Source organism: Pongo abelii, chromosome 7 (assembly GCF_028885655.2).
Source record: "Pongo abelii isolate AG06213 chromosome 7, NHGRI_mPonAbe1-v2.0_pri, whole genome shotgun sequence".
NCBI classification, from domain to species: Eukaryota; Metazoa; Chordata; class Mammalia; order Primates; family Hominidae; genus Pongo; species Pongo abelii.
The window spans coordinates 60,546,317-60,671,419 of NC_071992.2; the positions used below are offsets into that span (position 1 = coordinate 60,546,317).

The 125,103-nt window shown below is 37.9% G+C and overlaps 1 protein-coding gene across 3 annotated transcripts; it reads left to right on the top strand.

The window, feature by feature from the left end:
- Positions 1-29,580: 29,580 nt before the first annotated feature.
- Positions 29,581-82,461, top strand: LOC129060975 (carbonic anhydrase 1-like). Of its 3 annotated transcripts, XM_054561551.2 has the most exons (9): positions 29,618-29,695; positions 54,556-54,638; positions 69,008-69,068; positions 72,308-72,505; positions 73,694-73,812; positions 77,148-77,243; positions 78,209-78,271; positions 80,923-81,078; positions 82,015-82,461. In XM_054561551.2, the coding sequence occupies exons 3-9, from the start codon at positions 69,032-69,034 to the stop codon at positions 82,129-82,131; spliced, it is 786 nt and encodes a 261-aa protein (XP_054417526.2). In that variant the 5' UTR covers positions 29,618-29,695; positions 54,556-54,638; positions 69,008-69,031; the 3' UTR covers positions 82,132-82,461. The 3 variants fall into 3 exon arrangements, with proteins under 3 accessions (XP_054417525.2, XP_054417526.2, XP_063582493.1); XM_054561550.2 differs by lacking the exon at positions 54,556-54,638 and having other exon boundaries at positions 29,581-29,695; XM_063726423.1 differs by lacking the exons at positions 29,618-29,695; positions 54,556-54,638 and adding an exon at positions 66,662-66,788.
- The last annotated feature ends 42,642 nt before the right edge of the window (positions 82,462-125,103 follow it).

The following is a 125,103-nucleotide window of genomic DNA, read 5'->3' on the forward strand; positions in this document are numbered from 1 at the left end:
CATGCATGGGTAAACAACCTATTTAAAGTACAAGATAAAATCCATAGCCATGGATTTTAATGGAACAGAGTGTGGATAGTTTATTAATATGGTTTTAGATTCTACACTGGATCTAATATTTAGGAACCTACAACTTGTTGAGTATTAGGGTAATATCAAAAATAGCCACAATTACATGGAAAAGCTAAAAGCTAATTCAGTCAGTTCTGCTTTCACACAGAAAAATCTGAATTTGTGCAAGCCAGAAAACAAATCTGTTTTGTTTTGAAGGCCTGAATATTTTCCAAAGAGAACCATTAGGTGAATGCAGAACCCAAAAACTCCAGACACACACCTCATGAGGACATTGAGCCACATCATCTGCATTCAATGTCACAATTGTTCCATGTGATTTCAGATCACCTCTTGCCACCCCTCTACAAAAACTTTCTAGCTACAAGCTTGAGTTTTAGGATAATATAGCCACAATTATACGGAAAAGCCCCTGCCCTAAAGACTCTTTCATTTTCCCATTTCCTCTCGGCTTATTATACATTTCTTCTCTCTGCTCTCATCTCTCTTCCTCTCTCCTTACCCTTGCTGCCTTGTTCTTTTATTCTTGCATGCATGATGGTGGGTAAGGAAGCCAGTCAGGCAAGCCTGGTGGGAGTGGGAGTTCAGGCACCCACTTCCACAAGGAAATTTTAGATATTTTTCAAGGTAAAATACCATAACTATTATAGTAGCCATTTATTTCTTAACCATTTAGAATGTGTAAACTGTGTTCCCATTTTATTAGATTCCATTCTGTTTAATTAAATTCCTACCTGCTTCTTATGTGTCACTGATAAGTTTTTGAGTATTATCTCTTAAATCCTATTTTCTCATAAACCTTGTGATCTATTGTATTGGGATAATGTGACTAACATTAAATTCACCATTTAAGCAATTTTAAAACATACAATCCAGTGTCTTTTAGTATATTCACAATATATGGAACTATCACCACTAATTCCAGAAAATTCTCATTACCCCAAAAAGAAACTTCATACCTATTAAATAGTAACTTCCAATTTCCCCTCCACTATCCCCTTGCGCTGGCAACTATTAATCTACTTTCTATGAATTTCTTATTCTGTACTTTTTAGATAAATGAAATCATACAATACATGGATTTTTGTCTGGCTTCTTCCACTTAGCATAAAGTTTTCAGGTTCATCCATGTTATTATTTATTGGTACTTCATTCCCTTTATGGCAGAATAATATTTCATTGTATGAATATATGACATTGTGCTTATTCACTCATCAGTTCATGAACATTTGGCTTGTTTACATTTTTGGCTATGATGAATAATGCTTCAGTAAACACTAGTATATAAGTATCTGTTTTGAGTCTCTCTTTTCAATTCTGTTGGGTATATAACTAGAAGTAGGATTGATTAATCAGGTAGTAATGCTATGCTTAACTTTTTGAGGAGCAGCCAGACTGTTTTCCTTTCTTTTTTAAAAAAATTATAGCCATCTTAGTGGGTATAAACTTGTATTTCATTGTAGTTATTATTTACATCCACATTCACAAGGGATTTTTATCTGAAGGTATTTTTTTGTTGTGATCTATCTTTCTAAGTTTGGTATAATGATATTATTGGCCTTATGGAATGCATTTAGAAGTGTTGTCTCCTGTTCCACTTTTTGGAAGATTTTGAAAAGATTGGTGCTAATTATTCTTTAAATGTTTGGTAGAATTCACCAGGGAAGCCATCTGGTTCTGGGCTTTTCTTTGTAGAAAGTTTACAAATTACAGATTCATTCTCTTTATTTGTTATAGGTCTATTCACATTTTCTGTTTCCTTTGGTGTTACCTTTGGTAATTTGTGTCCTTCTAGGAGTTTGTCTGTTTCATTCAGGTTATTTAATTTGTTGGCACACAGTTGCTCATTGTATTATTTTATAATCCTTTTCTTTGTTCTATCCTTTACAATTTAAAGATCATTCTCCTTGTTAGAAAAGAATAGCTGATTGTTTTTAATTTATTCCCTTAAAATTTCATCAAACAAAATTTGTTAAACTGGACTACAGTTACTAATATTTATTGAATGATAAAATTTATGAATTTTTTACTAATGTCTATAAGCAGGTCCTTTTTACAGTTCTGTCCTTTTGCAGCAGGCAGAAGGTGGAGATGGAAGTGGAAATTGCCTTTTTACAATATATGGCGCATTGAAATCTGTTTGTGTGTCTCTCCTTCTCCTTTTGAGAAATACTGATTCCCAGTATTTGTGTGCTCCTCCAGGATTTTCTGCTTTGGTCTTTTTATATCTGGGACATGCTTGCTGCCATTTTTGTATGTATCAAATGGAGACAGATGTGCCATGTCAGTAACATTTACACTGGGAAATAAGAACAAACAACAAAATGTTCCAAAAGCAACCTGACAAATAATTCCCTCTTACTTTTTCTGGGTATCTTAAAATGAGAGTTTCATTTTTGGGAGAGCTCCACTTCACATTCTGCCAATGTTTATGCACATGAATGTATAACTCAATAAATGTGTTGAATAGACTTCACATGTATAATTCCCTCCTCCTAGAAGATACCACCTCTTCTACCCACAACAGTTTATTCATGTGGGCATTCATTTATTGACTGATGCAAGAAATTTGTGTTGCCATATGCCAGGAATACAAAGGTGCACAATAGAATAAATGGACAGATACACCTGTCCTCATGGAGCTTACGTTCTACTGAGGGGAGACAGACAATAAACAAAACTGATAGAGAAATTTGATAGCATATCAAAATGCAACTATTGGTTTGGAGAAAAAAGGAAAAGAAATCAGAAGTGTGAGAATAATTTCAAAAAGCGTGTTCATTTGCTTCCCTCAAAAAGTGGTATTTGCACAAATAACTGGAAGATCTTTTGAGGATATGATTCCCCTGTTGAAATTGGTATCATTATAGGTTTCCTCCTTCAAAGTCTCCCTTTGACATGCAGCATCTGCTTTCCTGCCCCCGTCATGCACCCCACTGTTTCTTATGTGCCGCAGTTCCACCTCCCACACTTCCATGCATACTTGTCCCTTTTCCAGTCCTCATCAAATATCTTTCCACTGTGCTTACTATGGAGGATGTGTCCTCCCAGCAGGAGAGATATTTGTTCCTCTAAGTGACATTTTAAAAAAGTATTTGACTTATATTGTGAGCCTCTTGTAATAGACATATGTCCTCTGAAGAATTTTCCCTTTGGGATGTGCTCTCCAAGTTCACCCTTCTACATCTTCTTCACATGCTGCCATATATTAAAAAACAAGGTTGCCAATTTCTATTATTTTCATGTGGGCCATGATTCTCTACAGCTAGAGCAACCCGTCTTTTCACATGGCAAATAATAATAATAATTAAATTATTTTTAATTACTTAAAATGTTTTCAATTCCAGCTAATTTTGAAAAGCTATTTAATTAACAAGTGTTAAATTCAATATTTTATATGTACAAATAGAAAGCAGCCTACCAGTTTTTGTTTTTAATTTCCTTAAGACAGACACCTCCTTTTGAATTACCAAAAAAGTCCCTAAAATCAGAAACCTGGAGAAACCTGGTGTTCCTCCAGGGATATTTATAGTATCTAAAGATATTTGTATTCAAGAATTTTTTTGTTGTTGTTAATGAGAAGTTTTATGGGGGTAAGATAAATTTTTAAAATTGTAGAGTAGGGCCAGGTGCGATGGCTCATGCCTGAAATCCCAGCATTTTGGGAGGTTAAGGCAGGTGGATTGCTTGAGCTCAGGAGTTCAAGACAGCCTAGACAACACGGTGAAACTCTATCTCTAATAAAAATACAAAAATTAGCCAGGTGTGGTGGTGCACACCTGCAATCCCATCTACTCAGGAGACTTGAACCTGAGAAGCGGAGGTTGCAGTGAGCCAAGATCATGCCACTACACTACAGCCCGGACAACAGAGCTAGACTCTGTCTCAAACAAAAGAAAACAAAATAAAACAAACAAACAAAAACAAATAAAATTGTAAAATAGGAGCATTCCAGAGATTGAGTTATATTTTCTTTAGTGGGATGCAAAGGAAAAGAAAATTATTTGTTGAGCAACTTGCTAGATATAAAGCCTTGTAATGAGTCTTACAATGACATAAAGAGTTGAACTTTAATGTCTCCATTTGACAATCGATATGACTGAGGCCTGAAAAGGTAAGTAACTCGCTCCAGGTCACAAAGCTATAGACCAGCAAAGCTGGTACTTAAATCTGGCCTGTTTGGCTCTAAAGACCATAGTCTATTTTTCTAGTAGTTGGTGTCATAATAGAACTCAAACTGGGCTCATCCCAAAGAGTAGTTGTTATAGAAATCCAAATTATAAAAGCTTACTAACCAAACAGACAGTGACTGAGTTAAGTGCAATTTGTAAAGTACACAAGGATAGTTAATTGAAGAACCATTAATACACATGAGAAAAATAAACGCATGATTAGTGACAGGAAAAGAGCCAAAACCCAGCCCCGCCCCTGACCCACAAAAGCACAAAATGTTTTGCCTTATTACCTTATAAAATTATCTTTAAAACCTTTATTTTCACTATATTTTAGGAAGCACGACAAGTATTGCCAGTATATTTTAGGAAGTATGACAACTACACAAGTATTGAAATTGACATGGTGGTGAGAATTCAAAGCTGGTATGTTAATTAGAATTCTAGTGCAAAGTGTACTGAGGGGAGTGTCTCTCCTTCCCTTTGCCAAAGTTGCAATTATCAAGCTGTAAACAGAGCCAGCTTCCCTCTTGTCTCATGCAGAGCACTGATGGGTTCCCATGGTCATGATCTCTACACAGAGTAGTTAGCTCTACTCTGAGAAAACGGGTTGCACAACCACAAACAGCACTTTCAGTCTAGGCCAGACATCATAAAAGTTCACATCGCTGATGAAAAAGGAGAAGGGATTGTGCAAGACAGCATGGATAATTTGGCATCCACAAATAAAGAATCACTGCTGGGAAACCAGCTCAGTTGCTCATTTTGCTGAAAATGTGTTGTTAGTACAGTGGCCATGTAATTTATTATCCAAACCATAACTCTTTTGAGGGGGGTGTTATTAACAAATCCTCTAGGCCAGGCACGGTGGGTCACACCTGTAATCCCAGCACTTTGGGAGGCCGAGGTGGGTGGATCACCTGAGGTCAGGAGTTCAAGACCAGCTTGGCCAACATGGTAAAACCCCATCTCGACTAAAAATACAAAAAAAAAAAAAAATAGCCAGGCGTGGTGGCAGGCACCTGTAATCCCAGCTCCTCAGAAGGCTGAGGCAAGAGAATCACTTGAATCCAGGAGGCAGAGGTTGCAGTGAGCCGAGATCATGCCATTGCACTCCATCCCCAAAAAAAAAAAAAAAGTCTGGATAATAGGCCTAAACTGGAGTTGCACAAATGAGTGAAGGACTTATATTACACCAGCTATTAGTATCATCTTTGCAAATGAGAAGACAAACATCTAAAGGATATATATGCACTATGTAGTGCTACAATCTCCCTGGAATTGTTTCCTTTAAAAGAAGTCTCTGTGTTGGTATTAGCTAGAATCAGAGCCTATTCTGGAGGTAACAGAAGTCTATGATTAAATGATCCTCAGAAAATGTTAGTGTGCTGCAAGCAAGAACACTTTTCCTCTTTTGCCTTTTGTCTTGAGAATATGAACTCCAAGACAAAGGGACTAATATAGAGAAACTAAGGCTTTCACTCTCTCACCTATGGTTTCACAGCATTTTGTTCACAATTGGGAACTAGAGCTTAGCAAGATCTGTTGCCATTTACCTTATTCTGTCTCTATCGATGCACAACTTAAGAAGAAAGATCACATGTTACTCATCTCTGCAGCCCCGGTATTTAACACAGACCTACACAATGCATTTCTGTAAATGTACATAGAGCAAGTGAAAATGGTAGGATCAATTTTCTTAATCCTGAAACTATGGATTTTACTACATTGACTTACATTGAACTTGAAATAAATTTCCCAGCCAGGCACGGTGGCTTTGTATTTTTGTAAAAATACAAAAAAATTAGATGGGCATGGTGGTGTGTCCCTGTAGTCCCAGCTACTCAGGAGGCTGAGGCAAGAGAATCACTTGAACCTGGGAGGTGGAGGTTGCAGCGAGCCAAGACTGCCCCACTACACTCCAGCCTGGGCCACAGAGTGGGACCCCATCTCCACAAAAAAAAAAAAAAAAAGAAAAAGAAACAAAAGAAATAAATTTGTCTCTTGGTTTAAAAAATATACATTGAGTTTCAGGAAGACTTTTCTATGAAAATCTAAGAAAATCACTTATACTTTCTTTCTTATGCAGATGTGAGAGTGAAAGCAAAGCATAGCTTTTCAAATTTGTTCCAATATGAGCAACTAGCTAAAAAGCAACCTAAACTTTGCCGGTTACTTGTTCAGTCTGTGCAGGGCCTTTTTGTTATCTCAGCTTTGTTGTACAGGCAAGCTATGACTTTTACCAGCTTATTTTTGTGTCTGCTAAGCAGAAATTATTGCAGCATTTCCTAAGATGCCTGGAATGGTAAATATTCTTTTTGAACTCATGCTGCTAGCCATACCTTTCTTTCTCTTCAGCTACCATGGAATCAGAGTTCTAAATAAAGAGCTTACATGTGTTTTCAAACAGCCAAATTCACCTCTGTTTATTTTGCCTCCAGGAATATTCTTTGGCTAGAAGCTCTGGGAGTTTCATTTACTGGTTGCTCAGTTAAGTCAGACAACGACATACTTCCAAGATGGCCTTTGGGAAGAATTCAAATTGAGCAGCTTCAAATTCTTTTTAGAAGTAGACAGGGCATAAATACATATATTTTTGATAGCAACTGTGGAAGAGTTGTGGTATTATATCATTTTTGGAATGAAGTGGGATATAAATAAACAGATAGCTATGCAGAGTTCTATCCCAGATATTCGTTTACAAGGAAAAGGTTGGATCCCTCCTATTCAACCTCTTTAGTGCAGCCAGTGTTACTTTCCTAAAGTGAGAAACTGATCCTGTCTCTGCTCTGCCTCCCATTCTTCCAAGCCTCTCTTCCTCTACCGGTCCACATTTCTTACCTCCATTTACAAAGCCTGGGGTCCTCTATAACTTCCCAGACTCTCCTCTCACCAGTCACATGTACCTTCTATTCCTACATAGTGACATGGATTGATAGTGCAAATGACCTCAGTTCCCCACCCCTCCACATCCTTTGCAATGTGACTGTGCAGCAGTGACTTATTTTCCCCCTCTGTGAATCTCCACTGGCTTACTGACTTGCTTTGCCTTATGGAAGGTGATGGTGTGCTGTTTCTTAATCAAGTCCTCAAGGGGCCTTTTGCTGTCTCTTAGAACCCTGCCTCCACCATGAAAACAAGTCCAGTCCAACTTGGTGGAGGAGGAGAGTTCACACAGAGCAGTGACAAGTCATCCTGACTGAGGCCATCTTAAACCCGCCAGCTCCCAGCTTCAGGCCAGTTGATCACAGATTCAGGAGAGAACTCAGCTTAGATCAGCAGACTACAACCAGATCAGCAGAAGCATCCAGCCTATTCACAGATACATGAGAAAGAATGAATGATTGTTGTTCAGCAGCTGGATTTGAGATGGTTTTTTACACAACTTTTTGTGGCAAAAAGACAACTGATACATACACCAAACTACCTATAGTTCCTGAACAAAAATATTCTTTCACCCTATCACTCCTTTTAAAGATGCTATTATCTCTACATGGAATAAGTCTCAATTCAGTCCATAGTCATTAATATGTCACCCATATTCTCCAGTGTTTTTCTCCCGGGGAATTTATCTGCCAGGGTTGACCCTACTTGGATATCAAGATCTTGCAGCTTGGAATCCCCCTTCAAACCAGCAATAGTGTGGAGAACTGAAATCGGCCTTATTCCTCCTCCTCCTCTCTCTCACCTCACAGCTACTCACTCTCTCCTCTATGCTGCTTAGTACTTTGCACCTATATGCATTCTGGCAGTTGTCACATTATTTTGCATTTATTTTACATCTTTGTCTCTTCCACTGGACAGTAAGCTCTTTGAGAGGAGAGACCATACCATTTATTTTGGAGTAGCCAGGGCCTGAGACAGGCACTGCTCACATTTGCATGGCTGCATTAATTTTCTACTCACTGTGAGTTTGTTTCTTATCAATGAATCTCTGTACTCATAAATAAATGGAATATAACTCTACATAAGTGAAGACAATATTTAAGTTTATTTTCAATCAGATGACAGGTACTATGGTAGCATGAAGGAAATAAAATATAAATAATAATTAAGTCCTTTATTAAAAGGATGGGTTAAGGTCATCATAAAGATCTGAGGGTTTGGGCCAGGTACAGTGACTCATACCTGTAATCCCAGCACTTTGGGAGACCAAGGCAGGAGGATTGTTTGAGCCCAGGGGTTCGAGCCCACGCTCTCTCTACAAAAAAAAATTTAAAAATTTATCCAGGTAGGGCGTGGTGATGTGCTCCTGTATTCCCAGCTACTTGGGAGGGTGAGATGGGAGGATCGCTTGAGCTCAGAAGGTTGAGGCTGCAGTGAACCATGATCATGTCACTGCACTCAGCCTGGGTGTCAGACAGAGACTCTGTTTCAAAAATGAAAAGGAAGATTTGTGGGTTAGGTAACCCCCCACATGATTTGGTTTATCCAATTCTTACTTCATTCGGAAACCAAAAGGTATATTCTATTTGGAACTCATACATTTAAGAAGGAGGATATGAGGCAGAAAGGTTCAGGCAATTCTGTCTTGACAAAAATGTTTGATTCCTATATAGAATTCCTCTCAAAGAACAGATCTCATGACCAGGAGAGATGACTAGCTAAATTCATAAAGAAGATTAAATCTGTTTAATATTACAATGTACTCTCTTCTTTTTTATGATAACCATGCTAGGCAGGTTATTTTGGATGTGTGGAATAAAGACTCTATCAAGATAGCTCAAGTGACAGGGGAATTATCAGAATTCTCAGTCTAAGGCTGACAGGACCTTATTTGAATAAATCTGAGGAAAGGAACCATAGGACAGATGTATCACAGGGAAGGGAACTAGAAAGGTGACAACTTATATGATTTGTCATCAGCAACAGGAATTCACATGCCATTAACTCAGCTCCGGTCCACCCTCCTGGTTCCACCCACCATTACTTCCTCTCTTCCTCCCTGCCTCAAGGTCTCTGCTTACACCTAAATTAGAAGTCTCATGACTTTGGCCCAGCCTGCCTCATGGCCTCTCTCACTATGGCTGATCAGCTTCTGCTCTTGTGTTAGAGTACTGATTCCTTGCATGGTTCTAAATTCTAATTGCTAAGAGAAATAACATGACGGCATAACTATTTCACATTTGGCTAAGGCTTCCCACATCAGGTATCCTAACAAGCTATGGGCCAGCCATGATATTGGCTACCTTCCTCCTCTGGAAGGGAACACTGTGTCAGCACAAGACTGAAGAGTGAAATTTACACTTTCTCTGGGGCCTTTAATACACACCATTAGCTTAGCCTTTGTTTCAAAGACAAGAACTGTAACAAAAATTTTTAAGATCCTGATTGGTTGGCTTTTTCTGAAGTAGACTCTTTATACCAGCAGTTTTAGTTCACAGCGAAATTGAGCAGAAAGTATTATAAAAAGTCCTTGTATGTCCTCTGCCCCTACACGTGCACAGGTCCCCAACTGTCAGCCTCCTTCACCAGAGTGATTCATCTGTTAAAATCAATGAATGCACATTGACACACTATTATCATCCAAAATCCATAGTTTACATTAGGGTTCACTCCTGAAATTGCACGTTCTATGGGTTTTGACAAATGTGTGACATGTATCTACCATTATAGTACCTTACAGAGTAGTTTTACTGCCCTAAAAATCCCCTGTGCTCTGCCAATTCACCCTTCTCCTCTGCCAACCCCTGGCAACCATTGATCTTTTTACCATTTCAATAGTTTTGCCTTTTCCAGAGTGTTGTATGGTTGATAGTTGGATCATACAGTATGTAGCCCTTTATATTGGTTTCTTTCACTTAGTAATAAGAATTTAAATTTCCTCTGTGTCTTTTTATGCTTTCATAGCTCATTTCTTTTTAGTGCTAAATAGTAGACCCTTGTCAGAATGTTCCACAATTTATGCATCCACCTGCTAAAGGCACATCTTGGTTGCTTCCAAGTTTGGGCAATTATGACAAAACTGCTATAAATGTTCATGTACAGATTTTTGTGTAGACATAAGTTTTCAACTAATTTGGGTAAATACCAAGGAGCACAACTGTCAGGTCATATAGTAAAAGTACCTTTAATTTTGTAAGAAACTGCCAAACTGTCTTCCAATTTGTTGACTTCAAAACGTTCTGCTCTCAAACACTAATACTTTCTTCTCTGAGGATTAGAATTGGCAATCACATAAAATAATTTGACTATGTTCTAATCAGACACAAAAATTCTCTTCTATTGCCTTTCTTACCTCTTCTTGTTCTTCACCACAATCTTCCCAATCTCCATGCCTTACCTACCACTCATTTACCATCCAAGATTGGGATTGTAGAGAAAATGGGGCTACAGACTTGAGACTCTTCAACTGCTTAACATCTCCTAGATGCAAAATTACTTGTCTCTTTGCCTCTTTGTATTATCTCCTTTCACTTTGTCACACACACACACACACACACACACACACTCCATAGCTCTTCTCCAACCAAACATAATCCATCCATCTGAGCTCTGAACCTCAATCTTACACACATAGTTTTCTACAGTTTACTTTTTATGTCTTAACAATTTCCTTTTCATCCATTTCCTCTCAGCATGTAAACAAGCTTACTTCACTTACATCTGAAAACAAGAAGCCAAACAAAGGCCTCCTATCATCCTGCCATAACTCTCTCTTCCCTTCTCTCTTCTTTCCTGTATAGCAGCAGTGGGTCTATCCTGTTAACTCAACTTTCTCCCTTACCATCCAGTTTTCTGCACCCGTTTTTGACTTTTTTAAACTTTTGCACCCCTATTCCTCTGAATTTGTGTTCTGTAAGGTCAGCAGTTATCTACTAAAAGCATAACCTAATGAATACTTTTCAGCTTTGCTCTGGCTCTCTTCCCATTATTTCGAGTGCTTATTTTGACTTATTTCCCAATTTTTACCCACTCCTACCCTTTGATCTCATCTATTGATTTGGCTCTCCTGGCTCTCCTGGTTCCTATATATTTATGTTACAGACTCTTCTCCTCTTGCTCTTTCTTCTCCTCGAGGTTTCAAGACAGCTGCTTAGACCTAGCTATGATCCTATAGGATTGACCCGCATTGCTGACACTCCAGCCTAGCACACCCAAGCCCCACAGATGGGTGGTAGGACACCTCATCTCTCTATTATCTCATCAGATTACTTCAACTCCCACTTACATACTAGAGAATCACAAATTTATGTCTCTAGATGTCTCTTAGAAACATCCACCAGTATGTCTCACAAGAACTTCAAATTTCACATGTCCCAAACTGATCACCTCATCTTAATTCCATATGTGTGTGCCTCCTCCAATATTCTCTTTCTTTATAAATGGATTTCTTGTCATTCAAACCAGTTATGTTTTTGCTTCAGTAATGCTATAGTCTGAATGTATCCACTCAAAATTCCTATGTTGCAATTTAATTGCCAATGTGATAGTATTAAGAGGTGGGGCCTTCAGGAGGTGATTAAGGTATGAAGGTAGATCCTTCATGAATGGGATTAATGACCTTATAAAAGAGGTACAAAGAAACTGTTAGCCTTTTCAGTCATGAGAGGACACAGAAAAAGCACTCTCTGTGAGGAACAGGCCCTCACGAGACATTAAATCTGCTGGTACCTTGATCTTGGACTTTCTAGCCTCTGGAACTATAAGAAAATACACTTCTATTATTTTTATTACCTGGTCTAAGATATCTTGTTATAGTAGCAGGAACAGCCTAAGGCAAATAGTGTTAGTGCTATTACAATTGTCTCCTATGATTTTCTCTAAACTTAACCCTCCCCAATTCATCCCCTAATGCACTGCCAGTTGTACACTAACAAACAAACCTGACTGACACTTTCTTATTCAGAAATCTTTGCCAGCCCTCTGCTACCCAAGGAATAAAGCATACACTGCTTGAAGGAAAGTGAGTCCTCCATTATCTGGCCCTTCTCTGCCTCTCCAGCTTCATCACTTGCCAAGGTCACTTTCACACTTTATGCTCCAGAAATATTAAATTATTTATAAATACGTGCTGTGGAGGACATTTGTCATTTTGGAAGCTATATTATTCAAGCTCTAATATTTTGAAAGCTTACTAATTTTTTTAACAGGAAGAATGTAACATAAGAATTAGTTAAATGGGTGTTGGGGTCTAAAGAAGAAAAAGGTGACAACTGAAGTGACACAGAGATAATAACTGTGGGAGCATTTGCCACCTCTGTGCTTGGAGCAGCAAATGGAAGAGGTTGGCCTTATGAGAACCTGAAAGCTTAGGGAGAAGGCCCTGTAGAGTTGGAACCCAAACATCTTAGGAGAAAGGACAGCCTCCCTGGTGTGTTAGTAGCTCAGAAGGGGGTCACCACTGAGCTAAGGCCCAGGTCACTGAAGATGGAGCACGGGCTGATTGGAGTTGGCCTCTCAAGGTAGGATGTGGGGAATTATGAGGTTGGTTCTTGGAATATGGGAAGAAGCTCCAGACTGGAATCGACTGCCCCAGACAGGGTGAATAGTCATTCCTGGGGAGATCCTGACAGGCACATGGAGCAAATGAAGAAGGAACAAGTTTCTCCCCTCTCCCCTAGCCTTTTCATCTCCTTCTAGTGGCCCCCTATTGGCAGAATCTGACAGGGGGCCAATTGGCAATGGAGGAATGTGGTTCCCACAGTCCCAGCCCCAGTGCCACTAAGCAGAGAGCAAAGAGACAATTGCTTAATAACCAGCATCCAGACAACTTTTGTATGTGAAGAAACATCAAGACTAGTAGAAAGTGGAGCCCTGCATCTCATCCTGAAAGACGAAGGAGGTGGGAAGCTGCTACTCCCTTTCTGAGCTCCCTGTAGCTAGAGGACCTATGTTCAGTCAGAGAAAGGTTCTCATCTGAGACATTATTCCTAGAGTGAATGATGCAATCAAGAGGGGACAGTGCAGAATTCATTTCAGTTGTGACTCTGGCAGCAGAAGAGTCTAATATTAAGGGGGAGTGGTCTCAGAACAGGCAGTAATGGTGACCAGCAACAGAGGGCCACTCATGGCAGGATTGCCAGTGGCGGCAGCCAGGGTCCATCTCTACCAGCTCTGGCCATCCAGTCTGTCCTGGTTCTTCCTTTATTATGAGTTTGATTCTTTAGACTTCCAGAGGGTTTGGGAGCTACACAATATTCCTTCAGTATATCACCTTTCTGCTTAACTAGCATCATTTTCTAGTGCTTGAATATACATAGATATAAGTAATAATAGAGGGATCTGAAATGACTTTTTCCTTTTTCATGAGCCTCTATAATCCCAGGGTAGAGAAAAGAGTCTGTTCGCAGGCCATTTATGGACACTCTTCTGTGTAATAGGCTGATCTCTCTCTTCCCCTCCTAATCCTCATAGTGCTATTATTGAATGCCCAATACAGGCTTTGGCAGCCAACTGTGGGTGGCTCTGGAACCTGTCCAGGGCTGGCAGCTTCCTTCTCTTTTTTACAAATCTGATTTCTCGAATCTCTATGACACCCCATGTGGGAGGCTTCCTAGAGTACAAAGCTGGTCTCTGTGCCAGAACATGCGAGCATGCTCTGCAGGCTACTTCAGAACAGATTAAACCTCTGCGCATTGACACCCCTAAGCCAGTGGGTTAAGAAGACTGATAGCCTTTTAAAAAGTCGTAACTCAGGAGAGAGTTCTAAGAGGCAAATTCCATAAAGTCATTCACTGACCAAGCGCTTATTAAACATTTACTATGGGCCCAGAACTCTGTCCCCCGCTCCCTATTTGACTTTGAATATGCCTAATGGATTCACCACCCTCTTCTTACTATGCTAGTGCTCTCTGCTTCTGGTTTCTCTAGGAAGAGCAGAGCCATCTATAAAGACTGGTCAGAAGTGAGTTAGAGTTCATTTTTGCCCCTTCCAATTATGGAATCTATATCTAAGCTTACCGACCTTTGAGATTTGTTGAGAGTTTACCAGTCACAAAGAGACTCCAGAGGACTGAAACTAGAGAAATAAAGAAATTGTACAGGTTTTGGCAGGTCTTCTAGTACAAATTTTGTGAACAATAGTCAAAATCCTTCCAATATTATACTTTGGTGAATTTACATGGGATCCCATATAAATAGATGGTTATAGTCACTTTATAAGTCATTCGCATCAAAAATATTTCTTGTGTCCCAACCTAAAATGAAGCATAGAGTTACAGGAAAAGTAGAGTTGACAACTTCTTTATTTGTTCCCTTTGCTGTCTCTAGAGCAGAGCTCCACAATAAATTTTTCCATAGCTGAATTATAATAATGTATTTGCATTCTTGTCCCTTCCACTTCTCTGCACCTCACTGAGGACCAACTCAGGGTCTGATTCACCTTCATGTATCGAGCACTTGGACCGGTGCTTGAGACAATAAATGGTTTGTGAACACATAAATAAAAACATCTTGAGAAACAAAAGAGGTAAAGAGAGAACTACAGAAAGCTCACACATGGTGCAATGGGGGAACTACTGTAAGGTGAGTAGTAACGTATGTGATGATAGTCTGCATTTTTGAGCATGAGGGTTGGGAGAATTTCAGGTAAGAAAAAAAAAACGTTTAGGGTTAAAATGGTCTATGCAGGGTTTCATGGAAGAAAGCATTGAGGTGGACCTTAAGGGATAGGATTTGAAATGACAGAATAAAAGCATTTTTGGTAGAAAGGCAAATAAGACTATAGAATGGAAATTTATAGAAGATATCAATGATTGTATCATAAGTTTGCTGAGTAGAGTAATGAATGAAAGGGGCTTTCTCTTGCTTGAAATCTCCCTCCACATTTTCTTTTGTAAATAGTCCACCTGTTCTTCAAAGTAATGTGCGTAACTCACTCTCCTTCCTCAGCTGACCCAGACTGACTCTTGTTACCTCCCATAAAATTATTCCTGCACATTATTTTCTTGTCCCATTTGATACTTAAAGTATACTACAGTGAAATGGTGAAAAGAAAGTCCCCAAAATTGACATTTCAATATTAGCTCTTCAACTGACTGGTTTGGTGACTTTGACTAATCGTTAAGCCTCCCGGGGACTCTCTGTCTCCTAGACAATTTCTAAGATCCTTTGCAAAATAAGAGCCTAAAATTTGTCTTTTTGGCCCTTTGGCATCAAAAGGAGAAAATATCAGACAGAGCCTTCAGTCTGACCAGTTTCAGAAACTCATATGCATTTTCTAACCCAATCCATGTCTTGTCCTGGTGGGGGAGGTCTTCTGTGGCCTTCTCTAGCTACACAAAGTATTCATATAGAAATTGACTCTCAAGTCAGACTGCCTTGCTTTGAATTCAATGCTATTACTTTCTAAGTGTTTAAATTGATCAAACTGCTTAACCTTACTATGCACAAAATAGGGCTATCAGAGTACCTACTCCGTAAGTTTGTTGCAAAGATTAAAAGAGATAATCCATAAAGAATTTAGCACAAATATTCTCAAAGGACAAACAGAATGAAGTTATTTTCTTCCTCTCTTCCAGTCTGCTGAAACACTGCTGCAAGAATCATGACTGCCCTTAGCAGCCATTTGAGCCATTAACATTGCTGTACCTGGCGTAGTATAAGCTGATCGTGTCCACATTCTCGGTCCTTCAACTTCCAAGCTAATTTCTAGGTGTCATTCAATAAGAAATGTTTAGCTTTCTCCACAGGTAGTGATGGTCAGAAGAAATAAGATTAACATATATATATTCAACCCTAGGTTCGAATTCTCCCATCACTAAATGTAGGAGTGTTCCTGACATGTTCTAACGTTGTATTGCTCTATCTCTAAAGATCTTTGAGTTAATCAGTTTCTAATCAACGAGGCTGAGGAGTGGACGACTTAATTTTGTAGGCAAAGAAAAAAACTATACATTTCTTCAGGGACTAATGAACAAGGAAGTGATAATTCAGGACAAGTGAACAGGCATTGTGGTACAAGAGGTACTGAATCTGGGGAAAGAAGAGATTTTTGTTCCCAAATGTGTGTGTTCCTTATGGAATTAAGATGTACTATATTTAGAAACACTTTGGAAAATAAGATCTCATCCAGGCGTCAAAATCTAATTAATAGAGTTCTGCTCTCAGAAGCAATTTGAAAGGAAGGGAGGAATATATTGAAGGAAGGAGTTTCAGAGGGAGGGAAAGACCCAAGAGATGCTTGGTTTGTTTTTTTAACTTTTTAATAATTGCCAGAATAGAAGTTATAAACAGAAATGCTAGTTTCTGACCTAAACATATTTTAAATAATAAGATTTTCATGTATGCCTAGGTTCTAGAATCCACAATAGTATTTTAAAATCTGTAGAGTGAGTTTTCAAATGACTGTTTTAATGGCATCTCACTAAAAGAGGAGCAAACAGACTGAAATTTTGAACTAGTATGTTTCATCTTCAGTAACTTGTCAAGGAGGCACCCAGTAGGTAATGTGCATTCTGGAAACTAAAGCCAAAACTGAGTTGAATTTGGTAAGGAAAAATGTTCTTAGCAACTATCCAAAATGAGCAAAGCAAAGTTTCATTTTCCTCAACCAATAATGGGAAAATGAATAAAAATAAACTATTATGCAAAAAAGTTCTGGAAAATAATAAAGTCATTTTTCCCAAATATAGCACATTTTTAAAAAATTGAATTCACCCTTTGAAAAAACACACAGGCTGAATGCAGTGGCTCACACCTGTAAGACCAGCAGTATGAGGGGCCGGGGTGGGTGGATCACTTGAGCCCAAGAGTTTGAGACAAGTCTGGGCAACATGGTGAAACCCCATCTCTATGAAAAATGCAAAAAATTGGCCAGGCATGGTGACGTGCACCTGTGGTCCCAGCTACTCGGGAGGATGAGGCAGGAGGATCACCTGAGCCCTGGAGACTGAGGTTGCAGTGAGCCAAGATCACATCACTGCCCTTGAGCCAGAGCAACAGAAAGAGACTCTATCTCAAAAAAATAAAAAATAAAGAAAACACACAACTCTAATTCCTGAAACTTCCCTAATTGCCCTTCAATTCAATTGCTATTCAACTGATCAAAGAATACAAGTTTTATTATTCATAAATTCAAGAATATATGTTGCTTTATTGTGGTTGTTTTTTCATAATTATAGTGAATTAAATGAGGAAATATAGCTCTGGTGTTAAATATAAAATATTATTTTCATATTATATAGCAAACATAAACTTAATTCAATTCAGAATGAAGTACACACTTAAATATGTATGATTTCACATATGATCATTTTATTTTTAATAAGAATTTATATTCATATTTTACTTTTTTATATCTAAAAGTAATAAGAAGCTGTTTATATCATCTCATAACTCAATATATGCATATTTATCTTATAAATTATATTCCTTATTCCCGCTCATCTTTTCTTCTTCCCCCTGAGGAGAGACTGTATTAGAAGAAAGCATTCGAAAGAGAGAAGGAACAATGGCTTTTCAGGAAGAAGAGAAAGAAACCTGATTGGTAAGAAAAAAGCCCAGGTTGGGCTGGTGCTCTCAGCTTCCTATTGGAGAGGCACAGCACTGATTTCTAAGAAGACTTTGAGAGAGGGCAATTGTCAGACAGAAATTCCTATAGACCTATAAAATAACCTGACATACAAATGCTGCAAGCATGTGTCAGAGTAATTATGTTGAGGTGAGCCAAACTTAAGGCAAAAGATTCTGAAGAGGTGGTAGGTACACTAAATAAAATAAGAATTTGCTTCCATAATTTCCCACTCAAGTTGCTTTATTTTTATTGACATCCATATTTCTCGCAATTTGCTATTTGGTTTTTGTACAATTAACTTAAGGTGTTTTTGCCTTGACAGAATTTTTATGCTTTCGAATTCATCAATCTTTTCTTTTGAATATGGATTCTTAATCATAGTTTAAAAGTGTTTTCCTATACCTAGATTATAGAAGAATTCATCCATCCTTTAGTACTTTCATGGATTCTTTCTTTTTTTCTCTTGTTCATGTGTGAGAGGTGAGAAAATGGTCTGACTGTATCTTTTGTCAAATGACTTAACTCTTTTTTTAAATTTATTTTATTTATTTTATTTTATTATTTTTTTTTTTTTGAGACAAGGTCTCACTCTGTAGCCCAGGCTGGAGTTCAGTGGCATGATCTTGGTTCAGTGCAACCTCAACCTTTTGGCTCTAGTGATTCTCCCACCCTTGCCTCCAGAGTAGATGCGACTACAGGCGCATGCCACCACACCGAGCTAACTCTTTGTATTTTTTGTAAAGACAGGGCTTCGCCATGTTGCCCAAACTTGCTGGTCTCAAACTTCCGGGCTCAGGTGATCTGCCTGCCTTGCCTCTCAAAGTGCTGGGATTACAGGCATGAGCCACTGCACCTAGCCAACTTTCTTCTTTTCCCAGCAATTTATTTAAAAGTCTATCTTTAGTCTAGTAATTTGAGACATTACTTTCATTAATATTAAATTTCCATATTTACTTTGATCTATTTCTAGACTTTTTATTCTATTTCACTAGTCTGTCTGCCTACTCATGTGACAGTACCACAGGTGCTAATTACAGAGGCTTTCTAGCACATTTTAATAGATGGTAAAGAAAGTCTCCTCATAGCTTTTTTTTTTTTCCAGTATTTTACTGGCTATTCTGGTTTTAAGATTGCGTTAAAGTTATAAACTAACGTAGAGAGAAATGACATCTTTATGATTGAGTCATCTTACCCAAAATTAATGGATATCTCTTCTTTTTTTTAATTTTTTGAGACGGAGTCTCACTTTGTTGCCCAGGCTGGAGTGCCGTGGCGTGATCTTGGCTCACTGCAAGCTCCGCCTCCCGGGTTCACGCCATTCTCCTGCCTCAGCCTCCCGAGTAGCTGGGACTACAGGCAGGCACCCGCCACCATGCCCAGCTAATTTCTTTTTGTATTTTTAATAGAGACGGGGTTTCATCGTGTTAGCCAAGATGACTACGATCTCCTGACCTCGTGATCCGCCCGCCTCGGCCTCCCAAAGTGCTGGAATTACGGGCGTGAGCCACCGCACCCGGCCTCTGTTCAGTTTTAAGTATTTATCTTCTTTTGCTATGTAAATGAAGTTTTCTGTATCATTGTATCTTTTAGCTTGCTATTTTTATTTTGTGTATAAATGCTATTTCTATATATTAATTTTATAACCTGCTACATTACTGAATTGTTTTGTTATCTGAGTCCATGGACATTCATTTGAAAGCTACATACTACAGACATTGTGACAGATGACATTGCTTAATTGAGGATGCTGTACTTTGGTCAAGGGTATGTGATGTTATTTAGAGTTGAAGGAAAATAATCTACAACTATGTTGAGCCTTAAAAATCTGTTTGTTTCAAGAAGAAATCAGCATACTTCCTGATTTTAAAACGGTCTATGAAGAAATGGTAATGAAACCAGTGTGATACTGCTACAAGAATAGACATCTATACCAAATAAATAGAATTGAGAGTCTAGGTATAAAACCATACATTTACAGAATGGACAAATGGAAGCCAGGGCCAGAAAGGAAATTATGATCTGCTGCATAGTTCTGACTTTCAGAAAGGGGTGAGCAAGTTGGCCGGGTGCGGTGGCCCACGCCTGTAATCTCAACACTCTGGGAGGCCGACGGGGGTGGTGGATTACCTCAAGTCAGGAGTTCAAGACCAGCGTGGCCAACAGGGCAAAACCCCATCTGTACTAAAAAATACAAATAATTAGCCAGGTGTGGTGGCCAGCGCTTGTAATCCCAGCTACTGGGGAGGCTGAGGCAGGAGAATCACTTGAACACGGGAGGCAGGCTGCAGTGAGCCAAGATGGTGCCACTGCACTCCAGCTAGGCAACAGGGCAAGACTCCATCTCAAAAATAAAAATAAAAAAGGAAAGAGCGAGTTGATCAGTTCCCAACTACTTAATCTTTTTATCTGCCACTAAACTCTTGAAAGTCTAAAAGAAATTTTATAAAAAGAGCTATTGAAGAATTTAACATGAATATTCCATAATATGCATATTTATGGTAATAGTTACAATTATAATTCTTCCAAATTACTTAAACTAGAAATATACAGTGTCTTATTAAATTGTATTATATCAGATTTCAGGAGATTGTTGAAGGTAAGGAAAGAATTATGTGAGAATCACTAAATTTACGAACAAAATGAAAATTTGTAGGAGTTCTTTAATCTTTAAATGGACTCTGGCCTCAAAATTGTGATTGTGAAAAACTGCCATTCTTCATCAAATATTTGAGACAGAAAAACTAGTGAAGCACAAAAGTCATGCATGCAAACGTACAGTCTTTATATTTTAAAAAAAATAGTAGCCACAGTTTAATGAGAACTTGCTAGGTTCTAAGTGTTGTGTTAGTACTTTAAAACGTTATATTACTGAAGCCTCACAAGCACCTAATGCAGTTGCTGTTTATAGTCACTACTTTACAGATAAGGAAACTAAATGTGAGAAGCAGTGGGAGTTTTGTCAATGGTCCACAAACACAGCTAGTCCATGGTTGAGCTTGTTACTTTAGCAGATGACTTGCTTTCACATAGCAGGGCTCCCAATAATTAATATTTCTCGACATGTTACCAATGAATAAAATAACTAAAAATGTAAAATTGTGTATATAAAAGAGGAACATTTTCACCATATTGTTTATCTTAGATTGCTTTAATTTATTATTTATCTTCTTAAAGATTTGGCTGATCCTTTTTCACCTGTCTCTCTTTTGTCAGAAGCAAACTCAGTGTTATATAAAAATATGATCACATTTCCCAAAAGGCAAGGTAGTCAGAAAAAGCCAGTGATGATGATATGATACTGGACATTAAATATAGCCTTAAGCCAGACTTAAATTTCAGGTGGAGTCACTTGTCTGCTGAGAGAAATGCCATCATTGCTGATAAAGATTTTTAGACCCTAGCTTCAGAGTCCTGAGTTCTGAGTGATAGTTCCAAATGGGCAGTTAAAATCTGAGGTCAGAGCCTAGTGTGAATTCTATCAAGTCATGGCACTGAGTCCAAGAGCAAGATTGATTGTACATTTGCAGACTTGGCAGCTTTTGAGATGACGATTTAGGGTAATCAACTTTCACCTCTTCCTTTCCTCTGAGATTTATGGAGAACATATTTAGTCTTGGAGGTATTTTTGTTTTGTTTTGTTTTGTTTTTGTTTTCTTACAGAAGAGGGATGCTTAGTTTTAATGACACTCTAACTTCAGAACTAATTCAGAAAATCACACTAAAGTCTTTAATATGTTTGCATAATAACACATATTTAAAGCATTATAATTACAATAAAAGTAGGATAAATCACCTTCTGGGTATTTATAACCAACTTTAGGCTAAAGTAAAAGCTCAACATACAGTGTGCAAATTATTTAGATTCTCTGTTTCTTCTCCTGTGGTTTCTACCTGGCTTTTGGCTTGTTGTTAAAAGCTGCATAGAGTAGAAGAAAATAGCTTTGCAGGTATTATTTTTAAAAAGAAGAGAACTTGAAGTTAACTTGATTGCATTCTAATTATTTATGGATTAAATTTTCTATGTGCTGGTTGCCTATTCCTGTTAACCTCTAAAGAAGTTTAGAGAGACTTCATTGAGCATACATCTAAACTTGTGTCCTAAAATATAAATAAATTTATATAAAGATGCATTTTAGTGAGCACACACATTCCCTTTAAGAAATCAACAGGGAAATCACTAAAATATATGGAAAAAAATCATTGGATTGAGTCAGAGTCCTTTTTTATTTTTGGTGACAAATGGATCAGTAATCTCCAACATCAAGACTCCTACTGTCTTGATGTTGAACCTTTTCCTGTCCTTTGAATGTCTGCCTCAGTCTTAGACCAATGCATTGTCATTACCCCTAACAAGTGCAGTTGTCTATGGCTCTCAAATATTGCCCAGGTCAAAATCTCTCAGCCTAGCTTGTGTCCTCTCTCGTGACCTTCAGCCAGCCTGGTCCTGGCATATACATAAGAACAGGATATTAAAACATTCCCTGTGTGTGTTTGAAGTTGATACTCACTGCACAATTATTTCAGAAACCTTTTAGAACAACTGCTCTATCTTTAAAGTGTCTGCAGACAGGTGTCATAAATGGGCCATCCACGAATGTCAGAAACCATCAAAGCATTATTTGCAAAGTCAAAGCACTCTAGTGATGTTATTCATTGAACACAGTCTCAAAGTTTGCAGGTCATCTAGTCCAACTCTCTATCTAATTTAATAAATTCTTTCTCCAGCATTCGTGGAAGGGGGCCTGAGGGGAAAGAGCACACAATATTTGTGAAGTCAGAAGGCCTGGGCCTGAGTCCAACTCCAGTTCATTCTACCTCTGTGTAAGCAAAATACAAACCCTCTGAACCTCAATTGAACATGTTAAGTACTTGGGTACATAGTAAGTGCTTAATACATAATTTTGAATGAATAAATATGACAACAACATCAGTCTCTCAAAGTTGTACTTGTAATTTTCCAAATCATTCTCTTCCTCTCAACTGTGCATTTGCATATCCTATATTCTGCCTGGGATTGCCTTGGCACCATTTCACCTGGTTAACTAGTACCTGTCCAGAGAAATCTCTCCTGACAAGAGCCTCCTACCCCAGGCACCTGAAGCCTGTCTAAGGTACCCTCTTTAAACATTCTGTGCTTATCGAATTAATCATGTGTTACAATCACTTGTCTCTACCTATGTCTGCCTACCAAGCTGTGAGTTTCTTGAGGACAGGGACTATGTTTTATTCCTTTATTTATGTACTTTCTGCAGGTGCAGAAGGTCAAGTTAATCACATCTCAGTTCAGGGGAAATTGCCATTATTCCTGGGAAAGTCCCTTTCTTCTTTTCCCCCTTTGTTATATTACTTTTTAACTTATTCTTTTTTGTATCCCCATAACCATCTCCCATTTTTCTCCCCTGCACAAGCATTCATTATAATGCAACTATATGTATCTTTTTGTTTGCATGTATTTTCTAAATGAGCTATGTTGTTCTATATAGCTATGTCTTGCTTGATTTTAATGAATTGACATATTTTTGTACCAACACTTGTTTCCTGACTGGCACATCTTTAATTTTCAATAAATGTCTGTGGAATTACAAAGGAATAAGTTTAAAATGTGGTCAGTGAATTTACTGTGAATCTGGCTTAGAAAGAAAATTGTGAAATAAAGTATGTGAAATTGATGTACAAATAGTATATTACATTACAAGAGTTACTAGTAACTAGTAATCTTTTAGCTTTTTCTAATGTAATTTGAATGGCAGGAAACTCACTAGTTCACAAGAGAGTACATGGTAATCTAAAACAGGGATCCTCAACCTTTTTGGCACCAGGGACCAGTTTCATGGAAGATAATTTTTCCGCAGACCGACGTGGGGGCGGGAATAATTTTGGGATGATTCAAGCAGATTACATGTATTTTGCACTTTATTTCTATTGTTATTACATTGTAATATATAATGAAATAATTGTACAACTCACTGTAATGTAGAATCAGTAGGAGCCCTGAGCTTGATTTCCTGCAACTAGAAGTTTCCATCTGGTGGTGCGGAGAGACACTGACAGATCATCAGGCATTAGATTCTCATAAGGAGCACACAAACTAGATCTCTTGCTTGCACAGTTCTCAATAGGGTTCATACTCCTATGAGAACCTAATGCCACTGCTGATCTGACATGAAGTAGAGCTCAGGCATTAATGTGAGTGATGGGGAGCAGCTGTAAATACAGATGAAGCTTCCCTCGCTGGCCTGCCACTCACCCCCTGCTGTACAGCCCTGTTCCTAACAGGCTAGAGACCTGTACTGTGACCTGTTAGATCAGGGGACTCCTGATCTAAAACACAAAATTTGTATCATTCATTCTTAGTGAACCAATGCTGGCTCTTGGTGATTACCTCCATCTTTTGGTTTGTAATGTTTATGAGGGTATTTATGCACAGAAATAGTCTCTTAGTCTACAATATAGGGTTTTCTTTTCTTTCTTATTCTGTTTTTCTTTTTTTTTCTTTTTTTTTTTTTTCTGTAATTGTGCTGTCTTGACCCAGTTTGAAGCCCTGGCTAAAGGCTGATAAATTCCTTTTCTCCAGCAGCTGAGTAATTCCACACCTTGAAGACTTTCCTTATCATGCTCTCACACTCACATCTGCCCTAATCTGCCCTGGGACCTAGCACCAAACAACTAGGGACAGTCCCTAAACCCCAGGGCCCACCAAAATTATTTAAATCATCCAATCCACAGACAGCCTATGAAACCAAGCTAGCCCCACCCTGTGTGCCATACGTAAGCTGCCTCCTGTAGCTTACAGTTACTCAGTTACTCGGTCCCCGACACAACTCCTGTAAGTGTCCACCATCAAAAGTCTTCAAATCTTATAAACAATGGTACTGTGAGCAGGAAGGTGTGGCCGTGATTGTGGACTCTTGGGTAGCTCCTTGCGGGGGCAGGGTGCAGGGTGTGAGGGTCTGCTCTTGGCTTACTCATTGGCTCCAGACCCGCACCAGCACAACTAGGGATGCAACTGCTGCCTGTTGGTGAGCTGCACTTTAGCTGGTGCTGCTGTGCCTGCCGGTGGTTTCCAAGTCTCTCCTTATCCACATTCCTGTGTTGGAACATTAAAAATGATCAGTGCTGAGTGGCTAAACTCCAAGGCTATACACTAGTACAGCTGGGGCCCACCTTAGACCATTAGGAGTGATGAGCCACTTGAGCTGCCCTTTGCAGGGTCTGCATTCCCCATGCTTCTGCTCATAGCCTGTGTTTGGCAGAAGCCTATTCCAGGAGTCTGTAACTTCTTTGGAAGCAGTGTTTCTTTATTATTATGTAGGGCAGAATCCTGTTTGTCTGAGTGTTTCAGGTAAACTTTTGTGGAGGAAAGTGTTGGTTGGGCTCTCCCACAACACAGAAATGGCACCCCGGTCTCATTGTCAACTGGACCAATTTAACCAATTACTATAAAGGAACTATAAAGGAACATAGAAATTGGTTAAATTGGAGGGCTTCCTACAGACTAATACTGGAGTTACAGCCTCAGCCGTAGATATATTAATTGGCAAACAACCTGACACCCTATTAACCATATGCACTCAAATCAGGCCATATGATTTAAAACCTGTGTACAGCAGAACCCCTCTCATCACACGTCTAGAAAAACCAGGGACTGTTGAGAGCTTTTATATTCAGCTTCCTTTATTTTTATCAATTTCATTTTATTTTAAGTTCTGGGACACAGGTGCAGGATATGCAGGTTTGTTACATAGGTAAACCTGTGCCAAGGTGGTTTGCTGCACCTATCAACCCATCACCTAGGTATTTAGCCCCACATTCATTAGCTATTTATCCTTATGCTCTCCCTCCCCCTGCCATCACTCCTGAGAAAGGCCCCAGTGTGTGCTGTTCCCCTCCCTGTGTCCACGTGTTCTCATTGTTCAGCTCCCACTTATAAGTGAGAACATGAGGTGTTTGGTTTTCTGTTCCTGTATTAGTTTGCTGAGGATAATGGCTTTGAGCTCCAGGATGCAAAATCAATGTACAAAAATCACAAGCATTCCTATACACCAACAGTAGACAAGCAGAGAGTCAAATCATGAATGAACTCTCATTCACAATTGCTGCAAAGAGAATAAAGTACGTAGGAATACAGCTAACAAGGAAAGTGAAGGACCTCTTCAAAGAGAACTAAAAACCACTGCTCAATGAAATCTGAGAGGACACAAACAAATGGGAAAACATTCCATGCTCATGGATAGGAAGAATCAATATCATGAAAATGGCCAAAATGCCCAAAGTGATTTACAGATTTAATGCTATTCCCATCAAGCTACCATTGACTTTCTTCACAAAACTAGAAAAAAACTACTTTAAAAGTAATGTGGAACCAAAAAAGAGCCCATATAGCCAAGACAATCCTAAGCAAAAAGAACAAAGATGGAGGCATTACATTACCCTACTTCAAACTATACTACAAGTTTACAGTAACCAAAGCAGCATGGTACTGGTACAAAAACAGATACATAGACCAATGGAATAGAATAGCAATCTCAGAAATAAGACTGCACATCTACAACCATCTGATCTTTGACAAACCTGACAAAAACAAGTAACGGGGAAAAGATTCCTTATTTAGTAAGTGGTGCCGGGAGAACTGGCTAGCCATATGCAGAAAATTGAAACTGAACCCCTTCCTCACATCTTACACAAAAATTAACTCAAGATGAATTAAAGACTTCGATGTAAAACGCAAAAGTAAAAAAAAAAAAAAAACCCAGAAGAAAATCCAGGCAATACCATTCATAACATAGGCATAGGCAAAGATTTCATGACAAAAATGTCAAAAGCAATTGCAACAAAAGCAAAAATTGACAAATGGGATCTAATTAAACTAAAGAGCTTCTGCACAGCAAAAGGAGCTATCATTAGAGCAAACAGGCAACCTACAGAGTGGGAGACAATTTTTGCAATCTATCTATCTGACAAAGGTCTAATATCCAGAATCTTCAAGGAACTTAAACAAATTTATAAGAAAAAAAAGAACAACCCCATTAAAAAGTGGGCAAAGCCCATTAACAAACACTTCTCAAAAGAAGACATATATGTGGTCAAGAAACATAAAAAAAGCTCAACATCACTGATCATTACAGGAATGCACATCAAAACCACAATGAGATATGATCTCACACCTGTCAAAATGGTGATTATTAAAAAGTCAAGAAACAACAGATGCTGGCGAGGCTATGGAGAAATAGGAGTGCTTTTCCACTGTTGGTGAGAATGTAAATTAGTTCCCCCATTGTGGAAGACATTGTAGCAATTCCTTAAAGACCTAGAACCAGAAATAGCATTTGACACAGCAATCTCATTACTGGGTATATACACCCAAAAGAATATAAATTATTCTATTATAAAGATACATGCTTATGTATGTTCATTGCAGCACTATTCACAATAACAAAGATGTGGAATCAACCCAAATGCCCATCAATGATAGACTATAAAGAAAATGTGGTACATACACACCATGGAATACTATGCCGCCATAAAAAGGAACAAGATCCTGTCCTTTGTAGGGACACTTAGCTGCCTTTAATTGAGACTTTGATTGTACCATTCAGATTGTGGCACTTTGGTCCAATTATAGCAGTATTCTGGATGTCAGCATCTTTGCTAGCTGTGCACCCACAAAGCCTTTGACTTAAAAGACATTTGCGAATCAAGCTCCCAGGACCCAACATTGTATTCAAATTCTACAAATGACTCAGCCTCATTATAACACAACAGAGCCACAAAAATATGGCCCACATCAACCCTAGTGGGTATCCATTTGGGAAGGATACCCTAGTCCGACACTGCCCTAGCTCAAGACCACGCCATTAAAGATGACATGCCCCCTGCCTCCCAACCAACTACGAGCAGTGCCAACTACACCAGCACATGGAATGCCTTGCCATTCACAGGAGACCAGAGGCTCTTGGTTTTCCAGTAGCTGTTTACACTGCTGACTTCTGTTTTAAAAAAGCAAGACCCACAAAACTGGAGTAACTTTCCAGACTTTACAGACACCTATAAAACTCTAAGTTCTGCTCCCTGTGATTGTAATTCCACTCTTTACCAGGTTAAGCCCTTATGAGACCAAGTCCAATGCCTCCTTAATGCTTCTAAGATTCGGGTTCCTGCTAATCCCACCCACTTCTCCTGACTAAAGGGTAACCTAACTGAAGTATCTACCCTGTGTGCTCTCCTAGGAGTAAAAGGAGCATCTGCTGGTCTCCCACTGTCAAACCATTTATTCCCTTCCATCCTCTTCCCCTTCACTTTCTCATTGTCAGTATCCCTACTCCCACCCCCATCTCTTCCATCCTAACAGCATCTTCTCCTCTTGCTCTCTAAAAGACTACATAAGTAAAATTCAAACCCACTGTCCCAGCTTCTCTGATATTTATATGGACATCCAAAATACAAACACATTTGACTGAAGTAGACTCTTCTGCACTGACTATCCATAACTCATCACCCTGCCTCCACATATCCCACACCACACATTTACCCAACTGATAATTTCCCCAGAGATGAAAAATACTGAGAAATGAAAACCACTTCCAAACGGCCTTTTCTCCTGTATTGTTGTGCCTCCTCATGGCAAGTGGCAACTGCACTCATATTTCCTCAATACATACCACAGATGGGCTACCCAATGAACAACTGCATATTCTCACCTTATGCCCAACAAAAGCCACTGTCTTCCTCCAGTCCTATTCTTTAGTAATTTCCCTTTACCTAAATCAAGGTACAATTTTCCAATCTAAAGGTAATGCCACAAAACAATATTGTGCCCCAACCAACAAGGGTGTTTATCCCCTCTCCTTTGCCCTTCCATTACTCTGAAACTGGAAGCCACGAGATGCATTCTGGCCTCTCTTGGCATTCCTATTTATATAAATGTTAATTATTCTTTCCCCACCCAGCCAAATGTCATTGATGTGCCACGTTCGTACCTATAATACTGGGACTCACCACTGCTCTGGGACTTGCTGCAATGGCCACAAGGACCGTTGCTTTAGCCCAACAGTCAAAAATAATTGACGCTACCCTACAAATGTCCAAAATTCTAGTATATCATATTTCTAAATTACAACAAATATTAGTTCTGCTAGACCAGGGAGCTTTGGCAAAAATGTTTTTTGACAGTAAATTTGTCCTTGATTATATGTTAACTAGTCAAAGAGGTGTTCGTAACATTATTAGAGCTTCTGGTTGTAGGTGGGTTAACACCACCAGTCAAGAGGTCATTCTAACAGAAAGCCTAGATCACAAAACCATCACCCTAAAAAAACATGCCTTACATATTTAACACACTCTGAAATCCAGTCAAAATATGGCTAAAGGCCCTTGCCATGACTGATGTATTCTCCCGGCCAACACCAAACAAATGGGAGCCTGGTTACAAGTCAGCCTTCAGGGACTTGTCACATTTCTACTTGGTTTCTTCCTTGTTATTGTCATAATAAAATGTTTTCTATGCTGTTTGGTGCAACTTAGGCCTTATTCTGTAGAAGTCTCCTCTACTATTCAGGCCACTCAAATACCCCAAATAATTGAGTTCAAAATCGACATCAAGATATAAAGGAGTCAGTGACTAAATATATTTTATATATGGTATTTTTATTGATTATTGTGCTGTCTTGACCTAGTATGGAGGCCTCTGCTAGAGGCTGGTCAGTTTCCTCTCTTGAGCAGCTGATTAAATCCACACCCCAACCACTTCCCTTATCAGGTTCTCACACTCCGGGGCCACTATGTACCCACTCTAATCACCACAGGGCCAGATATCAGACAATTAAGGACAGCGCCCATGCCCCAAAGCCTGCCAAAATTATGCAAATTATTCAACCTAGCTAACCCCACCCTTTTTGCTCTACATAAGCTGCCCTTTCCCCCTCCAGCTTGTGGTACCCGGTCCTCAGGTGCAACCCCTTGCGTGGTCCTCTGTGGCAGCCTTCTCTCATTTGGAGCTGTAAGTAACAAAGACTTCTGCCTTTCATCTAGCTGAGCATTGAAGTGTTTTGTCCGACAGCCAAAAGAATCTTTAAATCTTATAAAATACAGTCGTACCTACATCTTAATTACTATTCAATGAATGAAAGCTGTAAAGTTTAAAAAGCCTTTATAGTTTTTCTAAACCTTTTATATTTATCAAGCAGATATCTGTAAATCTGAAAAGGATAATATAAATTACCTTTTTTTTTTTTGAGACAGAGTCTTACTTGGCAGCCTAGGCTGGAGCACGGTGGCACCATCTCTGCTAACTGTAACCTCTGCCTCCCAGGTTCAAGTGATTCTCCTGCCTCAGCCTCCCGAGTAGCTGGGATTACAGGCACATGCCACCACACCTGGCTAATTATTGTATTTTTAGTAGAGGGGATTTCACCATGTTTGCAAGGCTTGTCTCGAACTACTGACCTCAGGTGATCTGCCCTCCTCAGCCTCCCAAAGTGCTGGGACTACTGCAGGCATGAGCCACCGCAACCGGCCAATATAAATTACCATTTAAACTTATTCCATGACTAATGTTCAATTTGACGTTAATTCCCCTAAACAATTAATGCAACTGATAGACTTGGTTAATTAAGTTCCTTTAAATATTATATATTATATCAATTACAAATTTATTCTACCTGAATCTCTCAAACATTTCAAATGCCTGACACATTAGTATCTTTTATACATCTTGCAAGTTTACAAAAGGAGGGAGGGGGTTCTAATAATTAAAGCAATTCCAGTAAAAGTAATAAACCAAATGTATGCAGTAGTAAGTTATGTTCTCTTGAACATTCAAACACTGTGTATAGACTGAAGAAAATGCTCTTGTACTTTAAAATTGAAATTATATGGTTCATATATCTGATTTTCTAATATATCAGGTTATATTAAATGCTTCAAGTAACTTAACAAACAATCTTTCATAGGTTATCTCAAGGATTAAATAATTAAATTTCTAAAGTTAATACAAATGTGTTAATACTGTGGATTTGACTAACTTCAACATTCTTATAGTTATTTCTCTCTTCTCCCAGTATTGTAAAGCCACTTATGCAAATAAAGAGAATAGAAAGATGTATGATCTGATTGGGCTGAGGATACTGTATCAGAGAATCAAGGCCAGGGTTGAAGTGTCAGTTAAAGAATTTGAGAGAGGGTCAGGGACCTAATTAGGTACCACACATGGCCAGGGTGCCTCTACACTACCCAAAAGTCAATCTGCTGGGCATCTCCTTGAGGTAACAGAGCTTTCCAAACTCACAATGTTTCATGCAGTCTAGTATATCATGTGTACCCTTACCTAGTTTTATTTTATTTATTTATTTATTCATTTATTTATTTATTTATTTATTTTTGAGACAGTGTCTCTGTCGCCAGGCTGGAGTGCAGTGGTGGAATCTCGGCTCACTGTAACCTCTGCCTCCTGGGTTCAAGCGATTCTCTTGCCTCAGTCTCCCGAGTAGCTGGGACTACAGGCATGTGACACCACGCCTGTCTAATTTTTGTATTTTTAGTAGAGACAGGGTTTCACCATGTTGGCCAGGATTGTCTCAATCTCTTGACCTCTGATGATCCGCCTGCCTCGGCCTCCCAAAGTGCTAGGATTATAGGTGTGAGGCACCGTGCCCGGCCCCCTTACCCAATTTTTAAAGTTACCTCTTTCATAACTTTTTTGTTCTTTTGAGACAGAATCTCACTCTGTCAACCAGGTTGGAGTGTAGTGTCACGATCTCTGCTCACTGCAACCTCTGCCTCCCGGTTCAAGCAATTCTCATGTCTCAGCCTCCCAAGTAGCTGGGATTACAAGTATGCGCCACCACGCCCAGCCAATTTTTGTATTTTTAGTAGAGATGGGGTTTCACCATGTTGGCCAGGCTGGTCCCAAACTCCTGACCTCAAGCAATCAACCAGCCTGGACCTCCCAAAGTACTGGGATTAAAGGCGTGAGCCACCATGCCCAGCTTCTTTTATAACTTATAACTGTGTAATTTGATAGTTGAAATTCCCTCTGTAGGATATTATTCAGTACTGGACTGAATTTAATCTCTTTATTGCCTGATTGGGGTCAACTTGCGTTTTACGTGTTTTATATCCAGTTCAATATCAAGAATCCTTTTGTCATTTTATTGGCCATTCCCTACGTGATTAACACTATCTACTGAACACTGTATCTTAGAATATTACCCACATTTGCATCAAGCTCATGATCTATAGCTCACCTACATCCACCATTCTATTTTTGAAATTTGGGATAGCAATTGCCAGGATACAGTTGTTCTGCCTGAGTCTTCACTGCACCTCAAGTTATTTTGAGGTTCATCCATCTTATCTGAACTTTCTCTGTGCTCTGGATTTTATTTCTCTCCAAGAGACACAAACTCATTTAGAGCATGTAGATCTTCCCTTGGGATGTTTCTGCCTATTTTATTCCTTGTTTCTATCATGCCAACATTTGTTCTAATCTTTCTATTTGTTCTAATTTTTTTTTTCAAAAGAAAAGGAAAAACACAGGTATTTTAGGCACCACTGGTCAGTGTAGGGCCGGTGGGTGGGACATGGCATTAGATGTGCTAGTTGAGCAGAGCTGTGCTGTTAATTTTCTGAAAGTGGTAACAAATTACATAAAATAAAACAGTGCAATGCCAGGACAGGCCAGCATGAGATAGGTGAGTTCTTCCCTCCGAAGCCTTCCTTCCAGGCTGTTTTATGTGCCTTTCCTTAGTGTGTCCTTCCTGTCTAATTAGGTTTCTCTCATTGCCCTTGTCCTAATGTTTTACAGTTATCTAAGGTGGAATAGCACAGTGGAGAGAAGCAAAAATATTGGAGTGAGACAGACTTAGGCAGAGGTGGCAATATTGTAAAAATAATGATGCTTAAGATGTAAGACTATTCATTGCTTGATTTACTTCCAAGATCCCAGAAGGGCACAAGAAATGTGTTCACACAATCATATGTTTTAAATAAAATTTGCAAAAGATATTTAACCACCATCAGTCAACCCCATTATCATTTTACTCTGACTGTCCGGCATCATATTTCCTGTATCAGGTGGTATTGGAGGGTCTGTGGGCATTTTTGAGACCCAAATGGGGGAAGTTGAGTTGAGAATAATTTCAGTTTGGCTTTAGTGGGACATATTTATGTGGGTGTCAGTCATATCTGTATATTGATAATTTATTGCTAGCCATTCAGGGTAGCATCCACTATGCCAAAACAAATATGCAGGGCCAGAAGTCATATCAAAAAGTGAAAGTGTGCTTCCCAATGGCTCCCAGGTTCAGAAATTTGTAGGTTATTGAAGAGAAGCAGATGGTGAAATGCACAGAGACAAAGCTAATCCAGGGAAAATAATTTCAATCATCCAGTGTGTAAAGCTGCAGACAGAGAATTTGGTTTTAGAATTTGACCAGAAAACCTAGTTAAGACAGGTCCTGTCAGGAATGTATCTGATAATGTCTTATGTACAATTAAAACCACATCATACGTTACAAAATTTTTTTGATGAAAATAGTACAAAATTAAAGAATCCTGTGTATTAAGACGCAAACCTATAGCAGTACTTCAAATGTGTGTGAAATTTTATGAATCCCAGTATTAATAAGAACAAACATAAATTTTAATCAACTGTGCTTGAAATAAGACTGAAATATCTTTCTATTCTCTCTACAGAAAATAATATAAAATTTTTGTTATATGAAGAGATAATCCAGAATTATGAAATTAAAATATAGATAAAAGCTATTAGAGAATTCTGTCTGGCATTGGCTGAATATAAAATATTGTTTTTTTGATTATGTGATATTTTTGATATTTAACTTTATAAAATATTTGATTTATTATAAATCATTTTCTTGTTCTAAATAGATATTCACTTTTGTCACTAATTTTATTATTAATTTTGTATTCTTTTTGTGGTAAAATTAAATTTACTACTTTAAACATTTTAAGGTATACAGGTCTGTGGCATTAAGTACATTGACGTTGCTGTGCAACCCCCATCGCGCATCATCTCCATAACTTTTTCATCTTTCCAAATGGAAACTCCATATTCATTAAACAATAACCCCCCACTCCTTCCTTCCCCGAGCTCTGGCAGCAATTATTCTATTTTCTAGCTCGATAAATTTGACTATTCTAGTTATCCCATATAAGTGGAATCACACAGTATTTGTCCTTTTGTATATGGCTTATTTCACTTAGCACAGTGTCTTCAATCTTCATCCATATTGCAGCATGTATCATTTCTTTTTAAGGCTGAATAATATTCCCTTGTATATACAGTAGTCCCCCTTATCTGTGAGGATACGTTACAAGACAATACATGAAACCATGGCTAGTACCGAACCCTATAAACACTATGTTTTTTTTCCTTATACAAACACACCTATGATAAAGTTTAAATTATAAATTAGGAATAGGAAGAGATTAACAACAATAACTAATAATAAAATAGAACAACTATAACAATATATCATAATAAAAGTTATGTGAATGTAGTCTCTCTCTCTCAAAATATTGCATTGTACCGTACTCACCTTTCTTGTGATGGGAGATGCTGTGATGTCTCTGTGATGAGATGACAGGAGGTGAATGATGTAAGCATTGTGATGTAGCCATAGGCTACTACTGATCTTACTTATTTCTGAATCTGTGTAACCAGCCCTTTGCGGTGTGGTGTCACTCATTTCTTGCTTGCTGAAGTCTTCGTAGATGCTCAGTGCTTTCTGGTGCAACAGGAAACATGTTTTCATCAAAACATGTTTTATCAAAACATGTTTTCTATTCATGTCTTCCACCCACCCACTTAAAGTCTTTTCTGTCTTAACAAAACACCCATCTTCCACTGTAGCTGTAACTATTACAGTTTGAGTTGCAACAGCAACACTAGCATGAATTTCTTTTTCCTCCTTCACAATTGCCTGGATAGAAGATTTGTTCTTACCATAGATCTTAGCAACCTCAGTATATGACTTTTTTCCTTTCCTTATTAAGCCAAAAGCTTTCAAATTTTCACTTAAAGGAAGGACTGATGGCTTCTCTTTGGCATATCCAAATTACCAGCATCACAAGTCTTGGGCTTTGGGACCATTATGAAGTAAAATAAAGGTTACTTGAACACAAGCACTGCAACATGGCAACAGCAAATCTGATAACTGAGAAGGCTACTAAGTGACTAAGGGGAGGGCAGTGTGTACAGAGGCGATATGATGGACAAAGGGAAGATTCACGGCCCCATCAAGATGGAGTGGGATGCTGTGAGATGTCATCACACTACTCAGAATGGCATACAATTGAAAACGTATTAATTATTTCTGGAGGTTTCCATTTAATAATTTTGGACTGTGGTGGATCATACATAACTGAAACAGAGGAAAGCAAAGCTTTGGTTAAGGGGGAAACTACTGTATATATAGTACCACATTTTGTTTATTCATTCATCTGACGATAAACACTGGGTTTGTTTCCACCTTTGGACTATTGTGAATAACGCTGCTATGAATACAGGTGTACAAATATCTGTAGAAGCCCCTGTTCTCAGTTCTTTCAGATATATACTCAGAAGTGGAATGCTGGACCATAAGGTAGTTCTGTGTTTAATTCTTTGAGGAATCACTATACTGCTTTCCACAATGGCAACAGCTCTTTACATTCCCACCAGAAATGCACAAGGGTTCTCATTTCTCCACATCATCACCAACACTAGTTTTCTGCTGTATTTTTCTCTGGTTGGTTTTCTTTTTGTTTCGTAGTAGCCATCTGATGAGTGCAAAGTGCATAATTTTTTAAAGACGGCCTCCCAAAAACCTGGGTCTTCTCTGTGCTCGCGTCTGAATTTTAGTTCTACCATGGCATATGGTCCATCGTCCATGATTTTGTTTCCTCGCTTGTAAAATGAGGATAAAAATAAACATGACTCTAGGATTGTTTTAAAGATTTGGTGAAATAATATATGTGAAACCATTAGCACGTAGTCTACACTTAAAAGTAGCAATCCCTTTCATTATTATTTACTTACTTGTCTTTCTCCTGTACAACATTATGAGCTCCTCACTCATTTTCTGTCCTCAACACCCAGCATAGGACCTGACATATACTTGGGGTTTAATGGAGGTTTGATGGTTGAGCTTAAAATCATCCATAGAAGACAGGCCACAATTCTTTTAGTCACAATGCATATAGAAGTTCAAAAGTTCCTCAGTGAAGAGGAACTGAAAGTAAATATCAGAACCTTGCTGCTCTGTAATTCACTGAGTGCAATCAAGTCTTTATCAACACAGTAAAACCTTTACTGTTCTCATTCTCTAAAGTAGCTTCACTCACGCTCAGCAAATGATTTTATTTTTCTCATTAAGTTGTAAATCATATTACCTCTCTGGGTATTGCTTTAGACAAATATTTGTATTGGGTGGACCCTACCTAACTACTGCTGACAAGATTCTGGTGCACCAAAGGGCAAGAAAGTTTCAATGGCATGTGATTTAGGATGCTGCCCCAGCTGGGCTGATTTCTGCTTAGGTGTACTACACATGGCATTAAAGCCTGCAATATTCAGAGACCCCATTCTTTGGGGGTTGCCTTAGGATTCATGAAAGCCCAGAAACTGTATTCAAAATTGTGAGCATGTGTGTATACGCACACACACCTGAGAATATGTGCACTTTCAAAGGAAACAAACCTAACTTTTGTCATAATTTCAAAGGAATGCATGACCAAAAGAATTAAGACTAACAGACCTAGAAAGCCTAGGGTGGCAGAATCATTATCAAGCCAGAGGCTTACCTTTAGGAAAAGAAACAGGTCTTGAAACAATTTGTGGTATGAGTTCAGATCTTTAGGGGAGCTAGAACCCCCAATTACTAGGACCAAGGCACAGAATCAGCTAACCAAACTCCAAGGATGAAGAGTCATTGGAGTTGGCAGGGCAATTTAAATCTCCTTTAAACTCCCTCTAACTGCACATAAGTTAGATCCAGAATCTGTGGATCCATCCTAAAGATGGCAGTAGTCATTATAGCTGGGAGCTATTCAGAGAGGCATTCAAATATCACAGTGTGTCATATGTTAAATGCAGACAACCAAAGGTGATAGAATTATGACATCAAATTTAAAATTCTTAGAAGTATCCAGAATAGTATGAAAATGTAAATTTAGCACTTCTAAGATCCATTTAAACACAATGGCAAATTATATTTTAACCTATTTTGTGTCTTAATCTGATAAGAAGAAATTTGAAATTGTGCATCTTTTAATACAGGACTGAATGAAATAATTTCTGAGAAAAGTCAATAAAAATAAATATTAGCTAAGAAAAGAAAATCTAAGACATAAATTTAAAATAGTGTATCCGTACATACTTATACTACAGGTTGTCATACATTTTGACAGTACTTGTAATTTTTAGAAAATTGAAATTACTTTCTATTTACTCTCTGTAAATAAAAAGCATCTCTACTGAGACATGGTTACTGAGTTCCATATTTACAGAAATGAGCTAGAATGTTTTACTCTCTAACTACAATAAAATCACCCAAGGTGATCATAAAGTTCCCATATCTCTTTCTAAAAAATAAAAATAAAATAGAACAAAGCTAAAAGATTTTAAAACTTTAAAAAAAAACTCCAAGGTCTTAGTACTATTAAAAAATGCCTAAGTTTAGAGAGTTTTGATTCAATTTCCTCTTAATTTCACTCTTCCCATGATAACCAGTCACTACCATTTGTATCCCCAGAGGTTTGAATGAAGTCTGACAAAAGTTTACTTCAATTGATTTCCTGCCATTCTGAGATAGGCTGAGACTGTCAAAGTGAAGGAAAAACAGTACAAATAAACATATAAAATACAAGAAGCATAAATCTTTATGGGCTTATAAATTACAGGTATTAATATACAACGATCACTAGTTCTCTAGAACAGTCCTAACCTATTCTATGGCTGTGCCATCTAGCCCTTAATGACAGGGTTCAGCTTCAAAGAGAGCTGGTTCAACATCTCCCCATTTCAGTTCCTGGCCTGATTCCGAAAGGTTTGGTGTCATGTTATTTCTCACTACAGAGGAAAAAGTTTGCTGGACACATTAAACCCTACGTAGCCAAATTCCAGGGATCTTATTTGGTCATATATTACTTGGCTACTTGTTGAACTGTAATCCTATCCTCTACATACAAGTCCAGGACTATAACAGTTTCTTAATCATAAGTAAAAGTAATTTCCAATTAATAAGAAACAGACTAACATGGGTAACAGGCGTAAGGGATGAATGGAGAACATCAAGATTAACCCACCATAGTGTCAGGGTTCCCATTCATTTCCCCTTCAGGTAGCCATTTGGAGTATACTTTTAAAAGAGAACCCTGTTCACATGCTTTCTCTTAAGTACAACTTTTGCATCAACCAAACGTGGACTAGCTATTATGATGCAAAGGACCACGGGAAGCTGCTCTGGCTAAACATCTCCTTCTTGCTGGTCCTACCAGTCCACCGCATTTCATTGTTCAAAATGCATTTCTTTACTTAAGTTCGTTGGAGTTGAAAATCACTATGTAAAGCAAAGATGTGACTAGAAGTTACCACATTAAGCTCTTTTCTGTCATTAATGCATTGATATGAATTTGTTTCAAGATGGTTAACTAGCCAAGGTTAGGCATTGAAAGTTGGACAGATGCATCCTAGGCAAGCCGGGGTGATCTCCAAAGTGGGGTAACCAAGAGCATTAGGAAACTGAAGTTGGAAAAGAGAGGGTAGCATGAAAGATGAAATCTGATATAAATAAGGGGGTAGCAGGGCAAAGCCATTTCACAGATCTGTAAACAAACTGCAATGCTGACCTCTGGTTTCCCTAACATAAGAGCTTTCACAAAGTAAACATGTTATTTAAAAATAATATCTCAAATAGCCATGCAGTTATGATGCACAGTTTAACTGAGGCAGGGGAGATTCTCAGAGGGAAGAACCCAGAGATCAGGGTTCAAGGCTGGGAGAGAAGTGGCTACTTCCTTGGAAATGTTCCTAGGTGTCCTGATCTGCCACTGAGCTACAGCCTTCAAACTCAAACTGCAAGGGAAGCTTTTTTCGAGCCTCCCTGGAAAAAACCCATGACCCCAAAATCCTTCCCTCGAAACTCTGTCCAGAGGCTTGGTACTGCTTCAAGTAGAAAATCTGATTTGGTTTCTGGGAAGGAGGACCTGTTGGAAAGTTACAAGATTGACATGACAGTGACAAGTCTGGAACCTCCTGGCTCTGATGCACAGTGCTTGAACTCCCTTAGAAATGAAGCATTGCCCCTAAGATAGTATAAAGTTACAGTTATCTAAAGTTTTCTCTCTTTTTTTTTTTTTACCTGTTTCTCTTTCTCCAAAAAAAAGTTTAATTTTAAGAACAATGAAAAATCAATCTTGAACAATTATAGGGAAACCCAAAAGAGCACACTGTGCATTTCAGCTACTTCAGTCACAATGAAACAATCATTAAAAAGATATTATGTTTCACACAAAGAAAATGTGAAAAAAAACCCCTCCATATTGTTAAAGCAATCATGTACCACAACTAAAGACAGGTAGAGTTTTTACATTTTAAATTTGGCCGGGTGCGGTGGCTCACACCTGTAATCTCAGCACTTTGGGAGGCAGAGAAGGGCAGATCACGAGGTCAGGAGTTCAAGACCAGCCTAGCCAACAGGGTGAAACCTCATCTCTACTAAAAATACAAAAAAATTACCGGGGCATAGTGGCACACTCGTCTAGTCCCAGCTACTCAGGAGACTGAGGCATGAGAATTGCTTGAACCTGGGAGGCAGAGTTTGTGGTGAGCCGAGATTGCGCCACTGCACTCCAGCCTGGCAACAGAGTGAGATTCTGCCTCAAAATAATAATTATTATTATTTTATTTAATTTTTTAATTTTAAAATTACAAATGATTCGTAAACATTCTGTCCTCTCTTCTTTCAATTTTTTATTTATTTTCTAATATGTATAACTAGCTGGAAAATTGTACAGTTCATATTCTTTTATAAGTAATGAAAAGAAAATAAGTGAGATTTAATATATATAAATAATTTTCTATTATTCTTTAATGCTTTTTATTTATTTAGTGCTTTTGTTTTATACAACATACAAAATACTACCGCAGCACATGTAGTGTAATAGACAGCTTAGTCGTAATCTTACTTTTCAAAAAATTGTATATAATACATAATCTCAACCCCAGTATCAGATATCACTTGTGTACATCTTGCCTTTATTCCTATTCTTGCTTCTGGAAATCTTAGCCATTTCTGGCAAAGGGTATACAAGGAATAGTTCTAAAGCAGTGGCTCTCTAAGTGTGTTCCTCAGAGCAGCAGTATCAGCATCACCTGGGACTTGCTAGAAATGCAGATTCTCAGCTTCCATCCCAGACCTACTGAATCAGAAACTCTGAAGGTGAGGCTGGGCAATCTGTGTTTTAACAAAGCCCTCTGATGCACAGAAATGTTTGAGAACCACTCAATTAAAGGAACCACAAGGCAAAGATTTTTTACATGCTTCAGAACTTATCCATAGCTTTGTTTTTCTCTTTTCAATCATTTAATTTAGATGTTTTCTCTTATGCCACAGAGTTGAGTGAGATTCCCCTGACTCCCTTGGTTTTTTTCAAACAAGTACATTTCTTTTCCTCTTAGGAGTATAATCATCATGTAGATCGTACAAAATAAAATAACTTCTCCATGTGTTCATCTGCTTAGAAGATTTCCAATTTTATAAGGCAATAAAATAGTATTCAAAAGGGGGCACAATAGCTATATTGACATGTCAGTAGACATGTAGAAACTACAGAAATGGTTCTTTTCCTCTTATAAACTTTTTTTATTGGTTAAAACAAGATTTTATTAAAATATTGGCTTATTTTTAGGCAAGAAATTTTTAATTTTTAAATTCTATAATCTGTCTCTTGGAAATTCTTCAGATTAATATCTCAAAATCTTATAAACTTTTAAATATGAGGTTAAGAAAAAATTTAAATAATTTTATTACAAAAATGATATATGTTCTTTGCAACTATCAAACAATACAGATGTAAATCAAGTAACAATTAACAATCTGTCATCTTTTAAAGTCATAGTCTCTTCAAGGCAACAAATGTTACCAGATTGGTGTTTCTTTCTAATCTCTCTTCACTGAATGCATAAGTGTGTAGATGCAAAACAATTTTATATGCAAAATCAGGATCATATTATGCCATTGCTCTTCAATTCACTTTTTACACTTAAAGTATCACAAATGCACTTGTCTAGTATCACTATTTAATTCCATTCCCCTTTAGGTTATTTTGAAATGCCTGCTCTTATAAACATTGATTCAGTTAGCATCCTTGCACATTTATTTCCAATTACTCTTGTTAATTTTTCAATTTCACAGACTCCTAAATGGGGAATATTTGAATCTAACTCTATGTCCATTTATAATTTAATTAAATGCTGCAAATGAATTATTGGAGTACTTCGTGTTTCCACAGGAATATTATCAGTCTTTTGAATTTTGCCTCCCATTCCCATGGTCTCTCATTGTTTTGATCTACGTTTCTCTAAACAGTGGTCACATAGATGATCTTTTCTCACACTGTTGGCCATTGGCTATTTTGTGAGCAAAAGGTCAAAAGTCTTCCTTGGAGGCTAAGGGGGAAAAGTGACCTTTTGAAGCTCAGGGTGAGAAACAGCATGATGGGTAGCACACAGTAACTCACACCTGTAATCCTAACACTTTGGGAGGCTGAAGTGGGAGGATCACTTGAGCTCAGGAGTTCGAAACCAGCCTGGGCAACATAGTGGGACCTCATCTCTACAAGGAATCTTAAAAACAAAAAAAAAAAGAAGAAAGAGCATGGTGGGGCTTCTTCCCTCCTTAACTGTGTGGATTAACAATAGTTCTGCTCAAAGTTGCAGTTCCTCTCCAGGGCTGCTAAAGTTGGCCTGCAGAAGGAAGCTGTACATAGGACATTGGCAAAGGCAATTTTTCTCCAAAGACCGAGAGACATCTACTGGGTTTCACTGACTGCACTCACTCAGGGAGCCAAGGGTTCTGAGTTCCTTATCCCAGGGCAAAACATCAACCCTGTACCTAGAGGAGACACTGCCCTCTGCCTGGGTCTATAAAAGCCTTCATTATTTTGGAGGTCCGTAGGCCTTGCTTATTCTACTGATTGACTCTCACCTGCAGGGCACTAGCAAGAAGAGGGAGGTCATGGATATGCAAGGAAATTGTCACCTGTCCCAATATTTTGTATTTTCTTCATGTGTATGGCCACAGTTGTTCTCCCTGAACTTAAAAATAAATTAACAAGCCCAGGCTATACTGAAGGTGAAGAGGAGATGGTTTTAAAATAAGTTTTAAAGGGAATCAACCATTTATAAATTTATTTAGAATATAACACAAGCAAAGTGCATAAAATGATTTACCAGTTCTTCCAAATGCTCATTTTAAAGCAAAAGCCCTGTGTACGAATGAGTGCAGAACACTGTGGCACAAAGTCCATCTTTGGCTTCCCCAGCCTGCAATGTGAGAGATTCCTTTTACCATAATAATATTAGGGAGGCTCTGTCCAGCCAAGCAGTGCTCACTTTCTTAAGTCATAGAGGTTTATCATGTCAGGCAAAGTTCAGAATCATTTAATCTCACCTTTCATCATCCATTATGGTAGAGACAGAGCTACCTACTTCTAGATTTATGTGCCTGTAATTTTTTCATGTTGTTCTGAAATGAAGTGCCTGTTAAGTTTACTCCCCAGATAATCCTTTGTTTCTGGAAGTTCATGGAAGTCACCCTTTGTCATCATTAATGTAATATTGTCTCACAAGCAGGTATTATAACTCAATTCTGAGATTCCCTCACCCTTTTATATACCGATGATGCCATAACTAATTACTCTGCTTCATATAGCTCAGCTGTATCTCCAACCAGGGCCTGAGGCCTCCTCTTAAGCCCCTACCCCATCTGACCACCCACCTCCCCATCTCATCCTGGACCTCTTGCCCACAGAGGGAGAGCAGAGGGCTGCCTCCAGAGCCAAGAGACAGCTGCTGCTGCCAGTACCGTCTAGAAGCTGAACACCTACACCTACCCTCAGCACCTTTCTCTCCACTTGCCCCTCGGCTGGCACTGCAGGGTGGATAATGCTCAAGTTAATTTGATACTCCCAGCCCTGTCAGAGTTATGAGCTATTAAAAATTGAAACTTATTTATTCTCCAGGTAGGTTTCACATTTCTGGTACTAAGACGAGGTCATGTCTTAGGGAAAGAAATGGTATCTCTTTCCTGAAAATAGTGTACTAAGATTCTGGCACCTTTTCCAGCATGAGATTTTTCATAGCTCCGTGGATATTATAGCAGTGTAGCTTGATTAAAAATTCTGTTACTCTAGTTCCAGATGGTTTTTATTTTGGATGTGCTCAAAGTGTTTGTTCACCACATCACTAATGTTCCATAGAAATAAATTAACAAAATCAATTCACTTGCTTATTCATTCCAATATTTAACAAAAGTTTTTGATTATCTACTGAAGAGAATGGAAGATTCCTAGGATTGATAAAATTCAGACTCTGATTTTAAGAGTCTTACTACCCATCTGGTGGAGAGACAAGTATACACATAAATACAACCACGGTTTCAACGTGTGAGTGCTGTCATAAGAAAGATGTAAAACAAACTCTATGGCAATGCAAAGATGAAAGACTTTATTCAAGAAACACCTATCATCTGAGATGTATTTTTGATGATAGGTTAGATTTTCACAAGTGGATATGTGTGTTTGGGACAAGAGTTGGGCATTTCACATTAAAGAGCAGCACATCGCAAAGTCTGAAGGTAAAGAGAGAAAGACACAGAATAAATTTGGGGTTAATAGCCAGGTGCAGTGGCTCACGCCTGTAACTCCAGCATTTTGGGAGGCCAAAGTGGGCAGATCGCTTGAGCCCAGGAGCTCAAGAACAGCCTGGGCAACATGGTGAGACCCTGTCTCTATTGAAAAAAAAGAAAAAAGAAAAGAAGGGAAAGGAAAGAAAAGGAATTTGGGGACAACATATAGTCCTGCTTTACTGAAAAATAAACAGTATAAAGGAAACTATTGAAATAAAAATCTGGAAAAGTAGATCTGAGGCCCTTGCCTGCTAGGTGGTGGTGTCTGCCTTTTATGCAAAGCACTGGGAAGCTGTCGAAAATTCCCTGACAATGAATGAGGTGACTGGAGCAGGGCTTCAGAGCTATCATTCTTGCGGTAGGTCTTTAGCTGTATATGAGGGAGCAAAGGCTTAGACAATGAGATCAGTTAGGATGTGATTTGATGTCAGCAGGTAAGAGGCAATGGTGATGAAAGGAGAAGGAAGGAAAGAACACCAGAGGGGTTGTGAAGATAGAATTGGCAGCATTTACCACGAGAGCCTAAGGAAAGGGAAGGAGACACAGATAACTCCAAACCAGTGGGCCTAGACCCTTACCATTGATAAGGATGGCAACAGTAACCAACACACTGGAGGCAGGAAGGGAACAATCACCAATTCATTTGGAGGCAGGAAGAGCTCAGAGTGTGGGCAAGTCACTCAGGTGGTGCTCCCTTCAGCAGAAAGGCTGTGTAGATGAGTGTTTAGTTAAAGAACTGACATTTTCACAGATATGCCTTGAAAATATGTAAATCTGTATTTCTTAAATGATTAGCAAGCGGAGCCCTCAACAGCATTTATCACCTGCATGAACAGAATTATTTATTGTGCTGTGCTCCTGTGAATGGTATTCCAGGAATTGGAAAGATGTGGACAAAGTTTTGTTTTAAAATTAACTCTTAAAGAACAGGAATTTCTCTCATTAGTAGTAAAAGCAACAAGAGGTTGCCAAAAGCAAAAGTGTTGAGAAAGAAACATGTTCCCTTTACTTTTTCTTTAAATTATAAGTGAATGGACATGACACAAAACAGCAACCATGATGACTGAGCAAACCTATGTAGACTTAACAGCCCTTATAAAACTCACATCACCCTGACTTGCTTTCGTGCTATTGTGCCACAAGGGAATTGCAGGCAAACAGTTCACATAGATGACTATATTGATAATCATTCTGCCAAACTACACATCTTTAGTTCTTTCTTATTGCTTCTTCTCATGTATCTATTGCTAATATCAGCACTGATATTTTCATCAAAATAATATATGATAAGTTATCTGCCTAAAAATTTCAATAGAATCAATAGAATCGATGGATGACTCTTTTCTGCTACATCAACTACAGCCAATTGAATGATATCCATCAATATCCAGAGAATGATAAGCTTTAGTAATGAAACTATTTGTACATTTTATTATTTCAACCATCACTAACTGCCCTTGCTCTCCCGCTACACACCACAATTATACTCCCAATTTTGCTTTTTAGAAAGCAAAATCCCTGAATCTTTTTCAGCTCTCAGTGAAGCTAATTTCCTTGAATCCCACCCCCTCAAAATATGCCAATTCAATTACACCCAGGGCCAAAAATCATCTTTTATTTCCTGATTGGCCTGTTTACTCCTCAATACCCCAACCACCACAACCTTCAAACGCCACCATCACTAAACGAGTCCTTGAGAAGTTTCCCCTTGCTTCCTACCTGTAGTAGGCTAAATAACTGGCCCCAGTGATGTCCACATCTTAATCCTCAGAATCTTTGAAAATGTCTTACACAACACAAGGGACTTCACCGACGTGATTAAATGAAGGATCTGGAGATGGGAGATTATTCTGATTCATCCAGATGGGCCTGATATAATCACAAAGATTCTTATAAGAAGGAGGAAGAAAAGACGAGGGAGAGAAGATTTTATACTGCTTGCTTTGAGGATGGAGAAGGGATCATAAGCCAAGGACTGTAGGAGGCATATAGAAACTGGAAAAGACAACAAAACAAATTCTCCCCTAGAGACTGCAGAAGGAATGCAACCCTGCCAACCCCTTGATTTTAGCCCCAAAAACATATTTTGGATCTGTGACTGCCAGAAGTGTCAGGAGAATAAATTTGTATTGTAAGAGGCTAAACTTTTGGTGATTTGTTTCAGCAGCAGTAGAAAACTACTATATTACCTCTCTGTATGGTCTGCCATAAACTCAATACCATAAAGATGCGGATTGCCTGCCCAGAGAAGGTAACTTGCATGATCGATGTGTACCTTCAGATGATAGTAGCTGGTGAATTGGTGCTAATAGCGCTGGTCCAGTGAAGAAAGGATGAGGTGCAATCCACATGGAGTTTCCACATAGTAAGCCCCACTGAGTGTTAGACATCAAGCTCAATACTTCACGTCTGTTATTTTATTTTATTTTAGTTTATTTTTTGACAGAGTCTTGCTCTGAGTCTTGCTCTGTCACCTAGAGGGCATCTCACATTGCACCCGGGGAATGCAGTGGTGTGATGGCTCACTGCAACCTCTGCCTCCTGGGTTCAAGTGATTCTCATGTCTCGGCCTCCCATGTAGGTGGGATTACAGGTGCCTGCCACCATGCCCAGCTAACTTGTGTATTTTTAGTAGAGAGAGGGTTTCGTCGTGTTGGCCAGGCTGGTCTCAAACTCCTGGCATCAAGCAATCATTCCGCTTCAGCTTCCCAAAGTGCTGAGATTACAGGTGTGAGCCATGGTGCCTGGCCACATCTGATATCTCTTTAACATTTTCTTCTTTATTATCTTTTCAAATGTATTTGACACATACAGTGCTTATCTTCTTGGGTATCTGGTGGTCTTCATAAACTCATTATTTGATGATTTGGGGGAGTCCTAAATTCCTAAACTGGACAATCTTTCCTTAAAGAGATCAGTAGCCAGTGGTCATCAGCAACCATGAACCAGTTCAGCTCCCTTGAGAGTGTCTGAGCAGAAGAGTCACAGACTCAGATTTCCCCTCCCACTGGCCTGAGCCTCAGATTTATTATTGGCATCCACTCTCAGGATGGGACACCATGTGCCTCTAAGGTCCAGTTCTCAGTTTTGGGGGGGTTTGCTTTGTGTTTAGAGGGAAAAGGTGCATTTCCTGAAAGGATCAATTACTTCTTGCAGAACCCACATTCTCTCCAGGAGTGTGGTCTCCCCAGGGCCTGGTGGTTCTGCAAGAGAGAAATGGTTGATGGCAGATGGTGGTGCAAAAGTAGATGATTTAAATTACGTTTAGGAGGAAGAAGCTATTAAACTTGCTGCTGATTTGATAAATAGATTTTGTGAAAGGAAATATTCAAAGAGGACTCCTAGGTTTCTTCCTTAAGAAATAGGGATGGTATAATGCCATTTACAGTTACCGGAGATGAGAAACAAGAGTTATGCTTGTATCATTTTTAATTGTTTATTCATATATTTATTTATTTATTTAGAGACAGGGGGTGTCACCCAGGCTGGAGTGCAGTGCTGCGAACACAGCTTACTGCAGCTTTGACCTCCCAGGCTCAAGCAATCCTTCGGCCTCAGTCCCCCAAGTAGCTGGGACTACAGGCACATGCCACCACGCCTGGCTAATTTTTGCATTTTTTAGTAGAGATGGGGTTTTGCCATGTTGCCCAGGCTGGTCTGGAATTCCTGAGCTCAAGTGATACTCCTTCCTTGACCTCCCAAAGTGCTAGGATTATGGGCCTGAGCCACTACACCCAGCCAACGCTTGTGTTGTTTTCTAAAAAGGCTTTACTGTTGAGTGCCCAGGCCATTTTAAAAACTTTTTATCTTTTAGATTGACAAGGAAAGGTCAGCAGTGTCTTTAGTTTCACATTTAGGCCTACTTTCAGGGAAAACTGGTATTTCATCTTCTTATAAATAAAATCTGGCTGGCTTGATTTTTCTATTTAAGATATGAAAAATTACTAGATATTTCAAGCAAGTTAGGGTTAGAGGAGGTAAAAGACTACAAAATCTCATATTTTATCTTTCTAGAAGGATTTATTGAAGAAGGGCTATGGAATTTGTTCCCAAAGACTGGCTAACAAAGATTCAATGGGACTTGAACCGTTCTTTCTATATGTTCATAGCTTGCTTTTTCAGTGTCTTCTTTTTAACCAAATGCTACAACCAGAAAACATAATTTGTCTGGAACATCAGCACATGTTTTCCATGGTCTTCCAGGGAATTTAGTCTCCTTATTGGTAAATCATACACAATACCAATAAGTGGGTTTTAAGCTCCGGGACTCAGGTTTCAGGGTATCTGGATGTCCCAGAGTATATCAAAGAGGCCAGTGCACAGAGATAAGATACATGCCTACATTTTTAGGCGCATTAGTGGAATAAGCCTTTGTTATAGCACCTACCAAGTTATCAACAATATGTGAAAGACTGTTGCAAGCAGCTTCTTCTGTGCTCTTGCACAAACAAAGATAAACAGAAAATAACTGTTGATGAAATTAGTCTTTTGTTTCTCCAGCTGCCCTGTCCTGTCTCATGTCATTTCCATGCAGGGCTTCCTTTTTATTTGAGGTTCAGTGTCTCTTCTTCCAAATCCTCTCCACCAATTAACACAAGAAGAGTCCTGATATCATCATTTACAAGTGGTTGAATCTTATTTTTCATTCGTTAGCAGTTCCAGGTCTTTCTATTTTTAAGAGTTACTTGAATTTCCCTAGGACTCATCCACCAAACGAAGTCACTGACTCATAGATCTGGCCTGCAGGAATAGATTCTCCCCATACTCCACTCCAGTCAAAACCCACCATGTTAATTCTTGGATGTTTCATGTGCTCAGAAACAAGTCTGCTCATGTTCTTCCATCTGGCCTTCCAGTTATGGCCTTTCTTGCCTCAAAAGCTATTTTTAAAAGGCACTTCCTCTCTACCTTGGCTTTTGAAAACCATTAAGAGAATATGGCTTTGCTGAGTAGGGTACAGTGTGTGGGTGCCTTCCCAACTGCACAGCATCAAGGTACAAAGTGACACTTCATTTCTTTCAGTTCTCACTGTGTTCAAGGTCCTATGTTGTATTTGGTGAACTAATGGGCTAAAGTTTTTGCAAATTACCACCTAAGCCTTCACACAACTTTGCTTTGGCCTTTGATCTCACCAAAATCACCTTGAAAAGAGTTCCATTTGTTTCTACCTGCCATATTTGCTTCATTTAAAAATAATAATAATAAATTATTGATACCATTAAAGCTTTAATCTAGATTTCCCATTTTCTTGCTTTATCTTTTCCTTCCTGGAGGCAACTGTGATCACCTGAACAGGTAGTTATTTTTCTCGAGTGTATTGTTCATGTGATTGCTACCTAGTCTGAATTTGTAAGTTACATGTTGCATTGCTATGCATATTTTTAAACATTATAAAATTGGTATTATGCTATATACATTGTTCTCCAATTTAACTTTTCTTGATTAATTATGTTTTTGAGAATTATGTATGTTGAGCATATAGTTCTGTTTATACTCTACTGTATAACAATGCCACAGTGTACTTGTCTATTCTCCTGTTGCTGATATGTAAGTGGTTTCTAGTTTTTAGCTACTAATGACTATGCTTCAATAAGTATTTTTCCTTTTAAATGGATTTGAAGCAATAGTAAGTGTGGAAAACTTATTAGGTTGGTGCAAAAGGGTAATTATGGTTTCTGCCATTATGTTCAATGGCAATTACCCTTGTACACCAACCAGATAGAATAAGGATGTGTTGTTCTTCAGAGCTCATACTTAGTTATGGTTGTCACAGAGGGTCATCTACAATTTGGCAGAAGAGTAGTAAGAAGAAAAAGTTGCTTTCCTGGAATATCGCTTTCTTTCCTTTTATCTTCTCCCTAACTCTAACACAACTTTTCACCTCCTCTCTTTCTGCCACCAAAACTCTCATATATTGCCAACCCAGAGCCCATCCAGATCTTATATTGACAATAGCTTGCTTTTGGAATTAGGAAGACCTAAGTTAAAATGCCGCCTCCACTTCTGTGAAAGTTTGGACAAAGCTATATAGATCATTTAAACTTCATTTTTCTCATCTGTAAAAATTTGAGTGATATTAATTACATGATACTGGTATTGTGAGGATTAAGAGACAATATCCGGGAACTTATGGTGGACTGCACTCTTCCCATAGAAAGATAAGGTATATCTCCTCCTCTTGAATTTCGGGGCAGAGCCGGGTAAATGGGCCTCTCCATGTAATTGCTCCAGCAGAATAATTAGCTTTCTAAACAGATGCTCAGACCTCCCAGAGAGTGTTCCTAAAGAAGGGAAGTAGAGGCTACCAGTCTGATAAGGCCTAAGCCTGGGAACTGGTGCCGGGTCTCTTCCACCATATCCCATTACTCAAAGCAGCAAAAGATATCTGGAATAGCCTCCTAACTGATCTTTTCAGTAATAAGTCTTCCCTTCCTTCAAACCTGTTAATTTCCATTGTGTTTAACATACAGTAACTTGACGTGTGTAAGGTTCTGAACGATTGTTTTGCTTTCTAAACCATCGAATACTACCTTCGCCTGCTCGCTATGCCTCGGCTCTGTTTCAGGTTTTTTGCACATAGCAGACCACCCAAAAACTCAGTGGCTTAGAGTGACAACTTTTGTTTTCTTCTCACTGTTACGGGGTTGATGGGTGGATATTTCTATTGGTTTTACCTGGACTTACTCACTGAGCGCATTTCAGCTGGGTGGCTGAATTTCAGCTGGGACAGCTGGAATGCCAGCACCTTGCTCTCCAAGTGGTATTTCCTCTTGAAGGAGACCAGACCAAGCAGGACTTTCTCACATGGCTCATCTGTGTTCTGAACAAGCACTTATCAAGCCTTCGCTTGTGCTGTTCGCTGATGTCTCATTGGCCAAATAAGTCATGTGGCCGTGCCCTGAGTCAGTAAGGGAGGAGACTACATAAGGGCATGGATAAGAGAAGGCAGGATTCATTGGAGGCCATTAGCATCAACAAGACCCAAATGCCTCATTTTATTTCCTAGAATGCACTGGGCTCTTTTTTACTTTAAGGTCTTTTCATAGTCTTCCTTTTAATCATTCAACAAATATTTAGGCACCCTCAGACACTGGACAAAATGCTCAGAGCTCTCAAGAGTCTTTCCTTCTAAAGAGGGAAAGCATATAATAAATATATGCAAAACTAGAAAAGATAATTTCAGAAGGTTATAAAACCTCCGAAAAAATAAACTGGGATAATGGGTAGAAAGTGATTGGCAAAAGTGCAGAGTGAAATGAAGTTCAGCCAGGTCAAGAAGGCCTTCTGAGGGGATGGCACTCCATCTGAAAGCTGGTGATAAGGAAGCACAGCAGTGAGGTGTCACAGAGGAGGAGTGTTCTGACCATACCTCAACCTTGGTCATGGCTGTCCTGTCTCCTCTTGCCTTCCTCCTTGTAAGTAGCCCATTCCTGCCCTTACCACTGCCCACCTAGTTTATCCCTTTAGAAAATTCACAACAATTTTGGGTGATTTGCTGTTGCTCCTTGTTTAAGTCCCTCATAAACTATAATGCTAATGAAGATAGAGTTGTTTCTGTATGTTTCTTGGATATTTTCATAGATCTATGCTTAGTTGACATTCAAAAACAATTGCTAAATGAATAAATGAATGAATTCACATAGTCACTCATGCGGGTTGAACACATGACCACAGATGCTCAGGGTGAGACAGGTTCCTATGTCCAGTTCCTCATGGGCCCAGACTACATTTGCCTGTCTCTCAGTTGGGACCAACCCACTGTGCAAGTTCTTTCTACCCTCCTGGGTGTTTCATTTCAGGGGTTCTTTGGACTCTTTGGAACTTCCCTGACTCTGAGCTGAGAACAGTTGCTATCCTGTCCAGCCTAATAGGTTTCAATAAATGTTAAGTCCCAGAGACAAAGCTTTGGGGCCTTGCCCCTTTTCCCTTTAGGAAGTCTGCTAGAATTCATATACAAAATTTCTACCCCTTTTCCCTGTTACTTTCAAATTTGAAATAATAAAAAAAGAGATTTTATTCTATTTCATTAGATACCACCTCTCATGAACAATGATAGCAGCTATCAATCATACTGTAAGTACCAGGTAACTAGACACCTGGCCTATATTATCATTAACCCTCACCACAATCCTGCAAGATAGGATTCTTTTCCCCATTTTCAGATAAGGAAACAGAGGCTTATAGAGGTGAAATAATTTCCACAATAAATCCGAGGATTAAAAGGTAGATCAGGTGTTCAGGCCTACTTGAGTCCAGATCTGATGATCTTCCTACCAGACACGTTGCCTTTGTGTCAACCCGCTCCACAGTGGGGATAAAAATACAGCTCCTTGTGGTTTTGATTTGCATTTCTCTGATGGCCAGTGATGGTGAGCATTTTTTCATGTGTTTTTTGGCTGCATAAATGTCTTCTTTTGAGAAGTGTCTGTTCATGTCCTTCACCCACTTTTTGATGGGGTTGTTTGTTTTTTTCTTGTAAATTTGTTGGAGTTCATTGTAGATTCTGGATATTAGCCCTTTGTCAGATGAGTAGGTTGCGAAAATTTTCTCCCATTTTGTAGGTTGCCTGTTCACTCTGGTGGTAGTTTCTTTTGCTGTGCAGAAGCTCTTGAGTTTAATTAGATCCCATTTGTCAATTTTGGCTTTTGTTGCCATTGCTTTTGGTGTTTTAGACATGAAGTCCTTGCCCATGCCTATGTCCTGAATGGTAATGCCTAGGTTTTCTTCTAGGGTTTTTATGGTTTTAGGTCTGACATTTAAGTCTTTAATCCATCTTGAATTGATTTTTGTATACGGTGTAAGGAAGGGATCCAGTTTCGGCTTTCTACATATGGCTAGCCAGTTTTCCCAGCACCATTTATTAAATCGGGAATCCTTTCACCATTTCTTGTTTTTGTCAGGTTTGTCAAAGATCAGATACTTGTAGATATGTGGCATTATTTCTGACGGCTCTGTTCTGTTCCTTTGATCTATATCTCTGTTTTGGTACCAGTACCATGCTGTTTTGGTTACTGTAGCCTTGTAGTATAGTTTGAAGTCAGGTAGCGTGATGCCTCCACCTTTGTTCTTTTGGCTTAGAATGAGATACCATCTCACACCAGTTAGAATGGCAATCATTAAAAAGTCAGGAAACAACAGGTGCTGGAGAGGATGTGGAGAAATAGGAACACTTTTACACTGTTGGTGGGACTGTAAACTAGTTCAACCCTTGTGGAAGTCAGTGTGGCGATTCCTCAGGGATCTAGAACTAGAAATTCCATTCGACCCAGCCATCCCATTACTGGGTATATACCCAAAGGACTATAAATCATGCTGCTATAAAGACACATGCACACGTATGTTTATTGCCGCATTATTCACAATAGCAAAGACTTGGAACCAACCCAAATGTCCAACAATGATAGACTGGATTAAGAAAATGTGGCACATATCCACCATGGAATACTATGCAGCCATAAGAAATGATGAGTTCACGTCCTTTGTAGGGACATGGATGAAATTGGAAATCATCATTCTCAGTAAACTATCGCAAGAACAAAAAACCAAACACTGCATTTCTCACTCATAGGTGGGAATTGAACAATGAGAACACATGGACACAGGAAGGGGAACATCACACTTCGGGGACTGTTGTGGAGTGGGGGGAGGGGGGAGGGATAGCATTGGGAGATATACCTAATGCTAGATGACGAGTTGGTGGGTGCAGCGCACCAGCATGGCACATGTATACATATGTAACTTACCTGCACATTGTGCACATGTACCATAAAACCTAAAGTATAATAATAATAATAATAAAAGAAAAAAAAATACAGCTCCACTGTCTCTTATCTCCAGCTCTGAAATCCAAAAATTTCTGAAAACCAAAACTGTTCCTGAAAACACATGACCTGATGTGACCTGAACTCATCTGTGGGCCTAACCTGACCTGACACGAAGCTATTTATAGTCTTTATTTATTCCATGTACTATGACTATTCATACATTTGCTCCAAAAATAGTAACATGTTCAATTACAGGGTACTCCCCCAGACCCTGATAAGGGCATTCATATATAGTGTTTGCGTTGTATTGCTTTCCAAAAATCTGAGAAATTCTGAATTCTGAAACACATGTGGCCCCAGGGTTTTCAGGTGTGCAACTGGGATTCTGTAATAATAAATTATGTTTGTGAATGGTTTTAGAGCTCACAAAGTTTTTAAGGGTTGAGGAAATTTTATTTTGTTTTCCTCTAGTACACAAAGAGTAATTTAGGAGATTTATCTGCACCTTATTTTCTTACTCTTCCATAAAGCAGCTTTATTCCTGATTTCAGGCTATTAATCATACTTGATCCCAACAGAAGTCTCAAGTTATTTCTTCTTGCAGAAAGACATTTAGTTTTAAGATTAAGTGAAATGAAAAAAAAGGAAAGCACTTTTCAGAAGCACTGGTATTCACTTCAGTTAAACTAACTCTAAATTTTTAATTTCCTAAAATAATGGCTTAGAACAGCACTAAAGTGAATACACTAAATGGATCCAACCATTAAAACGTATTCTAAAAATAGTGAATAAATATTTTTAAATGTAAGAAAACAATTATAATAAGAGTACCTTGCATTTATTAATTTGCAATTTATAAAACATTTTCACCTACCTGATCTCCTATACAATAATAATTATTAATATCATTATAGGAAAGTTGCCATTCACTGAGTGCTATCTTTTCATGAGACACTTTATATATACTATTTACTTATCCTCACAACTGTTTAAGGTTGTTATTATTATTTCTACCTCACAAACAAGAAAATTGAAGCTCAATGAGGCTGATATATTTGCTTCCAATTGCACAAATAGAAGGTTAGAGTGAGTACATGAGAAAAGCTCTGTGTAGAAGGCATTTACTTTTTGGTATTTTATTCTTACCAACATATGACAACATTCAATGTGTTTTTAATTTCAAGGTTCCTGATTGTCATGGAAAAAACTCTTGGGCTGGAGGCACAAAAAGTAGGATCAAATATCAACACTGCCACCCTGACTTCTGGCAAGTGACAAAATATTTCAACTTCAATCTCCTCATTTGTGAAATGAAGGACATTATATTCAGTCCGCACGTTTTCATGGGAATTATGTCAAATACTAGAAGGATTAAATGCTAGTAAAGGAAGCCAAGAAAGTCATGGCAGGCTGAGGTTCTTGATCTTTCAAGAAGAAGAAGAAAAAAAAACTAGACCTGCCATTTATCACTGATCAAAATGGCTTGGTTCACACAGTAAGTTTAGCTTCAAGTTACATTAAAACAAAATAAATAAAATACACTTAATCACTTTTTTAAAATAAAAAATATATACTTTTTAAAGTAAAAATTTAAATCTGGGCCAAGCACAGTGGCTCATGCCTATAATGCCCCTACTTTGAGAGGCCAAGACAAGAGGATTCCTGGAGCCCACGAGTTCAAGACCAGCCTGAGCAACAAAGCAAGACTCTGTCTCTACTGAAAGTGAAAAAAAAAAAAAGGAACTAGACATAGTGGCATGCACCTGTAGTCCCAGCTGCTTGGGAGGCTGAGGTGGGAGGATCGCTAGAGCCCAGGACCTGGATGCTGCAGTGATCTGCACTCAGCCTGGGTGACAGAGCAAGACCCTGTCTTTTAAAAATTTGTTTTTAATTTTTAAATGAAAAAATAAGTGCACAGGTACATTTAGTTGCTTTCTCACTGAGCTTTAAAGTTTCTTTCTTTGTATATTCACCTTCATACCTCAGTTAGAGAAAAACAATTTTGGGGTGATGTTTCTCAGTGTTCATGTGTACCATTTCTTCCTTTGCAGCTACAGTTTTTCTCGCACAGCAGTCAGTGATCTCAGTGCTCTGATTGGCTGCATTTCTCTCAACCTCTGGTTCAAGCAGTCACTTGACCCTGCACTCAACTAGTGGTCAGTATCAGGCCATGAAAAAGGGTGAGATAAGAGGGTCCTGGAGTAGAAGCTGGGTTGAGCTGGCAGGAAGGGGGTGGGCAGAGCAGGGACATGCATCCTGACACAGGCAGCAGTCAGTGGCTGTGAAATAAGACCAACCACAGGTCAAAGGCAAGGTCACAGTCTAGATTGGAAAACTGGGGCTAAGGTCCAGAGAGCTGAGTTGCTCCAGACGGCACAGGACAGAATGGAAAGCAGGCATACAGGTACAGGTTGGACATTCAAGCGAACCTAAATCTAGCTTCCAGAAAAGACAGGTCCATACATATCTATTCCAGGATGTAACTAAGGTATGCTCCCTTTTTTTTAAGACTGTGCTCACAAACTTGTTTTCTCTCTTTATATCAAACACAAAAGTTGTCCTGGAGAGCTATTTATAAGGACAATGAGACTGCTCCTGCCTCCCCACCACCACACACACCTTTCAATCAGAAGCTGGTTCGCCACCATGAAAGATCTCTCTTCTCTGTTGTCTCAGTGACTTCCACTGGTGACTCCATCTTGAATCTGCTATCAATCATGTAAAAGTCATCCTTGTTCTATGAGCTATTTGTTTTCCTTTACTTTGTATATGTATGAGGAATCAGATATTTTTTAAAGCACTCTAAAAACAGTTCATCCCAACAAGATTTTGTCTTAGCACTTTTTCTGGAAGGAAGAATGGACTTCTCTGTTAAAAGGTGGTACTCTGGGGTGTATCTAAGAGATGAATTTCCTTCCATTCAACTTTCCCTTTAAAGAAAGCTGTTACCTTTGTCTCACTCTAGATATGTTTTTCCTTATGTTAAAAAAAAAAAAAAGAAAAAAAGAAAGAAAAATGGGCCAGGCACAGTAGCTCGCAACTATAATCCCAGCACTTTGGGAGGCCAAGGTGGGCGGATCACTTGAGGTCAGGAGTTTGAGACCAGCCTGGTCAACATGGTGAAACCCCATCCCTACTAAAAATACAAAAAAAAAAAAAAAAAATTAGCTGGATGTGGTGGCACGGGCCTGTAATCCCAGCTACTTGGGAGGCTGAGCTGGGAGGATCTCTTGAACCCAGGAGGCAGAGGTTGCAGTGAGCTGAGATCCAAGTCACTGCACTCCAGCCTGGTTGACAGAGTAAGACTCTGTCTCAAAAAAAGAAAAGAAAAAAAAAAGTATGTATTACCTTTCCCTCCCTGTCAGGATAGTTATTAGAATCTAAGCAGTGAGAAGTCATTGAGAAGAACAAAAATCTGTGTATTTATTTATAAGGTATTCATATTACTAGGCCCCTTTTCCTGTATCCAGGGCAAGTCCTCTCCATATACAAGGAAATGTACCATTCATTTCAACTTTGTTTATAACAATGAGAAATAATCTAAATGCCCGTTGATTGAGGAATGGCTAAATAAACAACGGCAATCCATAAAAAGAACATTGCAAAGCCAAATAAAAAAATACTCTTTGTATAATGGCCAAATTCCAAGATAATGAGTTAAGGAAAAAAAGTAAAACAAAACATGTAAAACAAAAAGAAAAAAAATTACTCTTTGTGTAGTAATAGGGCCAAATTCTAATGTATTAAGGGGAAAAAGTAAGGGACAAAAAAAGCATATACAGTATGTATTATTTGTATTTTTTTCAAAAGAGCAAAATAATACATGCAGTTATACCCGTGTATATGCATCAAATATCTCTTTAAATGTATGAAATAAATTGATAACTTTAGTTTTCACTGGGACAGAAAATGGGAGAAGATTGTTTTTTACTTTGTACCCTTTTATACCTTTGAATTTGAAACCACATGAACATAGTACCCGTCCAACAAAATTAAATTAAGATCATAAATAAAAATATCCCTGAGTGATTTTTCACAATGTGTGAGAAACTCAAGATGCAAATGCTACCCAAGTGAGCTGAGTTGCAAGTTTATAGCCTCATGTTAGTTATTAGTGTAGCACAAGATTACTGGCTCATGTTCTTCTTGCTTTCACTTTTCTCCCACTTAAGCCAGATATTTCTCCTCAAATTTTTGACCACTGGAGAGCACACAGTGCCCTTTGTTTCTGGCTCAAAGCAGCCTGTACTCTCCCCTCTGGGACGTGGGTCCTTCAGCAGTATTCTTCTCAGGCCTAAACTCTCAGCCTCTGGTCTAAGCAGTCACTTGAGCCTGAACTCAACTAGCGGTCAGCATCAGATCATGGAATAGGATGGTGTAAGAGGTCCTGGATTAGAAGCTAGGCTGAGTTTGTGACCAGTCTGTCTAACTTGGCAAAACCCCGTCTCTATTAAAAATACAAAAATTAGCCAAGCATGGTGGCACATGCCTGTAGTCCCAGCTACCTGCAGGCTGAGGCACAAGAATCGCTTGAATCTGGGAGGCAGAGGTTGCAGTGAGCTGAGATCACACCACTGCACTCCAGCCTGGGCAACAGAGTGAGATTATGTCTCAAAAAAAAAAAAATGGAGCTGGGGGCTGAGCTGGCAGGAAGGGGATGGGCAGAGCAGGGGCATGCATCCTGACACAGGCAGCAGTCAGTGGCTGTGAAATAAGACCAACCACAGGTCACAGGCAAGGTCACAGTCTAGATTGGAAAACTGGGGCTAAGGTCCAGAGAGCTGAGTTGCTCCAGATGGCACAGGACAGAATGGAAAGCAGGCATACGGGTGTTGGTTGGACATTCAAGCTAACCTAAATCTAGCTTCCAGAAAAGACAGGCTCACACATATCTATTCAGGATGTTACTAAGGTATGCCCCCTCAAATGGTTTTAGCACTTTTCCTGCTGAGGATGTAGAGAGAGGGAGCCAGGATTCTGCAAGTGCCACTTTTAACATGTAGCGGGGCCAAATGTGATTCTCTCCCCTCCCACACTCAGTGCTGTCTAGCCCAAATTTTACACCCTAAGAAGCCATGGATCATTGAGTTCAAAACACACTGTCTCCATCCACCCCTTGAGGTTAGGTTGAATGATTTGGGTGCAGACCTGGTGTTTAAGGAGACAGATTGGTGACATTAATGGTAATATGCAACTATGAGTTACAAAATCAACCCATAGCTAATTTCAACGACCAGAAGTTGTGGTGCCTGAGACAGTGCCCAACTGCCATGGTACCATTTGTTTTGTTCCTTGTTCATATTATGATGAGGGGATTAAGTTGTGCTCGAATCAGCTTCATCTAGACACTGCAGTTCAAGTCTTTCGTCAGTAGCTGCATTTTAATTCTACTGGGTTTAATAACAATACTAAAAATCTTTATGGTATGTCATTTAATCATCGACCTTTGCATTACTTCAACAGCAGCCTTACAAGTAACAAAGAATCAATCCTGTGCTTGCCTCTAGGTTTTCCACAGAGGTAGTGAAAAGAACTGGATTTTCAAGTTCACTTTGCAAGAGGCAAGTAGGAAGGAGACTGAAAGCTGCTCGTAAATCAGTAAATCAGTTGCTTTAGGCAGGACACCTGCCCTGTCAGTCTCAGCTACATCCAAATGTAAAAATGGGTGATCTAGGATTACCCTCAGGTGATGCCAATGGCCAAGGCACTAAAAGGTCACATCTATTATTGCTGGCATTTCTCTCCCCACTGGGCTGTTTTTTGAGTGGATGTCATACTCATCTCATACAGAAGGCATGTCCATCATGCTAGAGCAGTGCTGTCAATGTTGGATCTAATAAAATACACTCTATTTTTCTTTTCTGCAAACTTCATTATACCTAGCTGCTGCTAAAAGATGATTCCTTTTTTCCTTGCCACTCCAACATTACACTTTAGGGACATGAATCCTTAAGCAAAGTTTCATTTGCCACCTCTGATTTTAAAGTTAAAATGAGCCTTTTAAAAACATTAACCAAAATAAATGGCACAGTGAGTGCCATACCCAGAAGTGGCTACATAAAACCACTACATAAACAGTCAATGCTCCCTTGGAAGAAGTCACTGGGCTTTACTAAGAATATCATGTTCACCAGCAAACAATTTGTCAAGTGTGTATTATCAGAAGTTGGGGGAGGACTAGAAACACAATCTTAACACACAAAAATAAATGTGGATAAAAAAGTGTAGTAACAGCTGTTGCCAGCTGCAAGCAACCACGCAGTAAAATGCTGTCCAACTCTGCAGGGGACTGTATGAGGACTCTTGGAGCCTGAGATAGGAGTGACAAAAGATCGCACTGTAAGAACATCAAACGTGAACCCTGGCTAGCAAGCTAGGAATTACCAATAGGAGGAATTGAGAACATTGCCAAGAATTCTTCTTCCCCAGATCGAATCACTGCATGAAATCAGCCCTATTTGTTCTAAGAAGTCCACATTCATAAGCTTCATTTTAACTGAGCTTGGTTCTTAGCCTATAAGGCCCATAAGAACTCCTCTGGAATCTGCGGATCTCCATTTTAAAAGCATTATTGACATGAACCTGGGGAGGTGTTTTTCCTGGAGTTCTTTCTCACCAGACTGGTTCTGGCTGCCTCCTGGGTGATGACGGAAAACTGAGGCACTTGCCAACATGTCATCCCCTCATTTTGCAACCCTCAGGCAGTTGCACAAAGGCTATGTGGAACTTTACCAACTAGTTAAAGGCAGAGTCTGGGACAGTCTTAAAAGAATTAGGACTACTGCAATGTCCAAGTGTTGCATATTAAGGAACTCCATCACAGGGACAGATAAACTAGGTGCAAGGTGATGCAATTAAGAGCCTTTCATTCAACACCTCTTCACTCATAACCCTGGGGTTTTGAAATGCAGAGCCTTTCAAGTCACACTTGAAAACTGTTGCCTAAGCAGCCTCTCCAGAGTTTTCTGATTCCAGAAGCTAAAAGAGCCCTAAGAAACCACAGGAGAAGCTGCCCTGCACTCCTTCTGTGGGAGTCACTGAGGACAGAAGAGTTACTCGATATCAAAGATCTTTAAGAGGCCTGAAAATTCTTCACTTACTTAGAGCTAAACCCATCTTAGAAATCTGCTTATTGTATATGTTTAGGTAACTCTCATTTGCCTGGAGCAACTTGAAAAAAAATTTTTTAGAAAGTAAAACAGGAAATTCAGAATAAGACATGGCCTTGACCAGCTAAATTAATTGCCCAAGTAACCTTTTGCATAAAGGAAACAGGATCAGGAAAGACTTTCATTCAAACCTTGCTATTTTGCCTTTAGCTAAGAGGACAGGATTCTTTTCTGAAATTTTTCTGTGAAGACCCTAATAAATAATTTTGCTTTTTTCTCCTTCCTATTCTAGAAATAGAAGGGAGGAGGACCTATTTTGTTCCATCCTGTAGGCTGATCCTTTACACTTAGGACTGGAAGAAATAAAGTAGATTTTTGTGGAAATATAGAATATGCATTCACCAGCTACATTGGAATCAGGAAGCATAAATCACAAGTAGCTTGGTCTCTCCACAGAAATGTGGAAATGGTAGGCCCTGAAAGAACCTCAGTAGGGATGCATGTGATAGCTTCGTGGGCTGGGCAGACTAGCTGTGGAGATGCAAAAACCACAGCATGCAGCATGCATTCTCTCCAAAGATGGTCCATACCCCATCACCAGCACCCATGGACAAAATCAAGCCAAAGTTATGGGGTCTGTTTTAGGGAAACTACATCGACTGTTTTGAGGTAATAGCTTCCCATGTGACTAAACTCTTTTGTGATAATAAAGTAAAAAGTAATGAAAAAAAGTTATTGTTAGTTTGATTTTATAATTTATCATAGTGGGAAGAATTCTTGACCCAGAGTTTAAAGACTTGACATTCCACTTTTAACAGTTTCATCTGACTTTGGACAAGTGGCTTAATTTTCTCATCTGTGAAAGCCTCTTTCTTCCTTTTGAAATGGAAATACTGATATTTGTTTTTCTCAGCCTCTGAATTTCTTAAAAGTTATAAATTAAGATCATGTGAGTAAAAAAAGTACAGGAGTAAAATGGTCTCATTCTATTGGGCTATTCTAAAAGAAACTATTTATATTTCTTTCTTTAAAAGCACCTGTTGTGTCCTCAATGTAGAGGCTAAAAATAAAAAGATTTTTTAAAAATCAGAAAGCACTTGTAATCATTCCGTTTATTCCTTCCCCATTTATTAGAAAAACTCCAGGGTGAGGGGGTCAGATTATGTCCCTTGATTTCAAGGCTGATCAGCTAATGTACATCATCAAATCCTTGGAAGCTCAGACATAGCCATGTGTCCTCCTTAACACCTGGCTGCATTTAAGTTTCAACCATAGCCCACACAGTTTTCTATTAGTAGTAGCACACTCAGTAAAAAATAAAAGCCATCTTTTACTGTGCATCTGCTATGTGCAATTAATCATTAATCCTCATTTAGAAAATATTTTTAGGTATTTTATACTTATTAACCCAGGTTTATCACAAAGAAACAGCATTACTCAAAGAAATTGGGTTAGACAGATTAAAAAAATTTTACCGTTAATGCTAATTCTTAAAAATAACTCTGAAGCAAAAGACAGTCTAGAGACTAAAGGAACATTGTAGATACTACTTCATCCTCATTATATGTCTTTGTTTACTCTTTTAAGATCAGTAAAGAGGACCCCTGTAATGTACTTTTTCTGTGAATCCTGCCCTTGAGTAATGAGTCGTTCTGAAAATCACTAGTTCAAATAGTGCACTTGCCACTTTTTTTTGGTAGATCTACTAAGACAAAGATCAGATAAGAGTAAATTAAAATGACAATCTCCTGCAGGCAACAATTGGTATTTCCATTACTAGAAGGCATTTAGTTATTGTACCTGTCTTTACTTAATCATGGCTCTGACTTGAGCATTTGATTTAAAAACTACTGCAGAGCAAGTCACCACCCTGTATTTAGCATACTGACTTAATAGTTAAAAGGGTATCACAAAAAAATGAATAAAAAAAATTTATTCACTGGGGTTAGGTACTAGTAAAAGCATTAAAAATTCAAGAAATATTATGGAGGAAATCTAATTTAGAAAAACAGTGAGTAGTTTTTGAAGTGGCTGTTGAAGTGAATATTAATTCAGTATTCTTCCTAAAGGAGAAAGCATGTCAAGAAAACAGCATTTAGGATTTTTAAAAATGTTTGTGAAATTCGACAAATATGTTTTTAATATATTACCTGGAAATGTTTGTTAAAAACATAGATTCCCAGGTCTTGCATGCAGAGATTTTGATTCAGTAGTGTTATAATTATACATCACTTCAGTATAAATAACTTCTGTTCATATAATCTAATGCCTAATAGTAATGCTTGATAGTGTCCTAATCAGGACCTGCCCTCTTCACAGGTGGCTACTTAGCTATTTGTAGTGAAATCAACACCTAAAATTTTGTTATTTACTATAAAAGATGTTAGAAAGAATTTTGTACAATTAGAGGTATCAAGAGTAGTAACTGCGAAGGAAAAATTTTCTGGACCCAGAAAATGTCTTGTATGAACAAGACATAGGAGTGGAGAAGCCCAGCACTAAAATGTCATTGATGGACTATGTGAGGTCTAAGCCCCACTGAACTCAGCTGCCTGACCCAAAAGAGGTCTTGATGTCATTGACGTCTGTTTGGAGGGAGCTTTTCATGCAAGGTGCTGGTTGGTGATCCTCACTTGCAGCCAGCCTGCCTGAAATTACAGGCAAGACATATGACTATTTTCTGGCTGTTTGCTTATAACACATGTACACTTGGGAAATTTGATTGTTGAAGACTTGCTTTCACTGAAATACACCTCTTGGTAATTAGATTGTGAGGATGGAGCCATCTAACTCCCAGATACCTCTAACAAAGCTACCAATACTTACTAAAAGAGCTTATTTGTTGATCATCTAAACTGGCCAAGGCCATTCACAAAAATAAAGGATTGGTTGAGACACACACATTGTGTTTTAATATCACTTCAGGTGACTCTGAAGCAGGTGATTTACAAACCGTACACTGGGAACCACTGGATTAAGAAAAGACATGTCATTACAAATGTATTTTAGAAATCTAGTCTTTGATAAAAGGATTTAAGAGCTGATTTCAGGAGTAAGAAGACATTTTTTTTAATCTTAAAATGATTTTAGGTAGCTAGAAACCCCAAACAGATGCATGAAGGATGTTACTACAAGGTAACTAATAGAACTGACTTTCACCTCCCTTAATATTTACACTTGAGAACTTATCTCTTTTCATATTTACATATAGGATTTAGTTTAATCTATAGCAAACATGTATCTATGTAGCAAGTGTTTGAATTTCAGGCCATATGCAATATTTGAACTATTTTGTTTTATATCATCATCTATTTGCCTGAGAGTTAAAATCAAACTCTTTTTTTTTTGAGGCTTATGTCGATAATTTATATTTGTGCAGAATTTTATTATTTATTTATTTATTTATTTATTTTAGGACGGAGTTTCACTCTTGTTGCCCAGGCTGGAGTGCAGCGGTGCAGTCTCGGCTCACTGCAACCTCTGGCTCCTGGATTCAAGCGATTCTCCTGCCTCAGCCTCCCGAGTAGCTGGGATTACAGGTGCCTGCCACCATGCCTGGCTAATTTTTTGTATTTTAATAGAGACGGGATTTCATGATGTTGGCCAGGCTGGTCTCAAACTCCTGACCTCAGGTGATCCACCTGTCTCAGTTTCCCAAGGTGCTGGGATTACAGGCATGAGCCACCATGCCTGGCAGAATTTTATGCTTTATAAATCATTAATGAATGTTATTTTCTTTTTAGGTGAAAAATGTTACTTAATAGTGTCATCATCTGTTCTACAAGACTCATTAATTTCCCAAATAGTTATAGAAGATAAGATACAAATAGTATATTCTCAATTTTAAAAATAAATACGGGGATAGTACTATTAACCTGCCCAAGTTATCCATTCACGCAGTAGAAGAGATTCCTAATTATTAACATAAAAGTTCACTAGACATTCTCTCAATATACAGTGTGTCTTTCTAGCCAGTAATTTCAATAAGCATGACAGTCAATGAGATATACTTAAAATTTAATATTTTCAAAAGCATGAAATTGTAGGACATTGTGAATGCCTCTATGCTGTGTATTAAAATGATTACATATAAAGAGTTGACTTGGTTGTTAATAAAAAACACCTATTAGCAGATTTAACAACTGTGTTAAAAATAAAATATTCCAAGACAGGAAATAAAAGGTTGAAACTTTTCTTTAGTTACAGCAATAAAAGCCATAAAAGTGATGGATTTTTGAAATTTATATGTCAAATTTCAAACTATATTTGAAGAGTTAGATTTTGACACTTACAAAGTGTCATAAACTTGACACTTACAAAGATCAGTGTTCTCATTCCCCCAGTAATGACTGACAGACACAGACGGGTCACTTCATTCCTCCCATTAATAGAACTGAGAGGGGAAAGGCTTTTTCCTTAATCCAAAAACAAACGAGTATAGCAAATCTCATTCACATGCCCAAATATCAATGTACCACACAACCTGAGTTCAGACCAGTGCACTTGGGTAAGCATAGTCCCTGATAACATTCTGCTCTTCTACATCTTTAAAAATATACAATAGTTTAAATTAAAAATGACCATTTAATTATTCTCTCTATAAGTGTCTATTGAGCGCCACTGTTTTCCAGGCATATTATAGGTGAAGAGAACATGGTGGTGAAAAAAATGATCAAGGCTTTATCATATCATAGAGACGCCATTTTAGAGATCGTTATAGATATTAAGCAAGTAAATTAATTTCACAATACAAGCAAGATGTGACAAATGCTATGAAAGAAATAAGACAGAATGATATAATGGAGTGACTGGGAAAAGGAGGACATGTGAATTTGGAGTTCAGGAAAGTCATTTCTAAGCAGGAGATATTTGAGGCTATACAAAGGTCTGGGTACAGAGCAATCTGGACAGCAGCACAGCAAACACAAAGGTCCTAAAATGGGAACAAGCTCGGTATGGATGGAGACAAATACAAACACTGGAAGGAATAAAGTTACCAACACAGCTTTGTTACAGGTGATGAGAAAGCCCAACTGAGAGAAAACGATAGCTGTGAAATCCAGATAACCCATCCTGCCACTTCAGTTGATTAATCAGAATTTCTAGTTGTCTCAATGCAGAAATGTCTAGGCTAACATCACCATTTTCCATGACCCACTTCTCCACTGGAAATAAGATTTATCTTGCCACCCCAAATGATACCATTTCTGGAGGGGCAGGGAATTTAGGAGGCAATGTGAGAGTCAGGCCAAATTTAGTAGTCAACAATGACACTTATTTTCACAATATATAATTCCTCATTTTAGGGAAAATATGAATCCCAGGAAAGCCACTTATTGTTGTGGAACTCTAAGCATTGTAGAGCAGCTATGGCTTTTTGGAATTTGGTCCTGCCAAGGTGTGGATTTTTCCTTTCAGTGGCATTTAGCAGATCTCGTCCGTAACTAGGCACGGATGACACTCTTTTTCACTTTTTGTTCCTTTTATACCAGAGTTATTTTCTAAGTACAAATTTAAATTTGAAACTCAACATAATTTATTTGCTTCCAGAAGAGTTCATGTTTTTAATTTTTAAATATTAAAATAAAAATTAGATGAAAAGTATCAAAGGAACTAGGAGAACAAAAGCTAAAATAAGAAATACTAAGGCTCTTAAATATAATTTAAAACTGACTTAAATATATACTTAAAAACACTGAAGAAATGCTTTTTTGAAAAACATTTTAGGTTACTAAAAAATCTTTAGGTGAAATTAATTGGTGTTAATAAATAAATGTAATAATCTAATATATATATTATATATGTATAAATTCAAATTATATTATATACTATATATAATATATAATTATATTATATACTATATATAATATATAATTATATTATATACTATATATAATATATAATTATATTATATACTATATATAATATATAATTATATTATATACTATATATAATATATAATTATATACTATATATAATATATAATTATATTATATACTATATATAATATATAATTATATTATATACTATATATAATATAATTATATTATATATATAAATTTAAAAGTTATATATAAAATTTAAAAGTATATATATATATATATATACACTTTTAGTTTAGAAGAGCAGAGTCTGTGTAGATTAAACTCCTTCTTGGTAGGCAAAAGTAACCCAAAGATCATTCTGGAAAAGTATACTGGGAGGAGGCTGTTGGTGAAAGTGAAGTGAATACAAAACTAAACATCTTGAATTTGGCATAGATTCAGCTGAGAGAAGCAAAATTTGTAAGCAGAAAAAGAAGGATAAAGGTAAATGGGAAGGGTGTTTGGACTTATAAAGGCTCATTAAACTTTATATCCTTTCTCTATATAATTTTCTGCCAGTACAATAACACACCCTGGGTACACAATAAAATAAAAGGTGATAATAGTGAGGGTCCAGTGTCATTCTGCACTTAAAACTTTAAATAAATTCCCATTCCATATGGATGTTAAAGCATTTATGTGACGAATCATCGCATAATTGTGTAATGAAAGGGGGTTGCTGTTTTTCAAATTTGTTGATTAATAGATTATTTCAAGCTAAAGTTACTTTTTACAAAGTATACAATATTAGGAGGTAAATTACCTGGCAGGGGGTAGCCTGCTCCTGTCACTCCGTGAGCTTCCAGAGTGAAGTAAGCCCAAGGATGAAGCCTGACCCTTGGTCATCTTGAGCCAAACCAAGCTACATCACCTAATCCAGTCCTCCAGAAAATAGAATCAACTGGAGGTCAGTGGACAATTTTTGAGAGTGGAAGGCTAAGCAAATGTATTAGCTTTGGAATTACACAGATCTAATCTTAAACCCTAGGCTTATGGGATATAAGCAGCCACTTGCAAGTTTTGTAACCCTGAGGAGGTGTCTTCACCTCTCTAAGCCTCAATTTTTTTTTAACGTAAAACACAATTTTTTTTTTCTTTTTTCAGAAACAGAGTGTCCCTATGTTGCCCAAGCTGGTCTGGACCTCCTAGGCTCAAGAGATCCTCCCACCTCAGCCTAAAACACAGATTTTAATGCCCAATTTTGTTATAATAAGAATTAAGTTAATGCACGTAAAGTTTTTAGCACAGCAGTTGATTCCTATTGGGCCTTCAATAAACAGTACTTTGAAAAAAAAAGGAATTCCCTTTTAAACAATATCTTCTTATGCTTACTAAAGCCATAGAATGGGAGCTTGAGCCTCTTCCCACTCTGTGGATGTTCATGACCACAGCCCACTCTGCATATGAGATAATGAACCATCATTAACCGCAAAGGAGCAAACAACGTGTCTCCAGTCAGCCTTGGTGAAAATTGCTCCTGATCCCTCTCTTCTTTCAGGGGTTGCAGCAGCTCAGACATTCCTTACTGTGTGAAAGGAGGAATACTGTCACGGCATGAAAAAAGCATAACTATGGAAGCTTATTTTTCTGGTTTTCTTTTCTTTGAGCACGTTTAGAGCTTTGAACATGTAGAACTGGCCTGAGTCTGGCACATCCTAATCAGTTTTCTTTGCCTTCCTGAAAGGTCCTGTGTACCTCCTCATCATTCAATTGGCATTAGTTCTCATCTTGGTCCAGGCTTAACTTGGACTTTAGAGTATTGTGAGCAAAGGAGGGGAAGTAGTGTGGCATTTGGTGGAGGTGTAGTGAAGAAGGGAACTGGATTAGGAGGCTGAAGTCTTGGCTTCTTGGCTTGTTGCCAGTTGTGGCAAAGTACCTCAACATTTCTCAATTACAAATGCTAATTCTTACTATATAGCATTTGTATGTATGTGTGATGGTGAAATAAAATAATAAGGAAACGGTTTATAAATTATATAGAGCTATTAAAAAATAAGACTTCTATTCTAGTAAACCTATTTGATTTATAAAATAAATATTGTGTTATATTTAACTTTAATATTAATAAAATCTTCTCCACCTATGAATTCCAATATTGCTCCAAAATGGACTTTATTCTTACCCTGTATATCTATAAACTGTGCCATTATAAATAACATATATTACAAATGATTAGTAATTTAATTATCTGATTTTAAATTAACATTAAGATACTAGTTCAGATCAGCCTGTAAACACACAAATTATTCTCCTGATAAATTACTTTTGCTTATATTGCTTAAGTAACTAACAAAGGTAGAGTTGGAAATCTTGAGTGTACAAAGTATTTTTCATTTAGAAAATCTAAAGAATTACATATTTCAATATTAAGCCATATCTTCTGCTAACATGAGTGAAACAGGACTTGGTTTTATAAAATCTAGGATTTGATAATTCTCTTTTACAATATAAGAAAATTAAGCAATTGAAACTAACATAGCCCTTGTAGAATTTTTTACAACACCTTTTTTTTAGATATGTGTACTTCCTGATAAGCAGAGATGATGAAATAATGGCCTATTAAAAGCAAATAAGTTTCTATAAAAATGCCCAAGCACGGATTTAAGGCATGTCCTGCATGCACAGTTGCAGTTAGTTATTCCAGGTATTATTTTTGTTTTCAGGAAAAGAAAACTCAGTAGAAGATAATGGCAAGTCCAGACTGGGGATATGATGACAAAAATGGTAAGAGTTCTCCTGTTTATATAGATCAAAATGATAGCTTGTTCCCATTTCCAACAGAAGAGATATTAAGCATTTAAAGCAATTGTACAGCCATAGGTTAATTGTTGAACTGTCTGCTTTAAATAATTATACTATCTTTGCATGTATTCTTAGCATTGTCTTTTGGGGCACGGCTGACTACAAAATATGTTTGATATGTATATACAGGCATACCTCAGAGATACTGAAGGTTCAATTGCAGACCTCTATCATTAAGCAAATATCACAAGAAAGCAAGTCACATAAAATTTGGAGTTTTCCAGGGCATTTACAAGTTATCTTTACACTATACTGTTGTCTATTAAGTGTGCAATAGCATGTTTAAAAATTCTACGTACTTTAATTAAAAATACTTTATTGCTAAAGTATGCTAGTGATCATCTGAGCCTTCAGAAGTATTATTATTTTTTCTTTGACACAGAGTCTTGCTCTGTCGCCCAGGCTAGAGTGCAATGGCATGATCTAGGCTCACTGCAACCTCTGCCTCCCAGGTTCAAGTGATTCTCCTGCCTCAGCCTCCACAGTAGCTGGGACTACAGGTGCCCACCACCACGCCTAGCTAATTTTTTTGCATTTTTAGTAGAGATGGGGTTCCACCGTGTTACCCAGGATGCTCTCAATCTCCTGACCTCATGATCTGCCCTCCTTGGCCTCCCAGTGTGCTGGGATTACAGGTGTGAGCCACCGCGCCCAGCCAAGTATTAATCTTTTTGATGGTGGAGGGTCTTGCCTCAATGTGGATGACTGCTGACTGATCAGGATAGTGGTTGCTGAAGGTTGGGAAGGCTCAAAGTTATCCATGACTTTGGAATCAACTTCTTCCAATCTCCTGTTAATGTTGATAACTTGACCTTCTCCCATGAATTACAAATGTTCATGCAGAATGGTGAATCCTTTCCAGACAACTTCCATTTCCTTTACTGAGATCCATCATAAAAAAAATTATTATCTATGGGAACTACAGCCTTACAAAGTATATTCTTAAATAAGATTTGAAAGTTGAAATTACTCCTTGATCCATAGACTGCAGAATAGATGCTGTGTTAGCAGGCATGAACATAACATCAATCTCCTTGTACATCTCCATCAGAGCTCCTGGGTGACCAGGTGCATTGTCAATGAGCAGTGATATTTTGATAGGAATCTTCTTTTACTGAGGAGTAAAGCTCAACAGTGGACTTAAAAATAGTCAGTAAACCAGGCTGTAAACAGATGTGCTGTCATTCAGGCTTTGTTGTTCCTTTTATAGAGCACAGGCAGAGTAGATTGAGCATAATTCTTAAGGGTCCTAGGATTTTCAGAATGTTAAATGAGTGTTGGCTTCAACTTAAAGTCAACAGCTGCATTTGACCCTAACAAAAGAGTCAGGCTGTTTTTAAAAATTTTGAAACCATGCATTGACTTCTCCTCTCTAGCTATGAAAGTCTTAGATGCTATCTTCTTCCAAAAGAAGGCTGTTTTTTCTACTCTGAAAACCTGTGGTTTAGTGTAGTCACCTTCATTGGTTATCTTAGCTAGATCTTCTGTATAACTCTCTGTGGCTTCAGTATCAGCACTTGCCACATCACCTCGCACTTTCACGTTACGGAGATGGCATCTTTCTTTAAATCTCATGAACCAACCTCCACTAGCTTCTAACTTTCCTTCTGCAGCTTCTTTGCCTTTCTCAGCCTTCACAGAATTAAAGAGAGCTATAGCCTTGCTCTGATTAGGATTTGGCTTAAGGGAATGTGGTTGTTGGTTTGATCTTCTATCCAAACTACTTAAACTTTCTCCATATCAGCAATAATGCTGCTTTGCTTTCTTATCATTTGTGTGTGCACTGGTGTAGCACCTTTAATTTTCTCCAAGAACTTTTCTTTTGCATTCATGGCTTGGCTAACTGGCACAAGAGGTCTAGTTTTTGGCCTGTCTCAACTCTTGACATGCCTTCCTCACTGAGCTTAATCATTTCTAGCTTTTTATTTAAAGTGAGAAACATGTGACTCTTCCTCTCACTGGAGTACTTACTTACAGGTCTTTGTAGGGTTATTAAACAGATTAATTTCAATGTTCTTGTCTCAGGGAATAGGGAGACTTATAGAGAGGGAGATAGATGGGGAATAGCCAGTCAGTAAAGTAGTTAAAACACACACGACATTTACAGATTAAGTTCATCACCTTACTTGGACATGGTTTATGGTGCCACAACACTATTATAATAGTAACATCAAAGATCTCCATGATAGATATATGAACAATTAAAAAGTTTAAAATATTGTGAGAGTTACCAAAATGTGACACAGAGATGTGAAATAAACACATGCTGTTGAAAATATGCCCCTAATAAGCTTGCTTGATGCAAGGTTGCTACAAATCTTCAGTTTGTAAAAAATTCAATATCTGCAAAGCACAATAAAGTGAAATGCAACAAAATGAGGTAAGCTTGTATTAGAAATCTATTGCTAATAATAAAATATGTATGGTCTGATTCTACAGACTGTAAGTATACATCTATATTAGTAGTATTGACAAATACACTATTTTATAGTACAATATAGAAAAGGGGCCAGGTGCAGTGGCTCATGCTTGTAATCCCAGCACTTTGGGAGACCGAGGCAGGTGGATCACTTGAAGTCAGGAGTTCGAGACAAGCCTGGACAACTTAATGAAACCCCATTTCTACTAAAAATACAAAAAAAATGGCCAGGCATGGTGGCATGCACCTGTAATCCCAGCTACTTGGGAAACTCAGGCATGAGAATCACTTGAGCTTGGGAGGCGGAGGTTGCAGTGAGCCGAGAGCACATCACTGCACTCCAGCCTGGGTGACAGAGCAAGACTCTGTCAAAAAAAAAAAAAGAAAGAGAGAGAGAGAAAGAACGAAAGAAAAGAAAGAAAGAAAGAAAGAAAGAAAAGAAAGAAAGAAAGAAAGAAAGAAAGAAAGAAAGAAAGAAAGAAAGAAAGAAAGAAAGAAAGAAAGAAAGAAAGAAAGAAAGAAAGGAAGAAAGAAAGAAAGAAAGAAAGAGAAAAAGAGAGAGAGAGTAAGAAAGAAAGAAAAGGGACATTTTCAAACACAGAATTTCTATTAATCTTAAGAGAATATCATTTAATACACTTAAAAAAACCGTAATCTAATAAGCAAACAGGTAACCATACTCCTAAAACTTGGAATCAAGCATTTGATAAAGCATTGATTTTACACGTGTTTGTCCTGGTAGGTCCTGAACAATGGAGCAAGCTGTATCCCATTGCCAATGGAAATAACCAGTCCCCTGTTGATATTAAAACCAGTGAAGCCAAACATGATACCTCTCTGAAACCTATTAGTGTCTCTTACAACCCAGCCACAGCCAAAGAAATTATCAATGTGGGACATTCCTTCCATGTAAATTTTGAGGACAACGATAACCGATCAGGTGAGCTGAAAGACCCTTTTGATATTTTTTTTCTTACAGTCTACTGGGGAAATTTAAAAAACAGTGCTCGAAAAATATGACACCCATTCTAAGTCTTTTGTGCTTGTGTGCAGCATTGCTGTAATCTAGTGGGGCATCTTGGACTTCTGGAAAACTCCCAGGTGGTAAAGAAAATTTTTGGAACTCCCAGCTCTCTATTTTCAGTCTTTCTTTTCAAAGTCACCATCACGTCTCTTCTCGTCATTCCAGTATCTGTATGCTCACTTCACTGTCTCTGAATAAACAGCATTTATCCAGAAAGGTCTAGTGAACCAGTCATTACAAATAGAACAACTAAAAAGAAAAATATTTTCTAATTGGGATGAGTATGAATGAGCACAGTAGAAAAGAAAAACAAAGCAGTAACTGAATTATCCTTATACTCCAGAATCTGGAACAAATTTTGCTACAGAGTTAGCTTTTCATGAAGTTTTATTGAATATTTTATTAAATGACAATTCCATAAAACAGTTCTACTGATTTAAAATGCTAAATTTGTTTACTAGTTTCTGAGGCCTAAATTTTAGGCACCTTGGGGCTATGTCCATTATTAATATTAGATTAGGTCTGGTATTATGTGCATTTAACTAATATTATCATTGGATAGGCTCTCCAAACAAAGTTTTATAACTGCCCCACTGCCCCACTAGTACTCTCTCTTGGTCCCTGGCCAGGGATTCTCAACAATGCTGTCAAGATATACTGTTGTGTCTTCATCAGTTACATAGTAGGTGATGAATGGTTCATTACTCAAAATAAACTACTAAAGATTTTTGATGCATACTGTCTTTGTTGAAAGAATGAAGGAATAAACTTGCAAATTAAAGGAGATTCAAGGACAGCCCTGTAATGATATAATTCACTCACATGGCAATATGCTTTCTAGGAGTTAGAAATAGGTAAAATTGTAGCTCGTGTGCTGGGAAATGTGTATAATTCATGGAATATATCATCAATGCCACAGTCAGGGGTGCACCATACATATGACTGTCATCCTCATGGATGTAGGGGAAAACAAGATGAAAGTCTAGGCACTAATGTTTGTTTTCACTTCTACTCAACACAATTTAGTGTTAGTTTATATTAAATGCAAAGATAAGCTAGAGTTTGTGGAGCATCAGGCTAACAATCTGTTCCCTTTTCTTCCAGTGCTGAAAGGTGGTCCTCTCTCCAACAGCTATAGGCTTTTTCAGTTCCATTTTCACTGGGGCAGTACAAATGAGCATGGTTCAGAACATACAGTGGATGGAGTCAAATATTCTGCCGAGGTAATGTAATTTAGTAAGTGAGAGATAATTACCCTGAGAGTACTCCCAGAAGCACCTTCTCCCTTCTCTTCTAAGACAACATCATAATGACTCCAAAGGAATGGGTATTCCAGTAAGGAACTCCCAGGTTCCATTAAAATCAAGCACAGACACATAATGTTTGGCAAGAGAGGCAAATTTTTCATGTGGAAAGAGGCAGCTAAATTACTGGGCCCAAGATTCACCTTTCCCTGAGAATGCCTCAAAAACTGTTACCTTGATATCAAAGCTAGCTTCAAAGGGTGACACTGCTCTCCTTTAAAGCTGTAACCCCAAATGGAACACACCACCATTTCCTCTTTATTTAAATGTTCAAGTTTGGATACACCAGCAGTATCGTTGTGGCCAAGCCAGGACAATTCAATGAGACTCTACTAAGAGCAATGGTCATAGCAATGGTCACTGAACAGCATACACCTAGATGAGGGTCTGAGCTTCCCTGGCTCTTAACCTGCTCTCACATGGAAGCTTGTGACTTATTTCAGGACATTATTATCAGTATGTCCAAAGAAAAATGGAGACATGTACACTAGACTGTCAACAGAGGGTCTGGGAGATTAAAATGGGAGAAATTTTGCTCTTTACTTTAGATGTATGAATTATATAATACATGTGTACCCATATATGCAGGTTGACTTTTTAATTTTATTTTCATCAAATGAATTCTATAATATATATAATTTTGCAACCTGCTTTTTTTCTATTCACCCATTTATCATGACAATTTTTAAAAATCAGAAGATTGAATTCCACCTTTTTTACTGTCACCATAGTATTTCATTTGGGTGAATGCATCAGAATTTATTTAACTGCCTTCTATTGATGAACAATCACAACATATGATTTTTGTTATATTGGTTTCTTTTGCTTTTATTAAAAAATGCTTCAGTGAATATATCTGTACATATATCTTGTGCACTAGTGAAAGTAATTGTGTAGGATAGATTTTTACAGGGAAGACTGCTATGTTACAAAGTATGTGTATCTTTTATTATGATAGAATATCAGCAGATTGTATACAAATAGAACTTGCTTTACCTTGTGTTGTAAAGCATGACTAACACCTTTCAATGCGCAGAAATCTGTTAATTGGGTTTTCCCCTCCATAAAATTGAAGGTAAATTAAAATTAAATGGACTAAGAGCCTAAATTAGTGTTATCATTTTGGAAGGATAGTTGGTAGTATCCAAGAAAATTAAATTAGTGACTCTCTCATCTAAATTGAGAAAAATCAATATAATCCATGCTAGATATGAGAGACTTAGCCACAAAGTTTAGCATATGATTAAATTCAGTTCAATAAACCTTCTTGGGATACCTATAAGACAACAGGTTTGAGAGGCAGTGCAGCCTGTTGCTTAAGAATGCAAGTACCCATCTGACTGCCAGGGTTTGAATCAAAGCTCGACCACTTACTAGCTGTACAACTTTGAACAAATCACTCTATACTCCAATATTCCTATATAGAGAATCTAGATAATATAGCATTAGTATCTATCTTAATAATTGTTGACAGCATGAAAAGAGTCAACCCACACAGAGCACATTTAGACCAGCACCTTTCATGTTGCATGTTCTAAATAATGTTACTTAACATTTCCATAGAGACACAAGCAAATGCTTTTCAAGCAGGGAAGTATAGGCATAAATTATTGTGATTAAATAAATATAGCAGTAAACGGCAGTATGACTATTCACAAAGAAGCATGGGAATACAGATGTAAGAATAATTAATTACAAGTAGGGACAGAATCTACACTGGCATGGTCAGAGGAAATTGCAATAAGTGATCCCTCTTAATAAACTGTCTTAATCATTCTTTTTTCATTCAACAAATATTCATTGAACACCTACAATATGCCAGATACTGTCTTTATTTATTTTTTGTTGTTATTTATTTATTTTTGAGAAAGAGTCTTGCTCTGTTGCCCAGGCTGGAGTCCAGAGGCGCGATCTCGGCTCACTGCAACCTCCTCTTCTCAGGTTCAAGTGATTCTGCTGCCTCGGCCTCCTGAGTAGCTGGGATTACAGGCATGTGCCACCACACCCGGCTAATTTTGTATTTTTAGTAGAGATGGAGTTTCACCACGTTGGTCAGGCTGATCTCGAACTCCTGACCTCGTGATCCGCCCGCCTCAGCCTCCCAAAGTGCTGGAATTACAGGTGGGAGATACTGTTTTTAAAAAGTACTTGCTATCAGAACTTGCATTTGATAGGGAAAATAAAAATTTCAGAGGGAGGAAGGCGGGAAAGAAGGGAGGGAGGGAGGAAGGAAGTGAGGGAGGAAGGAAGGGAAGGAGGGAGGAAGGAAGGGAGGGAGGGAGGAAGGGAGCGAGGAGAATAGGAAGAAGAGAGATTAAATAAGTGATATGGATAGAACTGTTTTGATTTGTGGTGGTTACTTTATATTGGATGATCAGAAAAGAATTATTTAAGGAGTGGCATTTGAGTTCAACCCTAATTCAAGACAAAAGTCTGCCATTTGAAGATCATGGGGAAGGAAATTCCAGAGAAAATTAGAAGCTAATGCAAAGGCTCAAAGTTGTCAACACGTGACGAAGTATAATCTGTAAGATGTGAATGTTAATAGGTGGGGAAAGTAAGAAATGAATGATAATTGTTGTACTTATTGATTGAGCAATTTAAAAACCTTATCCTAAGAAGGTAAAATTAAGCAGGTATGGCAAGAAGGAAATCTAGAGTTCTATTTTGGCCAGATTAAGTCTGAAACATCTATTAGACATCCATGTAGAGATATCAAGAATATATCAAGAATACATATATACATATTTGGATGTACAAATCTAGAGTTTGCAGAGACATTAAGCTGGAGATATTTATTTGAGAGGTGTTTGGAAAGGGCACTAATGTGCCCGAAAGAATCTGTTCTTGGCCAAGACTCCCAGGTACTCCAGGATCCCTTTCTCATAAATTTACTATAAAGTACCTCATGTGAGAGAAAATTACTTCAATTATTTTCTCAAAAACTAGTTAGTCATATTTCCTGATCTTTTCATAACAAAGAGAGATACATTTAAAGGAGTAATATTCAATAACAATATCGTAGGAAAGGACATTTTGCTTACTGCTTCCAGGTTTTCTAATCTCTACTTGGCACACAGATAACCCTTCCTACGAGTGAGAACATAACTCTTCTAATCCACTGGATAAAGGTTCACATAAGTTTTATGTATCTAAGCCAAGATACATCATCATATGGTAATAAGTTAACTTATAACTTACCTTTTCTCATCACCCTGGTATAAATAATTAATTAACCATAGTATCATTTTTAGCTTCACATAGTTCACTGGAATTCTGCAAAGTACTCCAGCCTTGCTGAAGCTGTCTCAAAGGCTGATGGTTTGGCAGTTATTGGTGTTTTGATGAAGGTGAGTTACAGATAATTACACAGCTCTGCTTCCACTGTCTTACCAATTAGATCTCAAAATAGAAGGAAATAAGGTAACATATATTTTAGAATTTCTTATTTTAAAGTTTCCATTTAACTGATGACTACAGGTGAACAAATAGTTCCCTAGTATTTTATTGCTTGGTTTTATCTCTGCCCTCTTAAAGAGAGAAATGAGTTTCAGGTGGAGGTGAGATAGAACGGTGTTCATAGGGAAAAAGGAATTTCTATTTTCCATCTCTTCCAAATTCCTTTTCCTCTAAACTTCCTACATCATATATTCTGAAATTTATTAATTTAATATCTCATCAGGAAATAAATATTATTAAATATTAATAAGGAAACCTGAAATCATAGATTCAGAAATTTATCAATTTAATATCTCATTGGAAAGAAATAGTAAAAGAGTTTTTTCTTGCAAAGAACATTCAATTGATTTTTTAAATGGGAGATGTTGCTCAAATCTTCTATAGAAGAATCCCTGAAAAGTTCTACGAAAAAGTTATTATTAAATTGGGTATGCCTGGGTAACCAAATAACTCTTGAAATTATAGCACCTCTACTTAACCTTTACTGAGCACTTACAATATGCCAAATACTGTAGTAATGAAAACTAATATAACAGACCAAAATAAGAGATTTGTTTTTGTGTCAGTTTTGATAAATTACTAGATTTTGCCCTGTATAACTTTGAACATATTGCCAATAATTCAGTTTAAATCAAGCTTTTAGTTTGCTACTTTATCTGTAGGTACATATTATAAACGATTCATAGAGTACAAAGGCCCTCAAAGACATACAGCTTGAAAAATTTCCCCTTCTAAAGCAGAGAGAAAATACCTTATCTCTTGTCAGTTGTTAATTGAAAAAAAATTCAAAACTTAGCTAAGCAGTGTTCGATTGATAATAATCTTTATCTCATACTTTATTTTCTTAAATCTCCAGGTTGGTGAGGCCAACCCAAAGCTGCAGAAAGTACTTGATGCCCTCCAAGCAATTAAAACCAAGGTAAGCACACTACATAAGTAGTTTAAATCAGAGAACAAGAATTTACAGATCTATGGAAATCATTTAATGAAGTATTAAAACTGGGGAGTAGGAAGGCCATAGCAAAAGCTACCAGCTGAAAATCAAGGTGCTACTTCAATACTGCCTACCTCTGAGAAAGTCTCTAATGCATGGAATTGTTTTGGTTTTTTGTTTTTCATAGTTATGGTTTATTTATTTCAGCAGAATATGGCATGCAGAAAACCAGATTACACAGCCATTTAAATTTGCTTGAAAAACTATATCTAACAAAATTGTGATTTTCCATTTCATAAATAAAGATATCTCTAGCTTTTTAGCAGTACAAAAATTCAGAAGTAAAGGGCATTCTTTTGAGATATGATTGATATACAATCTTTGATAACCGTAACTCTTGTCAACTCAAAAAAATATGGATTTTTTGATATACACAAACAGCTTTATTGTTTTAATGGTAAGCAGTTAAACCATAAATCAGAGATTTGTCATGTTTTGCAGCATGGAGAACTGTCATGTATTTGTGTAAAATAAATCTGATTTATGCTGATTCTAGAAAAGATTAAACTTAAATGAGTGTCTTATAAAGTATAAATGACAGAAGATAAAAAATAAGCCCTCAACTCAAGAGTTATCAAAAAAAATGAAAATAAAATATAAGGAAATAATTAGTGAAGATAAAAGCAGAAAAGAATAAAATAAGAAAGAAAAATGATGGCCGGGTGTGGTGGCTCATGCCTGTAATCCCTGCACTTTGGAAGGCCGAGGCGGGTAGATTGCTTGAGGTCAGGAGTTCAAGACCAGCCTGGCCAACATAGTGAAATCCTGTCTCTACTAAAAATACAAAAAATTCGCTGGGCGTGGTGGTGCACACATGTAGTCCTAGCTACTCAGGAGATTGAGGCAGGAGAATCGCTTGAACCCAGGAGGTGCAGGTTGCAGTGGGCCGAGATTGTGCCACTGCACTCCAGCCTGGGTAACAGAGTGAGACTCCATCTTAAATAAATAAATAAATAAATTTTAAAAAGAAAAATGATGACTAAGTAAGGGGTAAAATTTTATCAATAAATTGAAAAGTTGATTCTTTGGAAGAACAACAAAAAAGTCAGACTTTGGGGAAGCTGGATAAAGAGAAAAAAAGCAGTACATATAAAACATTATTAGAAATAAATAGGTTGTGACTAAAGATATAGAAGAGAATTTTAAGAGACAAAATTTTTTATAACATTATGCTAGTAAATTTGAAAATTTAGATAAAATGGATAATTTTCCAAGAAAATGTGAAGTAAGGGAATTGACTCAAAAGGAGTTAGAATACCTAAATAGACTGAGAACCTAAAAGTAAATTTAAACAATAGTCAAAATGTATCTATTAAACAAAAATACTAGGCCCAGACCACTTCATGGAAAAGGGTTACTCAACTTTTAAGAAACAATCATGCCAGTGTTAACTAAACTGCCCAGATGAAGGAACAGACAGAAAACTTCCCATCAATTTAATGGAATCTGATACCAAAACCGGGTATGAAAACTACAAAACAGACAAACAAAACAAAAAACGTAGGATAAACTTTCTTAGGAATGTAGCTAAAGGAAATCCTAAAATTTATTATAACAAATCAAATTCAACAGTGTATTAAAAGAGTAGTTTCTGAACTAGTAGAGTTTCTGAACTAGTATTTTTGGGAAAATACAAGAATGACTCAATATTAGAAAATCTTAAATTAATTCATTATATTAACTAGTTAAAGATGAAGAAAACCTCATGATCAACTTGTTAAATGCTTAAAATCATTTGATAAAAGTTAATGCCCTTTCTTTAGGATGAAACAAAATGAAAGAAAACTGTCTGAAAACTTCTTGAATTTGATAAAGAATTTACCTAGAAACTTGTATCAACATTTAACTTTGTAGTGAAACACTTGAAGCATTTTCATTTCAATCAGGGACAAGACCAAGGTGCCACTGTGACCATCACATTTGAAAATTATAATAAGGGTCCTAGTCAGTGCAACAAAATAATGAAAGAGTACATATTATGATAGATATTGAAATAGCAAAAACAAAACTATCATTATGTGCAGTTGATATCATCACTAATATCCACCTGAAAACTCCAGAAGAATCATCTAAAATACAGAATGCATAAAAGATTAGCATACAAATATCAGTATATTTCCTATACACCAGTAATAATCAGAAAAGATGATAGGAATAAATAGAATAAAACTAAAACAACCAATATGCATGTCAATAAAGATTTTTGCCATTGAAATAGAATCTGACATCATTCCTAGAGAAAAAATAAAAGCATTATACTAGAAATTAAATATGTTTTAAAGATATAGATTGTAAAAAAGGTTTTTGAATCTTTGCTTATCTGCAACCAAATGAAGAAGGAAACATCTTGGTCAAAAACTTACATATAACACATTTTTCATCTTTTTTTCTTCTGTTGATATTGTTGTTTATATCCACAAACACACCAGTCATTAAATACTAAATAGTAGAAAAATCAATGACTCTTAGCTAAAATCTCTAAATAATGTATAACAAGATAATATAGCATATATATGTCACATGTATTCATATAAGTATTTTATATCATGCTGTAATGGTGTATTCTTTTCTTCCAGGGCAAACGAGCCCCATTCACAAATTTTGACCCCTCTACTCTCCTTCCTTCATCCCTGGATTTCTGGACCTACCCTGGCTCTCTGACTCATCCTCCTCTTTATGAGAGTGTAACTTGGATCATCTTTAAGGAGAGCATCAGTGTCAGTTCAGAGCAGGTAGAGTTGTGAATGAATGGGAACTGGGAATGCGCAGCAGGAATATTACTTTAATTGATAGTATCAGTGAGAGAGATTATTATTTCAGTCAGCTTTGTGAGAAGTTCATTTTTCCTCCCAACTTAAAAATATTAATTTGGGGACATAGGTTTATTAAATATCCAAAAATGCATTATAATACTCTTTTTTGCCTTTATGCAGAAAAAAAAAATGACTCCCACCACTCTTTCCTCCTTAATAAGGAAAAGTCCAATCTTGTTAAATGTCTTCTTAAGCATTTCAGAAATAAAGGAAAAACTGTGACTGGACATTTCAATAAGACTTTGGGGAATTGTGGCTCCCAGCTGGCATACCTTGATAGTTGGCAAAATATTTTTATTCCTTTTGTGGAGCTTAAACTTTTAAATATTCAACAAAATATCTCATTAACTGTTGTTTATAATGGTGATTATAGTATCATTCATTGCTCAATCATGTTTATTAGGTGCCTTACATATATTTTATTAGCCAATTCTCATAACAAACCTACAGGACAAGCATTGTAGCCTGTTGCTAACTGACATTTATTGAGCACATGCTATATGTGAAGCATCATTCTAAGGGCTTTGTGTGTATTAACCCATTTAATCTTCACAACAACACAGTGAAGTAAGTACTATATGGAAACTAAGGTACCAAGCTAATAAGTCACTCACCCAACGTACCCCAGCTGAAATTAAAAAGTTGATACTTTAACCCAGTCATCAATAATTAAAGCAAAATGCCTGGTTCAAAGGAATGAATGTAAAGGATTTGGGGCTTTCTCTCTTCCTATTAGTGATATTACTGCAATTTCTAACTCAGTTTTCTAAATATCAGTGCGTTAGTAATCATGTAAATAAAACGCTTTATGTAACTTTAAAAACTTTTTATTTTAAAAATATTTTATCCTTCCAGCTGGCACAATTCCGCAGTCTTCTATCAAATGTTGAAGGTGATAACGCTGTCCCCATTCAGCACAACAACCGCCCAACCCAACCTCTGAAGGGCAGAACAGTGAGAGCTTCATTTTGATGAGTCTGAGAAGAAACTTGTCCTTCCTCAAGAACACAGCCCTGCTTCTGACATAATCCAGTAAAATAATAATTTTTAAGAAATAAATTTATTTCAATATTAGCAAGACAGCATGCCTTCAAATCAGTCTGTAAAACTAAGAAACTTAAATTTTAGTTCTTACTGCTTAATTCAAATAATAATTAGTAAGCTAGCAAATAGTAATCTGTAAGCATAAGCTTATGCTTAAATTCAAGTTTAGTTTGAGGAATTCTTTAAAATTACAACTAAGTGATTTGTATGTCTAATTTTTCAGTTTATTTGAACCAATAAAATAATTTTATCTCTTTCTTTCTATTGTGCAGTTTCTAAAACCATTATGTTTCTACTCCATTTACATTCAAAAATCTTAAATACTTTACTTGCAAGAGTATTTTGCCTCAAATATAACAACCTAAGAGCAGCTGGAGATGAAATATTGAGAAATTAGTTTGCTTACTCCTGAAGACAAAAATACAGCTGAGATGACAACTGGATTTAATATCGTTATGCTGGCCCAACATTGCCACCATTTGTGTTGTCTGTGATCAAAATAATTATCTTTTATATAGGAAGATGATGCTTCTAGATATTGCTTTCACTTCTTTTCCCCACGTTAGCAAGGACAATGCTTCTCTGCCATTATTACAACGAGTTAGTTTGCATGGAGAATCTTTACTTTAAAATTGGAAGAAAAGTCACAAGTGAATGGTTTATAAAAATGCTAAAGAAGTCATTTGTGCTTAGAATCCTATAGAAACATCATGCAATCTTTTAGTCAGATGTGCACTTCACCTTATGCTATTTTTATCTTTAATTGACACACAATAATTGTACATGTTTATGGAGTACAGTGTGGTGTTTTTTGTTTGTTTGTTTTTTGAGACAAGGTCTCACTCTGCCAGTCAGGGGGAATGCGATGGTGGGATCATAGCTCACTGCAGCCTCAAACCCCTGGGCTCAAGGGATCCTCTCACCTCAGCCTCTTAAGTAGCTGGGACTATAGATGCATGTCACCATGCCAGCCTAATTTTTAAATTTTTTTTGTAGAGACATGGTCTCTCTATGTTGCCCAGGCTAGAAGTGTGATATTTTGATTCATGCATACAATGTGTAATGATCAAATCAGGGTAATTAGCATATCCATCACCTTAGACATTTATCATTTCTTTGTTTTGAGAATATTCAAAATCCTTTCCTCTAGCTATTTTAAAATATACAATAAAGTATTGTTTATTATAGTCACCCTATAGTCACCCTATTATGCTGTAAAACACTAGAACTTATTCCTCCTATTTTGCCGAAGCCATATCTACATCCAGAATTCTACAAATCCTGTGTCCAGTGTTTAATCTTGTGATTTACTTTAGTTATCTCATTTGAACTACTAGAGACCAAGCCCAGTTGTTCATTTCTGTACGTTTTAGTAAAATTACTTTAAAAACATTAAGCAGGTTCTTCACTGCTCTAATAAGCCTTTCTGCAAAGGCTGTGTTTGTTTTACACCTAAAAACCATACTAAGAGACATCTTTTGAAATATTTGACTTGGGGCCTAGAATTTAGGTGAATCCTCTTTATTAAAATGTAATTTGTTTTTATTTTATTTTTAATCAAATTTGATTTGTTTTTCTACACAAAGGTGGGAAATTTAGAATTTATTAATTGAAAAAAATAAATACAAATATAATGGAGTCAACTAACACATTAGCTCTGCCCCCAAATGCAATCTCTAAATATAAAATACTTTATTTGCAAAGGAATCCAACTGTGTATGATACTCTGTAATTGCCAAATACTGAGAAAGCCTGCAACACTTATACCTGGCCTAGGATCCTATTACTTCACATGAGTTGTATTGATAGGATTTTAATTATAAAGTTATAAAAGTCCCTCAAAAGGTGAGACCCAAAGAAAGAGAGATATGAGCTTAAGTTGAGAAACACATTTGCAAAAGATGTTCATTTGAAAACATTTTCTGAAAAGAAATTAAACAATTTAGAAATAAGTTTCACAGGAAGGATCTGAAAAACAATTGACCTGATGGTCCATATATTTTTTAAGTAGGTTAAAATGGATTCCAGCATTTAAATATAAGTCTGTAAGTCTTATTATGGACAGGGCAAAGATGTGACAAAAAATACATGATGACCATCAAACATTATCCCTAACGCAAATGCCAAATGGGGAGCATGTTTCCCCTTACTGCCTCTGCCAGAATTTCATATATTTGACAGAACTCATGAGATGCATTATTAATTTCTCTGAAGTAGCCAATAAAAACAGCTGTTGAGAGAAGGTATGAAAACTAGGCACTGGATCATCTGAGAGGGTAACTCATATGTGTCACTGACTCACCCTCCTCTTGTACGTCCGCATCCTTTGTCAACTTACGTAAAGAATTTAAACATCCTGCAAGGATTCTCTGGTTTTTCCATGATGTTTGGCAGCTGACCTTCTTTATACCACATCTATTGGCATCTAGAATGATAAGCCAGCTGGTGAGGCCCAGCGTGGGCTCAAGGATAAAGGGTTCTCCTACTCCATGCTGTTTTCTGTCTTTTCACTTGCCCTTCAGAAACACCCTGATGTACCCTTATCACTATGGCACCCTTCTGCTGAATTGTGAGTCCAAGTAGACCAAAATATTTTCTACTTTGTTCATTTAAGTAAGGTTTAGCAAAATGACTCAAAATACATTAAATTCATCATAATAGGAATTAGGGCAAAGGAAAGAAAGAAAAAGAAATATCTTCATTAAATTTAATTTCCTTACATGACTCAAAAGAGCAGATATTTATTATAACTCTAGGAACTCCCTATCCTTGGTCCTTCTCTGTTTTGTGGTGGCAGATTCCTACCAATATGTGATTAAAGCTATGAAACTTCTCTCCCTTACCAAAAATGTTACATAATCAAATATAGCCAAAATTTTGCACTGAGTCTTAGAATGTTTAGAAACTCAGCCTTTTGCTTCCTTCCCCATCACAAAGTCGTTCCTGGACCTCAGGAAAAGACACCTGCTCTAAACTATTTAAAAAGTTAAAAATGGACTCCAAGTCTCTCTTGATGTTGCATCCTAGTGTAATATTTATTTTTGCTTTTCTGTGTCATCCTTTATAACACATACCTACAAATGGAATGACAGTATATTTCTGATATCATTCATGAATTATCTTTTTTTTCTTTCTCCTCTAAAAATATTACTTTGGGTTAATATAAGGTTTCATTGTAGAAGAGATATAAAAAGATTCTTTTCAAAAAGAGAACCCAAACCTTAGTGAATTGTTTATTAGTAGGTAATAAAAGATTACAAATGAGAATAAAAGGCCATAGAAGAGAAAGTTTGATTGAGGAAGATATCATTGGATAAATAAAGGGCCAAAATCATTTTAAAAGCCATCAATATTCTCTGCATCCAAGACCATGAAAGCATAAGGAAATACTTATTTTATAAGCATTATCTTCTTGATTATCTGTAAACCCCAAATGTTTATTTACCCACTCATCTTCATGAGACACTGCACAGATTTTCTTATTACTCTTAATAGATTTACCAATTCTTAATCTCAGTAGATACACAAAGAGATAGGCAGACAGACAGACATAGCTACTGTATACATGAGTATATCTACTTCAGCAAAATGGAACTATGGATGTAGGTATTTAACCAATTAACAAAAGGTAGCTGATTTTGTGTTCCTAGACTTAAAGCTAAGGAAAAAAATAAACAGAATAAAAAGTATTTTAATAGAAATATAACATGCTTGAAAGAAATGTGGAGAATTAGCCATAGGATTCTTGTACAAAATCTTGCTTTCAATAAAGAAGTAAGTTATAAGGAGTAACCTTAGAGTCTTAAAAATATGTGCAAACTATCACCATGTACCAAAACAGTGAACTGGTGAACAAAGGGATTGTGTTTGAAGACTTTAGAATGCTCAGATCACAAGTGCACTTCCTAGATGTTGTGGGAAGTCAGGGACCCCGAACGGAGGGACCAGCTGGAGCCATGGCAGAGGAACATAAATTGTGAAGATTTCATTTTAATACAGACATTTATCAGTTCCCAAATAACACTTTTATAATTTCTTACGCTTGTTTTACTTTAATCTCTTAATCCTGTTATCTTCATAAACTGAGGATGTACATCACCTCATGACCACTGTGATAATTGTGTTAACTGTACAAACTGATTGTAAAACATGTGTGTTTGAACAATATGAAATCAGTGCACCTTGAAAAAGAACAGAATAACAGCGATTTTTAGGGAACAAGGGAAGACAACCATAAGGTCTGACTGCCTGCAGGATCAGGCAAAAAGAGCCATATTTTTCTTCTTGCAGACAGCCTATAAATGGACGTGCAAGTAGGGAAGGTATCGTAAAACTATTTTCCTAGCAAAGAATATTAATATTAATACCCTGGGAAAGGAATGCATTCCTGGGGGGAGGTCTATAAATGGCCACTCTGGGAATGTCTGTCTTGTGCAGTTGAGATAAGGACTGAGATACTGCAGTACCCTCAGGCTTACTAGGGTGGGGAAAAACTCCACCCTGGTAAATTTGTGGTCAGACCGGTTCTCTGCTCTCAAACCCTATTTTCTGTTGTTTAAGATGTTTATCAAGACAATATGTGCACCGCTGAACATAGACCCTTAACAGTAGTTCTGCTTTTGCCCTTTGCCTTGTGATCTTTGTTGGACCCTTATCAGTAGTTCTGCTTTTGCCCTTTGTCCCATTCCCTCAGAAGCCTGTGATCTTTGTTAGACCTTTATTAGTAGTTCTGCTTTTTGCCCTTTGAAGCATGTGATCTTTGTACCTACTACCTGTTCTTACAACCCCTCCCCTTTTGAATCCCTTAATAAAAAATCTTGCTGGTTTGAGGCTCAGGTGGGCATTGCAGTCCTACCGATATGTGATGTCACCCCCAGCAGCCCAGCTCTAAAATTCCTCTCTTTGTACTCTTTCTCTTTGTTTCTCAGCCAGCTGACACTTATGGAAAATAGAAAGAACCTATGTTGAAATTTTGGGGGCAGGTTCCCCCAATAACTAGGGTTTTCTCACAATGGCATCTTGTATGCTAATCCCCTAACTATGAGAAGACAGAAATAGCAGTTATGTTACAGAGGAACAAACTTTAAGTGGCTTTATTTTTTTCTCTCAAAAACTAGAGTATATCTATCCCAAGTCATTAATAAATATTTTAATACCCCTTACAGGTAGAAGCATGTTATGCTATTTGGGTATGTTACCTTCTACTATGTTATTAGATTATCTAAATCACCAGCAGAAGCAAACATGCATAACAGAATCATACTGTGCTAGAATAACATTTAGCTACTTAAAAAAAATAGTTAGAACCTGATCTCACTCATATATCAAAATATATCCAAGATGGGTTAAATTTTTCAAGGAAATCATTAATATGCTAGAAAATACATAAATATTTAAATAATATCTGGTAGGAGAATTTTATTCAAAAACACCAAAGGCAAACCCAGGAAATGGCAGAATAATTGATTGAACTGTGAAAAATTAAATATGTTGGTAAAAGCAGCAACAATAAAAAAATTCAATAAAAAGGAAAATGACAACTGGGAATAATGTTTCAATATAAATGGCATCTACAGGAACAATGTCCTCACTATGTAAAAAGCTTTCACAAGTTTTAACATAAAAATTGAATTTCCAAGAGAAAATGTCAAGAAGACATAAAGAGGCAATTTAGTAAAGAAGAAATACAAATAATAAATAAATACATTTTTAAATGACCCAACTTAAAGAAGTACAGATTAAAATAATGCTCTATCAATCTTTACATTCTTTAAATCACTAAAGATTTTTAAATAATACACAGTGCTGTCAATGATGCAAAGAAATAAGAACTGTCATAAGTTGCTGAGAAGAGCATAAATTGGTACCATCTGTTCACTGTTAATACAAAGGGTGTGTTCCAGAAGAAGTCTTATTATAAAAAATCATGTAACAAAAAACCATAGGTTCAATGTAAAAAAAAAAAGAGTTAAGTGGCAAAATTTTAAACTTGCTATAATAAGGTTTGCTTATCCATAACTTTGGCTTCAAAGGCTATGTAACCTTTTATTAGGTTTATGATCTTAAATTTACATTTTTATGCAAGACTGTTTCAAATGCCCACGTCCAATGCCTATTTGATCTTTCCATTTAGATGTCACAAGAACATCTCAAACTATTCAAAACACGGGTCATGATACTCTCTCAAAGCTGGTTCCCACCGGCCCCACTGTGCACAGAAATGATGAGGCAGGAGGAGCTTCCTGTAGCTCAGGGACTGCTTGTCATGGTGGAAATCCATAAACCATGGCCCTAATCAATGTCACCACTGAGACTGATGTGACTCCTTCCTTCTAATTTTTCAAACATAATATTTTTCTTATCATTATCCTCCTCATTTTTTGTATTATCAAGAGCAGTGTTCTTGGACTAAACTTCCTATGTCACAAGCTACCTCCTACATTTTTCTTTTACAGGAATGATGATACTTACCACATGAAGAAACAGATGTATTTCTAGTCCCAGTTCCATATTCCCAGGAAAAGGACCCCAGCTGGCTTGGATGGGACCCAGCTATGGTCCTATCAACTGTGGTTGGAAATGGGGTGGAGATCCCACTGAATTCACTGACATTTAGGAAGATAGGTTGCAGGAGCAGATGCAGCTTACAGGCCATTGTGAACCAGGTGGAAACTTTAAAATGTGTTACCACTTCTTTAAAGATGAGAGACGAAAAAGATTGGGCTAGGAGTAAAGTTAGGTGAATCTAGGTAAAGTTTAGAACTGGGCTCATTTGAGAAACACACTTCCAATTCTGAAATCTGAATTTTCCCTGAAATTTCTAATGGTAGAACCCTAGTATGTCAATTGAATATCAAAAACAGCATTTTCCTTCCACCCACCATATGAACTGAATAGCAGGTCAGGAAGTTATTTTTATTTTGTAAATACTACAGCTAATCATTAAGCCATTTCCAGGAAAATAAATCCCTATACTAATCAGAAAATTAACTGTGTTAGTCAGAAAATCAACTCAAAAAGATATCTAAGCTTTCAGGTGGAACACGGATTAAACAGCCACATTTGTTACTTCTGCAGAAATGAAGAGTCTCAGAAAGCTCTGCAGCTTAAATAACATGTAAAAGAATATAAATGGAAGTTCCTGGAAACATTTATTGCTTCCTTAGATAGCTAAGATTCAACGAGAGATAAAGAAGTTGTACCTAGAGAAATATTTTAGAGTTGAGAGATCTCTCAGGTATTTATTTTCTTTCTAAAATTGAGAAAAGATATTTTTTTGTATTTTTGTACATTGGCAATGTTCAAGAAGAGTATATAAACTTTAAATTCCTTATTTCAGCAGAAATATAATTTTTTGTTGCACTGAAGGAGAAGTTAACAAAGACTCAATTCCAGAGACCACCCCCAAGCCAAGCATTAAGTGCTTGGGAAATGGCACCAATTTTATTAAAAACTTGGGAAATCCATAGTTCTGCTAAAAGGATAGCTCACGTTTTGCTTTACTTTCTGATGATTTTCCTTGGCATATTTTTCCCTTGATTTTACTGGACAAAGCAAACAGAAACGGAAGTTCATCCATCTCCCCATTCACTCTCATCCCTATTTCAAGTCATTATTTCACTCTGAATTACTTACAGTGACTCTGAAACCTTTCACCTAACTCAGCCCCTGAGCTTTTGATTAAAATTTTACCTCCTCAGGGTCATCTCCCCTAACCAGAGTTGTCAGGCCCATCATTATGTTTTCTCACAGTACCCTGTGCTTCTCCTCAATGGTACTTAGTACAGTTATAATTTGTGTAATTACTCATTTAGTGTTGGTTAATCCTGCTAGGCTGTAAACTCTATGAGGTCAGTGATGGTGCCTGTTGTCTTCCTTTCTATATTTCCAGTAATTACACAATGTCTGATACATAGTAGGTGTTCAACAGACTTTTTTTAATTTTAATTTTAATTTTTTGAGACAAAGTCTCACCCTGTCGCTAGGCTGGAGTGTAGTGGTGCAATCTCAGCTCAGGACAACCTCCGCCTCTCGGGTTCAAGCAATTCTCCTGCCTCAGACTTCGGAGTAGCTGAGACTACAGGTGCTCACCACCATGCCAAGCTAATTTTTGTATATTTAGTAGAAACAGGGTTTCTCCATATTGGCCAGGCTGGTCTCGAACTCCTGACCTCAGGTGATCCACCTGCCTTGGCCTCCCAAATTGCTGGGATTACAGGCATGAGCCACTGCAAGCCTGGCCTCAATAGACTTTTGACAAATGAGTGAACAGAATTTCCTGGCCAGTAATCTATAATCCACAATTGACTCCCAAATCTGGGAAATAAAAATTACCTGAGGAATTTTGGGGGTTTTGTTAAGTACAGTTTCCGAAGTCACCTTAATATTCTCACTCTAGAGATCTGGGCTGATTTGGTATCTTTCTCCAAGATACTCAAGTGATTTTAATAACCTGCTATGGTTTGGAGCCCTCCCCTCACCCCCATCTTTCTCTTTCTCTCCTTACTCACACACATACACACACACGTACACATACTCTCATGCACGCACGCACACATGGTTATGGCTCTCCACTGTCTTCCCAAGTTAAGTACAGGTTCCCTAAAGTTCATAATATGTCTTCCATCTACCTTGACCTTGTAAGACTAATCTCCCACTTATTTGCTATTTGTACATTAAGCCTGACAAACCCATTTGACATTCTCTAGACATATCTTGCTTCTCTGTCTCTACTCATGTTCTTCTCTTCTCCAATGGTCTCTTACTTCTTCAGTCAAAATCCTGGCCATACTTTCATGTTGATTTCAAATGCCACTCCTCTAGAAAGTTCCCACAGCTGGATAAAAGCCTTTCCAAGCATAGCACTCCCCCCAGGACATCAGATGAGCATCTACCTAAGCTTTTTCCCTTTCTCATGTTTCATAATTTTGATGCACTTGATTTCTCTCTTCTTTTTTTCTTGTTTTGGAGACCAGCAGGATTGAATTTGCATCAAGCAGTGTAGTTGATCTAGCTATAATAAGGCATATGATAAACATATAAAAAGACCCTATCTTCTTTTAGAGATAGGGTCTCACTCTGTCACCCAGGCTGGAATGCAGTGGTGCTATCGTAGCTCACTGCAGCATCAAACCTGGGTTCAAGAGATCCTCCTGCCTCTACTTCCCAAATAGCTATATCTCTTCTTTTAGATAATAGAATGCAAAAAGAGCAGATGAGAGGAAAAAATTAAGGAAGGCAGTGATTCATCTTATCACTCATGTTTGTATCTCTTGAAGAACTTGAGAAGTTAAAGCATACAGTGGGCACTCAATGTATTTGACTTGAACAGAGATGTAGCTGTTCTCACCATAAAAAAGAATAATACGGGCTGGGCACGGTGGCTCACGACTGTAATCTCAACACTTTGGGAGGCCAAGGCAGGCGGATCACGAGGTCAGGAGTTCAAGACCAGCCTGGCCAACATGGTGAAACCCTGTCTCTACAAAAAAATACAAAAAATAAGCCAGGTGTGATGGTGGGTGCCTGTAATCCCAGTTACTCAGGAGGCTGAGGCAGGAGAATCACTTGAATCCAGGAGGCAGAGGTTGCAGTGAGCGGAGATAGTGCCACTGCACTCCAGCCCGGGTGACGGAGTGACACTCCATTTCAAGAAAAAAAAAAAAGAATAATACGTTGTGTGAAAAAACAAGCACAGAAAGCCAATATGACAGCTGATTTCTATGCAGGAAAAAAATTTAAGAGTAAATATACATTAGAAAAGTGATACTCTAATTCTATCTTTACTATTCAAACATTTACTAGGTATTTCACCATGTGGAAAACATTACATTAATATATAGCAGGTAAATGAATAAGACCCTGATCCTACTAATGAGAATCTTACACATTCTAATTTTATTACATGTCTTTATTTTTTCAACCATTTACTATGCATTTACCACCTAGAAAGCACTACCCTCATGCTGCAAGGCATACAGCAACGAATAAGAATAGACCCTGTCATAAAGGACCTTACAATCCTATTGGGGGAGACTTAAATAACTGTAAGTCAAATTGGAATTAAATGCATACTATAATATGTACACAACCAAATGCTAGGAAGGCAGAGGAATAATTATTTAACTTCGACTTCCTGTTGCTATTTATCCAGCAAGGTTTTTCTACTGGTGTATGAGCTACAAATTTGCCTCTCTTCCAGGATACAATCAATCTGCTCAACAAATTGGAATGCTATAGAAGGGTTTGAAAGCTGTTGTCGGCCGTTTCTCCTGGGATGAGGAATACACAAGAAGAATAGGCCTAACTTAAGAAGATTAGATGCCATTGAAGAAAAACCATCTTGTCATACAAACTAAAATATGTAAAAGATAATGCAACAGACAAAAAGTGGTAAGTCCATGTTAAAAATTCAGACACAAGATAATGGTGTGCCCTGGAAAAAAAGCCAAGACCAGCTGGATAATACAGAATGTAGACACAAAATCGAGTCCCAGTCCCAAAGTTGGGATTGAGGAACCAGACTTCAATTTCTGTATTTAAAAAAAAAATAGATAAAAGTGTGTTATTGTCCATATTTTAGACAACCTTGGTTAACAATTCCTGGACTCAGATACACAGAATTGGACAGAAGCAGTTATTAGAACCAGATCACATGGTCAATAGCAGTAGGAGGGTTGGCTAGGTGTGGAGTTCCTAGTTGTTAGGGCAGGCTTCTCAAATCCCTTTGTTTAAGCTCAGGTTATATTTTGGATTGAGTTTGCATCAAGCAGTGTAGTCGACCCAGCTATGAAAAGGCGTAAATAAGGAGGGCTTTTAAAAAGAGATATAAGAACCATATAGTCCCTTTGCCTGCCATTATCAGATTTCCAAGCCAAGTTCAAGCTACATTTATTATAAATCTGCCCCCAACCTGTTTTGAAAGGTTATTTGAAATCAAATAGAGCAAACCAAAACTAAAGTTGTGTTAGGTTAAACCTGATTTTAAAATAAATGATTCAGCACTTTAAAGAACAAAGGAAACATTCTGTGAAGTTACAGTCTATTTGGAAAATTTGAAAAGAATTCCAAACGTTCCCCACTGGGCAATGTGGACAAAGAATCTTATGAAAGGTAACTGAACGGCAGGTTTTTTTCTGTGTACAGAAAACTTGTTGATGAGCATTGTACATTATATCACAGTTATCTATGACCTGACGGACCCATGAGATGAACTTGGACCCAAGGAGCTCATAATGGGAATGAACACAGCTGTGTAACAGTAACAGACCAGCTTCACTGAGAACTTTGTGGCACCGCTCTGTTGGAATGAATCTTTTCTTAGTGGTAAGAATGTACCCACTTTGCAATTCAAAGTATTGAAACAATGTATGCAAATCAACCACAGTTAACAAGGGTATGTGATAGTGTAGTTAAAATGCTGGAGGCACTGGAAACGAGCAAACTTCACCCAAACAACATTTATTAAACAACTAAAATGTGCCACCCTCATGCAGACACCCAGCCTCTCAACTTATCCCGGATCCCTCTTAACTTCCCTCATCATTTCCAAGTCCACTAACACATCATTATTAAAGTCATCCTTGCTTCTTGCAGGGATAATCACCACCCTAATTGGTGCCTCTGCCTCTATGGTTGCCCTTCTCTTAATTATACTCCCCCATCCAGGGTTCAATATAATCAACTATTTCCCTGTATAAAACCCTTTATGTTCCTCTTTGATTTAGGACAAACTCCGAGTTCCTTAAAATGGCTCTTGAGACCTCTGGGATGTGTCCTAACTTATCTCTCCTGCTTCACCTCACAGTACTTCCCTCAAGCCCTGTGCTCCAGCCACACAGATATGTCTGCGGTTCCTTTAACAGATTACATCACTACATACCTCAGTGCCTTTGCACAGTCAGTAACATGTCTCACGGTGCTATATCTTCTTCAAGACGTAACCAAATATCTGTCTCATTCTAAAAAATTCTTTGGTCCCATAAGAAATAGTTACACAGACCCTTAGACCTAAACAAGGAGACCTGGGCTAAACCCTGCACTTCAGAGGACCTCACACATCATAAACAAACAAAAATAAATTTCTTGAGGAACATATAAACATAACTGTCTTTTTGGATCTGATGCTCAGACTGGCACAGCAGAACTCATAAACCTAAATATCTGTTGTCATGACTAAAATGATTCAGTCCCAAGGAAATACCTCTCTCCAAGTCTTTAGTCCTATGTCCTTGAAACAAAAGGCCACTGTGTCTGAACAAGGCAAGATTTTGTGGGTTCTGCCACTGCCAATACTGGAGATGGAGACTGCTTCAGGGTATGGGGAGGATTTAAGCAGTAATAGCAATTAGGCAAGAGAGAGGACACAGTAATCATTTTCTTCAAACAGCATATGTGCAATAGATTCTTACAAAATAAACTGTTATTCCCAGTTCTCAGAAGAGAGAGCCAAGTACACATTTTCTTGTCTATGTGCTCAAATTTATGGTTCCAGAGATACTCAAAAATGAATGAGTATTCATAGCAGTTGCATATGTCAGCTGAGGAACATTTTGAAATTTTAAGCAATTCGTATTACTCCTAAATGTGCATGTAATTTGGTCTAGATGTAACATGTGTGACACATCAATCCAATTGGCAACTAGATGGACATTGATTGCTAGAATTGGGAATTGTTTTATTTTTATAAAAATACTAAGTAATTAAATTTTCAAAAAATTGAATTATAAATTTCAGGTTTAACTAATTTTTTTAAATTTCTTATTTCATACTTTTATATCATACATTTTATTTTTAATAGATGATATAAAAATAAATTTTTTTAAAAATATGAAAATGACAAATTTTTAATTTTGTGTATTGTTTTATTTTACTTTATATATTTATTGAGACAAAGTCTCTGTTGACCAGGCTGGGTTCCACTGGCATGATCTTGGCTCACTGCAACCTCTGTCTCCCATGTTCAAGCAAGTCTCGTGCCTCAGCCTCCTGAGTAGCTGGGATAACAGGTATGCAACCACCACGCCCAGCTAATTTTTGTATTTTTAGTTGAAACAGGGTTTCACCATGTTGGCCAGGCTGGCCTCGAACTCCTGTCCTCAAGTGATCTGCCCTCCTCAGCCTTCCAAAGTGCTGTGATTATAGGCGTGAGCCACCACTTCTGGCACAATTTGATTTTAAAATGTTAAAATTATATGCATTGTGAACACAAGTATATTTTAGGTATTTACATTATTACTGTCAACAGTATACAAATTATGTAAAAATCTCGATTATAAATTATAATTCACTATTTTGCTAAAATTAAGGCCAGAAAAATATATTTGTGAAATAAATAAAATTTATTTATGAATTATTTTATTTTATTACTCATCTAAACATTACCAAATATTCAATTGAATACACAGATTTATCCACGAATATTTAAATCAGTTGTATTTGACATTGTACTGACTTTTGGTCACAAAAAAACATAACTTTACATGTACTTTTAATTTTGCCATTATAAAAGTAGCTGTATAAAAGTTGATTTATAATGTTTAAGTTATTGGGCATATGTAATGTGTGTGTCCATGTGTACCTCTCCCACAGTCCCTCAAATGTGGAGGTTAGAACTTCCAATAAACTTTCTCTCCACTGTGCTTACATAGCCCACTGCACATGTCTTCTACATTGTATTATAGTTATTTGTTCACAAGTTTTTTTTTACCACTAAACTATGATCTTGTCAAGGGTGGAGACATCTTTATCTTTATAATACAAGTGCCTAGGACATTTTCTGACACATGGTAGGAGTTAAATACATTGGTTGAATTAATATATAAATAAAACAAGGAGCATTGTTTAAGAATATGAATTATTGGCTGGGCACGGTGGCTCATGCCTGTAATCTCAGCACTTTGGTAAGCTGAGACAGGCAGATTACCTGAGGTCAGGAGTTCAAGACCAGCCTGACCAAAATGGAGAAACCCCATCTCTACCAAAAATACAAAATTAGCCAGGCGTGGTGACGCCTGCTTGTAATCCTAGCTACTCGGGAGGCTGAGGCAGGATAATCACTTGAACCCAGGAGGCGGAGGTTCCAGTGAGCTGAGATTATGCCATTACACTCCAGCCTGAGAAACAAGAGCAAAACTCCGTCTCAAAAAATTAAAAATGAGTTATTGAGCCTAATGGCTCAGGGTGCTAGCCTGGTTCTGGTATTGTCTTTTAACCTCGAATAGTTATCTTAAACTCTCAGCCCCTTGGTTTCCTCATCTATAAAAGAGATGTAATAAAATTGCCTACCTTACAAGGTTATGAAGATTGAAGTATTAAATGAAAAAATTAGTTAATTAATATTTACAAAGACTTAGAACTGTGACTGCACATTGGGTAGTATTTTCTAAATAAATACCTAAATGAAATCAAGCAATATTTGTTTAGGCTTAACTAGAAATCATATCTTATTTCATCATCACACCAACCCTGTGAATTATGTACAATTCTTATCCTTATTTTACAGACGAGAAAATTGAGGTTCAGAGAGCTCTAGCTGCTTCTGTAGAAGGCCACATAGCTGGAGAGTAGCAAAGCCAGAATGAGAATTCCAATATTTGTGGAGGTGGTGTTTGAACCCTTAACTGCCAAAAAAACTTTCTTTCAAGATACACTTTAAAGATATATATGTGTCTATAAATTATTAAAACAGGCACAGTGGCTCATGCCTGTAATCCCAGCACTTTGGGAGGCTGAGGTGCGTGGATCACTTGAGGTCAGGAGTTCGAGATTAGCCTGGCCAACATGGTGAAACCCCGTCTCCACTAAAATGACAAAAATTAGCTGGATGTGGTGGTATGTGCCTGTAATTCCAGCTACTCAGGAGGCTGAGGCAGGAGAATAGCTTGAACCTGGGAGGCAGAGGTTGCAATGCACAAAGATTGGGTGACTGCACTCCAGCTTGAGCAAAACAGCAAGACTCAGTCTCAAAAATAAATAAATTATTAAAACATAGTACTCTTTCCTAGAGCCAAATTATGTTTAATTTTTCCGAAGTTGTCATAATGTTCTAAAATTTTGAAGAAAAATGTGTTTTGCATCTAAACAGCAAAACTGTAGATGAGCAATAAGTCAATAAAGAGTATATATTTGATTGCTTAATATGTCTAAAAGCAATGAGCATAAATATGTATGTCACTAGCTGTTAGAAATACAATATGCTCCTCAGATATTGCAGCATTTTATAAGCACTCATATTTATTCTATGGTACAGAAAGTACATGAGAATTATAGATACCTGCCTGATTTTAAATATTGAAATTAAATCACTTATCTCTGGTCATTTTTGGAGCAGAAACAATAATACTTCTTTCTTCCTGGAACAAAATATTACTAAATGACTTCACAGGACTTGAGGGTATTTCCACTGTATTTTATGTTATCAAGTTTATCAATGTTTCATGAGATGATCTCTACCTTCAAGAACTGTGTAATCTAATAAAATAAAATTAACAAGCACAGTTTCATAAGCCACACTGTTAACAAGGCCAGAAATGACAGAGATTTAAGTTTACAAACCTCGGGATGTTGTGTAATTCTGTGTTTACCTAGGCAGCTTAAACTCGACAGTATAGTCAGAAAAACATACTAAGAAATAGATTAAATGGTAATGGAGGAATCAGCATGTAAAGAAAGATGGTAAATCTCTTGCTCTGCTGAAGCAAGAACAGTACTTATAAGTAAATTTGATCAAGACGGCAATGTCATACTAGAAATGTCATAGATCTCTACTAAATCCATACAGAGATAATTAACCAACAGGAAAAAATGAAACAAGGCCAGGTGTGGTGGCTCACGCCTGTAATCCCAGCACTTTGGAAGGCCAAGGCGAGCAGATCACCTGAGGTCAGGAGTTCGAGACCAGCCTGGCCAACATGGTAAAACCCCGTCTCTACTAAAAATACAAAAATTAGCTGGGCATGCTGGTGGGCGCCAGTAATTCCAGCTACTCAGGAGGCTGAGGCAGCAGAATCGCTTGAACTCAGGAGGCAGACGTTGCAGTGAGCCAAGATCAGGCCATTACACTCTAGCTTAGGCAACAAGAGCCAAACTCTGTTCCAAAAAAAAAAAAAAAGAAAGAAAAAGAAAAGAAAAGAAAAAAATTAAACAGGCAACGGGCTGCTAGCATTGAAAGAATAGATAACATGGACAGAGAGATTCCAAGATCACAGTTCCTGAAATGTAATATATTCTTCCTGCCTCAAGCTGTTGCCTTTGTATTCTCTGCACATACTTTGTACTCTTTATATAAATGCATTATATAGTTCTTAATAATTCATTTGATGCACATAAGCACAAATAGAAACATTAACTTTTAGGGTGAGCTATTAAAAAGAAAAAGAAAAAAAGAAAGCAATAGATGTTCCTATGTTACTCTGCTTCCCAGCATGTATAACACTAATAATTACTAATTGATGTTTGAGATTCCCATGAGGTCAGGGACTTCATCATTTTATTATCATATTCTAACTGCTTTACATATAGTAGCTACTCAATAAACATTTGTTCACTGATACAGACAATTCATTTGTCAATAAGACAAGCTTGTTTTGTTTTTGTTCTGAGTGAAATTTTGTTGTTCTTAGAGGAAGGAAAAAGAAGCAGACTTATGAGAATAATATAAACAATGTCAACCAGAATTATAAAATCAGAATGCAAGGCTTACATAGACAATGCACTGGATTTTTTATTATTATTAACTTATAAAATCTTCCACTTCCTAACCAGTATTTGTGGAACAAGTCCACTTAAAGTAACATGACCAGCAAAGAAAAGGATAGATAAGAGTTGGACAAGATGGGAGGAGGAAAAACTGGTTAGTGCAAAGGCTGACCAGTTTTAAAGGTTAGTGCGTTCTGAACATCATTTTCCTATGTGCAAATTGGTGATACTTTTTGAAGTATTCTGGAGCAACATTGTTTTTTACAGAATATTTTGAGGGACCACATATAAAAGACCAGATGCAGAGTTCATATCCAACAAATGTTTGTTGAATCTATTAAATAGAAATATTGTCTGGCCAGGCACAGTGACTCATGACTGTAATCCCAGCATTTTAGAAGGCCGAGACAGGTGGATCACTTGAGGTCAGGAGTTTGAGACCAGCCTGGCCAACATGGTGAAACCTTGTCTCTACGAAAAATACAAAAATCAGCCAGGTAGTGGTGGTGCACACCTGTAGTAACAGCTACTCGGGAGGCTGAGGCAAGAGAATCACTTGAACCCGGAATGCAGAGGTTGCAGTGAGCCAAGACCATGCCACTGTACTTCAGCATGGGCAACAGAACGAGACTCCATCCAAAAAAAAAAGAAAGAAAGAGAGAAAGAAAGAAAAAGAAAGAAAGAAGGAAAGAAAAGAAAAAAATATTGTCTTTTAGAAGAGGTACTTTTAAGAGAAAACGAGAAAGTTGTTTCAGGTTTAGATGAGAACTAGGGTATAGGAAACTTCAAGAACCCACTTAAAAGATATTGCTAAGGGATTTCCCAAATCCCTCTACCTGAAAAAAGTAGTTCAATTGATTTTCTATTTACTGGGTTGAAGATATTCTTGCATACTCTTAACCTGACTGAGTAAACAACCCAATTCTTTGTGCATGGTTTCAATTTTTCACTTGTATTTATTTATTTTGAGACAGAGTTTCACACTTGTTGCCCAGGCTGGAGTGCAATGGCGCCGTCTTGGCTCACTGCAACGTCTGCCTCCTGGGTTCAAGTGATTCTCCTGCCTCAGCCTCCCAAGTTTGGGATTACAGGTGCCCACCACCATGCCCAGCAAATTTTTTGTATTTTTAGTAGAGATGGGGTTTCACCATGTTTGTCAGGCTGGTCTGAAACTCCTGACCTCAGGTAATCTGCCTGCCTCGGCCTCCCAAAGTGCTGAGATTACAGATGTGAGCCATCTGGCCTGGCCTGTGGTTTCAATTTTTAAACATCTTTCTCAATCTGTGACCCAATGCTTTTTAGATCTGTTCTAATTTCTTTCAGGATCTTGTTAGTGGGAGTCTCCAGAGAAACAGACTTAGGGGTGGAACAACTGCTCAGCCTTGCCTGTCATGGGATGATGTTTCAGAAGTAACTTCAAAAATTAACTTTTGATCCAGGCATGGTGGTGTGCGGCTGTAGTCCCAGCTACTCAGGAGGCTAAGGCAGGAGGATCACTTGGTCCCAGGAGTTTGAGGCTGTACTGAGGCATGAACATGCCTGTGAATAGCTACTGCACTCCACCATGGGTGCCATAGCAAGATTCCATCTCTAAAAGAAATTCGTTGATTTTTAAAAATCTGTATTTCACTCTGTAGTATAACAATTTGAAAATACAGTATTATTATTTTATTTATATCTTAAAAATGAATGTATAGATGAACTAAGGAATATTGAGTTCCATCCTTACCACAGAGCATTATTGACGGCATAATTGGTGTTAGTCATCTGCTCCTGTGAGTCCCCATGATGCCTATAGACTATGGGAGCCAAGTATGTAAAGTGTCAGTGTGGAAAATAAAATTTGGATGTTTTATTGACAAAGCAACTGAAAGATTATACCCTACTCAAATTAACACCGAGCAAATGCTTTTGTAGTGCATTAAAGTCACCGTAGCATTATTTGCTTACTTCCTGAATGAATAAGTCATCCATAAGAACAAATTCTGTTGGCAAGAGATAAATTCTTATCTAGCAAAGTTGTTAAAAGCTGGTAGTAATCACACTGAGCTCTGAATTTAGGTGGTCATTGTTGCATTGAATGCTCTGGCATGGAAACACTGCCCTGATAATCCCCGAGCTAAAAAAAAGACCCAGAAGACAAAAGGCATCCCGACGGCGGGAACTGCCAACATGATCCTCTCTGTGACCAAACCAGTAAGATGTGTCATTGCTGAACCATCTTCATCTCTAGTCTCACATCAGCATTTGCTGCCTCATAGAATTGTATCTTGCTGGTCTTCTCTAAGGAGAATTTAGAATACTTTTTTTTTAAAGGACTCCCAGAATGTCATGTTACTGTTCTGAAAATGTGAAGATAGGGGGTATGATTCTGCATTTGTACAGGGGAAGGAGCCCTCTTTATTACCAGAATTGTGAAGTTGCCACCATCTGATATTTTCCAGGAAGTGTGGGTGAAGAATGTGAGTTTATTGTATGAAAATTAGAAAATACAAATAATGCTTAAGAATGAATAAAGATCTCCCTCAATCCTTCTGTCCAAAGACCACTACTGAGATATTGATATATAATCTTCCAGACATATATGTATGGATGTATAGATAGAGATAGAGAGACAGTTGAAGATACAGAGGTAGATATATAGATACAGATAGATATATAGAGAGATATACAGATTGATAAAAATATATAGATAGATAATTACAAATTGAGACCTTATTCTTCTGTAATTCACTTCTTTTGTCAATAATTTGTGAATATTCTTTCATGTGAATTAATAATTTCTACAATGTAATGAAAATTTTTACTTACATTAAATTTACAATTTAATGACAAAATAGTATTCTAGTAAATGGGAAAGCCATAATTTATTTAACAAATCTCTTTCTGTTGGACATTTAGATGGTTGTCAATTTTTTTGATAGACAACTTCATAGTAATCATCTTGCATAATATGCACATAAATATTGGCACATTGCTTTGATTTTTTCTCTTGACATAAATTACAGAAGGTGAAATGGCATGCATATTGTCAAGCTTCTGGTGCATAATTTCTTTTGAAAGTTAAATCTGGTGTCACAGAGACAGTGAAGTATGCTCTCCCATCATGGGGTCACTTTTGCTGTTGCTCAGGGATAACCAATCAAATATAGGATCTAAGATTTTAATAAAGAGCATCTCCTTGGGAAAAAAAACACGATTTTTTTTTCTTTTTGAGTGGAACTTCAGGTTTCCTAAATCTCACAGGCTAGTTTTACCAGATCCACTGGGCCAATGTACTGTGTAATTATGTCTGATCTACTGTGGCAGTTCAAGGCGGGCTGGGGAAGTGGATTTCCCATCCTTATCAGGGTTGCAGGAGCTACCTCTCTGCCCTAGAGAAAAAAAGAGGGGGCATGATCACCCTACCTCAAATGGGGTTTAGGGAATCCAAATCTATTTTCTCTCGATAATGAGGCCACAAGACAGAGATATGATGACTTTGAAGCATGGCTCCTCCAGTCTTGGCTGATATTTAGAGTGTACCTGCTTTGCTGCTATCATTTCCTCCATTACTTTTCCATCCATACGCCCATGTTTTCTTTCCCTTACATAATTTTTACATTCCTTTATAGCCATATAACTCCTTATGTACACTGCTATCTTGCCTTCTTTTATATACCACATGCATTTCCCTATTGCACAAAATTTCTCCATCTATAGTTTCTTCCCTGTTCCTGAGTCTCTTCCTAGATGACCTGGCTATCTAAACTAGGACAAGAGCTAGAACACTAGTGATTGGGGAGTGGTAGTAAACATCCAAAAGTGATTTTACATGCACAAAACTAGGGAAAATTAAAAGATAGAAAGGGTCCAACTTCAATGTTATAGAAAGATGATGTGAATGGTTTTTATTCATTGTAACCGAAATTCTCAGCAACTGCTATAAATGTGTAAGTTCATTTACACAAAACCACAATAAGACACCATTAGATATTAACAACTAGTATGATGGTGTTGGGAAGGATGTGGAGAAAGTGGAACCCTCATACGTTGCTGGTGGGAATTAAAAATAATGCAGCCATAGGAAAATGGTTTGGTAGTCCCTCAAAAAGTAAACACTACCATATGACTCGGCAATTCCACTCCTAGCTAGCCAAAGAATTGAAAGCAGCATTATTCACAATAGCCAAAACGGGGAAAAAACCCTACGGGTCCATTAACAGATGAATGGATAAACAAAATACGGTATGTGCATACAAAGGAATATCATAATACAGCCATAAAAAGGAAGGAAGTTCTGGCACATGCTAGCTACAACGTGGATGGACCTTGAAAACAAACCAAATAAACAAGCCAAACACAAAAGGACAAATATTGTATGACTCCACGTATATGAAATATCTAAAATAGAGAAATTCATAAAGGCAAAAAGTAGATTAGAGGTTACCATGGGCTGAAGGAAGGGTGGAATGGGGAATAACTGCTAAATGATTACGGAGTTTCTGTTTGGAGTTGTAAAAATGTTTCTTAACTTCTTACCTGTAGTTGCCTTAACTTCTTACCTGCAGTTTTTCTTATGTAAAATGAGAGAATACAAATCAGGATTGGTGTGAAGATTAACTGAAATATTTCATAAAGTGATCAGTAAATGTTAATTCTAAGCAATTAACTGAAACAGTGCGAATCAACTTCCACCATGAGAATTTGTGTGATCTTTTCAAGATTTTCCAGGGAGAGGCTGAAGATTTTATTTTCTCCTTATTCCAGAAGAACTATTAATTCCCTTCTATTAAGGCCCACTACTGAATGGGAGTTGCCTACAAATAGATCATTCCCATGAAGAGCCACAACCAGCTGTTCATTGCATCCTTGTTCTATAAGTTAGACTCAAGATGTCTGGTCAGGGCTTTTTAATTATTATCACAATGCATTGTTGTATGTTTTCTATTGCTTCCATAACAGTTTACTACAAACTTAGTGGCTTAAAACAACACAACTTTATTATCTTATAGTTCCCTAGGTGAGAAGTTCTACATGGCTTGGCTCTTACTGCATGAAAAGCAACTGTCAGCAGGGCTCAGGTCCTGCCACCAAAAAGGTGGCTCTGAGATCAAATCTGTTTCTCTGACTTTTTCAGCTTTAGAAAGGCCACTCACATTCTTTGGGTCATGGCCCACTTCTTCCATCTTCAAAGTGCACACTCTCTGTGACCTCACTTGTGTTATCACCATTCCTTTCTCCAATCCCAGCCAGGAAAGATTCTCTGCATTTAAAGATGTATGTGATTACATTGAGTCTGCCTGGATGATCCAGGATAATCTCCCATCTCTAAGTCTATACCTTTATTCACATCTCTGAAGTTCCTGTTGCCATGTTAGGTAATATAGTCACAGGTTCTGGGGATTCGAATGTCAGCATCTTTCAGGGCCATTATTCTGTCCCCCACAATTTCAAACAGTTCAAAGATCTTTTATAAAAGGGAGGATATCCACCTTTGTGCAATGCCCATTCTGAGCGTGTTTCTTGGGGCCTTTGTCCTATATCCATTCCAAAAACTCTCTCATCTCAGACATAACACCTAGTTTATATAACTCTTAGTGTAAGTCACAGTCTTTAATTATCAAGCCAAAACTTATCTTTATTGTCATTACTCAGGTCAACTTCTATAGACATGTACATCATAGATGAACAGACTAATTTTTCAATGTGCCTATTACTCTTCTGTGCTAAATGATAGCAAAAGGCATCAGATTTTTTTCCAGAAGTTGTACTGAACTTCTGGAAAGCTGAGAGGAAAGAGAAGAGAGATAATACATTAATTTAAATGGTTCAAATTAATATCATAGGAGGACTGATATATTGATAAATACTATTTTTATGCTTTGAATAGCTCATCATTGCTTTGCTAAAAATATTCATAAGAAACTCCTCTGATTCTCCACTACATCATGTATCTAGTAGTTTTGCATTTCTATAACTGGAGTCAATACTCACTCTCATATCCCAAAAGAGACAAATAGCACACCTTCTCCTATCATAGGGCTGACATTTGTTTCCATGATATCTTGAAGGCCACCCATCTTACAGGATACATCATTATTCATTAAATTCAATGCTGTATTATCTTCATAATCTTAAAAATAACTCACTCTCAAGAAATGAGTAAAGAAAACTAATAATACAGATTTTAAAAATTCTAAAATGTCTCCAGGGTTCCATGCTATTTTAGAGCATCAGCTCTACAGAATGCAGGTGTTAACTGATGCCATTTGTTAGAAAAACATTTGATTTCCAAAATAGGATCCAGTGTTTTCAGTTGAATTCATTTTATTTCCTCTCGGCTTTTTTCTTTTCTTTTTTTTTTTTTTTTTTTCCGGATGGTTGAATGTCTTCCTGCCTGGAGGCAAGGGCTGAACTACCTGACCTCTTGATGTCTCCTCTAGTCTTACCATTCTTTGCATCTGCATTTTCCTCCTTGTATAATAGAAGAATGATTGTTGTCTCTGCACACATTCTTTTACAGTAACCTCTGACCTTTATAAAATGTCAGTTGACTACCTCAGGTTTTCTCTTTACATGTCATGGTTCATTAATAACTGGGAGTCCTTGTCTCACTTGGCCAGACTAGAGGAAGGCTCTAGCAAGCACTCACTCCAAGCCTGAAATCAAAGATTGATACAAAACTCTTTCTTGGTTATCTTGCCAAACTCTTCTTTATCTTCTCACTTTATCAGAAGGCCAAGGATGTTTATGGAGATACCATTGCTTTGCTGCTAGTACTGTGGATTCCTGGAATAGCAGAGAATCTCAGCCGAGTTCTGGCAGGAAAGGGAGCAGCTTCTCTGCGTTTATGTGTATTCCTAGCCCACTGTTCTTTTCCCTGGCAGTGCAGTCTACTGTGGGGGTGGCTGTCTCTGGTAGAAAAAAAAAGTCTAAATTCCAACACATCTATCAGAAACACCCAGGATTTATACCCTTGCAGTAGAGGAAAGATGACTTATTCTTAAACCTATTTTTTCTGAATAGTACAAACCAGAAATTAGATATACTTTATATGTTTTTCTACTTTTGCTTTTAAAATACCACTCTCCACCTTAATTTCATGCAGAAAGAAATCCAAATGTAAGCATAGTTTTCTATTTTATAAAATAAATTGATGAATATTTCCATACTATATATCTATCTCCCTCACGAGACTGTGGGCCGCTTCAAGTCAGGGACAATGTCTTATTCATCTTCGATACCAGTGCCCATAACAGTGTCTTGTGTGTAGTAGGAACTCAGTAAAGGGTGGTCGAATAAATAAATAACAAATATGGTGAAGCAACTATTATTTACTTTTTTTATTAATTTAACAGTGACCATATCCATTTATAAATGAATGAGTTTATTCCAAAGTATTAAACAAGCATCTCTTATGTGTCTGGCACTGCTATTTCTGGGGATACAAACATGTAATAGACACACCCTTGTTCTAAGGAACCCCGGTCTACCAGCAATGGGGGACGCAAATACAAAGAACTGCATAACAAGGTGGGCAGTGCTATGAACAAAACACAACAGAGCAGAGTTGAAAAAGCTCTTCGTTCTGCTCAATGGAGAGATGGCCAAAGAAGATTCAGATGCTATCTTTATGCTGGTCCTTAAAGGAGAGAGCAATCTGCTTTCTTTCAGGAAAGGGAATTTCATAGAAGGGAAGAAAGCATGCACAAGAGCAAAGGAAGAGAAAAACAGAGCTGGCTTAGAGAATGGCAAGGTTGTCTGGAGAGATCAGAGCAAAGGGGGCTGGCCAGGGAATGGGAAGAAATGAGGTGGAAAATGGGGTTGGAGCTAGAGAGTGAAAGAAAGCTCTTGAAGGCAGGAGTAAAGGGTTTGGACTCTGCTCTGTTGTCAATGTAACCCTCATCAAAGGCATGTGGCCAGGGAAAAATACCACCAGCTCTGCGTTCTAGCAATGATGAGTATAGTGATGAGGGAGTCAGACTGAATGAAGCAAGAGAGTGGGAAGGTTATGACAATAAAGGCCTGAACTAGGGTGATGGGTGTGAAGAAGAGTTTCTTCTTCCAAAGAGACCCTCATATCGCATAGACAATTTCCAGGTTCCTTCATAGGACCTGAGTGTGAATGTGTGAATTCAGGGTATCCTATGGCCTCATTAATCCAATCCCTACTGACTATAGAGCCAGGCCTAAAAGCCAACTTTTCTGTGCTAAAAGGTAAACTATGACTTTTAACAGTTAAAATCCTAGTGTCTTCTTGAACCCATATTTAATAAAGACAGACGTATTCTGACCTTGTTTGCTCCAACCTTAATGTTGGCATCCATGTGACACCATAGACTGAATGTCTCTGCTTCATGAGAAGAGAGATTAGCACTAGCAGGGCAGTGTGTGACATCCTTCAACCATTCGCCACCACCCTGCCATGGGTGATGTCATGTGGAGGTGAGAAATTTGTACAATTGCTCCTTGTCCTCTCTGCTGAGCTTGCAGGCGGGTTTATATGTTTGACTAAGCAAACTAGCACTTTTGGATAGAAAGTAGCCTTAGCCTTCATAATATAAAGGACATTATAAATTACTCAAATCTGGCCAGGCGCAGTGGCTCACGCCTGTAATCCCATCACTTTGGGAGGCCAAGGCAGGTGGATCACGAGGTTAGGAGTTCAAGACCAGTCTCGCCAAGGTGGTGAACCCTATCTCTACTAAAACTGTAAAAATTAGCCAGGCGTGGTGGCAGGCGCCTGTAATCCCAGCTACTTGGGAGGCCGAGGCAGGAGAATCGCTTGAACCTGGGCAGCAGAGGTTGCAGTGAGCCAAGATTCCGCCACTGCACTCCAGCCTGGGTGACAGAGCAAGACCCCGTCACCAAAAAAAAAAAAAAAAAAAAAAAAAAAAAATTACACATATCTGAGATTTACAAGCACAATTTACTAATGCATTATCCAACTTATAAAAAGTGATACTAATTACCAAAATTGTATTAGAGCAACATCCATTAGAGACTAATTTCTTTTAATTTCCAAAAGGCAAAATAGTAAGAGTTATTGCTGGTAAAGGGTGAAAATATGAGTGAGTTTTTTTCTCTTTCGTTTTTTCTTTGTCCTTGGTAATGTGATATTTTAAAACCATTACCTGCAGAAAATAAATACATTACCATTTCCTCCAACACAGCCTTGTGAATAAGCAGCACTAATTAAATTCTGCCCTATTTAAATTTCAGAGTGAAGAAATCCTCTGAAAAAGTCTAGTTCCCCAAATTGCAGCCCCTCAAGGATGGCTCTCAAGATTCCAAGAGGACCAGTGTCTCTTCCCTTTTCTGTGATCCCTGAATAGCTTTTTAAATTGGCTCTTGAAGTTTTTTGTTTTTGTTTGTTTGTTTGTTTGTTTTTATCTTGACAGGCTTCTCATTCACAACTAACCTTTTTTTCTCACTAATTTTCCAGCCACCTACTATAGCACATTCTGTGAGCTAAAATTTGGTGCCAACAATTGGGCTTGGCCAGTCAGCCTCACCTGGAACACGGTAGACAAGCTACCTTTAAATTAGGATGATCCAAATACACTAATTTACACTGCTAGGTTTTATATTGTTTTATTTTTTGTCTTTTATTTGTGTAGGGTTTTTTGGTTTGTTTTTTCAAAGCCATCACTGTTGGGTTGCGATAAACAGCAAATACACGTGCATTGCAATTGTAAATTGACTTAGCCAGGGCGATTTGTCAATGCTGCTTAACATGCTTATAAATGTTCATACTCTCTGGGCCTAAATCAGTGCCCGGAAATTTAAAGTAAGGAAACAATTGAAAGGAGAAACAAAAATAGTGTGTGTACGAAGCTGCCCATAGAGATATTTTCCATAACAATAAAAAATGGAACTAACCTAATGGTTCATTAAAATAATTCTAAATTACAGTCTAACTCATGATATTTAAACTATTTTGATGATGGGATCCTTTCTTTAATGAATAGTATGCATACACTAAATATGCAAATTGATTTTAACTACTTTATTGTTTAAAGAGAAATTGCTCTAGACAAAGCAAGAGGGTAGGGTTAAGAACCAAGACTGGCCTGTTTGTGCTCTTGACCTGTATCCCTCCTGGCTCCAAACCAGTTCTGAGAATTCTGAGGGCACTGTGGAGCACAACATAATTCCTGTTGTCACTAAAAATAAGTGTTCAGTCACATTAAAAAAGTATTTACAAGACAACATTCATAAAGTTATGCTAAATGAGAAGAGTGGAACATGTGTACTATACATACATAAAACTATATAAAATATGCATAATTAAGAAGATCAGAAAGACATTGGCTAGATGAACATAATTAGCCTTATCTTACTATGTTGTTTTAGAAACATATCACTCTACTTAATGAAAACTAGTTTTATCAAACCTACTAACTAGCCCAAATGCTTTAGGTAATTAACCTGGCCTTCGTCAGCATTCTCATCTGTAAAATGGGAATAACTGTAGTACCTGTATCATGGGGTTATAGTGAGCCTCAAATGAATTGATTTGTGAACAGTGCTTAAAAGAGTGCCTCCACAAATTTTAGCTGTCATTAGTAACATGATCATTGTCTTACACTCACTTGCAAATGTTTGAAGTAAAGTGGGGAAACAAGAGAAAAATTTAGATTTATTTAGCTGCCCATCTCTTTACTCTTTTTGCTCAGCAAAGTAAATGCCTGCCCTGCTCCTGGGCTAAGACTCTCTGCAGCAGTCAATCAACTACGGTGAATGGCGAGTATGTGTGCTTCTAAATCCCCACCATCACCTCTCTTTTCAATACTTGATAAAAAGTAGTATTTCTCGTCTCAAACTTCTAATGCAATTAACAAAATCAGTAAAATTTGAAATTGCATTTCTCCTGCATATATGCTGAATATGGGAATTTTGACTTTTAGCTATATATTTTTATTAATCTGATGTTCTATACACATAGAGACTGGGGGAAATATTTCAAAGAAGGCTTCAACATTTGAATAAACTGACTAAATATTTCATGGGAGGAAAAAGATCCATATTTACCTAATGTTATCCGTCATGTGAACACAAGATCTGTAGGCTGTTTTGTCTCTTACTGTTTTTCTTCCTCCTGTTATTTAGCTGTTGGTTAACAACCCTTTTCCATCTCCTCCTCCATACTCTAATTTCTGGGCTGACTCCATTGTTTCAGCCTTACAGCAGAAGCAGAATCTTTTTAAATATAGTATCACTACTTATTTTTGTATCAACTTTAATTGGTTAAATCAGCAGATCATACTGGCTTAATTGATGTCTAAGTACATTGATTTAAGCCTTACAATTTCTCTAAGGTTAACTCACTTTTAATATAACATTTAAAGAAATGCATCAAGGCTTGTGTTCTTAAGAAGGTAATCTCTACTTTCCCTTTTTCTCCCACCCCCACCACCTTGTTTGTATTAGAACTTTTTTTAAAATTTAATTTTAAGTTCCAGGGTATATGTGCAGGATGTGCAGGTTTGTTACATAGGTAAATGTGTGCCATGGTGGTTTGCTGCAACTGTCAACCCATCACCTAGGTATTAAGCCCAGCTTGCATTAGCTATTTTTCCTAATGCTCTCCCTCCCCCTACCCCATCCCCCACTGACAGGCCCCAATGTGTGTTGTTCCCTTCCCTGTGTCCATGTGTTCTCATCATTCAGCTCCCACTTATAAGTGAGAACATGCAGTGTTTGGTTTTCTGTTCCTGTATTAGTTTGCTGAGGATGATGGCTTCCAGCTCCATCCACGTCCCTCCAAAGGACAGGATCTCGTTCCTTTTTATGGCTGCGTAGTATTCCATGATGTATATGTACCATATATTTTCTTTATCCAGTCTATCACTGATGGGCATTTGGGTTGATTCCATGTCTTTGCTATTGTGAATAGTGCTGCAATGAACATATGTGTGCATGTATCTTTGTAACAGAATGATTTCTATTCCTTTGGCAATATACCCAAATGGGTATATAATGGGATTGCTGGGCCAAATGGTATTTCTGGTTCTAGGTCTTTGAGGAATTACCACACCTTCTTCCGCAATGGTTGAACTAATTTACATTCCCACCAACAGTGTAAAAGCGTTCCTATTTCTCTGCAACCTCACCAGCATCTGTTGTTTCTTGGCTTTTTAATAATTGCCATTCTGACTGGCGTGAGATGGTATCTCATTGTAGTTTTGATTTGCATTTACCTAATGATCAGTGATGTTGAGCTTTTCCTCATATGTTTGCTGGCTGCATAAATGTCTTCTTTAGAGAAGTATCTGTTCATGTTCTTTGTCCACTTTTTAATGGGGTTGTTTTTTCCTTGCAAATTTGTTTAAGTTCCTTGTAGATTCTGGATATTCGACCTTTGTAAGACGGATAGATTGCAAAAATTTTCTCCCATTCTGTAGGTTGTCTGTTCGCTCTGATGATAGTTTCTTTTGCTGTGCAGAAGCTCTTTAGTTCAGTTAGATCCCAGTTGTCAATTTTTGCTTTTGTTGCAACTGCTAGAACTTTTTCTACCCTCTGTTTGAAAAGTACTAAACATCAGCAGTGACACCTAGTGTCTGGACCGAGAAAAGGAATCTGGAACTACTAGATTGTTCTTACTTATATCTCCCCTGTTGATAGATTATGCACATTCAAACAATAGCAGCTAACACTTATTGAGTGTGCCAGCCACTACGATAATTCCTTTAGGTGTCTCATCCTGTATAAGATGCACAACAAATTTATTATATGGATACTATTATTATTCTCGTTTTTATGAGTTAGATAAGCAAGACCTCAAGATGTTAAGAAACTTGCCCTCCAGCCTGGGCAACATGGCAAAACCCTGTCACTTCAAAAAACAATTAGTCTAGTGTAGCGGTGGGCACCTGTGGTCCCAGCTGCTCGGGAGACTGATGTGGGAGGATCACTTGAGCCTAGCAGGTCGAGGCTGCAATGAGCCAAGGTTGTGCCACTGCACTCCTGCCTGGGTGACAGAGCAAGACCTTATAAAAAAAAAAAAAAAAAAGGAAAGGAAAAGAAGAAACTTTTCCATTCTAACAAGCCATCGCACTTTATCCTCTGTCATTCAGGTGAGAATTAGTACTTCCCTCATGGCCACTGTCCTTAATCTAAATCTAAAAATATGTGGAAAGTCATGCTCATATTGGGCCTTAGGTGATTCAGTTGTGGGTGGGTAGGGCCAGCAATCCCAAAGGTGTATCCAAATTTTTTCTTATATGAAAATGCAATAACCTGAGTTCTCTAGAAACTCAAGGCTAGAAAATTCTAATCACATTCCCATAACTTTTCATGAACAAAATAAGTGTTTTACTTTCTCTAATGCTAGGAATATCCTCTGAAGAATGGAGTCTTGTGTATGGATGACTGGGTAGATAAGGTACCACAGGGGAAAAAGCTAGACTGGGCAAGGTTGTAGATTGCTTTTAATGAAATCTTTGAGGCTTCAAGGCAGGGATGTGGTCTTGACCCAGCAGAAAACCTGGAGTTGAATAAGGAATGAAGAAAGAACACGAGCTAAACTTCAAAGAATCCCAACTTCACTGGGAATCTCGACAAGAATGGAGCATGCCAAAGAGAAAGTCAGGGAGGTAAGATTAACACAAGGACCCTTTGTAAGAAAGCTTTTGATTAAAAAGCTTTTAATTAATGGGTCTTTGAAATCCACTGGCTGATCAAAACTGCTGAAGACCCTTGATCTAGTCCATCCCACCTGCACAGAAGAACAGTGTTCACAGAAGAGACTCTATGCCACTTGTGGAAAACTTAGAACAAGATTACACATTTATAGAAGTATAGGTGAAGAGTAATCCAATGTTCAAGCAGCCTTGGCATTAGGAAATTTTAATCCAAACCTGCTTTCACCCGAGGCCACTTCTTATTTTATGCCTAGCAGAGGTAGACTGCAAAGGGCTGAGCACATCAAATGTTTACTGCTAATGAATACTTCTCTGCCTTCTCTTCCCTAGCAGCAGCAAAAGCAAGGCCCAGTGGATTCAGTTTGGGACCCAGAGGATTAAGAGTGCCCAGAGCAGGTGGCAGAGTTGCTCCCACAGGGAATGGTGGCCAAGTGATGCACCTGGAAGGTAGGAGGAGGAGAGAGGGAGGTGAGGACAAAAGAGAAGAAATTATGAGACACCAACTGCAAACTGACTTGACTCACTCATCACCACAAATGAGACACTCTTTGGGAATATTTAGAAATAATTAGGAGAAGGAGACTTCGGAAGAGGCTGAAATCTTGCACTAGCAGGTGGGAGTAAAGTAATGGTCATGGTGCCCCATTGCCTCATCCACTACCAGGTAGTGCAAATCAGCCTTTCTGATGCGACACCACCACCTGGTGGTTAAGATGAGGTACAAGTCACTACTGTCTCTGCACCTTCCTTTTTCCTTTTTAGAGAGATTAATGCTCACATAATTGTTTCCTCTTAAGTCTTCTTTAATTCCTGTTAAATACTCCTTCTCCTTTACTGCATATTCTCCCTTTCAAGTACTGACTAGTTACTGCAAGAACATTTTATTTTATTCTCTCCATCCTCTCCCTCACTCCCTTTCTCTGTTTCTCAACCTAGCATGTTGTTCTGGAAGATAAGATGCCCATAATGAAGAGACTACCTGAGTATTGGGAAATATGGCATCTATCATATTGTGAGTAAGGATCTTCACTATGAATCAGTTACTTGAAAGTAAGATTTATATTGTTGAACATTGCATGAAAACTTTTAGGAAGATTTCAAAGTACTACTGAAAACAGTTTGTGAATATATGCATGTGCATAGGTGCATTAACGTCTTAAAAACTGCAATATCTTTTAAGCGTTTTTTTAAGGAACACCCATGAACTCAATATAACATGAAAGCTGACATATAATTATAGATTTACACCCAATCTTCTATAGATGCACACAACTTATCCGGAAAATTAAGGATTATATTGTCAATGTATATGTTAGTTCAAATGTGCATGAAAAAATATTTATTGGTTAATTAAATAAACACCTATTGATGTCTATCATGAATCAAACATGGTTTAGTTGCTAGAAACTCTGATTAAGAAAATGAATACCACAACCTTAAGGAGTTTACATTCTTCTAAGAGAGACTGATGTTTAAAAATAAATAATATTATGTTAAAGATGTTGTAAATGCCATGAAAAATAATAAATCAGAGTAAGGAGAAAGAAAGTAACAGGGCTGCTACTTAGAAAGTATGGTCAGGGAAGGGCTCTTTGAAGAGGTGACATTTGAATGAATGAGCAAGTGATTCACGTGAGTATCTGAGGAAGATCATTGCAGGCAAAGAGAATATCCACTGTAAAGACTTGAACAGGCCTGGCAGAGGAAGAACAAGGAGGGTGTCAAGACTGAAGAGTGGTGGGTGGGACAGCGGGAGAGAATGGGGGCAGGAGCCGCAAGAGCACAGATCACAGAGTACTCTATATGCCATCATAGGCACAGCAGATTTTGTTCTGAGTCATGGGAAGTCACTGCAGTGTGGAGCTCAATGGACTGAAGCACTCTGACCTGCTTTTTCAAAGAATCACCCTGGCTGCTGTGTGAACAATGTAGGGGGTAAAGAGTGGAGCAGAGAGACCAGTTGAGAGCCATATTTTAAGAGTAGCATCCACAGGACTTGCTAGCAGATTCAATCTGGGTGTGAGCGAAAGAGAGTATGGAGATGACTGTGAGTTTTGTGTAGCTAGTGGTGCCATTTACTGAGATGGAGCATCCTTGGGAAGGGAAGTTTGCAGACACAACAAGGGGATGGGAAGCAGAAATGGGGGATCTGGACATGCTAATGTTGACGTGTCTGTCAGACATTCCATGGAGCAGTCTTATAGGCAGTTGGGTATATGAGTTCCAAGTTCAGGGGAAAGATTGGGAATGGATATATATATCTGACATACGCTGATACGCACACACACACACATATATATAGTATATATATTTGAATATATACATGTATATGAATACATACACATATATGATATATAGTATATATATCTGAATATATATATATACATATATATGATATACATATACACACACACACACACACATATATATATCAACCATGTTTTTAAATGTCATTTAAAGTCATGGGGCTAGAAAAAAAAATTACCCAGGAAGTGAGTGAAGTAGAGAGAGAACAGACCGGAAAGGAACAGCTGGTGAGGAGGGAGGAAACCAGGACATTCATCTCAGAAGGCAAGTGAAGAGATAGAAACATGACATACATCCATGTCTAGTAAATAATTAAATTCATGATTAGGCATTCACTATTTCTCTGATTCTGTGTCAAGCACTGAAGAGGAATGGAAATGGGCAAGGGTGAAAAAGCATAGATAAATTTTTGTTTTGATTTATAACTTAGTTACAAAGTATTTCATATGTAAGCTTACCTACATGAAATTACTACAGAACAAGAGTATGTAATTAAGTTTCACCCTTTGAAAGATGCTACCTGACCTAATGATAAGCTGACACATTCACAAGAAATATGAACCGTCTATAGACTCATTAAAGCATACTGAAATAGATATAGCTGAGATCTTTATCTTAAAAAAAGGTTAAAATGAAATATGTCCTCCTAGCCTTTTCAATCTTACTGATTTTTAACAAGCATACACTTTCATTACATATGACAAAAAGTCTTTGCTTGAATACAAATGAAGCATGTTCTCATAACAAATAAAACAAACAGAGCTCTCTTCTTCTCTTCCTTAATGTTGGTTGAGAAGCCAGATTTGGATTTGCTTTTTCTTAATAAACTCATTTACATAAAAGAATATTTGGAGCTCAAATTTCGAATTCTTGTGATGAGTGAGCAAGCTCAGCTGATCATTGGATGATCAGCTTCTCGATGCTTCTGGATGGCTGCAAAGCACAACAGAACCTTTCATTATCTGGGGAAGGAGCATTTCAAGCTTGTGTTTATCCAGGCTCCAATCTCTAAGAGGAAAAACACAGAAAGTATATCCACTATACAGGAAATAAGAGAAGGAAATAGATGAGGGTGTAGGAATTGTTGTTTTACTTGATCTCAGGATGTCTGAGTGACAGATGGAATAACCCAGCATAGCATAGTCTTTATGCCAAGAGAAAGAGGCACTGCTAGACACACAGTATTTGGGTGGCCCCTTGGGACCAGGGCTGCCGGAGTTTCATGGATCCCAAAGATTTTTGTTATACAATAACCCTGAAAATTGTCTTTAAAAGTCATTATACCTGTAAAACTTCTACTTAGTGACAAAACTATGATTAGTCTTACTTATATTTATCTCAGTCAGTGCCTTCTGTCTGCATCGCTGTATTTCTCTTCTTGCTTTTCATCCTAGCTGGCTGAGAAAACATTGCATCTACCTGTGTCAAATGCTAACACAGGTTTCCTAGAAGAAAATTCCTATAAAAATAAAACCAGATAAAATAAACAGATTATATTGAGTTTTGGGGGCTATGCTGTCTCATCGTCTTTAATTACAACACTTTGTTTTCTTTTTATATATTCAATAAGTAGTTTTAAACAGCATCATTGTGGCTGGGCGCGGTGGCTCATGCCTGTAATCCCAGCACTTTGGGAGGCTGAGGTGGGCAGATCACGAGATCAGGAGATCGAGACCTTCCTGGCTAACATGTTGAAACCCTGTCTCTACTAAAAATACAAAAAAATTAGCCGGGCGTGGTGGTGGGCACCTGTAGTCCCAGCTACTCAGGAGGCTGAGGCAGGAGAATGGCATGAACCTGGGAGGCAGAGCTTGCAGTGAGCCGAGATCCCGTCCCTGCACTCCAGCCTGGGTGACAGAACGAGACTCCATCACACACACACACACACAAAAACAAATATCATTATGTAGTCCTTGGGGGCTATACCGAGACTTTCCCACAAGAACTTAAGAATAAGTAAAATGAGCTTAAAATTTTATATTACATTTTTGCTCTCTCAGAGTTGGACTTTGCAATATATACCTTATGAATAAGAACCAAAATATAAACACACTCCTCAAAGGTCAGAGTGGCTTCAGATTTGAAAATCTTACTTGAGTGCATGTGTTAATATGTCCAATATAAGGATGTGCCAACTAGGGAAATGGTGGATTTATCACAGAATAGAAAACTGAAAACCACAGAAGCACATATTGCTAGTTTATCCAAATATATTCCAGTGTTTAAGAAAACATTAGTCAACAGGCCAAGTATTTTAGTCCTTTCAGCAAAACTATGCATATTTTGGAGAAAATGCTGGGAAGTACAGCCAACAAAATTCTATTATTATGTCCCACTTTGAAAATCATTCTTTAGACAGGTTGGATGTTTCAGACAATTTCTTTCTCCTATTTGTCTTATTTTTTCTGAGATCCATACTCACCAAGTAAACGTCTTATATAATTTGGTTTCCTGTGTATGGTGGACTTCCTAGTGGTGCTCAAGAAATATTCTTTGAATGAATGTTCATGTCTGATTAGTGTTCCAGCTAATGTAAGACTCATATCACTCATTATAAATTAATAACTTGACTTTTTATCTTATATTTCAGACTTGTGAACTCACTTATGGTACGTCTGCCCATGAGAAAGGGACATCGTGCTGACAAATTAGGTTTCTGATTTTGCAGAGCTGAGGGCTTGACTCTATACCTAGAGGACTTCATCAAACTCCTGAGACTCCCTAGGGAAATAGCCATCTGGTCTACTCCTGGCCACATATGCCTATTGCAGTGCTATAATCCAGCAAAAAAAAAAAAAAAAAAAAAAAAAAAAAAACCTAAAGTGTAACAAATCTGTCAAGATAGATTCCTGCTCTTTTCCAAGAGAAGAGGAAAGAACTGCAAGGTAGGGCCTTGGAGATGTAAATGCCTACAGGTAGAAGAGAAGGCATGAGAAGAAGTGGGAGGCCAATACGTGTAAAAGTTGAGACTGGGAAAGAGCGTGGCAAAGAAACTTGAAGTTCGTGGTCAGAATCATTTAGAAATACGCAAGAAAATAGAAGGCACTAGGGACAGGTTTTCAAAACCAAATGCTTAGAATGGGAGGGGTGGCAGTTTGTCAGGAAGAAAACCAGATAGGGAATTTTTGTGGATAGAACCCAGGGAACTGCTTGGCCAGGGCCTTAAGAGACTATACAATAAGTTGTTGAGACTTGAATTCAAGGAATTAACTCAAACACAATGAAAATTATATTGTCCCTTCAGCATCTAAACAGGAATTAACATAGATCCCTTGGCTTTAGACTTGATGGGAGGAAGTAAAGGGGCAAGGAAGGGATAACAGTAAAAGTGAGGAAGGGCCATAAAGGAAGAGGGAACCTAGGAGTGCCTGGAATAGGGTGACGAGTGCTGTGTCTAATAGTGTGAGACAGTGTGAATATTATTACTTTTTGGTATCTGGGTAATATATTTGTGTATGTGTACATGGTGTTATTACAGCATATGCCACTCTGCTCAGTAGAATTGATCACTACTTTAGAGGAAAGGAGTGCTGGGAAGAACAAGTGGTAGGACACTGAATCATGGGGCTTGCTTTACAGGAGTGCTGCTTTTTTTTTTTTTTGACATGGAGTCTTGCTCTGTCGTCCAGGCTGGAGTGCAGTGGCACAATCTTGGCTCACTGCAACCTCTGCCTCCCAGGTTCAAGCGATTATCCTGTCTCAGCCTCAAAAGTAGCTGGGATTACAGGCGCACACCACCACACCCAGCTAATTTTTGTTGTTGTTGTATTTTTAGTAGAGATGGGGTCTCACCATGTTAGCCAGACTGGTCTCGAACTCTTGACCTCAAGTGATCCACCCGCCTTGGCCTCTCAAAGTGCTGGGATTACAGATGTGAGCCACGGTGACTGGCCATGGGAGTAGTTCTTAATCCTTCTGGTCTCAGGACCCTTTTCACTCTTAAGAGTTACTGAAGATCCCAAAGAGCTTTTGTTTATGTGGATTATATCTGTTGATATTTACTGAATTGGAAATTTAAACAGAAGATTTAAAGTATTTCTTTATTAATTCATTTAAAGGTAATAAATTCATATAATGAATAATAAATTAGCATAAACAACAAATTTTGTGTAAATAATATTTTACCAGAAAAGGTATTATAAAAAGAGATATTTACATTTTTTATGAATCCCTTAATGTCTGGCTAGATAGAAGACAGCTGGATTTTTATAGCTGTTTCTGCATTCAATCTGCTGTGATAGGCTCTTTTGTTTCACTGCATGAAGGAAATCCAGACTCACACAGATATGTAGCTTGAAAAATGGAGGAGGAAGTTAGTAGCTTTTTCAGATAATTGTGTATATTTGTCTTCAGTACTACACCAAAACCTAACAAGTAGCGGTTTATTTTTTTTTTGAGAAGGAGTCTCAGCTCTTGTCACCCAGGCTGGAGTGCAATGACGCGATCACGGCTCACTACAACCTCCGCCGCCCGGGTTCAAGCGATTCTCCTGCCTCAGCCTCCCAAGTAGCTGGGATTACAGCTGTCCGCCACTATACCCAGCTAATTTTTGTAATTTTAGTAGAGACAGGGTTTCACCATGTTGGCCAGGCTGGTCTCAAACTCTTGACCTCAGGTGATCCATCTGCCTCAGCCTCCCAAAGCGCTGGGATTACAGGCGTGAGCCACAGTGCCCGGCCACAAGTGATGGTTTCTTAAAACCATATGAATAAACTTTATGAATAAACCACAGGAATAAAGTTTTCATACTTGTTCCAGTAAAATCTGTTGTTCTATATTGAATTTTGGATAGATAGATTTTTCTGTGCATGCCTGTGTAACATCATGCACTGGTCATTTAGAAAATATCAGTCCACCCAGTTGGCCATATCTTCAAAATACTAACACAATACATTATAAAATATCTCCCAGAGATCACATTGATTCAAATAACCAGTGGTCTAATTAGAAATGTCTCTATTCCTTGAAAAGCAGGCAAGCTGACAGAGGCAGATACAAAGTTTCCAAAATCCAAATTTTCTCTTGAAAAATCTTATTTTACTACTGCCCACAAATACTTTAGCTTGTTTTTCTTGAAGTGACAACCTCACTTTGTTCATTTCCAAGAAAATATTTACCAGTTACCCAAGTCTGAATATCCATAGTTTGTCAGTTTTTCTGTCAAATAAAAAGGGTGCTCTCCAAAAAAAAAAAAAAAAAAAATGGCTAATTCAGTTTGCTATTCAGAGAAGTGCTTCCCTAAAGGTAATCGTTATACTTCAATATGCAGCAGAAGTTCTTCATATGGGTTTTCCATTTCTTGACACCAAATATTAAAAGAATGTAGACTCAGGGTTGGGATTTAATGAAATTAGTAATTTTTACTTAGGAACAAGAACATTCTTGAAAGAAACTAACATTTTAAGACTGCGATTGGACAGTGGTGAAGACAATAATGACTACTAGTATTGTTTACTGCCACAGCCTTGATTTATGTAAGAAACCATCAACCCTTTTGTACCAGCAGTGCAAATGCCAAAACAGTTATTAAAAAATGCAAATAACACTTGGTACTATTATAAAATAGTGTTGACCTCACTGACTCCGTGAAAGTGTCTTAAGGACCCCTAGGAGTTTGCCAATCCTACTTTGAGAACTGCTGGTCTACTGCACTGGCTGTGAAAGAAATTGTCCTAGTTGTCCAGATGATGGCAGCAGAAGATTTTACTCAGAGGAGAGATGCGATAACCTTAGCCAGAACAAAAAAGGGCAACACTTGGTTAGAAATCCTGGGGAGGATGGGTGCCATGCCTCACTTCTGTAATCCCAACAGGAGGCTGAGGCAGGTGGATCACCTGAGGTCAGGAGTTCAAGACCAGCCTTGCCAACATGGTGAAACCCCATCTCTACTAAAAATACAAAAATTAGCTGGGTGTGGTGATGCATGCCTGTAGTTCCAGTTAATTGAACCTGGGGTGCAGAGGTTGCTGTAAGCTGAATTGTGGCATTGCACTCCAGCCTGGGTGACAGAGTGAGAACCTTTCTCAAAAAAAAAAAACAAAAAAAACCGAGATCATCCTGGGGAGAGAGGTTACCTATTTAGTCACAATGCAATCTACCCTGCCACATCTTGGAGTAATTTCACAATTGATAAACTGGCACGTCCTGAGGGAATGAATTGCTTGAGTTTTTAGATGAATAATCTATGGACACTTGCTATTTATTGAGGCAGATAGGTTGCAGAATATGCTCATTTTACATGTGATCAGAGTGCTTATCCATGTGTTCATTCATCAGGGTTTTCAACAAATACTTCCTGAACCACCTGCAAGTACAAGGTACTGTGAATAGCAAGCATGATCATTCTGTGCTGGTTGCTAGACAAGTTCAAAGAAGGCTAAGAGAGATGAGGATGAAATCTAACAGATGTGTCTCTGCCATCTTGGAACTTGAGAGAGGCCAGCAGGAGACAGGCCACAATGCTCAGAACCCAGTGCCCACATGTGAGACCCACATGGGACACCAAGAGGATTGGGTCATCCAGTAGCTCTGTCCTGCTGAAATGCCAAGTTTGCAATTCCAGGTTTAGCTCCTAGGTCTGACAATCCCTATTCTCCCTCATGCCAGTTAATCACTTTATCAAAGCATTAGCAGGAAAAAAACATTAAATCTTGTGCCTTATTGAAATGCTGACTCTACTTTTGGCTTGAGAAACATCCCTTAATCGAATGACAGTTATTTCCTGGAAACTCTGAATTATCTTATGAATTTTATTCTTTTCTGGCCTATTTCAAGCCACTTTTTCAGGCCTAAATAGATATTTGTTGCTTTTGCCGTGCAGAATATTTTCCCAATCTTTGGGTCCTGGCCCCCATTTTCTTCCACTGCAGTGTCTCTCTCAACCCCACCACTCTTAGTCTGCTCAGTGTTTAAAGAAGCTGACTCCTCCTGCTGCCCTGAGCCAATGTTCTCTCCATTGACCACGAGGACTTGATGGAGGATGGGCATGTGACTCCATCCCGGCCAGTGAGAATTCAAGCCAGACATTTTTTGAAGTTTTCAGACATAAAAGCCCTCCTTTACCTTCTATAAGGTGTCTTATAGAAGGTGGTATATGTACAGAGGTACAGGCATCCATCTAACAACATGAGGGGGAAGTCTCACTGCTAATGGAGCCCACAGAAGTTGGGGGTCAGCCAAGGAGTAGAGAGACTGAGACCTGATTGTAGGCCCTGGCTTTGCCATGATGAACGCCAGCTTTACCTCTGGACTTTTCAGTTGTGTGAATCAATAAATTGAGGCGGGAGCCTCCTGCTCTTGCTAATCTCTTGGTTGCCTCAATGTCCTCTGTTTGGTTTCTCAGCATCTTTCATCACTTGTATAATTAATTGGTTGGGCATGGTGGCTCACACCTGTAATCCCAGCATTTTGGGAGGCCAATTCAGGAAGACTGCTTGAGGCCAGGAGTTCAAGACCAGTCTAGATAACATAGCAAGACCCCACCTCTATCAGAAAAAAAATTAGCCAGACATGGTGGTATACATCTATAGTCCCAGCTACTTGGGAGGCTGAGTGGGAGGATCACCTGAGCCCAGGAATCTGAGGCTGCAGGGAGCCATGTTTGAGTCACTGCACTCCAGCTTGGGTGACAGAGCAAGACCTTTCTCTAAATGAATAAATAAATAAATTATATTATTTGTTTTAGCTATTTTGAGCTGAGTTCCTATTATGCTCAAACAAAAGAGTCCTCACTGATACATGTCCCTGTCCCCAGACACTAGGTACAAAACCATACAGGGAACCAAAGAACTCAATTTCTAAATATAGCACACTTGGAAATCTTCATGCCTTTGTTATTTTTTCCAGAACTAATAATTTCTTCACTTTCTTCATGTTCCCACAGCACTCTATAGATGCTTAAAATTAAGAAAACTAATATTTTGTATTGAGGCATTTTGTTTTTATACTTGCCTTGGACGTTTTCAGCTGTTTAAGAGCAGGAATAACATCTTAATCATCTTTATATATCTAACCCCTAGCATTATATTTAGCATCTAACATGTCCAATTAATGGTGGTCAAATAAAATTTACAGAGTGGGAGAGAAGTATAACATTGATTTTCTCTCTCTGGAGACTTCCACCCCAGCATCACAGTCTTTTGTTTGACCTAATAATGGAGGTTCCCAGCACTGGTGTCTTGTCTGGTTTTAAGCCCATATGTTCTCAGATTCAATCCTAGACTTTTCCACTCATCTGTTCTGTATCACAAAGGGGATGGCCTTTCATGTATCTGGCTTCTGGCAAGGTTCCATCCATAGGTACTAATGGAAATTTAGTGGATACAACAAAGGGAGAATCCAGAGTATTTCTCCCCTCCTTTCTGCCTCAAGTAAGATCTTGGATAATAACTGTGTCTTTAAAAAAATAACCAGATCCTACTACTCAGGCATACTTTCATTTCATATTAGCTGTTCCACAGCTCCTAGGCTCTAGGAACACTACCTCCTCCTATGGAAGGCAGGAGCCTACTGCTCTTGCTAATCTCTTGGTTGCCTCACTGTCCTCTGTTTGGTTTCTCAGCATCTTTCATCACTTGTATAATTAATCCGAAGTATTTACACCCTCTGTTTGGAATACTGAGTGGTTTCTGTCTTCTTTTTGGAAGCTGACTGATACTATGTCATCTATTTTTTTTTAATGCCAGTATCATTTCATTATGTGTTTGTGTCTGGAGCCTTTAGACACATAATACAGTTATGTGTCTCCTTCATAACACAGTTGTTTCCAGGAGTCCTTGTTAAAATACAAAATCTTTGTGTAACATATTTTTCCTAAGTCATGCCTTCCATAAATAACTTACGGCTGAGTTATGGTTCATCAAACCCACACAGTTTCTGCAACTCTCACTCTTTGAGCACAGCTAAGATAAACTGACCATTCTCTTCACCTAGAAGAGCTATATTGGAAGCAAATTCACTTGAAACAAGGAAGTTTAATGTACCCACTTTCTTCTGCTGGGTAACTTATTCTGGCAGAAGTGGTGAAGCAAGAAAATGCTGAAGATCTTCAGGCAGGAAGACTGCTCTCAGCCCACGACAGAGATGGGGGTACTTGGTTGGTATAATTTCTCTTTGGGAAGGAAAAGGCAGGTTTCTAGCCACACCAGAGAAATCGCCAATTAATTTGACTCAAAAAAGAATGATTTCTATTCACCAAAATTGAGTATTTACTATACATCAGTCATGGTGTAAGGTATTATGGTACAGTAAGCACATAGGCAAAACTTTGAAGTGGTTCAAGTTCACCTTGATTATCCAAACACTCAGATCATTCACTCTTGTATCAAGCTAACTTTCCTTCTGTCAGAGTCTTCGGTCCTACCAAAACTTGACATATGAAGATCAGTTACACTCAAGTGCAAATCACTGCTGGTAACCTGGAAAATTATCCTGAGTGGAGTTTGCATTTCAATGGGTATTGAAACCTTAACATAAAGGATTTAGTCTTCTTCAGTAAAATGTGAAAGTGCTTGGTGAGGTAGTTATCTGAGGGCCAGGATGCCTTCCCATCCTCTCAAATAAGACCACTATTTCTTGACCTATATTTTCTGTAGCCCCACTCACAAGGTACTGAAAGCCTTTCACAAAATATCTCATTGCAATACCATTTTTGATAGAATGTGTATAAGTAAAGCTAGATTCTCAGTAACCTTGTTAGAAAAAAAAAAAGGAAATATTTCAAAGCATAATCTTACTCTTACCCCAACCTCCCCTTCCCTCCCCTACCCCTCCCCTCCCCTCTTCCCCCTCTTCTCCTCCCCTCCCCTCCCCTCCCCTACCCTTCCCGAAAATTTAGTCTGATATCTATAAGATAGAGCCAAGCAAGGTGGACACTGCAGGATGACAGGAAGGACAAGGCAGCCTAGCCGAGGACACCAGAACCCAAGCTGAGTGAGACAGGCATATGTGCAGTGTGAGGGTAAGAGGTGAAGTAGTAATGAGGTATTTGCTACACACAGAAGAATGAGCCAAATCAGAAACTATGTTGGGGATAATGGAAGCCAGGTTTCTCACTGTTGGAGAAGGAAATTACAAATATAGAAATGGAGAAAACTAGAATGAACACTGCAGTCTTGGATTACAATTAGAGATATGAGTGTGAAATCATGTTTTAATATAGATAAGTATAGACATGTAGATGTTTATTTTTGCATATACATTCTCAACCACTGTTTATCAAGAGGGCCTCAGAGTAGCAATGTTCCAATAGCAATGAGCTCGCCCAAAT

Coding starts and splice junctions, on each gene's coding strand:
- LOC129060975 (XM_054561550.2), top strand. CDS start 69,032: ATGGCAAGTCCAGACTGGGGATATGATGACAAAAATG. Junction 73,813..77,147: donor GAGTCAAATATTCTGCCGAG/GTAATGTAATTT, acceptor TATCATTTTTAG/CTTCACATAGTTCACTGGAA. Junction 77,244..78,208: donor TTATTGGTGTTTTGATGAAG/GTGAGTTACAGA, acceptor TTAAATCTCCAG/GTTGGTGAGGCCAACCCAAA.